Genomic DNA, 135,944 nt, shown 5'->3' on the forward strand with positions numbered 1-135,944 from the left:
GTATCATGCTCCTGGCTGCTGGCTGTGCTTGTGAGGTCACAGCAGCCTCAATGCCTCCTAGACCAGTGTCAGGCTCATGGTTGCTGGCTGTGCTTGTGAGGTCACAGAAGCCTGAATGCCTCCTAGGCCAGTGGCAGGCTCATGGCTGCTGGCTGTGCTTATGAGGTCACAGCAGCCTCAGTGCCTCATCGTTTAGTGTCCAGCGTCCCCTGCTGGCTGTGCTTGTGAGCTCACAGCAGACACAGTGCCTCAAAAGTCAGTGTGCAGCGCCCCCTGCTGGTTGTGCTTGTGAGGTCACAGCAGACTCAGTGCCTGATAGGTTATCTCCAGTGCCCCCTGCTGGCTGTGTTGTGAGGTCACAGCAGACTCAGTGCCTCCTCTGCCAGTGTCAGGCTCATGGCTGCTGGCTGTGCTTGTGAGGTCACAGCAGCCTCAGTGCCTCTCAGGCCAGTATCATGCTCCTGGCTGCTGGCTGTGCTTCTGAGGTCACAGCAGCCTCAGTGCCTCATCGTTTAGTGTCCAGCGTCCCCTGCTGGCTCTGCTTGTGAGGTCACAGCAGACTCAGTGCCTCATAGGTTAGTGTCCAGCGCCCCCTGCTGGCTCTGCTTGTGAGGTCAAAGCAGACTCAGTGCCTCATAGGTTACTATCCAGCGCCCCGTGCTGGCTCTGCTTGTGAGGTCACAGCAGACTCAGTGCCTCTCAGGCCACTATCATGCTCCTGCCTGCTGGCTGTGCTTGTGAGGTCACAGCAGCCTCAATGCCTCCTAGACCAGTGTCAGGCTCATGGCTGCTGGCTGTGCTTGTGAGGTCACAGAAGCCTGAATGCCTCCTAGGCCAGTGGCAGGCTCATGGCTGCTGGCTGTGCTTGTGAGGTCACAGCAGCCTCAGTGCCTCATCGTTTAGTGTCCAGCGTCCCCTGCTGGCTCTGCTTGTGGGGTCACAGCAGACTCAGTGCCTCATAGGTTAGTGTCCATCGCCCCCTGCTGGCTGTGCTTGTGAGGTCAAAGCAGACTCAGTGCCTCATAGGTTAGTATCCAGTACCCCTGCTGGCTGTGTTGTGAGGTCACAGCAGTCTCAGTGCCTCCTCTGCCAGTGTCAGGCTCATGGCTGCTGGCTGTGCTTGTGAGGTCACAGCAACCTCAGTGCCTCTCAGGCCAGTATCAGGCTCATGGCTGCTGGCTGTGCTTGTGAGGTCACAGCAGCCTGAATGCCTCCTAGGCCAGTGGCAGGCTCATGGCTGCTGGCTGTGCTTGTGAGGTCACAGCAGCCTCAGTGCCTCATAGGTTAGTGTCCAGCGTCCCCTGCTGGCTCTGCTTGTGAGCTCACAGCAGACACAGTGCCTCAAAAGTTAGTGTCCAGCGCCCCCTGCTGGCTGTGCTTGTGAGCTCACAGCAGCCTCAGTGCCTCTCAGGCCAGTATCATGCTCCTGGCTGCTGGCTGTGCTTGTGAGGTCACAGCAGCCTCAATGCCTCCTAGGCCAGTGTCAGGCTCATGGCTGCTGGCTGTGCTTGTGAGGTCACAGCAGCCTCAGTGCCTCATAGTTTAGTGTCCAGCGTCCCCTGCTGGCTCTGCTTGTGAGGTCACAGCAGCCTCAGTGCCTCATAGGTTAGTGTCCAGCGCCCCCTGCTGGCTCTGCTTGTGAGGTCAAAGCAGACTCAGTGCCTCATAGGTTAGTATCCAGCGCCCCCTGCTGGCTCTGCTTGTGAGGTCACAGCAGCCTCAGTGCCTCTCAGGCCAGTATCATGCTCCTGCCTGCTGGCTGTGCTTGTGAGGTCACAGCAGCCTCAATGCCTCCTAGACCAGTGTCAGGCTCATGGCTGCTGGCTGTGCTTGTGAGGTCACAGAAGCCTGAATGCCTCCTAGGCCAGTGGCAGGCTCATGGCTGCTGGCTGTGCTTGTGAGGTCACAGCAGCCTCAGTGCCTCATCGTTTAGTGTCCAGCGTCCCCTGCTGGCTCTGCTTGTGAGGTCAAAGCAGACTCAGTGCCTCATAGGTTAGTGTCCATCGCCCCCTGCTAGCTGTGCTTGTGAGGTCAAAGCAGACTCAGTGCCTCATAGGTTAGTATCCAGTGCCCCCTGCTGGCTCTGCTTGTGAGGTCACAGCAGCCTCAGTGCCTCCCAGGCCAATATCAGGCTCATGGCTGCTGGCTGTGCTTGTGAGGTCACAGCAGCCTCAGTGCCTCATCGTTTAGTGTCCAGCATCCCCTGCTGGCTCTGCTTGTGAGGTCAAAGCAGACTCAGTGCCTCATAGGTTAGTATCCAGCGCCCCCTGCTGGCTGTGCTTGTGAGGTCACAGCAGACTCAGTGCCTGATAGGTTATCTCCAGTGCCCCCTGCTGGCTGCGTTGTGAGGTCACAGCAGCCTCAGTGCCTCCTCTGCCAGTGTCAGGCTCATGGCTGCTGGCTGTGCTTGTGAGGTCACAGCAACCTCAGTGCCTCTCAGGCCAGTATCAGGCTCATGGCTGCTGGCTGTGCTCCTGAGGTCACAGCAGCCTGAATGCCTCCTAGGCCAGTGTCAGGCTCATGGCTGCTGGCTGTGCTTGTGAGGTCACAGCAGCCTCAGTGCCTCATAGTTTAGTGTCCAGCGTCCCCTGCTGGCTGGGCTTGTGAGCTCACAGCAGACACAGTGCCTCAAAAGTTAGTGTCCAGCGCCCCCTGCTGACTGTGATTGTGAGGTCACAGCAGCCTCAGTGCCTCTCAGGCCAGTATCATGCTCCTGGCTGCTGGCTGTGCTTCTGAGGTCACAGCAGCCTGAATGCCTCCTAGACCAGTGTCAGGCTCATGGCTGCTGCCTGTGCTTGTGAGGTCACAGCAGCCTCAGTGCCTCATAGTTTAGTGTCCAGCGCCCCCTGCTGGCTCTGCTTGTGAGGTCACAGCAGACTCAGTGCCTCATAGGTTAGTGTCCAGCGTCCCCTGCTGGCTCTGCTTGTGAGCTCACAGCAGACACAGTGCTCAAAAGTTAGTGTGCAGCGCCCCCTGCTGGCTGTGCTTGTGAGGTCACAGCAGCCTCAGTGCCTCTCAGGCCAGTATCAGGCTCATGGCTGCTGGCTGTGCTTGTGAGGTCACAGCAGCCTCAATGCCTCCTAGGCCAGTGTCAGGCTCATGGCTGCTGGCTGTGCTTGTGAGGTCACAGCAGCCTCAGTGCCTCATAGTTTAGTGTCCAGCGTCCCCTGCTGGCTCTGCTTGTGAGGTCACAGCAGACTCAGTGCCTCATAGGTTAGTGTCCAGCGCCCCCTGCTGGCTGTGCTTGTGAGGTCACAGCAGCCTCAGTGCCTCCCAGGCCAATATCAGGCTCATGGCTGCTGGCTGTGCTTGTGAGGTCACAGCAGCCTCAGTGCCTCATAGTTTAGTGTCCAGCATCCCCTGCTGGCTGTGTTGTGAGGTCACAGCAGACTCAGTGCCTCATAGTTTAGTGTCCAGTGCCCCGTGCCGGCTGTGCTTGTGAGGTCACAGCAGCCTCAATGCCTCATAGGTTAGTATCCAGCGCCCCCTGCTGGCTGTGCTTGTGAGGTCACAGCAGCCTCAGTGCCTCCCAAGCCAATATCAGGCTCATGGCTGCTGGCTGTGATGGTGAGGTCACAGCAGCCTCAGTGCCTCATCGTTTAGTGTCCGGCGTCCCCTACTGGCTCTGCTTGTGAGGTCACAGCAGACTCAGTGCCTCATAGTTTAGTGTCCAGCGCCACCTGCTGGCTCTGCTTGTGAGGTCAAAGCAGACTCAGTACCTCATAGGTTAGTATCCAGCGCCCCCTGCTGGCTGTGCTTGTGAGGTCACAGCAGACTCAGTGCCTGATAGGTTATCTCCAGTGCCCCCTGCTGGCTGTGTTGTGAGGTCACAGCAGACTCAGTGCCTCATAGTTTAGTGTCCAGCGCCACCTGCTGGCTCTGCTTGTGAGGTCACAGCAGACTCAGTGCCTCATAGGTTAGTGTCCAGCGCCCCCTGCTGGCTCTGCTTGTGAGGTCAAAGCAGACTCAGTGCCTCATAGGTTACTATCCAGCGCCCCGTGCTGGCTCTGCTTGTGAGGTCACAGCAGACTCAGTGCCTCTCAGGCCACTATCATGCTCCTGCCTGCTGGCTGTGCTTGTGAGGTGACAGCAGCCTCAATGCCTCCTAGACCAGTGTCAGGCTCATGGCTGCTGGCTGTGCTTGTGAGGTCACAGAAGCCTGAATGCCTCCTAGGCCAGTGGCAGGCTCATGGCTGCTGGCTGTGCTTGTGAGGTCACAGCAGCCTCAGTGCCTCATCGTTTAGTGTCCAGCGTCCCCTGCTGGCTCTGCTTGTGAGGTCACAGCAGACTCAGTGCCTCATAGGTTAGTGTCCATCGCCCCCTGCTGGCTGTGCTTGTGAGGTCAAAGCAGACTCAGTGCCTCATAGGTTAGTATCCAGTGCCCCCTGCTGGCTGTGTTGTGAGGTCACAGCAGCCTCAGTGCCTCCTCTGCCAGTGGCAGGCTCATGGATGTTGGATGTGCTTGTGAGGTCACAGCAACCTCAGTGCCTCTCAGGCCAGTAACAGGCTCATGGCTGCTGGCTGTGCTCCTGAGGTCACAGCAGCCTGAATGCCTCCGAGGCCAGTGTCAGGCTCATGGCTGCTGGCTGTGCTTGTGAGGTCACAGCAGCCTCAGTGCCTCATAGGTTAGTGTCCAGCGTCCCCTGCTGGCTCTGCTTGTGAGCTCACAGCAGACACAGTGCCTCAAAAGTTAGTGTCCAGCGCCCCCTGCTGGCTGTGCTTGTGAGCTCACAGCAGCCTCAGTGCCTCTCAGGCCAGTATCATGCTCCTGGCTGCTGGCTGTGCTTGTGAGGTCACAGCAGCCTCAGTGCCTCCTAGGCCAGTGTCAGGCTCATGGCTGCTGGCTGTGCTTCTGAGGTCACAGCAGCCTCAGTGCCTCATAGTTTAGTGTCCAGCGTCCCCTGCTGGCTCTGCTTGTGAGGTCACAGCAGCCTCAGTGCCTCATAGGTTAGTGTCCAGCGCCCCCTGCTGGCTCTGCTTGTGAGGTCAAAGCAGACTCAGTGCCTCATAGGTTAGTATCCAGCGCCCCGTGCTGGCTCTGCTTGTGAGGTCACAGCAGCCTCAGTGCCTCTCAGGCCAGTATCATGCTCCTGCCTGCTGGCTGTGCTTGTGAGGTCACAGCAGCCTCAATGCCTCCTAGACCAGTGTCAGGCTCATGGCTGCTGGCTGTGCTTGTGAGGTCACAGAAGCCTGAATGCCTCCTAGGCCAGTGGCAGGCTCATGGCTGCTGGCTGTGCTTGTGAGGTCACAGCAGCCTCAGTGCCTCATCGTTTAGTGTCCAGCGTCCCCTGCTGGCTCTGCTTGTGAGGTCAAAGCAGACTCAGTGCCTCATAGGTTAGTGTCCATCGCCCCCTGCTAGCTGTGCTTGTGAGGTCAAAGCAGACTCAGTGCCTCATAGGTTAGTATCCAGTGCCCACTAGTGGCTCTGCTTGTGAGGTCACAGCAGCCTCAGTGCCTCCCAGGCCAATATCAGGCTCATGGCTGCTGGCTGTGCTTGTGAGGTCACAGCAGCCTCAGTGCCTCATCGTTTAGTGTCCAGCATCCCCTGCTGGCTGTGCTTGTGAGGTCACAGCAGACTCAGTGCCTCATAGGTTAGTATCCAGCGCCCCCTGCTGGCTGTGCTTGTGAGGTCACAGCAGACTCAGTGCCTGATAGGTTATCTCCAGTGCCCCCTGCTGGCTGCGTTGTGAGGTCACAGCAGCGTCAGTGCCTCCTCTGCCAGTGTCAGGCTCATGGCTGCTGGCTGTGCTTGTGAGGTCACAGCAACCTCAGTGCCTCTCAGGCCAGTATCAGGCTCATGGCTGCTGGCTGTGCTCCTGAGGTCACAGCAGCCTGAATGCCTCCTAGGCCAGTGTCAGGCTCATGGCTGCTGGCTGTGCTTGTGAGGTCACAGCAGCCTCAGTGCCTCATAGTTTAGTGTCCAGCGTCCCCTGCTGGCTGGGCTTGTGAGTTCACAGCAGACACAGTGCCTCAAAAGTTAGTGTCCAGCGCCCCCTGCTGACTGTGATTGTGAGGTCACAGCAGCCTCAGTGCCTCTCAGGCCAGTATCATGCTCCTGGCTGCTGGCTGTGCTTCTGAGGTCACAGCAGCCTGAATGCCTCCTAGACCAGTGTCAGGCTCATGGCTGCTGCCTGTGTTTGTGAGGTCACAGCAGCCTCAGTGCCTCATAGTTTAGTGTCCAGCGCCCCCTGCTGGCTCTGCTTGTGAGGTCACAGCAGACTCAGTGCCTCATAGGTTAGTGTCCAGCGTCCCCTGCTGGCTCTGCTTGTGAGCTCACAGCAGACACAGTGCTCAAAAGTTAGTGTGCAGCGCCCCCTGCTGGCTGTGCTTGTGAGGTCACAGCAGCCTCAGTGCCTCTCAGGCCAGTATCAGGCTCATGGCTGCTGGCTGTGCTTGTGAGGTCACAGCAGCCTCAATGCCTCCTAGGCCAGTGTCAGGCTCATGGCTGCTGGCTGTGCTTGTGAGGTCACAGCAGCCTCAGTGCCTCATAGTTTAGTGTCCAGCGTCCCCTGCTGGCTCTGCTTGTGAGGTCACAGCAGACTCAGTGCCTCATAGGTTAGTGTCCAGCGCCCCCTGCTGGCTCTGCTTGTGAGGTCAAAGCAGACTCAGTGCCTCATAGGTTAGTATCCAGCGCCCCCTGCTGGCTGTGCTTGTGAGGTCACAGCAGCCTCAGTGCCTCCCAGGCCAATATCAGGCTCATGGCTGCTGGCTGTGCTTGTGAGGTCACAGCAGCCTAAGTGCCTCATAGGTTAGTGTCCAGCATCCCCTGCTGGCTGTGTTGTGAGGTCACAGCAGACTCAGTGCCTCATAGTTTAGTGTCCAGTGCCCCGTGCCGGCTGTGCTTGTGAGGTCACAGCAGCCTCAATGCCTCATAGGTTAGTATCCAGCGCCCCCTGCTGGCTGTGCTTGTGAGGTCACAGCAGCCTCAGTGCCTCCCAAGCCAATATCAGGCTCATGGCTGCTGGCTGTGATGGTGAGGTCACAGCAGCCTCAGTGCCTCATCGTTTAGTGTCCAGCGTCCCCTACTGGCTCTGCTTGTGAGGTCACAGCAGACTCAGTGCCTCATAGTTTAGTGTCCAGCGCCACCTGCTGGCTCTGCTTGTGAGGTCAAAGCAGACTCAATGCCTCATAGGTTAGTATCCAGTGCCCCCTGCTGGCTCTGCTTGTGAGCTCACAGCAGACACAGTGCCTCAAAAGTTAGTGTCCAGCGCCCCCTGCTGGCTGTGCTTGTGAGCTCACAGCAGCCTCAGTGCCTCTCAGGCCAGTATCATGCTCCTGGCTGCTGGCTGTGCTTGTGAGGTCACAGCAGCCTCAATGCCTCCTAGGCCAGTGTCAGGCTCATGGCTGCTGGCTGTGCTTCTGAGGTCACAGCAGCCTCAGTGCCTCATAGTTTAGTGTCCAGCGTCCCCTGCTGGCTCTGCTTGTGAGGTCACAGCAGACTCAGTGCCTCATAGGTTAGTGTCCAGCGCCCCCTGCTGGCTCTGCTTGTGAGGTCAAAGCAGACTCAGTGCCTCATAGGTTAGTATCCAGCGCCCCCTGCTGGCTCTGCTTGTGAGGTCACAGCAGCCTCAGTGCCTCTCAGGCCAGTATCATGCTCCTGCCTGCTGGCTGTGCTTGTGAGGTCACAGCAGCCTCAATGCCTCCTAGACCAGTGTCAGGCTCATGGCTGCTGGCTGTGCTTGTGAGGTCACAGAAGCCTGAATGCCTCCTAGGCCAGTGGCAGGCTCATGGCTGCTGGCTGTGCTTGTGAGGTCACAGCAGCCTCAGTGCCTCATCGTTTAGTGTCCAGCGTCCCCTGCTGGCTCTGCTTGTGAGGTCAAAGCAGACTCAGTGCCTCATAGGTTAGTGTCCATCGCCCCCTGCTAGCTGTGCTTGTGAGGTCAAAGCAGACTCAGTGCCTCATAGGTTAGTATCCAGTGCCCCCTGCTGGCTCTGCTTGTGAGGTCACAGCAGCCTCAGTGCCTCCCAGGCCAATATCAGGCTCATGGCTGCTGGCTGTGCTTGTGAGGTCACAGCAGCCTCAGTGCCTCATCGTTTAGTGTCCAGCATCCCCTGCTGGCTCTGCTTGTGAGGTCAAAGCAGACTCAGTGCCTCATAGGTTAGTATCCAGCGCCCCCTGCTGGCTGTGCTTGTGAGGTCACAGCAGACTCAGTGCCTGATAGGTTATCTCCAGTGCCCCCTGCTGGCTGCGTTGTGAGGTCACAGCAGCCTCAGTGCCTCCTCTGCCAGTGTCAGGCTCATGGCTGCTGGCTGTGCTTGTGAGGTCACAGCAACCTCAGTGCCTCTCAGGCCAGTATCAGGCTCATGGCTGCTGGCTGTGCTCCTGAGGTCACAGCAGCCTGAATGCCTCCTAGGCCAGTGTCAGGCTCATGGCTGCTGGCTGTGCTTGTGAGGTCACAGCAGCCTCAGTGCCTCATAGTTTAGTGTCCAGCGTCCCCTGCTGGCTGGGCTTGTGAGCTCACAGCAGACACAGTGCCTCAAAAGTTAGTGTCCAGCGCCCCCTGCTGACTGTGATTGTGAGGTCACAGCAGCCTCAGTGCCTCTCAGGCCAGTATCATGCTCCTGGCTGCTGGCTGTGCTTCTGAGGTCACAGCAGCCTGAATGCCTCCTAGACCAGTGTCAGGCTCATGGCTGCTGCCTGTGCTTGTGAGGTCACAGCAGCCTCAGTGCCTCATAGTTTAGTGTCCAGCGCCCCCTGCTGGCTCTGCTTGTGAGGTCACAGCAGACTCAGTGCCTCATAGGTTAGTGTCCAGCGTCCCCTGCTGGCTCTGCTTGTGAGCTCACAGCAGACACAGTGCTCAAAAGTTAGTGTGCAGCGCCCCCTGCTGGCTGTGCTTGTGAGGTCACAGCAGCCTCAGTGCCTCTCAGGCCAGTATCAGGCTCATGGCTGCTGGCTGTGCTTGTGAGGTCACAGCAGCCTCAATGCCTCCTAGGCCAGTGTCAGGCTCATGGCTGCTGGCTGTGCTTGTGAGGTCACAGCAGCCTCAGTGCCTCATAGTTTAGTGTCCAGCGTCCCCTGCTGGCTCTGCTTGTGAGGTCACAGCAGACTCAGTGCCTCATAGGTTAGTGTCCAGCGCCCCCTGCTGGCTGTGCTTGTGAGGTCACAGCAGCCTCAGTGCCTCCCAGGCCAATATCAGGCTCATGGCTGCTGGCTGTGCTTGTGAGGTCACAGCAGCCTCAGTGCCTCATAGTTTAGTGTCCAGCATCCCCTGCTGGCTGTGTTGTGAGGTCACAGCAGACTCAGTGCCTCATAGTTTAGTGTCCAGTGCCCCGTGCCGGCTGTGCTTGTGAGGTCACAGCAGCCTCAATGCCTCATAGGTTAGTATCCAGCGCCCCCTGCTGGCTGTGCTTGTGAGGTCACAGCAGCCTCAGTGCCTCCCAAGCCAATATCAGGCTCATGGCTGCTGGCTGTGATGGTGAGGTCACAGCAGCCTCAGTGCCTCATCGTTTAGTGTCCGGCGTCCCCTACTGGCTCTGCTTGTGAGGTCACAGCAGACTCAGTGCCTCATAGTTTAGTGTCCAGCGCCACCTGCTGGCTCTGCTTGTGAGGTCAAAGCAGACTCAGTACCTCATAGGTTAGTATCCAGCGCCCCCTGCTGGCTGTGCTTGTGAGGTCACAGCAGACTCAGTGCCTGATAGGTTATCTCCAGTGCCCCCTGCTGGCTGTGTTGTGAGGTCACAGCAGACTCAGTGCCTCATAGTTTAGTGTCCAGCGCCACCTGCTGGCTCTGCTTGTGAGGTCACAGCAGACTCAGTGCCTCATAGGTTAGTGTCCAGCGCCCCCTGCTGGCTCTGCTTGTGAGGTCAAAGCAGACTCAGTGCCTCATAGGTTACTATCCAGCGCCCCGTGCTGGCTCTGCTTGTGAGGTCACAGCAGACTCAGTGCCTCTCAGGCCACTATCATGCTCCTGCCTGCTGGCTGTGCTTGTGAGGTGACAGCAGCCTCAATGCCTCCTAGACCAGTGTCAGGCTCATGGCTGCTGGCTGTGCTTGTGAGGTCACAGAAGCCTGAATGCCTCCTAGGCCAGTGGCAGGCTCATGGCTGCTGGCTGTGCTTGTGAGGTCACAGCAGCCTCAGTGCCTCATCGTTTAGTGTCCAGCGTCCCCTGCTGGCTCTGCTTGTGAGGTCACAGCAGACTCAGTGCCTCATAGGTTAGTGTCCATCGCCCCCTGCTGGCTGTGCTTGTGAGGTCAAAGCAGACTCAGTGCCTCATAGGTTAGTATCCAGTGCCCCCTGCTGGCTGTGTTGTGAGGTCACAGCAGCCTCAGTGCCTCCTCTGCCAGTGGCAGGCTCATGGATGTTGGATGTGCTTGTGAGGTCACAGCAACCTCAGTGCCTCTCAGGCCAGTAACAGGCTCATGGCTGCTGGCTGTGCTCCTGAGGTCACAGCAGCCTGAATGCCTCCTAGGCCAGTGTCAGGCTCATGGCTGCTGGCTGTGCTTGTGAGGTCACAGCAGCCTCAGTGCCTCATAGGTTAGTGTCCAGCGTCCCCTGCTGGCTCTGCTTGTGAGCTCACAGCAGACACAGTGCCTCAAAAGTTAGTGTCCAGCGCCCCCTGCTGGCTGTGCTTGTGAGCTCACAGCAGCCTCAGTGCCTCTCAGGCCAGTATCATGCTCCTGGCTGCTGGCTGTGCTTGTGAGGTCACAGCAGCCTCAGTGCCTCCTAGGCCAGTGTCAGGCTCATGGCTGCTGGCTGTGCTTCTGAGGTCACAGCAGCCTCAGTGCCTCATAGTTTAGTGTCCAGCGTCCCCTGCTGGCTCTGCTTGTGAGGTCACAGCAGCCTCAGTGCCTCATAGGTTAGTGTCCAGCGCCCCCTGCTGGCTCTGCTTGTGAGGTCAAAGCAGACTCAGTGCCTCATAGGTTAGTATCCAGCGCCCCGTGCTGGCTCTGCTTGTGAGGTCACAGCAGCCTCAGTGCCTCTCAGGCCAGTATCATGCTCCTGCCTGCTGGCTGTGCTTGTGAGGTCACAGCAGCCTCAATGCCTCCTAGACCAGTGTCAGGCTCATGGCTGCTGGCTGTGCTTGTGAGGTCACAGAAGCCTGAATGCCTCCTAGGCCAGTGGCAGGCTCATGGCTGCTGGCTGTGCTTGTGAGGTCACAGCAGCCTCAGTGCCTCATCGTTTAGTGTCCAGCGTCCCCTGCTGGCTCTGCTTGTGAGGTCAAAGCAGACTCAGTGCCTCATAGGTTAGTGTCCATCGCCCCCTGCTAGCTGTGCTTGTGAGGTCAAAGCAGACTCAGTGCCTCATAGGTTAGTATCCAGTGCCCACTAGTGGCTCTGCTTGTGAGGTCACAGCAGCCTCAGTGCCTCCCAGGCCAATATCAGGCTCATGGCTGCTGGCTGTGCTTGTGAGGTCACAGCAGCCTCAGTGCCTCATCGTTTAGTGTCCAGCATCCCCTGCTGGCTGTGCTTGTGAGGTCACAGCAGACTCAGTGCCTCATAGGTTAGTATCCAGCGCCCCCTGCTGGCTGTGCTTGTGAGGTCACAGCAGACTCAGTGCCTGATAGGTTATCTCCAGTGCCCCCTGCTGGCTGCGTTGTGAGGTCACAGCAGCGTCAGTGCCTCCTCTGCCAGTGTCAGGCTCATGGCTGCTGGCTGTGCTTGTGAGGTCACAGCAACCTCAGTGCCTCTCAGGCCAGTTTCAGGCTCATGGCTGCTGGCTGTGCTCCTGAGGTCACAGCAGCCTGAATGCCTCCTAGGCCAGTGTCAGGCTCATGGCTGCTGGCTGTGCTTGTGAGGTCACAGCAGCCTCAGTGCCTCATAGTTTAGTGTCCAGCGTCCCCTGCTGGCTGGGCTTGTGAGTTCACAGCAGACACAGTGCCTCAAAAGTTAGTGTCCAGCGCCCCCTGCTGACTGTGATTGTGAGGTCACAGCAGCCTCAGTGCCTCTCAGGCCAGTATCATGCTCCTGGCTGCTGGCTGTGCTTCTGAGGTCACAGCAGCCTGAATGCCTCCTAGACCAGTGTCAGGCTCATGGCTGCTGCCTGTGTTTGTGAGGTCACAGCAGCCTCAGTGCCTCATAGTTTAGTGTCCAGCGCCCCCTGCTGGCTCTGCTTGTGAGGTCACAGCAGACTCAGTGCCTCATAGGTTAGTGTCCAGCGTCCCCTGCTGGCTCTGCTTGTGAGCTCACAGCAGACACAGTGCTCAAAAGTTAGTGTGCAGCGCCCCCTGCTGGCTGTGCTTGTGAGGTCACAGCAGCCTCAGTGCCTCTCAGGCCAGTATCAGGCTCATGGCTGCTGGCTGTGCTTGTGAGGTCACAGCAGCCTCAATGCCTCCTAGGCCAGTGTCAGGCTCATGGCTGCTGGCTGTGCTTGTGAGGTCACAGCAGCCTCAGTGCCTCATAGTTTAGTGTCCAGCGTCCCCTGCTGGCTCTGCTTGTGAGGTCACAGCAGACTCAGTGCCTCATAGGTTAGTGTCCAGCGCCCCCTGCTGGCTCTGCTTGTGAGGTCAAAGCAGACTCAGTGCCTCATAGGTTAGTATCCAGCGCCCCCTGCTGGCTGTGCTTGTGAGGTCACAGCAGCCTCAGTGCCTCCCAGGCCAATATCAGGCTCATGGCTGCTGGCTGTGCTTGTGAGGTCACAGCAGCCTAAGTGCCTCATAGTTTAGTGTCCAGCATCCCCTGCTGGCTGTGTTGTGAGGTCACAGCAGACTCAGTGCCTCATAGTTTAGTGTCCAGTGCCCCGTGCCGGCTGTGCTTGTGAGGTCACAGCAGCCTCAGTGCCTCATAGTTTAGTATCCAGCGCCCCCTGCTGGCTGTGCTTGTGAGGTCACAGCAGCCTCAGTGCCTCCCAAGCCAATATCAGGCTCATGGCTGCTGGCTGTGATGGTGAGGTCACAGCAGCCTCAGTGCCTCATCGTTTAGTGTCCAGCGTCCCCTACTGGCTCTGCTTGTGAGGTCACAGCAGACTCAGTGCCTCATAGTTTAGTGTCCAGCGCCACCTGCTGGCTCTGCTTGTGAGGTCAAAGCAGACTCAGTACCTCATAGGTTAGTATCCAGCGCCCCCTGCTGGCTGTGCTTGTGAGGTCACAGCAGACTCAGTGCCTGATAGGTTATCTCCAGTGCCCCCTGCTGGCTGTGTTGTGAGGTCACAGCAGCCTCAGTGCCTCCTCTGCCAGTGTCAGGCTCATGGCTGCTGGCTGTGCTTGTGAGGTCACAGCAACCTCAGTGCCTCTCAGGCCAGTATCAGGCTCATGGCTGCTGGCTGTGCTTGTGAGGTCACAGCAGCCTGAATGCCTCCTAGGCCAGTGGCAGGCTCATGGCTGCTGGCTGTGCTTGTGAGGTCACAGCAGCCTCAGTGCCTCATAGTTTAGTGTCCAGCCTCCCCTGCTGGCTGTGCTTGTGAGCTCACAGCAGCCTCAGTGCCTCAAAAGTTAGTGTGCAGCGCCCCCTGCTGGCTGTGCTTGTGAGGTCAAAGCAGACTCAGTGCCTCATAGGTTAGTGTCCATCGCCCCCTGCTGGCTGTGCTTGTGAGGTCACAGCAGACTCAGTGCCTCATAGATTAGTATCCAGCGCCCCCTGCTGGCTGTGCTTGTGAGGTCACAGCAGCCTCAGTGCCTCCCAGGCCAATATCAGGCTCATGGCTGCTGGCTGTGCTTGTGAGGTCACAGCAGCCTCAGTGCCTCATAGTTTAGTGTCCAGTATCCCCTGCTGGCTCTGCTTGTGAGGTCACAGCAGACTCAGTGCCTCATAGGTTAGTGTCCAGCGCCCCCTGCTGGCTGTGCTTGTGAGGTCACAGCAGACTCAGTGCCTCATAGGTTAGTATCCAGCGCCCCCTGCTGGCTGTGCTTGTGAGGTCACAGCAGACTCAGTGCCTGATAAGTTATCTCCAGTGCCCCCTGCTGGCTGTGTTGTGAGGTCACAGCAGCCTCAATGCCTCCTCTGCCAGGGTCAGGCTCATGGCTGCTGGCTGTGCTTGTGAGGTCACAGCAACCTCAGTGCCTCTCAGGCCAGTATCAGGCTCATGGCTGCTGGCTGTGCTCCTGAGGTCACAGCAGCCTGAATGCCTCCTAGGCCAGTGGCAGGCTCATGGCTGCTGGCTGTGCTTGTGAGGTCACAGCAGCCTCAGTGCCTCATAGTTTAGTGTCCAGCGTCCCCTGCTGGCTCTGCTTGTGAGCTCACAGCAGACACAGTGCCTCAAAAGTTAGTGTGCAGCGCCCCCTGCTGGCTGTGCTTGTGAGGTCACAGCAGCCTCAGTGCCACCTAGACCAGTGTCAGGCTCATGGCTGCTGGCTGTGCTTCTGAGGTCACAGCAGCCTGAATGCCTCCTAGCCCAGTGGCAGGCTCATGGCTGCTGGCTGTGCTTGTGAGGTCACAGCACCCTCTGTGCCTCTCAGGCCAGTATCAGGCTCATGGCTGCTGCCTGTGCTTGTGAGGTCACAGAAGCCTGAATGCCTCCTAGGCCAGTGGCAGGCTCATGGCTGCTGCCTGTGCTTGTGAGGTCACAGCAGCCTCAGTGCCTCATAGTTTAGTGTCCAGCGTCCCCTGCTGGCTCTGCTTGTGAGGTCACAGCAGACTCAGTGCCTCATAGGTTAGTGTCCAGCGCCCCCTGCTGGCTCTGCTTGTGAGGTCAAAGCAGACTCAGTGCCTCATAGGTTACTATCCAGCGCCCCCTGCTGGCTGTGCTTGTGAGGTCACAGCAGCCTCAGTGCCTCCCAGGCCAATATCAGGCTCCTGGCTGCTGGCTGTGCTTGTGAGGTCACAGCAGCCTCAGTGCCTCATAGTTTAGTGTCCAGCGTCCCCTGCTGGCTCTGCTTGTGAGGTCACAGCAGACTCAGTGCCTCAGAGTTTAGTGTCCAGCGCCCCCTGCTGGCTCTGCTTGTGAGGTCACAGCAGACTCAGTGCCTGATAGGTTATCTCCAGTGCCCCCTGCTGGCTGTGTTGTGAGGTCACAGCAGACTCAGTGCCTCATAGGTTAGTATCCAGCGCCCCCTCCTGGCTCTACTTGTGAGGTCACAGCAGACTCAGTGCCTCATAGGTTGGTATCCAGCGCCCCCTGCTGGCTGTGCTTGTGAGGTCACAGCAGCCTCAGTGCCTCCTCTGCCAGTGTCAGGCTCATGGCTGCTGGCTGTGCTTGTGAGGTCACAGCAACCTCAGTGCCTCTCAGGCCAGTATCAGGCTCATGGCTGCTGGCTGTGCTTGTGAGATCACAGCAGCCTGAATGCCTCCTAGGCCAGTGGCAGGCTCATGGCTGCTGGCTGTGCTTGTGAGGTCACAGCAGCCTCAGTGCCTCATAGTTTAGTGTCCAGCGTCCCCTGCTGGCTCTGCTTGTGAGGTCACAGCAGACTCAGTGCCTCATAGGTTAGTGTCCAGCGCCCCCTGCTGGCTCTGCTTGTGAGGTCAAAGCAGACTCAATGCCTCATAGGTTAGTATCCAGCGCCCCCTGCTGGCTGTGTTTGTGAGGTCACAGCAGACTCAGTGCCTGATAGGTTATCTCCAGTGCCCCCTGCTGGCTGTGTTGTGAGGTCACAGCAGCCTCAGTGCCTCCTCTGCCAGTGTCAGGCTCATGGCTGCTGGCTGTGCTTGTGAGGTCACAGCAACCTCAGTGCCTCTCAGGCCAGTATCAGGCTCATGGCTGCTGGCTGTGCTCCTGAGGTCACAGCAGCCTGAATGCCTCCTAGGCCAGTGGCAGGCTCATGGCTGCTGGCTGTGCTTGTGAGGTCACAGCAGCCTCAGTGCCTCAAAAGTTAGTGTGCAGCGCCCCCTGCTGGTTGAGCTTGTGAGGTCACACCAGCCTCAGTGCCTCTCAGGCCAGTATCAGGCTCCTGGCGGCTGGCTGTGCTTGTGAGGTCACAGCAGCCTCAATACCTCCTAGACCAGTGTCAGGCTCATGGCTGCTGGCTGTGCTTGTGAGGTCACAGAAGCCTGAATGCCTCCTTGGCCAGTGGCAGGCTCATGGCTGCTGGCTGTGCTTGTGAGGTCACAGCAGCCTCAGTGCCTCATAGTTTAGTGTCCAGCGTCCCCTGCTGGCTCTGCTTGTGAGGTCACAGCAGACACAGTGCCTCAAAAGTTAGTATCCAGCGCCCCCTGCTGGCTGTGCTTGTGAGGTCACAGCAGCCTCAGTGCCTCCCAGGCCAATATCAGGCCCATGGCTGCTGGCTGTGCTTGTGAGGTCACAGCAGCCTCAGTGCCTCATAGTTTAGTGTCCAGCATCCCCTGCTGGCTCTGCTTGTGAGGTCACAGCAGCCTCAGTGTCTCATAGGTTAGTGTCCAGCGCCGCCTAGTGGCTGTGCTTGTGAGGTCAAGGCAGACTCAGTGCCTCATAGGTTAGTATCCAGCGCCCCCTGCTGGCTGTGCTTGTGAGGTCACAGCAGACTCAGTGCCTCATAGGTTAGTATCCAGCGCCCCCTGCTGGCTGTGTTGTGAGGTCACAGCAGCCTCAGTGCCTCTGAGGTCAGTGTCAGGCTCATGGCTGCTGGCTGTGCTTGTGAGGTCACAGCAACCTCAGTGCCTCTCAGGCCAGTATCAGGCTCATGGCTGCTGGCTGTGCTCCTGAGGTCACAGCAGCCTGAATGCCTCCTAGGCCAGTGGCAGGCTCATGGCTGCTGGCTGTGTTGTGAGGTCACAGCAGCCTCAGTGCCTCCTCTGCCAGTGTCAGGCTCATGGCTGCTGGCTGTGCTTGTGAGGTCACAGCAACCTCAGTGCCTCTCAGGCCAGTATCAGGCTCATGGCTGCTGGCTGTGCTCCTGAGGTCACAGCAGCCTGAATGCCTCCTAGGCCAGTGGCAGGCTCATGGCTGCTGGCTGTGCTTGTGAGGTCACAGCAGCCTCAATGCCTCCTAGACCAGTGTCAGGCTCATGGCTGCTGGCTGTGCTTCTGAGGTCACAGAAGCCTGAATGCCTCCTAGGCCAGTGGCAGGCTCATGGCTGCTGGCTGTGCTTGTGAGGTCACAGCAGCCTCAGTGCCTCATCGTTTAGTGTCCAGCGTCCCCTGCTGGCTCTGCTTGTGAGGTCACAGCAGACTCAGTGCCTCATAGGTTAGTGTCCAGCGCCACCTGCTGGCTGTGCTTGTGAGGTCACAGCAGACTCAGTGCCTGATAAGTTATCTCCAGTGCCCCCTGCTGGCTGTGTTGTGAGGTCACAGCAGACTCAGTGCCTCCTCTGCCAGTGTCAGGCTCATGGCTGCTGGCTGTGCTTCTGAGGTCACAGCAACCTCAGTGCCTCTCAAGCCAGTATCAGGCTCATGGCTGCTGGCTGTGCTTGTGAGGTCACAGCAGCCTGAATGCCTCCTAGGCCAGTGGCAGGCTCATGGCTGCTGGCTCTGCTTGTGAGGTCACAGCAGCCTCAGTGCCTCATCGTTTAGTGTCCAGCGTCCCCTGCTGGCTCTGCTTGTGAGGTCACAGCAGACACAGTGCCTCAAAAGTTAGTGTGCAGCGCCCCCTGCTGGCTGTGCTTGTGAGGTCACAGCAGCCTCAGTGCCTCTCAGGCCAGTATCAGGCTCCTGGCTGCTGGCTGTGCTTGTGAGGTCACAGCAGCCTCAATGCCTCCTAGGCCAGTGTCAGGCTCATGGCTGCTGGCTCTGCTTGTGAGGTCACAGCAGCCTCAGTGCCTCCTAGACCAGTGTCAGGCTCATGGCTGCTGGCTGTGCTTATGAGTTCACAGAAGCCTGAATGCCTCTCAGGCCAGTGTCAGGCTCATGGCTGCTGGCTGTGCTTGTGAGGTCACAGCAGCCTCAGTGCCTCATAGTTTAGTGTCCAGCATCCCCTGCTGGCTCTGCTTGTGAGGTCACAGCAGACTCAGTGCCTCATAGGTTAGTGTCCAGCGCCCCCTGCTGGCTGTGCTTGTGAGGTCACAGCAGACTCAGTGCCTCATAGGTTAGTATGCAGCGCCCCCTGCTGGCTGTGCTTGTGAGGTCACAGCAGACTCAGTGCCTGATAAGTTATCTCCAGTGCCCCCTGCTGGCTGTGTTGTGAGGTCACAGCAGCCTCAGTGCCTCCTCTGCCAGTGTCACGCTCATGGCTGCTGGCTGTGCTTGTGAGGTCACAGCAACCTCAGTGCCTCTCAGGCCAGTATCAGGCTCATGGCTGCTGGCTGTGCTTGTGAGGTCACAGCAGCCTGAATGCCTCCTAGGCCAGTGGCAGGCTCATGGCTGCTGGCTGTGCTTGTGAGGTCACAGCAGCCTCAGTGCCTCATAGTTTAGTGTCCAGCGTCCCCTGCTGGCTCTGCTTGTGAGCTCACAGCAGACACAGTGCCTCAATAGTTAGTGTCCAGCGCCCCCTGCTGGCTCTGCTTGTGAGGTCACAGCAGCCTCAGTGCCACCTAGACCAGTGTCAGGCTCATGGCTGCTGGCTGTGCTTCTGAGGTCACAGCAGCCTGAATGCCTCCTAGCCCAGTGGCAGGCTCATGGCTGCTGGCTGTGCTTGTGAGGTCACAGCACCCTCTGTGCCTCTCAGGCCAGTATCAGGCTCATGGCTGCTGCCTGTGCTTGTGAGGTCACAGCAGCCTGAATCCCTCCTAGGCCAGTGGCAGGCTCATGGCTGCTGGCTGTGCTTGTGAGGTCACAGCAGCCTCAGTGCCTCATAGTTTAGTGTCCAGCGTCCCCTGCTGGCTCTGCTTGTGAGGTCACAGCAGACTCAGTGCCTCAGAGTTTAGTGTCCAGCGCCCCCTGCTGGCTCTGCTTGTGAGGTCACAGCAGACTCAGTGCCTGATAGGTTATCTCCAGTGCCCCCTGCTGGCTGTGCTTGTGAGGTCACAGCAGACTCAGTGCCTCATAGGTTAGTATCCAGCGCCCCCTCCTGGCTCTGCTTGTGAGGTCACAGCAGACTCAGTGCCTCATAGGTTGGTATCCAGCGCCCCCTGCTGGCTGTGCTTGTGAGGTCACAGCAGCCTCAGTGCCTGATAGGTTATCTCCAGTGCCCCCTGCTGGCTGTGTTGTGAGGTCACAGCAGCCTCAGTGCCTCCTCTGCCAGTGTCAGGCTCATGGCTGCTGGCTGTGCTTCTGAGGTCACAGCAGCCTCAGTGCCTCATCGTTTAGTGTCCAGCGTCCCCTGCTGGCTCTGCTTGTGAGGTCACAGCAGACTCAGTGCCTCATAGGTTAGTGTCCATCGCCCCCTGCTGGCTGTGCTTGTGAGGTCAAAGCAGACTCAGTGCCTCATAGGTTAGTATCCAGTGCCCCCTGCTGGCTGTGCTTGTGAGGTCACAGCAGCCTCAGTGCCTCCCAGGCCAATATCAGGCTCATGGCTGCTGGCTGTGATGGTGAGGTCACAGCAGCCTCAGTGCCTCATCGTTTAGTGTCCAGCATCCCCTGCTGGCTCTGCTTGTGAGGTCACAGCAGCCTCAGTGCCTCATAGTTTAGTGTCCAGCGCCCCCTGCTGGCTGTGCTTGTGAGGTCACAGCAGACTCAGTGCCTCATAGGTTAGTATCCAGCGCCCCCTGCTGGCTGTGTTTGTGAGGTCACAGCAGACTCAGTGCCTGATAGGTTATCTCCAGTGCCCCCTGCTGGCTGTGTTGTGAGGTCACAGCAGCCTCAGTGCCTCCTCTGCCAGTGTCAGGCTCATGGCTGCTGGCTGTGCTTGTGAGGTCACAGCAGCCTCAGTGTCTCTGTGGATAGTGCCATGCTCATGGCTGCTGGCTGTGCTTGTGAGGTCACAGCAGCCTGAATGCCTCCTAGGCCAGTGTCAGGCTCATGGCTGCTGGCTGTGCTTGTGAGGTCACAGCAGCCTCAGTGCCTCAAAAGTTAGTGTGCAGCGCCCCCTGCTGGCTCTGCTTGTGAGGTCACAGCAGCCTGAATGCCTCCTAGGCCAGTGGCAGGCTCATGGCTGCTGGCTGTGCTTGTGAGGTCACAGCAGCCTCAGTGCCTCATAGTTTAGTGTCCAGCATCCCCTGCTGGCTCTGCTTGTGAGGTCACAGCAGACTCAGTGCCTCATAGGTTAGTGTCCAGCGCCCCCTGCTGGCTCTGCTTGTGAGGTCACAGCAGACTCAGTGCCTCATAGGTTGGTATCCTGCGCCCCCTGCTGGCTGTGCTTGTGAGGTCACAGCAGACTCAGTGCCTGATAGGTTATCTCCAGTGCCCCCTGCTGGCTGTGCTTGTGAGGTCACAGCAGCCTCAGTGCCTCCTCTGCCAGTGTCAGGCTCATGGCTGCTGGCTGTGCTTGTGAGGTCACAGCACCCTCTGTGCCTCTCAGGCCAGTATCAGGCTCATGGCTGCTGGCTGTGCTTGTGAGGTCACAGCAGCCTCAGTGCCTCATAGTTTAGTGTCCAGCGTCCCCTGCTGGCTCTGCTTGTGAGCTCACAGCAGACACAGTGCCTCAAAAGTTAGTGTCCAGCGTCCCCTGCTGGCTGTGCTTGTGAGGTCACAGCAGCCTCAGTGCCACCTAGACCAGTGTCAGGCTCATGGCTGCTGGCTGTGCTTCTGAGGTCACAGCAGCCTGAATGCCTCCTAGCCCAGTGGCAGGCTCATGGCTGCTGGCTGTGCTTGTGAGGTCACAGCACCCTCTGTGCCTCTCAGGCCAGTATCAGGCTCATGGCTGCTGCCTGTGCTTGTGAGGTCACAGAAGCCTGAATGCCTCCTAGGCCAGTGGCAGGCTCATGGCTGCTGCCTGTGCTTGTGAGGTCACAGCAGCCTCAGTGCCTCATAGTTTAGTGTCCAGCGTCCCCTGCTGGCTCTGCTTGTGAGGTCACAGCAGACTCAGTGCCTCATAGGTTAGTGTCCAGCGCCCCCTGCTGGCTCTGCTTGTGAGGTCAAAGCAGACTCAGTGCCTCATAGGTTACTATCCAGCGCCCCCTGCTGGCTGTGCTTGTGAGGTCACAGCAGCCTCAGTGCCTCCCAGGCCAATATCAGGCTCCTGGCTGCTGGCTGTGCTTGTGAGGTCACAGCAGCCTCAGTGCCTCATAGTTTAGTGTCCAGCGTCCCCTGCTGGCTGTGCTTGTGAGGTCACAGCAGACTCAGTGCCTCAGAGTTTAGTGTCCAGCGCCCCCTGCTGGCTCTGCTTGTGAGGTCACAGCAGACTCAGTGCCTGATAGGTTATCTCCAGTGCCCCCTGCTGGCTGTGTTGTGAGGTCACAGCAGACTCAGTGCCTCATAGGTTAGTATCCAGCGCCCCCTGCTGGCTGTGTTGTGAGGTCACAGCAGACTCAGTGCCTCATAGGTTGGTATCCAGCGCCCCCTGCTGGCTGTGCTTGTGAGGTCACAGCAGCCTCAGTGCCTCCTCTGCCAGTGTCAGGCTCATGGCTGCTGGCTGTGCTTGTGAGGTCACAGCAACCTCAGTGCCTCTCAGGCCAGTATCAGGCTCATGGCTGCTGGCTGTGCTTGTGAGATCACAGCAGCCTGAATGCCTCCTAGGCCAGTGGCAGGCTCATGGCTGCTGGCTGTGCTTGTGAGGTCACAGCAGCCTCAGTGCCTCTCAGGCCAGTATCAGGCTCCTGGCTGCTGGCTGTGCTTGTGAGGTCACAGCAGCCTGAATGCCTCCTAGGCCAGTGGCAGGCTCATGGCTGCTGCCTGTGCTTGTGAGGTCACAGAAGCCTCAGTGCCTCATCGTTTAGTGTCCAGCGTCCCCTGCTGGCTCTGCTTGTGAGGTCACAGCAGACTCAGTGCCTCATAGGTTAGTGTCCAGCGCCCCCTGCTGGCTCTGCTTGTGAGGTCAAAGCAGACTCAATGCCTCATAGGTTAGTATCCAGCGCCCCCTGCTGGCTGTGTTTGTGAGGTCACAGCAGACTCAGTGCCTGATAGGTTATCTCCAGTGCCCCCTGCTGGCTGTGTTGTGAGGTCACAGCAGCCTCAGTGCCTCCTCTGCCAGTGTCAGGCTCATGGCTGCTGGCTGTGCTTGTGAGGTCACAGCAACCTCAGTGCCTCTCAGGCCAGTATCAGGCTCATGGCTGCTGGCTGTGCTCCTGAGGTCACAGCAGCCTGAATGCCTCCTAGGCCAGTGGCAGGCTCATGGCTGCTGGCTGTGCTTGTGAGGTCACAGCAGCCTCAGTGCCTCATAGTTTAGTGTCCAGCGCCCCCTGCTGGTTGAGCTTGTGAGGTCACACCAGCCTCAGTGCCTCTCAGGCCAGTATCAGGCTCCTGGCGGCTGGCTGTGCTTGTGAGGTCACAGCAGCCTCAATACCTCCTAGACCAGTGTCAGGCTCATGGCTGCTGGCTGTGCTTGTGAGGTCACAGAAGCCTGAATGCCTCCTTGGCCAGTGGCAGGCTCATGGCTGCTGGCTGTGCTTGTGAGGTCACAGCAGCCTCAGTGCCTCATAGTTTAGTGTCCAGCGCCCCCTGCTGGCTCTGCTTGTGAGGTCACAGCAGACACAGTGCCTCAAAAGTTAGTGTGCAGCGCCCCCTGCTGGCTGTGCTTGTGAGCTCACAGCAGCCTCAGTGCCTCTCAGGCCAGTATCAGGCTCATGGCTGCTGGCTGTGCTTGTGAGGTCACAGCAGCCTCAGTGCCTCATAGTTTAGTGTCCAGCATCCCCTGCTGGCTCTGCTTGTGAGGTCACAGCAGCCTCAGTGCCTCATAGGTTAGTGTCCAGCGCCCCTAGTGGCTGTGCTTGTGAGGTCAAGGCAGACTCAGTGCCTCATAGGTTAGTATCCAGCGCCCCCTGCTGGCTGTGCTTGTGAGGTCACAGCAGACTCAGTGCCTCATAGGTTAGTATCCAGCGCCCCCTGCTGGCTGTGTTGTGAGGTCACAGCAGCCTCAGTGCCTCTGAGGTCAGTGTCAGGCTCATGGCTGCTGGCTGTGCTTGTGAGGTCACAGCAACCTCAGTGCCTCTCAGGCCAGTATCAGGCTCATGGCTGCTGGCTGTGCTCCTGAGGTCACAGCAGCCTGAATGCCTCCTAGGCCAGTGGCAGGCTCATGGCTGCTGGCTGTGTTGTGAGGTCACAGCAGCCTCAGTGCCTCCTCTGCCAGTGTCAGGCTCATGGCTGCTGGCTGTGCTTGTGAGGTCACAGCAACCTCAGTGCCTCTCAGGCCAGTATCAGGCTCATGGCTGCTGGCTGTGCTCCTGAGGTCACAGCAGCCTGAATGCCTCCTAGGCCAGTGGCAGGCTCATGGCTGCTGGCTGTGCTTGTGAGGTCACAGCAGCCTCAATGCCTCCTAGACCAGTGTCAGGCTCATGGCTGCTGGCTGTGCTTGTGAGGTCACAGCAGCCTCAGTGCCTCATCGTTTAGTGTCCAGCGTCCCCTGCTGGCTCTGCTTGTGAGGTCACAGCAGACTCAGTGCCTCATAGGTTAGTGTCCAGCGCCACCTGCTGGCTGTGCTTGTGAGGTCACAGCAGACTCAGTGCCTGATAAGTTATCTCCAGTGCCCCCTGCTGGCTGTGTTGTGAGGTCACAGCAGACTCAGTGCCTCCTCTGCCAGTGTCAGGCTCATGGCTGCTGGCTGTGCTTCTGAGGTCACAGCAACCTCAGTGCCTCTCAAGCCAGTATCAGGCTCATGGCTGCTGGCTGTGCTTGTGAGGTCACAGCAGCCTGAATGCCTCCTAGGCCAGTGGCAGGCTCATGGCTGCTGGCTGTGCTTGTGAGGTCACAGCAGCCTCAGTGCCTCATCGTTTAGTGTCCAGCGTCCCCTGCTGGCTCTGCTTGTGAGGTCACAGCAGACACAGTGCCTCAAAAGTTAGTGTGCAGCGCCCCCTGCTGGCTGTGCTTGTGAGGTCACAGCAGCCTCAGTGCCTCTCAGGCCAGTATCAGGCTCCTGGCTGCTGGCTGTGCTTGTGAGGTCACAGCAGCCTCAATGCCTCCTAGGCCAGTGTCAGGCTCATGGCTGCTGGCTCTGCTTGTGAGGTCACAGCAGCCTCAGTGCCTCCTAGACCAGTGTCAGGCTCATGGCTGCTGGCTGTGCTTATGAGTTCACAGAAGCCTGAATGCCTCTCAGGCCAGTGTCAGGCTCATGGCTGCTGGCTGTGCTTGTGAGGTCACAGCAGCCTCAGTGCCTCATAGTTTAGTGTCCAGCATCCCCTGCTGGCTCTGCTTGTGAGGTCACAGCAGACTCAGTGCCTCATAGGTTAGTGTCCATCGCCCCCTGCTGGCTGTGCTTGTGAGGTCACAGCAGACTCAGTGCCTCATAGATTAGTATCCAGCGCCCCCTGCTGGCTGTGCTTGTGAGGTCACAGCAGCCTCAATGCCTCATAGTTTAGTGTCCAGCATCCCCTGCTGGCTCTGCTTGTGAGGTCACAGCAGACTCAGTGCCTCATAGGTTAGTGTCCAGCGCCCCCTGCTGGCTGTGCTTGTGAGGTCACAGCAGACTCAGTGCCTCATAGGTTAGTATGCAGCGCCCCCTGCTGGCTGTGCTTGTGAGGTCACAGCAGACTCAGTGCCTGATAAGTTATCTCCAGTGCCCCCTGCTGGCTGTGTTGTGAGGTCACAGCAGCCTCAGTGCCTCCTCTGCCAGTGTCACGCTCATGGCTGCTGGCTGTGCTTGTGAGGTCACAGCAACCTCAGTGCCTCTCAGGCCAGTATCAGGCTCATGGCTGCTGGCTGTGCTTGTGAGGTCACAGCAGCCTGAATGCCTCCTAGGCCAGTGGCAGGCTCATGGCTGCTGGCTGTGCTTGTGAGGTCACAGCAGCCTCAGTGCCTCATAGTTTACTGTCCAGCGTCCCCTGCTGGCTCTGCTTGTGAGCTCACAGCAGACACAGTGCCTCAATAGTTAGTGTCCAGCGCCCCCTGCTGGCTCTGCTTGTGAGGTCACAGCAGCCTCAGTGCCACCTAGACCAGTGTCAGGCTCATGGCTGCTGGCTGTGCTTCTGAGGTCACAGCAGCCTGAATGCCTCCTAACCCAGTGGCAGGCTCATGGCTGCTGGCTGTGCTTGTGAGGTCACAGCACCCTCTGTGCCTCTCAGGCCAGTATCAGGCTCATGGCTGCTGCCTGTGCTTGTGAGGTCACAGCAGCCTGAATCCCTCCTAGGCCAGTGGCAGGCTCATGGCTGCTGGCTGTGCTTGTGAGGTCACAGCAGCCTCAGTGCCTCATAGTTTAGTGTCCAGCGTCCCCTGCTGGCTCTGCTTGTGAGGTCACAGCAGACTCAGTGCCTCAGAGTTTAGTGTCCAGCGCCCCCTGCTGGCTCTGCTTGTGAGGTCACAGCAGACTCAGTGCCTGATAGGTTATCTCCAGTGCCCCCTGCTGGCTGTGCTTGTGAGGTCACAGCAGACTCAGTGCCTCATAGGTTAGTATCCAGCGCCCCCTCCTGGCTCTGCTTGTGAGGTCACAGCAGACTCAGTGCCTCATAGGTTGGTATCCAGCGCCCCCTGCTGGCTGTGCTTGTGAGGTCACAGCAGCCTCAGTGCCTGATAGGTTATCTCCAGTGCCCCCTGCTGGCTGTGTTGTGAGGTCACAGCAGCCTCAGTGCCTCCTCTGCCACTGTCAGGCTCATGGCTGCTGGCTGTGCTTCTGAGGTCACAGCAGCCTCAGTGCCTCATCGTTTAGTGTCCAGCGTCCCCTGCTGGCTCTGCTTGTGAGGTCACAGCAGACTCAGTGCCTCATAGGTTAGTGTCCATCGCCCCCTGCTGGCTGTGCTTGTGAGGTCAAAGCAGACTCAGTGCCTCATAGGTTAGTATCCAGTGCCCCCTGCTGGCTGTGCTTGTGAGGTCACAGCAGCCTCAGTGCCTCCCAGGCCAATATCAGGCTCATGGCTGCTGGCTGTGATGGTGAGGTCACAGCAGCCTCAGTGCCTCATCGTTTAGTGTCCAGCATCCCCTGCTGGCTCTGCTTGTGAGGTCACAGCAGCCTCAGTGCCTCATAGTTTAGTGTCCAGCGCCCCCTGCTGGCTGTGCTTGTGAGGTCACAGCAGACTCAGTGCCTCATAGGTTAGTATCCAGCGCCCCCTGCTGGCTCTGCTTGTGAGGTCACAGCAGACTCAGTGCCTGATAGGTTATCTCCAGTGCCCCCTGCTGGCTGTGTTGTGAGGTCACAGCAGCCTCAGTGTCTCCTCTGCCAGTGTCAGGCTCATGGCTGCTGGCTGTGCTTGTGAGGTCACAGCAGCCTCAGTGTCTCTGTGGATAGTGCCATGCTCATGGCTGCTGGCTGTGCTTGTGAGGTCACAGCAGCCTGAATGCCTCCTAGGCCAGTGTCAGGCTCATGGCTGCTGGCTGTGCTTGTGAGGTCACAGCAGCCTCAGTGCCTCAAAAGTTAGTGTGCAGCGCCCCCTGCTGGCTCTGCTTGTGAGGTCACAGCAGCCTGAATGCCTCCTAGGCCAGTGGCAGGCTCATGGCTGCTGGCTGTGCTTGTGAGGTCACAGCAGCCTCAGTGCCTCATAGTTTAGTGTCCAGCATCCCCTGCTGGCTCTGCTTGTGAGGTCACAGCAGACTCAGTGCCTCATAGGTTAGTGTCCAGCGCCCCCTGCTGGCTCTGCTTGTGAGGTCACAGCAGACTCAGTGCCTCATAGGTTGGTATCCTGCGCCCCCTGCTGGCTGTGCTTGTGAGGTCACAGCAGACTCAGTGCCTGATAGGTTATCTCCAGTGCCCCCTGCTGGCTGTGCTTGTGAGGTCACAGCAGCCTCAGTGCCTCCTCTGCCAGTGTCAGGCTCATGGCTGCTGGCTGTGCTTGTGAGGTCACAGCACCCTCTGTGCCTCTCAGGCCAGTATCAGGCTCATGGCTGCTGGCTGTGCTTGTGAGGTCACAGCAGCCTCAGTGCCTCATAGTTTAGTGTCCAGCGTCCCCTGCTGGCTCTGCTTGTGAGCTCACAGCAGACACAGTGCCTCAAAAGTTAGTGTCCAGCGTCCCCTGCTGGCTGTGCTTGTGAGGTCACAGCAGCCTCAGTGCCACCTAGACCAGTGTCAGGCTCATGGCTGCTGGCTGTGCTTCTGAGGTCACAGCAGCCTGAATGCCTCCTAGCCCAGTGGCAGGCTCATGGCTGCTGGCTGTGCTTGTGAGGTCACAGCACCCTCTGTGCCTCTCAGGCCAGTATCAGGCTCATGGCTGCTGCCTGTGCTTGTGAGGTCACAGAAGCCTGAATGCCTCCTAGGCCAGTGGCAGGCTCATGGCTGCTGGCTGTGCTTGTGAGGTCACAGCAGCCTCAGTGCCTCATAGTTTAGTGTCCAGCGTCCCCTGCTGGCTCTGCTTGTGAGGTCACAGCAGACTCAGTGCCTCATAGGTTAGTGTCCAGCGCCCCCTGCTGGCTCTGCTTGTGAGGTCAAAGCAGACTCAGTGCCTCATAGGTTACTATCCAGCGCCCCCTGCTGGCTGTGCTTGTGAGGTCACAGCAGCCTCAGTGCCTCCCAGGCCAATATCAGGCTCCTGGCTGCTGGCTGTGCTTGTGAGGTCACAGCAGCCTCAGTGCCTCATAGTTTAGTGTCCAGCGTCCCCTGCTGGCTGTGCTTGTGAGGTCACAGCAGACTCAGTGCCTCAGAGTTTAGTGTCCAGCGCCCCCTACTGGCTCTGCTTGTGAGGTCACAGCAGACTCAGTGCCTGATAGGTTATCTCCAGTGCCCCCTGCTGGCTGTGTTGTGAGGTCACAGCAGACTCAGTGCCTCATAGGTTAGTATCCAGCGCCCCCTCCTGGCTGTGTTGTGAGGTCACAGCAGACTCAGTGCCTCATAGGTTGGTATCCAGCGCCCCCTGCTGGCTGTGCTTGTGAGGTCACAGCAGCCTCAGTGCCTCCTCTGCCAGTGTCAGGCTCATGGCTGCTGGCTGTGCTTGTGAGGTCACAGCAACCTCAGTGCCTCTCAGGCCAGTATCAGGCTCATGGCTGCTGGCTGTGCTTGTGAGATCACAGCAGCCTGAATGCCTCCTAGGCCAGTGGCAGGCTCATGGCTGCTGGCTGTGCTTGTGAGGTCACAGCAGCCTCAGTGCCTCTCAGGCCAGTATCAGGCTCCTGGCTGCTGGCTGTGCTTGTGAGGTCACAGCAGCCTGAATGCCTCCTAGGCCAGTGGCAGGCTCATGGCTGCTGCCTGTGCTTGTGAGGTCACAGAAGCCTCAGTGCCTCATCGTTTAGTGTCCAGCGTCCCCTGCTGGCTCTGCTTGTGAGGTCACAGCAGACTCAGTGCCTCATAGGTTAGTGTCCAGCGCCCCCTGCTGGCTCTGCTTGTGAGGTCAAAGCAGACTCAATGCCTCATAGGTTAGTATCCAGCGCCCCCTGCTGGCTGTGTTTGTGAGGTCACAGCAGACTCAGTGCCTGATAGGTTATCTCCAGTGCCCCCTGCTGGCTGTGTTGTGAGGTCACAGCAGCCTCAGTGCCTCCTCTGCCAGTGTCAGGCTCATGGCTGCTGGCTGTGCTTGTGAGGTCACAGCAACCTCAGTGCCTCTCAGGCCAGTATCAGGCTCATGGCTGCTGGCTGTGCTTGTGAGGTCACAGCAGCCTGAATGCCTCCTAGGCCAGTGGCAGGCTCATGGCTGCTGGCTGTGCTTGTGAGGTCACAGCAGCCTCAGTGCCACAAAAGTTAGTGTGCAGCGCCCCCTGCTGGTTGAGCTTGTGAGGTCACACCAGCCTCAGTGCCTCTCAGGCCAGTATCAGGCTCCTGGCGGCTGGCTGTGCTTGTGAGGTCACAGCAGCCTCAATACCTCCTAGACCAGTGTCAGGCTCATGGCTGCTGGCTGTGCTTGTGAGGTCACAGAAGCCTGAATGCCTCCTTGGCCAGTGGCAGGCTCATGGCTGCTGGCTGTGCTTGTGAGGTCACAGCAGCCTCAGTGCCTCATAGTTTAGTGTCCAGCGTCCCCTGCTGGCTCTGCTTGTGAGGTCACAGCAGACACAGTGCCTCAAAAGTTAGTGTGCAGCGCCCCCTGCTGGCTGTGCTTGTGAGCTCACAGCAGCCTCAGTGCCTCTCAGGCCAGTATCAGGCTCATGGCTGCTGCCTGTGCTTGTGAGGTCACAGCAGCCTCAGTGCCTCATAGTTTAGTGTCCAGCGTCCCCTGCTGGCTCTGCTTGTGAGGTCACAGCAGCCTCAGTGCCTCATAGGTTAGTGTCCAGCGCCCCCTGCTGGGTCTGCTTGTGAGGTCAAAGCAGACTCAGTGCCTCATAGGTTAGTATCCAGCGCCCCCTGCTGGCTGTGCTTGTGAAGTCACAGCAGCCTCAGTGCCTCCCAGGCCAATATCAGGCCCATGGCTGCTGGCTGTGCTTGTGAGGTCACAGCAGCCTCAGTGCCTCATAGTTTAGTGTCCAGCATCCCCTGCTGGCTCTGCTTGTGAGGTCACAGCAGCCTCAGTGCCTCATAGGTTAGTGTCCAGCGCCCCTAGTGGCTGTGCTTGTGAGGTCAAGGCAGACTCAGTGCCTCATAGGTTAGTATCCAGCGCCCCCTGCTGGCTGTGCTTGTGAGGTCACAGCAGACTCAGTGCCTCATAGGTTAGTATCCAGCGCCCCCTGCTGGCTGTGTTGTGAGGTCACAGCAGCCTCAGTGCCTCTGAGGTCAGTGTCAGGCTCATGGCTGCTGGCTGTGCTTGTGAGGTCACAGCAACCTCAGTGCCTCTCAGGCCAGTATCAGGCTCATGGCTGCTGGCTGTGCTCCTGAGGTCACAGCAGCCTGAATGCCTCCTAGGCCAGTGGCAGGCTCATGGCTGCTGGCTGTGTTGTGAGGTCACAGCAGCCTCAGTGCCTCCTCTGCCAGTGTCAGGCTCATGGCTGCTGGCTGTGCTTGTGAGGTCACAGCAACCTCAGTGCCTCTCAGGCCAGTATCAGGCTCATGGCTGCTGGCTGTGCTCCTGAGGTCACAGCAGCCTGAATGCCTCCTAGGCCAGTGTCAGGCTCATGGCTGCTGGCTGTGCTTGTGAGGTCACAGCAGCCTCAATGCCTCCTAGACCAGTGTCAGGCTCATGGCTGCTGGCTGTGCTTCTGAGGTCACAGAAGCCTGAATGCCTCCTAGGCCAGTGGCAGGCTCATGGCTGCTGGCTGTGCTTGTGAGGTCACAGCAGCCTCAGTGCCTCATCGTTTAGTGTCCAGCGTCCCCTGCTGGCTCTGCTTGTGAGGTCACAGCAGACTCAGTGCCTCATAGGTTAGTGTCCAGCGCCCCCTGCTGGCTGTGCTTGTGAGGTCACAGCAGACTCAGTGCCTGATAAGTTATCTCCAGTGCCCCCTGCTGGCTGTGTTGTGAGGTCACAGCAGACTCAGTGCCTCCTCTGCCAGTGTCAGGCTCATGGCTGCTGGCTGTGCTTCTGAGGTCACAGCAGCCTCAGTGCCTCCCAGGCCAGTATCAGGCTCATGGCTGCTGGCTGTGCTTGTGAGGTCACAGCAGCCTCAGTGCCTCCTAGGCCAGTGGCAGGCTCATGGCTGCTGGCTGTGCTTGTGAGGTCACAGCAGCCTCAGTGCCTCATCGTTTAGTGTCCAGCGTCCCCTGCTGGCTCTGCTTGTGAGGTCACAGCAGACACAGTGCCTCAAAAGTTAGTGTGCAGCGCCCCCTGCTGGCTGTGCTTGTGAGGTCACAGCAGCCTCAGTGCCTCTCAGGCCAGTATCAGGCTCCTGGCTGCTGGCTGTGCTTGTGAGGTCACAGCAGCCTGAATGCCTCCTAGGCCAGTGTCAGGCTCATGGCTGCTGGCTGTGCTTGTGAGGTCACAGCAGCCTCAGTGCCTCCTAGACCAGTGTCAGGCTCATGGCTGCTGGCTGTGCTTATGAGGTCACAGAAGCCTGAATGCCTCTCAGGCCAGTGTCAGGCTCATGGCTGCTGGCTGTGCTTGTGAGGTCACAGCAGCCTCAGTGCCTCATAGTTTAGTGTCCAGCATCCCCTGCTGGCTCTGCTTGTGAGGTCACAGCAGACTCAGTGCCTCATAGGTTAGTGTCCATCGCCCCCTGCTGGCTGTGCTTGTGAGGTCACAGCAGACTCAGTGCCTCATAGATTAGTATCCAGCGCCCCCTGCTGGCTGTGCTTGTGAGGTCACAGCAGCCTCAGTGCCTCCCAGGCCAATATCAGGCTCATGGCTGCTGGCTGTGCTTGTGAGGTCACAGCAGCCTCAATGCCTCATAGTTTAGTGTCCAGCATCCCCTGCTGGCTCTGCTTGTGAGGTCACAGCAGACTCAGTGCCTCATAGGTTAGTGTCCAGCGCCCCCTGCTGGCTGTGCTTGTGAGGTCACAGCAGACTCAGTGCCTCATAGGTTAGTATCCAGCGCCCCCTGCTGGCTGTGCTTGTGAGGTCACAGCAGACTCAGTGCCTGATAAGTTATCTCCAGTGCCCCCTGCTGGCTGTGTTGTGAGGTCTCAGCAGCCTCAGTGCCTCCTCTGCCAGTGTCACGCTCATGGCTGCTGGCTGTGCTTGTGAGGTCACAGCAACCTCAGTGCCTCTCAGGCCAGTATCAGGCTCATGGCTGCTGGCTGTGCTCCTGAGGTCACAGCAGCCTGAATGCCTCCTAGGCCAGTGGCAGGCTCATGGCTGCTGCCTGTGCTTGTGAGGTCACAGCAGCCTCAGTGCCTCAAAAGTTAGTGTGCAGCGCCCCCTGCTGGTTGAGCTTGTGAGGTCACACCAGCCTCAGTGCCTCTCAGGCCAGTATCAGGCTCCTGGCTGCTGGCTGTGCTTGTGAGGTCACAGCAGCCTCAATGCCTCCTAGACCAGTGTCAGGCTCATGGCTGCTGGCTGTGCTTGTGAGGTCACAGAAGCCTGAATGCCTTGTAGGCCAGTGGCAGGCTCATGGCTGCTGGCTGTGCTTGTGAGGTCACAGCAGCCTCAGTGCCTCATAGTTTAGTGTCCAGCGTCCCCTGCTGGCTCTGCTTGTGAAGTCACAGCAGACACAGTGCCTCAAAAGTTAGTGTCCAGCGCCCCCTGCTGGCTGTGCTTGTGAGCTCACAGCAGCCTCAGTGCCTCTCAGGCCAGTATCAGGCTCATGGCTGCTGGCTGTGCTCCTGAGGTCACAGCAGCCTGAATGCCTCCTAGGCCAGTGGCAGGCTCATGGCTGCTGGCTGTGCTTGTGAGGTCACAGCAGCCTCAGTGCCTCATAGTTTAGTGTCCAGCGTCCCCTGCTGGCTCTGCTTGTGAGGTCACAGCAGCCTCAGTGCCTCATAGGTTAGTGTGCAGCGCCCCCTGCTGGGTCTGCTTGTGAGGTCAAAGCAGACTCAGTGCCTCATAGGTTAGTATCCAGCGCCCCCTGCTGGCTGTGCTTGTGAAGTCACAGCAGCCTCAGTGCCTCCCAGGCCAATATCAGGCCCATGGCTGCTGGCTGTGCTTGTGAGGTCACAGCAGCCTCAGTGCCTCATAGTTTAGTGTCCAGCATCCCCTGCTGGCTCTGCTTGTGAGGTCACAGCAGCCTCAGTGCCTCATAGGTTAGTGTCCAGCGCCCCCTGCTGGCTCTGCTTGTGAGGTCAAGGCAGACTCAGTGCCTCATAGGTTAGTATCCAGCGCCCCCTGCTGGCTGTGCTTGTGAGGTCACAGCAGACTCAGTGCCTCATAGGTTAGTATCCAGCGCCCCCTGCTGGCTGTGTTGTGAGGTCACAGCAGCCTCAGTGCCTCCTCTGCCAGTGTCAGGCTCATGGCTGCTGGCTGTGCTTCTGAGGTCACAGCAACCTCAGTGCCTCTCAGGCCAGTATCAGGCTCATGGCTGCTGGCTGTGCTCCTGAGGTCACAGCAGCCTGAATGCCTCCTAGGCCAGTGGCAGGCTCATGGCTGCTGGCTGTGCTTGTGAGGTCACAGCAGCCTCAATGCCTCCTAGACCAGTGTCAGGCTCATGGCTGCTGGCTGTGCTTCTGAGGTCACAGCAGCCTGAATGGCTCCTAGGCCAGTGGCAGGCTCATGGCTGCTGGCTGTGCTTCTGAGGTCACAGCAGCCTCAGTGCCTCATAGTTTAGTGTCCAGCGTCCCCTGCTGGCTCTGCTTGTGAGCTCACAGCAGACACAGTGCCTCAAAAGTTAGTGTCCAGCGTCCCCTGCTGGCTGTGCTTGTGAGGTCACAGCAGCCTCAGTGCCTCTCAGGCCAGTTTCATGCTCCTGGCTGCTGGCTGTGCTTGTGAGGTCACAGCAGCCTGAATGCCTCCTAGGCCAGTGTCAGGCTCATGGCTGCTGGCTGTGCTTGTGAGGTCACAGCAGCCTCAGTGCCTCATAGTTTAGTGTCCAGCGTCCCCTGCTGGCTCTGCTTGTGAGGTCACAGCAGCCTCAGTGCCTCATAGGTTAGTGTGCAGCGCCCCCTGCTGGCTCTGTTTGTGAGGTCAAAGCAGACTCAGTGCCTCATAGGTTAGTATCCAGCGCCCCCTGCTGGCTGTGCTTGTGAGGTCACAGCAGCCTCAGTGCCTCCCAGGCCAATATCAGGCTCATGGCTGCTGGCTGTGCTTGTGAGGTCACAGCAGCCTCAGTGCCTCATAGTTTAGTGTCCAGCATCCCCTGCTGGCTGTGTTGTGAGGTCACAGCAGACTCAGTGGCTCCTAGGTTAGTGTCCAGCGCCCCGTGCCGGCTGTGCTTGTGAGGTCACAGCAGCCTCAATGCCTCCTAGGTTAGTATCCAGCGCCCCCTCCTGGCTGTGCTTGTGAGGTCACAGCAGCCTCAGTGCCTCCCAAGCCAATATCAGGCTCATGGCTGCTGGCTGTGATGGTGAGGTCACAGCAGCCTCAGTGCCTCATCGTTTAGTGTCCAGCGTCCCCTACTGGCTCTGCTTGTGAGGTCACAGCAGACTCAGTGCCTCATAGTTTAGTGTCCAGCGCCACCTGCTGGCTCTGCTTGTGAGGTCAAAGTAGACTCAGTACCTCATAGGTTAGTATCCAGCGCCCCCTGCTGGCTGTGCTTGTGAGGTCACAGCAGACTCAGTGCCTGATAGGTTATCTCCAGTGCCCCCTGCTGGCTGTGTTGTGAGGTCACAGCAGCCTCAGTGCCTCCTCTGCCAGTGTCAGGCTCATGGCTGCTGGCTGTGCTTGTGAGGTCACAGCAGCCTGAATGCCTCCTAGGCCAGTGGCAGGCTCATGGCTGCTGGCTGTGCTTGTGAGGTCACAGCAGCCTCAGTGCCTCATAGTTTAGTGTCCAGCGTCCCCTGCTGGCTCTGCTTGTGAGGTCACAGCAGACACAGTGCCTCAAAAGTTAGTGTGCAGCGCCCCCTGCTGGCTGTGCTTGTGAGGTCACAGCAGCCTCACTGCCTCTCAGGCCAGTATCATGCTCCTGGCTCCTGGCTGTGCTTGTGAGGTCACAGCAGCCTGAATGCCTCCTAGGCCAGTGTCAGGCTCATGGCTGCTGGCTGTGCTTGTGAGGTCACAGCAGCCTCAGTGCCTCCTACCCCAGTGTCAGGCTCATGGCTGCTGGCTGTGCTTATGAGGTCACAGAAGCCTGAGTGCCTCTCAGGCCAGTGTCAGGCTCATGGCTGCTGGCTGTGCTTGTGAGGTCACAGAAGCCTCAATGCCTCATAGTTTAGTGTCCAGCATCCCCTGCTGGCTCTGCTTGTGAGGTCACAGCAGACTCAGTGCCTCATAGGTTAGTGTCCATCGCCCCCTGCTGGCTGTGCTTGTGAGGTCACAGCAGACTCAGTGCCTCATAGATTAGTATCCAGCGCCCCCTGCTGGCTGTGCTTGTGAGGTCACAGCAGCCTCAGTGCCTCCCAGGCCAATATCAGGCTCATGGCTGCTGGCTGTGCTTGTGAGGTCACAGGAGCCTCAGTGCCTCATAGTTTAGTGTCCAGCATCCCCTGCTGGCTCTGCTTGTGAGGTCACAGCAGACTCAGTGCCTCATAGGTTAGTGTCCAGCGCCCCCTGCTGGCTGTGCTTGTGAGGTCACAGCAGACTCAGTGCCTCATAGGTTAGTATCCAGCGCCCCCTGCTGGCTGTGCTTGTGAGGTCACAGCAGACTCAGTGCCTGATAAGTTATCTCCAGTGCCCCCTGCTGGCTGTGTTGTGAGGTCACAGCAGCCTCAGTGCCTCCTCTGCCAGTGTCAGGCTCATGGCTGCTGGCTGTGCTTGTGAGGTCACAGCAACCTCAGTGCCTCTCAGGCCAGTATCAGGCTCATGGCTGCTGGCTGTGCTCCTGAGGTCACAGCAGCCTGAATGCCTCCTAGGCCAGTGGCAGGCTCATGGCTGCTGGCTGTGCTTGTGAGGTCACAGCAGCCTCAGTGCCTCATAGTTTAGTGTCCAGCGTCCCCTGCTGGCTCTGCTTGTGAGCTCACAGCAGACACAGTGCCTCAAAAGTTAGTGTCCAGCGTCCCCTGCTGGCTGTGCTTGTGAGGTCACAGCAGCCTCAGTGCCACCTAGACCAGTGTCAGGCTCATGGCTGCTGGCTGTGCTTCTGAGGTCACAGCAGCCTGAATGCCTCCTAGCCCAGTGGCAGGCTCATGGCTGCTGGCTGTGCTTGTGAGGTCACAGCACCCTCTGTGCCTCTCAGGCCAGTATCAGGCTCATGGCTGCTGCCTGTGCTTGTGAGGTCACAGAAGCCTGAATGCCTCCTAGGCCAGTGGCAGGCTCATGGCTGCTGGCTGTGCTTGTGAGGTCACAGCAGCCTCAGTGCCTCATAGGTTAGTGTCCAGCGCCCCCTGCTGGCTCTGCTTGTGAGGTCAAAGCAGACTCAGTGCCTCATAGTTTAGTATCCAGCGCCCCCTGCTGGCTGTGCTTGTGAGGTCACAGCAGCCTCAGTGCCTCCCAGGCCAATATCAGGCTCCTGGCTGCTGGCTGTGCTTGTGAGGTCACAGCAGCCTCAGTGCCTCATAGTTTAGTGGCCAGCGTCCCCTGCTGGCTCTGCTTGTGAGGTCACAGCAGACTCAGTGCCTCAGAGTTTAGTGTCCAGCGCCCCCTGCTGGCTCTGCTTGTGAGGTCACAGCAGACTCAGTGCCTGATAGGTTATCTCCAGTGCCCCCTGCTGGCTGTGCTTGTGAGGTCACAGCAGACTCAGTGCCTCATAGGTTAGTATCCAGCGCCCCCTCCTGGCTCTGCTTGTGAGGTCACAGCAGACTCAGTGCCTCATAGGTTGGTATCCTGCGCCCCCTGCTGGCTGTGCTTGTGAGGTCACAGCAGCCTCAGTGCCTGATAGGTTATCTCCAGTGCCCCCTGCTGGCTGTGTTGTGAGGTCACAGCAGCCTCAGTGCCTCCTCTGCCAGTGTCAGGCTCATGGCTGCTGGCTGTGCTTGTGAGATCACAGCAACCTCAGTGCCTCACAGGCCAGTATCAGGCTCATGGCTGCTGCCTGTGCTTGTGAGGTCACAGCAGCCTCAGTGCCTCCTAGGCCAGTGGCAGGCTCATGGCTGCTGGCTGTGCTTGTGAGGTCACAGCAGCCTCAGTGCCTCATCGTTTAGTGTGCAGCGCCCCCTGCTGGCTGTGCTTGTGAGGTCAAAGCAGCCTCAGTGCCTCTCAGGCCAGTATCAGGCTCCTGGCTGCTGGCTGTGCTTGTGAGGTCACAGCAGCCTGAATGCCTCCTAGGCCAGTGGCAGGCTCATGGCTGCTGGCCGTGCTTATGAGGTCACAGAAGCCTGAATGCCTCTCAGGCCAGTGTCAGGCTCATGGCTGCTGGGTGTGCTTGTGAGGTCACAGCAGCCTCAGTGCCTCATAGGTTAGTGTCCAGCGTCCCCTGCTGGCTCTGCTTGTGAGGTCACAGCAGACTCAGTGCCTCATAGGTTAGTGTCCAGCGCCCCCTGCTGGCTGTGCTTGTGACGTCACAGCAGACTCAGTGCCTCATAGGTTAGTATCCAGCGCCCCGTGCTGGCTGTGCTTGTGAGGTCACAGCAGCCCCAGTGCCTCCCAGGCCAATATCAGGCTCATGGCTGCTGGCTGTGCTTGTGAGGTCACAGCAGCCTCAGTGCCTCATAGTTTAGTGTCCAGCATCCCCTGCTGGCTGTGCTTGTGAGGTCACAGCAGACTCAGTGCCTCATAGTTTAGTGTCCAGCGTCCCCTGCTGGCTCTGCTTCTGAGGTCACAGCAGCCTCAGTGCCTCATCGTTTAGTGTCCAGCGTCCCCTGCTGGCTCTGCTTGTGAGGTCACAGCAGACTCAGTGCCTCATAGGTTAGTGTCCAGCTCCCCCTGTTGGCTGTGCTTGTGAGGTCACAGCAACCTCAGTGCCTCATAGTTTAGTGTCCAGCGTCCCCTGCTGGCTCTGCTTGTGAGGTCACAGCAGACTCAGTGCCTCATAGTTTAGTGTCCAGCGTCCCCAGCTGGCTCTGCTTGTGAGGTCACAGCAGACACAGTGCCTCAAAAGTTAGTGTGCAGCGCCCCCTGCTGGCTGTGCTTGTGAGGTCACAGCAGCCTCAGTACCTCTCAGGCCAGTATCAGGCTCATGGCTGCTGGCTGTGCTTGTGAGGTCACAGCAGCCTGAATGCCTCCTAGGCCAGTGTCAGGCTCATGGCTGCTGGCTCTGCTTGTGAGGTCACAGCAGCCTCAGTGCCTCCTACCCCAGTGTCAGGCTCATGGCTGCTGGCTGTGCTTATGAGGTCACAGAAGCCTGAATGCCTCTCAGGCCAGTGTCAGGCTCATGGCTGCTGGCTGTGCTTGTGAGGTCACAGCAGCCTCAGTGCCTCATAGTTTAGTGTCCAGCATCCCCTGCTGGCTCTGCTTGTGAGGTCACAGCAGACTCAGTGCCTCATAGGTTAGTGTCCATCGCCCCCTGCTGGCTGTGCTTGTGAGGTCACAGCAGACTCAGTGCCTCATAGATTAGTATCCAGCGCCCCCTGCTGGCTGTGCTTGTGAGGTCACAGCAGCCTCAGTGCCTCCCAGGCCAATATCAGGCTCATGGCTGCTGGCTGTGCTTGTGAGGTCACAGCAGCCTCAATGCCTCATAGTTTAGTGTCCAGCATCCCCTGCTGGCTCTGCTTGTGAGGTCACAGCAGACTCAGTGCCTCATAGGTTAGTGTCCAGCGCCCCCTGCTGGCTGTGCTTGTGAGGTCACAGCAGACTCAGTGCCTCATAGGTTAGTATCCAGCGCCCCCTGCTGGCTGTGCTTGTGAGGTCACAGCAGACTCAGTGCCTGATAAGTTATCTCCAGTGCCCCCTGCTGGCTGTGTTGTGAGGTCACAGCAGCCTCAGTGCCTCCTCTGCCAGTGTCAGGCTCATGGCTGCTGGCTGTGCTTGTGAGGTCACAGCAACCTCAGTGCCTCTCAGGCCAGTATCAGGCTCATGGCTGCTGGCTGTGCTTGTGAGGTCACAGCAGCCTGAATGCCTCCTAGGCCAGTGGCAGGCTCATGGCTGCCGGCTGTGCTTGTGAGGTCACAGCAGCCTCAGTGCCTCAAAAGTTAGTGTGCAGCGCCCCCTGCTGGCTGTGCTTTCGAGGTCACAGCAGCCTGAATGCCTCTTAGGCCAGTGGCAGGCTCATGGCTGCTGCCTGTGCATGTGAGGTCACAGAAGCCTCAGTGCCTCATCGTTTAGTGTCCAGCGTCCCCTGCTGGCTCTGCTTGTGAGGTCACAGCAGACTCAGTGCCTCATAGGTAAGTGTCCAGCGCCCCCTGCTGGCTCTGCTTGTGAGGTCAAAGTAGACTCAATGCCTCATAGGTTAGTATCCAGCGCCCCCTGCTGGCTGTGCTTGTGAGGTCACAGCAGACTCAGTGCCTGATAGGTTATCTCCAGTGCCCCCTGCTGGCTGTGCTTGTGAGGTCACAGCAGCCTCAGTGCCTCCTCTGCCAGTGTCAGGCTCATGGCTGCTGGCTGTGCTTGTGAGGTCACAGCAACCTCAGTGCCTCTCAGGCCAGTATCAGGCTCATGGCTGCTGGCTGTGCTCCTGAGGTCACAGCAGCCTGAATGCCTCCTAGGCCAGTGGCAGGCTCATGGCTGCTGGCTGTGCTTGTGAGGTCACAGCAGCCTCAGTGCCTCAAAAGTTAGTGTGCAGCGCCCCCTGCTGGTTGAGCTTGTGAGGTCACACCAGCCTCAGTGCCTCTCAGGCCAGTATCAGGCTCCTGGCTGCTGGCTGTGCTTGTGAGGTCACAGCAGCCTCAATGCCTCCTAGACCAGTGTCAGGCTCATGGCTGCTGGCTGTGCTTGTGAGGTCACAGAAGCCTGAATGCCTTGTAGGCCAGTGGCAGGCTCATGGCTGCTGGCTGTGCTTGTGAGGTCACAGCAGCCTCAGTGCCTCATAGTTTAGTGTCCAGCGTCCCCTGCTGGCTCTGCTTGTGAGCTCACAGCAGACACAGTGCCTCAAAAGTTAGTGTGCAGCGCCCCCTGCTGGCTGTGCTTGTGAGCTCACAGCAGCCTCAGTGCCTCTCAGGCCAGTATCATGCTCCTGGCTGCTGGCTGTGCTTGTGAGGTCACAGCAGCCTGAATGCCTCCTAGGCCAGTGTCAGGCTCATGGCTGCTGGCTGTGCTTGTGAGGTCACAGCAGCCTCAGTGCCTCATAGTTTAGTGTCCAGCGTCCCCTGCTGGCTCTGCTTGTGAGGTCACAGCAGCCTCAGTGCCTCATAGGTTAGTGTGCAGCGCCCCCTGCTGGGTCTGCTTGTGAGGTCAAACCAGACTCAGTGCCTCATAGGTTAGTATCCAGCGCCCCCTGCTGGCTATGCTTGTGAAGTCACAGCAGCCTCAGTGCCTCCCAGGCCAATATCAGGCCCATGGCTGCTGGCTGTGCTTGTGAGGTCACAGAAGCCTCAATGCCTCATAGTTTAGTGTCCAGCATCCCCTGCTGGCTCTGCTTGTGAGGTCACAGCAGACTCAGTGCCTCATAGGTTAGTGTCCATCGCCCCCTGCTGGCTGTGCTTGTGAGGTCACAGCAGACTCAGTGCCTCATAGATTAGTATCCAGCGCCCCCTGCTGGCTGTGCTTGTGAGGTCACAGCAGCCTCAGTGCCTCCCAGGCCAATATCAGGCTCATGGCTGCTGGCTGTGCTTGTGAGGTCACAGGAGCCTCAGTGCCTCATAGTTTAGTGTCCAGCATCCCCTGCTGGCTCTGCTTGTGAGGTCACAGCAGACTCAGTGCCTCATAGGTTAGTGTCCAGCGCCCCCTGCTGGCTGTGCTTGTGAGGTCACAGCAGACTCAGTGCCTCATAGGTTAGTATCCAGCGCCCCCTGCTGGCTGTGCTTGTGAGGTCACAGCAGACTCAGTGCCTGATAAGTTATCTCCAGTGCCCCCTGCTGGCTGTGTTGTGAGGTCACAGCAGCCTCAGTGCCTCCTCTGCCAGTGTCAGGCTCATGGCTGCTGGCTGTGCTTGTGAGGTCACAGCAACCTCAGTGCCTCTCAGGCCAGTATCAGGCTCATGGCTGCTGGCTGTGCTCCTGAGGTCACAGCAGCCTGAATGCCTCCTAGGCCAGTGGCAGGCTCATGGCTGCTGGCTGTGCTTGTGAGGTCACAGCAGCCTCAGTGCCTCATAGTTTAGTGTCCAGCGTCCCCTGCTGGCTCTGCTTGTGAGCTCACAGCAGACACAGTGCCTCAAAAGTTAGTGTCCAGCGTCCCCTGCTGGCTGTGCTTGTGAGGTCACAGCAGCCTCAGTGCCACCTAGACCAGTGTCAGGCTCATGGCTGCTGGCTGTGCTTCTGAGGTCACAGCAGCCTGAATGCCTCCTAGCCCAGTGGCAGGCTCATGGCTGCTGGCTGTGCTTGTGAGGTCACAGAAGCCTCAGTGCCTCATCGTTTAATGTCCAGCGTCCCCTGCTGGCTCTGCTTGTGAGGTCACACCAGACTCAGTGCCTCATAGGTTAGTGTCCAGCGCCCCCTGCTGGCTCTGCTTGTGAGGTCAAAGCAGACTCAATGCCTCATAGGTTAGTATCCAGCGCCCCCTGCTGGCTGTGCTTGTGAGGTCACAGCAGACTCAGTGCCTGATAGGTTATCTCCAGTGCCCCCTGCTGGCTGTGTTGTGAGGTCACAGCAGCCTCAGTGCCTCCTCTGCCAGTATCAGGCTCATGGCTGCTGGCTGTGCTCCTGAGGTCACAGCAGCCTGAATGCCTCCTAGGCCAGTGGCAGGCTCATGGCTGCTGGCTGTGCTTGCGAGGTCACAGCAGCCTGAATGCCTCCTAGGCCAGTGGCAGGCTCATGGCTGCTGGCTGTGCTTGTGAGGTCACAGCAGCCTCAGTGCCTCATAGTTTAGTGTCCAGCGTCCCCTGCTGGCTCTGCTTGTGAGGTCACAGAAGACACAGTGCCTCAAAAGTTAGTGTCCAGCGCCCCCTGCTGGCTGTGCTTGTGAGCTCACAGCAGCCTCAGTGCCTCATAGGTTAGTGTCCAGCGCCCCCTGCTGGGTCTGCTTGTGAGGTCAAAGCAGACTCAGTGCCTCATAGTTTAGTATCCAGCGCCCCCTGCTGGCTGTGCTTGTGAAGTCACAGCAGCCTCAGTGCCTCCCAGGCCAATATCAGGCCCATGGCTGTTGGCTGTGCTTGTGAGGTCACAGCAGCCTCAGTGCCTCATAGTTTAGTGTCCAGCATCCCCTGCTGGCTCTGCTTGTGAGGTCACAGCAGCCTCAGTGCCTCATAGGTTAGTGTCCAGCGTCCCCTGCTGGCTCTGCTTGTGAGGTCAAGGCAGACTCAGTGCCTCATAGGTTAGTATCCAGCGCCCCCTGCTGGCTGTGCTTGTGAGGTCACAGCAGACTCAGTGCCTCATAGGTTAGTATCCAGCGCCCCCTGCTGGCTGTGTTGTGAGGTCACAGCAGCCTCAGTGCCTCCTCTGCCAGTGTCAGGCTCATGGCTGCTGGCTGTGCTTGTGAGGTCACAGCAACCTCAGTGCCTCTCAGGCCAGTATCAGTCTCAAGGCTGCTGGCTGTGCTTGTGAGGTCACAGCAGACTCAGTGCCTCCTAGGCCAGTGGCAGGCTCATGGCTGCTGGCTGTGCTTGTGAGGTCACAGCAGACTCAGTGCCTCCTAGGCCAGTGGCAGGCTCATGGCTGCTGGCTGTGCTTGTGAGGTCACAGCAGCCTCAATGCCTCCTAGACCAGTGTCAGGCTCATGGCTGCTGGCTGTGCTTCTGAGGTCACAGAAGCCTGAATGCCTCCTATGCCAGTGGCAGGCTCATGGCTGCTGGCTGTGCTTGTGAGGTCACAGCAGCCTCAGTGCCTCATCGTTTAGTGTCCAGCGTCCCCTGCTGGCTCTGCTTGTGAGGTCACAGCAGACTCAGTGCCTCATAGGTTAGTGTCCAGCGCAACCTGCTGGCTGTGCTTGTGAGGTCACAGCAGACTCAGTGCCTGATAGGTTATCTCCAGTGCCCTCTGCTGGCTGTGCTTGTGACCTCTCAGCAGCCTCAGTGCCTCCTCTGCCAGTGTCAGGCTCATGGTGGCTGGCTGTGCTTGTGAGGTCACACCAGCCTCAGTGCCTCTCAGGCCAGTATCAGGCTCATGGCTGCTGGCTGTGCTTGTGAGGTCACAGCAGCCTGAATGCCTCCTAGGCCAGTAGCAGGCTCATGGCTGCCGGCTGTGCTTGTGAGGTCACAGCAGCCTCAGTGCCTCAAAAGTTATTGTGCAGCGCCCCCTGCTGGCTGTGCTTGTGAGGTCACAGCAGACTCAGTGCCTGATAAGTTATCTCCAGTGCCCCCTGCTGGCTGTGTTGTGAGGTCACAGCAGCCTCAGTGCCTCCTCTGCCAGTGTCAGGCTCATGGCTGCTGGCTGTGCTTGTGAGGTCACAGCAACCTCAGTGCCTCTGAGGCCAGTATCAGGCTCATGGCTGCTGGCTGTGCTTGTGAGGTCACAGCAGCCTGAATGCCTCCTAGGCCAGTAGCAGGCTCATGGCTGCTGGCTGTGCTTGTGAGGTCACAGCAGCCTCAGTGCCTCAAAAGTTATTGTGCAGCGCCCCCTGCTGGCTGTGCTTGTGAGGTCACAGCAGCCTGAATGCCTCCTAGGCCAGTGGCAGGCTCATGGCTGCTGCCTGTGCTTGTGAGGTCACAGAAGCCTCAGTGCCTCATCGTTTAATGTCCAGCGTCCCCTGCTGGCTCTGCTTGTGAGGTCACAGCAGACTCAGTGCCTCATAGGTTAGTGTCCAGCGCCCCCTGCTGGCTCTGCTTGTGAGGTCAAAGCAGACTCAATGCCTCATAGGTTAGTATCCAGTGCCCCCTGCTGGCTGTGCTTGTGAGGTCACAGCAGACTCAGTGCCTGATAGGTTATGTCCAGTGCCCCCTGCTGGCTGTGTTGTGAGGTCACAGCAGCCTCAGTGCCTCCTCTGCCAGTATCAGGCTCATGGCTGCTGGCTGTGCTCCTGAGGTCACAGCAGCCTGAATGCCTCCTAGGCCAGTGGCAGGCTCATGGCTGCTGGCTGTGCTTGTGAGGTCACAGCAGCCTGAATGCCTCCTAGGCCAGTGGCAGGCTCATGGCTGCTGGCTGTGCTTGTGAGGTCACAGCAGCCTCAATGCCTCCTAGACCAGTGTCAGGCTCATGGCTGCTGGCTGTGCTTGTGAGGTCACAGAAGCCTGAATGCCTCCTATGCCAGTGGCAGGCTCATGGCTGCTGGCTGTGCTTGTGAGGTCACAGCAGCCTCAGTGCCTCATAGTTTAGTATCCAGCGCCCCCTGCTGGCTGTGCTTGTGAAGTCACAGCAGCCTCAGTGCCTCCCAGGCCAATATCAGGCCCATGGCTGTTGGCTGTGCTTGTGAGGTCACAGCAGCCTCAGTGCCTCATAGTTTAGTGTCCAGCATCCCCTGCTGGCTCTGCTTGTGAGGTCACAGCAGCCTCAGTGCCTCATAGGTTAGTGTCCAGCGCCCCCTGCTGGCTCTGCTTGTGAGGTCAAGGCAGACTCAGTGCCTCATAGGTTAGTATCCAGCGCCCCCTGCTGGCTGTGCTTGTGAGGTCACAGCAGACTCAGTGCCTCATAGGTTAGTATCCAGCGCCCCCTGCTGGCTGTGCTTGTGAGGTCACAGCAACCTCAGTGCCTCTCAGGCCAGTATCAGGCTCAAGGCTGCTGGCTGTGCTTGTGAGGTCACAGCAGCCTGAATGCCTCCTAGGCCAGTAGCAGGCTCATGGCTGCTGGCTGTGCTTGTGAGGTCACAGCAGCCTGAATGCCTCCTAGGCCAGTGGCAGGCTCATGGCTGCTGGCTGTGCTTGTGAGGTCACAGCAGCCTCAATGCCTCCTAGACCAGTGTCAGGCTCATGGCTGCTGGCTGTGCTTGTGAGGTCACAGAAGCCTGAATGCCTCCTATGCCAGTGGCAGGCTCATGGCTGCTGGCTGTGCTTGTGAGGTCACAGCAGCCTCAGTGCCTCATCGTTTAGTGTCCAGCGTCCCCTGCTGGCTGTGCTTGTGAGGTCACAGCAGACTCAGTGCCTGATAAGTTATCTCCAGTGCCCCCTGCTGGCTGTGTTGTGAGGTCACAGCAGCCTCAGTGCCTCCTCTGCCAGTGTCAGGCTCATGGCTGCTGGCTGTGCTTGTGAGGTCACAGCAGCCTCAGTGCCTCTCAGGCCAGTATCAGGCTCATGGCTGCTGGCTGTGCTTGTGAGGTCACAGCAGCCTCAATGCCTCCTAGGCCAGTGTCAGGCTCATGGCTGCTGGCTCTGCTTGTGAGGTCACAGCAGACTCAGTGCCTCATAGTTTAGTGTCCAGCGCCCCCTGCTGGCTCTGCTTGTGAGGTCAAAACAGACTCAGCGCCTCAAAAATTAGTATCCAGCGCCCCGTGCTGGCTGTGCTTGTGAGGTCACAGCAGCCTCAGTGCCTCCCAGGCCAATATCAGGCTCATGGCTGCTGGCTGTGCTTGTGAGGTCACAGCAGCCTCAGTGCCTCATAGTTTAGTGTCCAGCATCCCCTGCTGGCTCTGCTTGTGAGGTCACAGCAGACTCAGTGCCTCATAGATTAGTGTCCAGCGCCCCCTGCTGGCTGTGCTTTTGAGGTCAAAGCAGACTCAGTGCCTCATAGGTTGTTATCCAGCGCCCCGTGCTGGCTCTGCTTGTGAGGTCACAGCAGCCTCAGTGCCTGATAGGTTATCTCCAGTGCCCCCTGCTGGCTGTGTTGTGAGGTCACAGCAGCCTCAGTGCCTCCTCTGCCAGTGTCAGGCTCATGGCTGCTGGCTGTGCTTGTGAGGTCACAGCAACCTCAGTGCCTCTCAGGCCAGTATCAGGCTCATGGCTGCTGGCTGTGCTCCTGAGATCACAGCAGCCTGAATGCCTCCTAGGCCAGTGGCAGGCTCATGGCTGCTGGCTGTGCTTGTGAGGTCACAGCAGCCTCAGTGCCTCATCGTTTAGTGTGCAGCGCCCCCTGCTGGCTGTGCTTGTGAGGTCACAGCAGCCTCAGTGCCTCTCAGGCCAGTATCAGGCTCCTGGCTGCTGGCTGTGCTTGTGAGGTCACAGCAGCCTGAATGCCTCCTAGACCAGTGTCAGGCTCATGGCTGCTGGCCGTGCTTATGAGGTCACAGAAGCCTGAATGCCTCCTAGGCCAGTGTCAGGCTCATGGCTGCTGGCTGTGCTTGTGAGGTCACAGCAGACTCAGTGCCTGATAGGTTATCTCCAGTGCCCCCTGCTGGCTGTGCTTGTGAGGTCAAAGCAGACTCAGTGCCTCATAGTTTAGTATCCAGCGCCCCGTGCTGGCTGTGCTTGTGAGGTCAGAGCAGCCCCAGTGCCTCCCAGGCCAATATAAGGTCATGGCTGCTGGCTGTGCTTGTGAGGTCACAGCAGCCTCAGTGCCTCATAGTTTAGTGTCCAGCATCCCCTGCTGGCTCTGCTTGTGAGGTCACAGCAGACTCAGTGCCTCATAGTTTAGTGTCCAGCGTCCCCTGCTGGCTCTGCTTGTGAGGTCACAGCAGCCTCAGTGCCTCATAGGTTAGTGTCCAGCGCCCCCTGCTGGGTCTGCTTGTGAGGTCAAAGCAGACTCAGTGCCTCATAGTTTAGTATCCAGCGCCCCCTGCTGGCTGTGCTTGTGAAGTCACAGCAGCCTCAGTGCCTCCCAGGCCAATATCAGGCCCATGGCTGCTGGCTGTGCTTGTGAGGTCACAGCAGCCTCAGTGCCTCATAGTTTAGTGTCCAGCATCCCCTGCTGGCTCTGCTTGTGAGGTCACAGCAGCCTCAGTGCCTCATAGGTTAGTGTCCAGCGCCCCCTGCTGGCTCTGCTTGTGAGGTCAAGGCAGACTCAGTGCCTCATAGGTTAGTATCCAGCGCCCCCTGCTGGCTGTGCTTGTGAGGTCACAGCAGACTCAGTGCCTCATAGGTTAGTGTCCAGCGCCCCCTGCTGGCTGTGTTGTGAGGTCACAGCAGCCTCAGTGCCTCCTCTGCCAGTGTCAGGCTCATGGCTGCTGGCTGTGCTTGTGAGGTCACAGCAGACTCAGTGCCTCTCAGGCCAGTATCAGGCTCAAGGCTGCTGGCTGTGCTTGTGAGGTCACAGCAGACTCAGTGCCTCCTAGGCCAGTGGCAGGCTCATGGCTGCTGGCTGTGCTTGTGAGGTCACAGCAGACTCAGTGCCTCCTAGGCCAGTGGCAGGCTCATGGCTGCTGGCTGTGCTTGTGAGGTCACAGAAGCCTGAATTCCTCCTATGCCAGTGGCAGGCTCATGGCTGCTGGCTGTGCTTGTGAGGTCACAGCAGCCTCAGTGCCTCATCGTTTAGTGTCCAGCGTCCCCTGCTGGCTCTGCTTGTGAGGTCACAGCAGACTCAGTGCCTCATAGGTTAGTGTCCAGCGCAACCTGCTGGCTGTGCTTGTGAGGTCACAGCAGACTCAGTGCCTGATAGGTTATCTCCAGTGCCCTCTGCTGGCTGTGCTTGTGACCTCTCAGCAGCCTCAGTGCCTCTCAGGCCAGTATCAGGCTCCTGGCTGCTGGCTGTGCTTGTGAGGTCACAGCAGCCTGAATGCCTCCTAGGCCAGTGTCAGGCTCATGGCTGCTGGCTCTGCTTGTGAGGTCACAGCAGCCTCAGTGCCTCCTACCCCAGTGTCAGGCTCATGGCTGCTGGCTGTGCTTATGAGGTCACAGAAGCCTGAATGCCTCTCAGGCCAGTGTCAGGCTCATGGCTGCTGGCTGTGCTTGTGAGGTCACAGCAGCCTCAGTGCCTCATAGTTTAGTGTCCAGCATCCCCTGCTGGCTCTGCTTGTGAGGTCACAGCAGACTCAGTGCCTCATAGGTTAGTGTCCATCGCCCCCTGCTGGCTGTGCTTGTGAGGTCACAGCAGACTCAGTGCCTCATAGATTAGTATCCAGCGCCCCCTGCTGGCTGTGCTTGTGAGGTCACAGCAGCCTCAGTGCCTCCCAGGCCAATATCAGGCTCATGGCTGCTGGCTGTGCTTGTGAGGTCACAGCAGCCTCAATGCCTCATAGTTTAGTGTCCAGCATCCCCTGCTGGCTCTGCTTGTGAGGTCACAGCAGACTCAGTGCCTCATAGGTTAGTGTCCAGCGCCCCCTGCTGGCTCTGCTTGTGAGGTCAAGGCAGACTCAGTGCCTCATAGGTTAGTATCCAGCGCCCCCTGCTGGCTGTGCTTGTGAGGTCACAGCAGACTCAGTGCCTGATAAGTTATCTCCAGTGCCCCCTGCTGGCTGTGTTGTGAGGTCACAGCAGCCTCAGTGCCTCCTCTGCCAGTGTCAGGCTCATGGCTGCTGGCTGTGCTTGTGAGGTCACAGCAACCTCAGTGCCTCTCAGGCCAGTATCAGGCTCATGGCTGCTGGCTGTGCTCCTGAGGTCACAGCAGCCTGAATGCCTCCTAGGCCAGTGCCAGGCTCATGGCTGCCGGCTGTGCTTGTGAGGTCACAGCAGCCTCAGTGCCTCAAAAGTTAGTGTGCAGCGCCCCCTGCTGGCTGTGCTTTTGAGGTCACAGCAGCCTGAATGCCTCTTAGGCCAGTGGCAGGCTCATGGCTGCTGCCTGTGCTTGTGAGGTCACAGAAGCCTCAGTGCCTCATCGTTTAGTGTCCAGCGTCCCCTGCTGGCTCTGCTTGTGAGGTCACAGCAGACTCAGTGCCTCATAGGTAAGTGTCCAGCGCCCCCTGCTGGCTCTGCTTGTGAGGTCAAAGTAGACTCAATGCCTCATAGGTTAGTATCCAGCGCCCCCTGCTGGCTGTGCTTGTGAGGTCACAGCAGACTCAGTGCCTGATAGGTTATCTCCAGTGCCCCCTGCTGGCTGTGCTTGTGAGGTCACAGCAGCCTCAGTGCCTCCTCTGCCAGTGTCAGGCTCATGGCTGCTGGCTGTGCTTGTGAGGTCACAGCAACCTCAGTGCCTCTCAGGCCAGTATCAGGCTCATGGCTGCTGGCTGTGCTCCTGAGGTCACAGCAGCCTGAATGCCTCCTAGGCCAGTGGCAGGCTCATGGCTGCTGGCTGTGCTTGTGAGGTCACAGCAGCCTCAGTGCCTCAAAAGTTAGTGTGCAGCGCCCCCTGCTGGTTGAGCTTGTGAGGTCACACCAGCCTCAGTGCCTCTCAGGCCAGTATCAGGCTCCTGGCTGCTGGCTGTGCTTGTGAGGTCACAGCAGCCTCAATGCCTCCTAGACCAGTGTCAGGCTCATGGCTGCTGGCTGTGCTTGTGAGGTCACAGCAGCCTGAATGCCTCCTAGGCCAGTGGCAGGCTCATGGCTGCTGGCTGTGCTTGTGAGGTCACAGCAGCCTCAGTGCCTCATAGTTTAGTGTCCAGCGTCCCCTGCTGGCTCTGCTTGTGAGCTCACAGCAGACACAGTGCCTCAAAAGTTAGTGTGCAGCGCCCCCTGCTGGCTGTGCTTGTGAGCTCACAGCAGCCTCAGTGCCTCTCAGGCCAGTATCATGCTCCTGGCTGCTGGCTGTGCTTGTGAGGTCACAGCAGCCTGAATGCCTCCTAGGCCAGTGTCAGGCTCATGGCTGCTGGCTGTGCTTGTGAGGTCACAGCAGCCTCAGTGCCTCATAGTTTAGTGTCCAGCGTCCCCTGCTGGCTCTGCTTGTGAGGTCACAGCAGCCTCAGTGCCTCATAGGTTAGTGTGCAGCGCCCCCTGCTGGGTCTGCTTGTGAGGTCAAAGCAGACTCAGTGCCTCATAGGTTAGTATCCAGCGCCCCCTGCTGGCTGTGCTTGTGAAGTCACAGCAGCCTCAGTGCCTCCCAGGCCAATATCAGGCCCATGGCTGCTGGCTGTGCTTGTGAGGTCACAGCAGCCTCAGTGCCTCATAGTTTAGTGTCCAGCATCCCCTGCTGGCTCTGCTTGTGAGGTCAAAGCAGACTCAGTGCCTCATAGGTTAGTGTCCAGCGCCCCCTGCTTGCTGTGCTTGTGAGGTCAAGGCAGACTCAGTGCCTCATAGGTTAGTATCCAGCGCCCCCTGCTGGCTGTGCTTGTGAGGTCACAGCAGACTCAGTGCCTCATAGGTTAGTATCCAGCGCCCCCTGTTGGCTGTGTTGTGAGGTCACAGCAGCCTCAGTGCCTCCTCTGCCAGTGTCAGGCTCATGGCTGCTGGCTGTGCTTCTGAGGTCACAGCAACCTCAGTGCCTCTCAGGCCAGTATCAGGCTCATGGCTGCTGCCTGTGCTTGTGAGGTCACAGCAGCCTGAATGCCTCCTAGGCCAGTGGCAGGCTCATGGCTGCTGGCTGTGCTTGTGAGGTCACAGCAGCCTGAATGCCTCCTAGACCAGTGTCAGGCTCATGGCTGCTGGCTGTGCTTCTGAGGTCACAGCAGCCTGAATGCCTCCAAGACCAGTGGCAGGCTCATGGCTGCTGGCTGTGCTTCTGAGGTCACAGCAGCCTCAGTGCCTCATAGTTTAGTGTCCAGCGTCCCCTGCTGGCTCTGCTTGTGAGCTCACAGCAGACACAGTGCCTCAAAAGTTAGTGTGCAGCGCCCCCTGCTGGCTGTGCTTGTGAGGTCACAGCAGCCTCAGTGCCTCTCAGGCCAGTATCATGCTCCTGGCTGCTGGCTGTGCTTGTGAGGTCACAGCAGCCTGAATGCCTCCTAGGCCAGTGTCAGGCTCATGGCTGCTGGCTGTGCTTGTGAGGTCACAGCAGCCTCAGTGCCTCATGGTTTAGTGTCCAGCGTCCCCTGCTGGCTCTGCTTGTGAGGTCACAGCAGCCTCAGTGCCTCATAGGTTAGTGTGCAGCGCCCCCTGCTGGCTGTGCTTGTGAGGTCACAGCAGCCTCAGTGCCTCTCAGGCCAGTATCATGCTCCTGGCTGCTGGCTGTGCTTGTGAGGTCACAGCAGCCTGAATGCCTCCTAGGCCAGTGTCAGGCTCATGGCTGCTGGCTGTGCTTGTGAGGTCACAGCAGCCTCAGTGCCTCATAGTTTAGTGTCCAGCGTCCCCTGCTGGCTCTGCTTGTGAGGTCACAGCAGCCTCAGTGCCTCATAGGTTAGTGTGCAGCGCCCCCTGCTGGCTCTGCTTGTGAGGTCAAAGCAGACTCAGTGCCTCATAGGTTAGTATCCAGCGCCCCCTGCTGGCTGTGCTTGTGAGGTCACAGCAGCCTCAGTGCCTCCCAGGCCAATATCAGGCTCATGGCTGCTGGCTGTGCTTGTGAGGTCACAGCAGCCTCAGTGCCTCATAGTTTAGTGTCCAGCGTCCCCTGCTGGCTGTGTTGTGAGGTCACAGCAGACTCAGTGCCTCATAGTTTAGTGTCCAGCGCCCCGTGCCGGCTGTGCTTGTGAGGTCACAGCAGCCTCAATGCCTCATAGGTTAGTATCCAGCGCCCCCTGCTGGCTGTGCTTGTGAGGTCACAGCAGCCTCAGTGCCTCCCAAGCCAATATCAGGCTCATGGCTGCTGGCTGTGATGGTGAGGTCACAGCAGCCTCAGTGCCTCATCGTTTAGTGTCCAGCGTCCCCTACTGGCTCTGCTTGTGAGGTCACAGCAGACTCAGTGCCTCATAGTTTAGTGTCCAGCGCCACCTGCTGGCTCTGCTTGTGAGGTCAAAGTAGACTCAGTACCTCATAGGTTAGTATCCAGCGCCCCCTGCTGGCTGTGCTTGTGAGGTCACAGCAGACTCAGTGCCTGATAGGTTATCTCCAGTGCCCCCTGCTGGCTGTGTTGTGAGGTCACAGCAGCCTCAGTGCCTCCTCTGCCAGTGTCAGGCTCATGGCTGCTGGCTGTGCTTGTGAGGTCACAGCAGCCTGAATGCCTCCTAGGCCAGTGGCAGGCTCATGGCTACTGGCTGTGCTTGTGAGGTCACAGCAGCATCAGTGCCTCATAGTTTAGTGTCCAGCGTCCCCTGCTGGCTGTGCTTGTGAGCTCACAGCAGACACAGTGCCTCAAAAGTTAGTGTGCAGCGCCCCCTGCTGGCTGTGCTTGTGAGGTCACAGCAGCCTCAGTGCCTCTCAGGCCAGTATCATGCTCCTGGCTGCTGGCTGTGCTTGTGAGGTCACAGCAGCCTGAATGCCTCCTAGGCCAGTGTCAGGCTCATGGCTGCTGGCTGTGCTTGTGAGGTCACAGCAGCCTCAGTGCCTCCTAGACCAGTGTCAGGCTCATGGCTGCTGGCTGTGCTTATGAGGTCACAGAAGCCTGAGTGCCTCCCAGGCCAATATCAGGCTCATGGCTGCTGGCTGTGCTTGTGAGGTCACAGGAGCCTCAGTGCCTCATAGTTTAGTGTCCAGCATCCCCTGCTGGCTCTGCTTGTGAGGTCACAGCAGACTCAGTGCCTCATAGGTTAGTGTCCAGCGCCCCCTGCTGGCTGTGCTTGTGAGGTCACAGCAGACTCAGTGCCTCATAGGTTAGTATCCAGCGCCCCCTGCTGGCTGTGCTTGTGAGGTCACAGCAGACTCAGTGCCTGATAAGTTATCTCCAGTGCCCCCTGCTGGCTGTGTTGTGAGGTCACAGCAGCCTCAGTGCCTCCTCTGCCAGTGTCAGGCTCATGGCTGCTGGCTGTGCTTGTGAGGTCACAGCAACCTCAGTGCCTCTCAGGCCAGTATCAGGCTCATGGCTGCTGGCTGTGCTCCTGAGGTCACAGCAGCCTGAATGCCTCCTAGGCCAGTGGCAGGCTCATGGCTGCTGGCTGTGCTTGTGAGGTCACAGCAGCCTCAGTGCCTCATAGTTTAGTGTCCAGCGTCCCCTGCTGGCTCTGCTTGTGAGCTCACAGCAGACACAGTGCCTCAAAAGTTAGTGTCCAGCGTCCCCTGCTGGCTGTGCTTGTGAGGTCACAGCAGCCTCAGTGCCACCTAGACCAGTGTCAGGCTCATGGCTGCTGGCTGTGCTTCTGAGGTCACAGCAGCCTGAATGCCTCCTAGCCCAGTGGCAGGCTCATGGCTGCTGGCTGTGCTTGTGAGGTCACAGCACCCTCTGTGCCTCTCAGGCCAGTATCAGGCTCATGGCTGCTGCCTGTGCTTGTGAGGTCACAGAAGCCTGAATGCCTCCTAGGCCAGTGGCAGGCTCATGGCTGCTGGCTGTGCTTGTGAGGTCACAGCAGCCTCAGTGCCTCATAGTTTAGTGTCCAGCGTCCCCTGCTGGCTCTGCTTGTGAGGTCACAGCAGACTCAGTGCCTCATAGGTTAGTGTCCAGCGCCCCCTGCTGGCTCTGCTTGTGAGGTCAAAGCAGACTCAGTGCCTCATAGGTTAGTATCCAGCGCCCCCTGCTGGCTGTGCTTGTGAGGTCACAGCAGCCTCAGTGCCTCCCAGGCCAATATCAGGCTCCTGGCTGCTGGCTGTGCTTGTGAGGTCACAGCAGCCTCAGTGCCTCATAGTTTAGTGCCCAGCGTCCCCTGCTGGCTCTGCTTGTGAGGTCACAGCAGACTCAGTGCCTCAGAGTTTAGTGTCCAGCGCCCCCTGCTGGCTCTGCTTGTGAGGTCACAGCAGACTCAGTGCCTGATAGGTTATCTCCAGTGCCCCCTGCTGGCTGTGTTGTGAGGTCACAGCAGACTCAGTGCCTCATAGGTTAGTATCCAGCGCCCCCTCCTGGCTCTGCTTGTGAGGTCACAGCAGACTCAGTGCCTCATAGGTTTGTATCCTGCGCCCCCTGCTGGCTGTGCTTGTGAGGTCACAGCAGACTCAGTGCCTGATAGGTTATCTCCAGTGCCCCCTGCTGGCTGTGTTGTGAGGTCACAGCAGCCTCAGTGCCTCCTCTGCCAGTGTCAGGCTCATGGCTGCTGGCTGTGCTTGTGAGATCACAGCAACCTCAGTGCCTCTCAGGCCAGTGTCAGGCTCATGGCTGCTGGCTGTGCTCCTGAGATCACAGCAGCCTGAATGCCTCCTAGGCCAGTGGCAGGCTCATGGCTGCTGGCTGTGCTTGTGAGGTCACAGCAGCCTCAGTGCCTCATCGTTTAGTGTGCAGCGCCCCCTGCTGGCTGTGCTTGTGAGGTCAAAGCAGCCTCAGTGCCTCTCAGGCCAGTATCAGGCTCCTGGCTGCTGGCTGTGCTTGTGAGGTCACAGCAGCCTGAATGCCTCCTAGGCCAGTGTCAGGCTCATGGCTGCTGGGTGTGCTTGTGAGGTCACAGCAGCCTCAGTGCCTCATAGGTTAGTGTCCAGCGTCCCCTGCTGGCTCTGCTTGTGAGGTCACAGCAGACTCAGTGCCTCATAGGTTAGTGTCCAGCGCCCCCTGCTGGCTGTGCTTGTGAGGTCAAAGCAGACTCAGTGCCTCATAGGTTAGTATCCAGCGCCCCGTGCTGGCTGTGCTTGTGAGGTCACAGCAGCCCCAGTGCCTCCCAGGCCAATATCAGGCTCATGGCTGCTGGCTGTGCTTGTGAGGTCACAGCAGCCTCAGTGCCTCATAGTTTAGTGTCCAGCATCCCCTGCTGGCTGTGCTTGTGAGGTCACAGCAGACTCAGTGCCTCATAGTTTAGTGTCCAGCGTCCCCTGCCGGCTCTGCTTCTGAGGTCACAGCAGCCTCAGTGCCTCATAGGTTAGTGTCCAGCGCCCCCTGCTGGCTCTGCTTGTGAGGTCAAAGCAGACTCAGTGCCTCATAGGTTAGTATCCAGCGCCCCCTGCTGGCTCTGCTTGTGAGGTCACAGCAGACTCAGTGCCTCATAGGTTATCTCCAGAGCCCCCTGCTGGCTGTGTTGTGAGGTCACAGCAGCCTCAGTGCCTCCTCTGCCAGTGTCAGGCTCATGGCTGCTGGCTGTGCTTGTGAGGTCACAGCAGCCCCAGTGCCTCCCAGGCCAATATCAGGCTCATGGCTGCTGGCTGTGCTTGTGAGGTCACAGCAGCCTCAGTGCCTCATAGTTTAGTGTCCAGCATCCCCTGCTGGCTGTGCTTGTGAGGTCACAGCAGACTCAGTGCCTCATAGTTTAGTGTCCAGCGTCCCCTGCTGGCTCTGCTTCTGAGGTCACAGCAGCCTCAGTGCCTCATAGGTTAGTGTCCAGCGCCCCCTGCTGGCTCTGCTTGTGAGGTCAAAGCAGACTCAGTGCCTCATAGGTTAGTATCCAGCGCCCCCTGCTGGCTCTGCTTGTGAGGTCACAGCAGACTCAGTGCCTGATAGGATATCTCCAGAGCCCCCTGCTGGCTGTGTTGTGAGGTCACAGCAGCCTCAGTGCCTCCTCTGCCAGTGTCAGGCTCATGGCTGCTGGCTGTGCTTGTGAGGTCACAGCAACCTCAGTGCCTCTCAGGCCAGTATCAGGCTCATGGCTGCTGGCTGTGCTTGTGAGGTCACAGCAGCCTGAATGCCTCCTAGGCCAGTAGCAGGCTCATGGCTGCCGGCTGTGCTTGTGAGGTCACAGCAGCCTCAGTGCCTCAAAAGTTATTGTGCAGCGCCCCCTGCTGGCTGTGCTTGTGAGGTCACAGCAGCCGGAATGCCTCCTAGGCCAGTGGCAGGCTCATGGCTGCTGCCTGTGCTTGTGAGGTCACAGAAGCCTCAGTGCCTCATCGTTTAATGTCCAGCGTCCCCTGCTGGCTCTGCTTGTGAGGTCACAGCAGACTCAGTGCCTCATAGGTTAGTGTCCAGCGCCCCCTGCTGGCTCTGCTTGTGAGGTCAAAGCAGACTCAATGCCTCATAGGTTAGTATCCAGCGCCCCCTGCTGGCTGTGCTTGTGAGGTCACAGCAGACTCAGTGCCTGATAGGTTATCTCCAGTGCCCCCTGCTGGCTGTGTTGTGAGGTCACAGCAGCCTCAGTGCCTCCTCTGCCAGTATCAGGCTCATGGCTGCTGGCTGTGCTCCTGAGGTCACAGCAGCCTGAATGCCTCCTAGGCCAGTGGCAGGCTCATGGCTGCTGGCTGTGCTTGTGAGGTCACAGCAGCCTGAATGCCTCCTAGGCCAGTGGCAGGCTCATGGCTGCTGGCTGTGCTTGTGAGGTCACAGCAGCCTCAGTGCCTCATAGTTTAGTGTCCAGCGTCCCCTGCTGGCTCTGCTTGTGAGGTCACAGAAGACACAGTGCCTCAAAAGTTAGTGTCCAGCGCCCCCTGCTGGCTGTGCTTGTGAGCTCACAGCAGCCTCAGTGCCTCATAGGTTAGTGTCCAGCGCCCCCTGCTGGGTCTGCTTGTGAGGTCAAAGCAGACTCAGTGCCTCATAGTTTAGTATCCAGCGCCCCCTGCTGGCTGTGCTTGTGAAGTCACAGCAGCCTCAGTGCCTCCCAGGCCAATATCAGGCCCATGGCTGTTGGCTGTGCTTGTGAGGTCACAGCAGCCTCAGTGCCTCATAGTTTAGTGTCCAGCATCCCCTGCTGGCTCTGCTTGTGAGGTCACAGCAGCCTCAGTGCCTCATAGGTTAGTGTCCAGCGCCCCCTGCTGGCTCTGCTTGTGAGGTCAAGGCAGACTCAGTGCCTCATAGGTTAGTATCCAGCGCCCCCTGCTGGCTGTGCTTGTGAGGTCACAGCAGACTCAGTGCCTCATAGGTTAGTATCCAGCGCCCCCTGCTGGCTGTGTTGTGAGGTCACAGCAGCCTCAGTGCCTCCTCTGCCAGTGTCAGGCTCATGGCTGCTGGCTGTGCTTGTGAGGTCACAGCAACCTCAGTGCCTCTCAGGCCAGTATCAGGCTCAAGGCTGCTGGCTGTGCTTGTGAGGTCACAGCAGACTCAGTGCCTCCTAGGCCAGTGGCAGGCTCATGGCTGCTGGCTGTGCTTGTGAGGTCACAGCAGACTCAGTGCCTCCTAGGCCAGTGGCAGGCTCATGGCTGCTGGCTGTGCTTGTGAGGTCACAGCAGCCTCAATGCCTCCTAGACCAGTGTCAGGCTCATGGCTGCTGGCTGTGCTTCTGAGGTCACAGAAGCCTGAATGCCTCCTATGCCAGTGGCAGGCTCATGGCTGCTGGCTGTGCTTGTGAGGTCACAGCAGCCTCAGTGCCTCATCGTTTAGTGTCCAGCGTCCCCTGCTGGCTCTGCTTGTGAGGTCACAGCAGACTCAGTGCCTCATAGGTTAGTGTCCAGCGCAACCTGCTGGCTGTGCTTGTGAGGTCACAGCAGACTCAGTGCCTGATAGGTTATCTCCAGTGCCCTCTGCTGGCTGTGCTTGTGACCTCTCAGCAGCCTCAGTGCCTCCTCTGCCAGTGTCAGGCTCATGGTGGCTGGCTGTGCTTGTGAGGTCACACCAGCCTCAGTGCCTCTCAGGCCAGTATCAGGCTCATGGCTGCTGGCTGTGCTTGTGAGGTCACAGCAGCCTGAATGCCTCCTAGGCCAGTAGCAGGCTCATGGCTGCCGGCTGTGCTTGTGAGGTCACAGCAGCCTCAGTGCCTCAAAAGTTATTGTGCAGCGCCCCCTGCTGGCTGTGCTTGTGAGGTCACAGCAGACTCAGTGCCTGATAAGTTATCTCCAGTGCCCCCTGCTGGCTGTGTTGTGAGGTCACAGCAGCCTCAGTGCCTCCTCTGCCAGTGTCAGGCTCATGGCTGCTGGCTGTGCTTGTGAGGTCACAGCAACCTCAGTGCCTCTCAGGCCAGTATCAGGCTCATGGCTGCTGGCTGTGCTCCTGAGGTCACAGCAGCCTGAATGCCTCCTAGGCCAGTAGCAGGCTCATGGCTGCTGGCTGTGCTTGTGAGGTCACAGCAGCCTCAGTGCCTCAAAAGTTATTGTGCAGCGCCCCCTGCTGGCTGTGCTTGTGAGGTCACAGCAGCCTGAATGCCTCCTAGGCCAGTGGCAGGCTCATGGCTGCTGCCTGTGCTTGTGAGGTCACAGAAGCCTCAGTGCCTCATCGTTTAATGTCCAGCGTCCCCTGCTGGCTCTGCTTGTGAGGTCACAGCAGACTCAGTGCCTCATAGGTTAGTGTCCAGCGCCCCCTGCTGGCTCTGCTTGTGAGGTCAAAGCAGACTCAATGCCTCATAGGTTAGTATCCAGTGCCCCCTGCTGGCTGTGCTTGTGAGGTCACAGCAGACTCAGTGCCTGATAGGTTATGTCCAGTGCCCCCTGCTGGCTGTGTTGTGAGGTCACAGCAGCCTCAGTGCCTCCTCTGCCAGTATCAGGCTCATGGCTGCTGGCTGTGCTCCTGAGGTCACAGCAGCCTGAATGCCTCCTAGGCCAGTGGCAGGCTCATGGCTGCTGGCTGTGCTTGTGAGGTCACAGCAGCCTGAATGCCTCCTAGGCCAGTGGCAGGCTCATGGCTGCTGGCTGTGCTTGTGAGGTCACAGCAGCCTCAATGCCTCCTAGACCAGTGTCAGGCTCATGGCTGCTGGCTGTGCTTGTGAGGTCACAGAAGCCTGAATGCCTCCTATGCCAGTGGCAGGCTCATGGCTGCTGGCTGTGCTTGTGAGGTCACAGCAGCCTCAGTGCCTCATAGTTTAGTATCCAGCGCCCCCTGCTGGCTGTGCTTGTGAGGTCACAGCAGCCTCAGTGCCTCCCAGGCCAATATCAGGCCCATGGCTGTTGGCTGTGCTTGTGAGGTCACAGCAGCCTCAGTGCCTCATAGTTTAGTGTCCAGCATCCCCTGCTGGCTCTGCTTGTGAGGTCACAGCAGCCTCAGTGCCTCATAGGTTAGTGTCCAGCGCCCCCTGCTGGCTCTGCTTGTGAGGTCAAGGCAGACTCAGTGCCTCATAGGTTAGTATCCAGCGACCCCTGCTGGCTGTGCTTGTGAGGTCACAGCAGACTCAGTGCCTCATAGGTTAGTATCCAGCGCCCCCTGCTGGCTGTGCTTGTGAGGTCACAGCAACCTCAGTGCCTCTCAGGCCAGTATCAGGCTCAAGGCTGCTGGCTGTGCTTGTGAGGTCACAGCAGCCTGAATGCCTCCTAGGCCAGTGGCAGGCTCATGGCTGCTGGCTGTGCTTGTGAGGTCACAGCAGCCTGAATGCCTCCTAGGCCAGTGGCAGGCTCATGGCTGCTGGCTGTGCTTGTGAGGTCACAGCAGCCTCAATGCCTCCTAGACCAGTGTCAGGCTCATGGCTGCTGGCTGTGCTTGTGAGGTCACAGAAGCCTGAATGCCTCCTATGCCAGTGGCAGGCTCATGGCTGCTGGCTGTGCTTGTGAGGTCACAGCAGCCTCAGTGCCTCATCGTTTAGTGTCCAGCGTCCCCTGCTGGCTGTGCTTGTGAGGTCACAGCAGACTCAGTGCCTGATAAGTTATCTCCAGTGCCCCCTGCTGGCTGTGTTGTGAGGTCACAGCAGCCTCAGTGCCTCCTCTGCCAGTGTCAGGCTCATGGCTGCTGGCTGTGCTTGTGAGGTCACAGCAGCCTCAGTGCCTCTCAGGCCAGTATCAGGCTCATGGCTGCTGGCTGTGCTTGTGAGGTCACAGCAGCCTCAATGCCTCCTAGGCCAGTGTCAGGCTCATGGCTGCTGGCTCTGCTTGTGAGGTCACAGCAGACTCAGTGCCTCATAGTTTAGTGTCCAGCGCCCCCTGCTGGCTCTGCTTGTGAGGTCAAAACAGACTCAGCGCCTCAAAAATTAGTATCCAGCGCCCCGTGCTGGCTGTGCTTGTGAGGTCACAGCAGCCTCAGTGCCTCCCAGGCCAATATCAGGCTCATGGCTGCTGGCTGTGCTTGTGAGGTCACAGCAGCCTCAGTGCCTCATAGTTTAGTGTCCAGCATCCCCTGCTGGCTCTGCTTGTGAGGTCACAGCAGACTCAGTGCCTCATAGATTAGTGTCCAGCGCCCCCTGCTGGCTGTGCTTGTGAGGTCAAAGCAGACTCAGTGCCTCATAGGTTGTTATCCAGCGCCCCGTGCTGGCTCTGCTTGTGAGGTCACAGCAGCCTCAGTGCCTCCTCTGCCAGTGTCAGGCTCATGGCTGCTGGCTGTGCTTGTGAGGTCACAGCAACCTCAGTGCCTCTCAGGCCAGTATCAGGCTCATGGCTGCTGGCTGTGCTCCTGAGATCACAGCAGCCTGAATGCCTCCTAGGCCAGTGGCAGGCTCATGGCTGCTGGCTGTGCTTGTGAGGTCACAGCAGCCTCAGTGCCTCATCGTTTAGTGTGCAGCGCCCCATGCTGGCTGTGCTTGTGAGGTCACAGCAGCCTCAGTGCCTCTCAGGCCAGTATCAGGCTCCTGGCTGCTGGCTGTGCTTGTGAGGTCACAGCAGCCTGAATGCCTCCTAGACCAGTGTCAGGCTCATGGCTGCTGGCCGTGCTTATGAGGTCACAGAAGCCTGAATGCCTCCTAGGCCAGTGTCAGGCTCATGGCTGCTGGCTGTGCTTGTGAGGTCACAGCAGACTCAGTGCCTCATAGGTTAGTGTCCAGCGCCCCCTGCTGGCTGTGCTTGTGAGGTCAAAGCAGACTCAGTGCCTCATAGTTTAGTATCCAGCGCCCCGTGCTGGCTGTGCTTGTGAGGTCAGAGCAGCCCCAGTGCCTCCCAGGCCAATATAAGGTCATGGCTGCTGGCTGTGCTTGTGAGGTCACAGCAGCCTCAGTGCCTCATAGTTTAGTGTCCAGCATCCCCTGCTGGCTCTGCTTGTGAGGTCACAGCAGACTCAGTGCCTCATAGTTTAGTGTCCAGCGTCCCCTGCTGGCTCTGCTTGTGAGGTCACAGCAGCCTCAGTGCCTCATAGGTTAGTGTCCAGCGCCCCCTGCTGGGTCTGCTTGTGAGGTCAAAGCAGACTCAGTGCCTCATAGTTTAGTATCCAGCGCCCCCTGCTGGCTGTGCTTGTGAAGTCACAGCAGCCTCAGTGCCTCCCAGGCCAATATCAGGCCCATGGCTGCTGGCTGTGCTTGTGAGGTCACAGCAGCCTCAGTGCCTCATAGTTTAGTGTCCAGCATCCCCTGCTGGCTCTGCTTGTGAGGTCACAGCAGCCTCAGTGCCTCATAGGTTAGTGTCCAGCGCCCCCTGCTGGCTCTGCTTGTGAGGTCAAGGCAGACTCAGTGCCTCATAGGTTAGTATCCAGCGCCCCCTGCTGGCTGTGCTTGTGAGGTCACAGCAGACTCAGTGCCTCATAGGTTAGTATCCAGCGCCCCCTGCTGGCTGTGTTGTGAGGTCACAGCAGCCTCAGTGCCTCCTCTGCCAGTGTCAGGCTCATGGCTGCTGGCTGTGCTTGTGAGGTCACAGCAGACTCAGTGCCTCTCAGGCCAGTATCAGGCTCAAGGCTGCTGGCTGTGCTTGTGAGGTCACAGCAGACTCAGTGCCTCCTAGGCCAGTGGCAGGCTCATGGCTGCTGGCTGTGCTTGTGAGGTCACAGCAGACTCAGTGCCTCCTAGGCCAGTGGCAGGCTCATGGCTGCTGGCTGTGCTTGTGAGGTCACAGCAGCCTCAATGCCTCCTAGACCAGTGTCAGGCTCATGGCTGCTGGCTGTGCTTCTGAGGTCACAGAAGCCTGAATGCCTCCTATGCCAGTGGCAGGCTCATGGCTGCTGGCTGTGCTTGTGAGGTCACAGCAGCCTCAGTGCCTCATCGTTTAGTGTCCAGCGTCCCCTGCTGGCTCTGCTTGTGAGGTCACAGCAGACTCAGTGCCTCATAGGTTAGTGTCCAGCGCAACCTGCTGGCTGTGCTTGTGAGGTCACAGCAGACTCAGTGCCTGATAGGTTATCTCCAGTGCCCTCTGCTGGCTGTGCTTGTGACCTCTCAGCAGCCTCAGTGCCTCCTCTGCCAGTGTCAGGCTCATGGTGGCTGGCTGTGCTTGTGAGGTCACACCAGCCTCAGTGCCTCTCAGGCCAGTATCAGGCTCATGGCTGCTGGCTGTGCTTGTGAGGTCACAGCAGCCTGAATGCCTCCTAGGCCAGTAGCAGGCTCATGGCTGCCGGCTGTGCTTGTGAGGTCACAGCAGCCTCAGTGCCTCAAAAGTTATTGTGCAGCGCCCCCTGCTGGCTGTGCTTGTGAGGTCACAGCAGACTCAGTGCCTGATAAGTTATCTCCAGTGCCCCCTGCTGGCTGTGTTGTGAGGTCACAGCAGCCTCAGTGCCTCCTCTGCCAGTGTCAGGCTCATGGCTGCTGGCTGTGCTTGTGAGGTCACAGCAACCTCAGTGCCTCTCAGGCCAGTATCAGGCTCATGGCTGCTGGCTGTGCTTGTGAGGTCACAGCAGCCTGAATGCCTCCTAGGCCAGTGGCAGGCTCATGGCTGCTGGCTGTGCTTGTGAGGTCACAGCAGCCTCAGTGCCTCAAAAGTTATTGTGCAGCGCCCCCTGCTGGCTGTGCTTGTGAGGTCACAGCAGCCTGAATGCCTCCTAGGCCAGTGGCAGGCTCATGGCTGCTGCCTGTGCTTGTGAGGTCACAGAAGCCTCAGTGCCTCATCGTTTAATGTCCAGCGTCCCCTGCTGGCTCTGCTTGTGAGGTCACAGCAGACTCAGTGCCTCATAGGTTAGTGTCCAGCGCCCCCTGCTGGCTCTGCTTGTGAGGTCAAAGCAGACTCAATGCCTCATAGGTTAGTATCCAGTGCCCCCTGCTGGCTGTGCTTGTGAGGTCACAGCAGACTCAGTGCCTGATAGGTTATGTCCAGTGCCCCCTGCTGGCTGTGTTGTGAGGTCACAGCAGCCTCAGTGCCTCCTCTGCCAGTATCAGGCTCATGGCTGCTGGCTGTGCTCCTGAGGTCACAGCAGCCTGAATGCCTCCTAGGCCAGTGGCAGGCTCATGGCTGCTGGCTGTGCTTGTGAGGTCACAGCAGCCTGAATGCCTCCTAGGCCAGTGGCAGGCTCATGGCTGCTGGCTGTGCTTGTGAGGTCACAGCAGCCTCAATGCCTCCTAGACCAGTGTCAGGCTCATGGCTGCTGGCTGTGCTTGTGAGGTCACAGAAGCCTGAATGCCTCCTATGCCAGTGGCAGGCTCATGGCTGCTGGCTGTGCTTGTGAGGTCACAGCAGCCTCAGTGCCTCATAGTTTAGTATCCAGCGCCCCCTGCTGGCTGTGCTTGTGAGGTCACAGCAGCCTCAGTGCCTCCCAGGCCAATATCAGGCCCATGGCTGTTGGCTGTGCTTGTGAGGTCACAGCAGCCTCAGTGCCTCATAGTTTAGTGTCCAGCATCCCCTGCTGGCTCTGCTTGTGAGGTCACAGCAGCCTCAGTGCCTCATAGGTTAGTGTCCAGCGCCCCCTGCTGGCTCTGCTTGTGAGGTCAAGGCAGACTCAGTGCCTCATAGGTTAGTATCCAGCGCCCCCTGCTGGCTGTGCTTGTGAGGTCACAGCAGACTCAGTGCCTCATAGGTTAGTATCCAGCGCCCCCTGCTGGCTGTGTTGTGAGGTCACAGCAGCCTCAGTGCCTCCTCTGCCAGTGTCAGGCTCATGGCTGCTGGCTGTGCTTGTGAGGTCACAGCAACCTCAGTGCCTCTCAGGCCAGTATCAGGCTCAAGGCTGCTGGCTGTGCTTGTGAGGTCACAGCAGCCTGAATGCCTCCTAGGCCAGTGTCAGGCTCATGGCTGCTGGCTGTGCTTGTGAGGTCACAGCAGCCTCAATGCCTCCTAGACCAGTGTCAGGCTCATGGCTGCTGGCTGTGCTTGTGAGGTCACAGAAGCCTGAATGCCTCCTATGCCAGTGGCAGGCTCATGGCTGCTGGCTGTGCTTGTGAGGTCACAGCAGCCTCAGTGCCTCATCGTTTAGTGTCCAGCGTCCCCTGCTGGCTGTGCTTGTGAGGTCACAGCAGACTCAGTGCCTGATAAGTTATCTCCAGTGCCCCCTGCTGGCTGTGTTGTGAGGTCACAGCAGCCTCAGTGCCTCCTATGCCAGTGGCAGGCTCATGGCTGCTGGCTGTGCTTGTGAGGTCACAGCAGCCTCAGTGCCTCATAGTTTAGTATCCAGCGCCCCCTGCTGGCTGTGCTTGTGAAGTCACAGCAGCCTCAGTGCCTCCCAGGCCAGTGGCAGGCTCATGGCTGCTGGCTGTGCTTGTGAGGTCACAGCAGCCACAGTGCCTCATAGTTTAGTGTCCAGCGTCCCCTGCTGGCTCTGCTTGTGAGGTCACAGCAGCCTCAGTGCCTCATAGGTTAGTGTCCAGCGCCCCCTGCTGGCTCTGCTTGTGAGGTCAAGGCAGACTCAGTGCCTCATAGGTTAGTATCCAGCGCCCCCTGCTGGCTGTGCTTGTGAGGTCACAGCAGACTCAGTGCCTCATAGGTTAGTATCCAGCGCCCCCTGCTGGCTGTGTTGTGAGGTCACAGCAGCCTCAGTGCCTCCTCTGCCAGTGTCAGGCTCATGGCTGCTGGCTGTGCTTGTGAGGTCACAGCAACCTCAGTGCCTCTCAGGCCAGTATCAGGCTCAAGGCTGCTGGCTGTGCTTGTGAGGTCACAGCAGCCTGAATGCCTCCTAGGCCAGTGGCAGGCTCATGGCTGCTGGCTGTGCTTGTGAGGTCACAGCAGCCTCAATGCCTCCTAGACCAGTGTCAGGCTCATGGCTGCTGGCTGTGCTTGTGAGGTCACAGAAGCCTGAATGCCTCCTATGCCAGTGGCAGGCTCATGGCTGCTGGCTGTGCTTGTGAGGTCACAGCAGCCTCAGTGCCTCATCGTTTAGTGTCCAGCGTCCCCTGCTGGCTGTGCTTGTGAGGTCACAGCAGACTCAGTGCCTGATAAGTTATCTCCAGTGCCCCCTGCTGGCTGTGTTGTGAGGTCACAGCAGCCTCAGTGCCTCCTCTGCCAGTGTCAGGCTCATGGCTGCTGGCTGTGCTTGTGAGGTCACAGCAGCCTCAGTGCCTCTCAGGCCAGTATCAGGCTCATGGCTGCTGGCTGTGCTTGTGAGGTCACAGCAGCCTCAATGCCTCCTAGGCCAGTGTCAGGCTCATGGCTGCTGGCTCTGCTTGTGAGGTCACAGCAGACTCAGTGCCTCATAGTTTAGTGTCCAGCGCCCCCTGCTGGCTCTGCTTGTGAGGTCAAAACAGACTCAGCGCCTCAAAAATTAGTATCCAGCGCCCCGTGCTGGCTGTGCTTGTGAGGTCACAGCAGCCTCAGTGCCTCCCAGGCCAATATCAGGCTCATGGCTGCTGGCTGTGCTTGTGAGGTCACAGCAGCCTCAGTGCCTCATAGTTTAGTGTCCAGCATCCCCTGCTGGCTCTGCTTGTGAGGTCACAGCAGACTCAGTGCCTCATAGATTAGTGTCCAGCGCCCCCTGCTGGCTGTGCTTGTGAGGTCAAAGCAGACTCAGTGCCTCATAGGTTGGTATCCAGCGCCCCGTGCTGGCTCTGCTTGTGAGGTCACAGCAGCCTCAGTGCCTGATAGGTTATCTCCAGTGCCCCCTGCTGGCTGTGTTGTGAGGTCACAGCAGCCTCAGTGCCTCCTCTGCCAGTGTCAGGCTCATGGCTGCTGGCTGTGCTTGTGAGGTCACAGCAACCTCAGTGCCTCTCAGGCCAGTATCAGGCTCATGGCTGCTGGCTGTGCTCCTGAGATCACAGCAGCCTGAATGCCTCCTAGGCCAGTGGCAGGCTCATGGCTGCTGGCTGTGCTTGTGAGGTCACAGCAGCCTCAGTGCCTCATCGTTTAGTGTGCAGCGCCCCCTGCTGGCTGTGCTTGTGAGGTCAAAGCAGCCTCAGTGCCTCTCAGGCCAGTATCAGGCTCCTGGCTGCTGGCTGTGCTTGTGAGGTCACAGCAGCCTCAATGCCTCCTAGACCAGTGTCAGGCTCATGGCTGCTGGCCGTGCTTATGAGGTCACAGAAGCCTGAATGCCTCCTAGGCCAGTGTCAGGCTCATGGCTGCTGGCTGTGCTTGTGAGGTCACAGCAGACTCAGTGCCTCATAGGTTAGTGTCCAGCGCCCCCTGCTGGCTGTGCTTGTGAGGTCAAAGCAGACTCAGTGCCTCATAGTTTAGTATCCAGCGCCCCGTGCTGGCTGTGCTTGTGAGGTCAGAGCAGCCCCAGTGCCTCCCAGGCCAATATAAGGTCATGGCTGCTGGCTGTGCTTGTGAGGTCACAGCAGCCTCAGTGCCTCATAGTTTAGTGTCCAGCATCCCCTGCTGGCTCTGCTTGTGAGGTCACAGCAGACTCAGTGCCTCATAGTTTAGTGTCCAGCGTCCCCTGCTGGCTCTGCTTGTGAGGTCACAGCAGCCTCAGTGCCTCATAGGTTAGTGTCCAGCGCCCCCTGCTGGCTCTGCTTGTGAGGTCAAAGCAGACTCAGTGCCTCATAGGTTAGTATCCAGCGCCTCCTGCTGGCTCTGCTTGTGAGGTCACAGCAGACTCAGTGCCTCATAGGTTATCTCCAGAGCCCCCTGCTGGCTGTGTTGTGAGGTCACAGCAACCTCAGTGCCTCTCAGGCCAGTATCAGGCTCATGGCTGCTGGCTGTGCTTGTGAGGTCACAGCAGCCTGAATGCCTCCTAGGCCAGTGGCAGGCTCATGGCTGCTGGCTGTGCTTGTGAGGTCACAGCAGACTCAGTGCCTCATCGTTTAGTGTCCAGCGTCCCCTGCTGGCTCTGCTTGTGAGGTCACAGCAGACTCAGTGCCTCATAGGTTAGTGTCCAGCGCCCCCTGCTGGCTCTGCTTGTGAGGTCAAAGCAGACTCAATGCCTCATAGGTTAGTATCCAGCGCCCCCTGCTGGCTGCGCTTGTGAGGTCACAGCAGACTCAGTGCCTGATAGGTTATCTCCAGTGCCCCCTGCTGGCTGTGTTGTGAGGTCACAGCAGCCTCAGTGCCTCCTCTGCCAGTGTCAGGCTCATGGCTGCTGGCTGTGCTTGTGAGGTCACAGCAACCTCAGTGCCTCTCAGGCCAGTATCAGGCTCATGGCTGCTGGCTGTGCTCCTGAGGTCACAGCAGCCTGAATGCCTCCTAGGCCAGTGGCAGGCTCATGGCTGCTGGCTGTGCTTGTGAGGTCACAGCAGCCTCAGTGCCTCAAAAGTTAGTGTGCAGCGCCCCCTGCTGGTTGAGCTTGTGAGGTCACACCAGCCTCAGTGCCTCTCAGGCCAGTATCAGGCTCCTGGCTGCTGGCTGTGCTTGTGAGGTCACAGCAGCCTCAATGCCTCCTAGACCAGTGTCAGGCTCATGGCTGCTGGCTGTGCTTGTGAGGTCACAGAACCCTGAATGCCTCCTAGGCCAGTGGCAGGCTCATGGCTGCTGGCTGTGCTTGTGAGGTCACAGCAGCCTCAGTGCCTCATAGTTTAGTGTCCAGCGTCCCCTGCTGGCTCTGCTTGTGAAGTCACAGCAGACACAGTGCCTCAAAAGTTAGTGTCCAGCGCCCCCTACTGGCTCTGCTTGTGAGCTCACAGCAGCCTCAGTGCCTCTCAGGCCAGTATCAGGCTCATGGCTGCTGGCTGTGCTTGTGAGGTCACAGCAGCCTCAATGCCTCCTAGGCCAGTGGCAGGCTCATGGCTGCTGCCTGTGCTTGTGAGGTCACAGCAGCCTCAGTGCCTCATAGTTTAGTGTCCAGCGTCCCCTGCTGGCTGTGCTTGTGAGGTCACAGCAGCCTCAGTGCCTCATAGGTTAGTGTCCAGCGCCCCCTGCTGGGTCTGCTTGTGAGGTCAAAGCAGACTCAGTGCCTCATAGGTTAGTATCCAGCGCCCCCTGCTGGCTGTGCTTGTGAAGTCACAGCAGCCTCAGTGCCTCCCAGGCCAATATCAGGCCCATGGCTGCTGGCTGTGCTTGTGAGGTCACAGCAGCCTCAGTGCCTCATAGTTTAGTGTCCAGCATCCCCTGCTGGCTCTGCTTGTGAGGTCACAGCAGCCTCAGTGCCTCATAGGTTAGTGTCCAGCGCCCCCTGCTTGCTGTGCTTGTGAGGTCAAGGCAGACTCAGTGCCTCATAGGTTAGTATCCAGCGCCCCCTGCTGGCTGTGCTTGTGAGGTCACAGCAGACTCAGTGCCTCATAGGTTAGTATCCAGCGCCCCCTGCTGGCTGTGTTGTGAGGTCACAGCAGCCTCAGTGCCTCCTCTGCCAGTGTCAGGCTCATGGCTGCTGGCTGTGCTTGTGAGGTCACAGCAACCTCAGTGACTCTCAGGCCAGTATCAGGCTCATGGCTGCTGGCTGTGCTCCTGAGGTCACACCAGCCTGAATGCCTCCTAGGCCAGTGGCAGGCTCATGGCTGCTGGCTGTGCTTGTGAGGTCACAGCAGCCTCAGTGCCTCATCGTTTAGTGTCCAGCGTCCCCTGCTGGCTCTGCTTGTGAGGTCACAGCAGACTCAGTGCCTCATAGGTTAGTGTCCAGCGCCACCTGCTGGCTGTGCTTGTGAGGTCACAGCAGACTCAGTGCCTGATAAGTTATCTCCAGTGCCCCCTGCTGGCTGTGTTGTGAGGTCACAGCAGCCTCAGTGCCTCCTCTGCCAGTGTCAGGCTCATGGCTGCTGGCTGTGCTTGTGAGGTCACAGCAGCCTCAGTGCCTCATAGTTTAGTGTCCAGCATCCCCTGCTGGCTCTGCTTGTGAGGTCACAGCAGACTCAGTGCCTCATAGGTTAGAGTCCAGCGCCCCCTGCTGGCTGTGCTTGTGAGGTCAAAGCAGACTCAGTGCCTCATAGGTTGTTATCCAGCGCCCCCTGCTGGCTGTGTTGTGAGGTCACAGCAGCCTCAGTGCCTCCTCTGCCAGTGTCAGGCTCATGGCTGCTGGCTGTGCTTGTGAGGTCACAGCAACCTCAGTGCCTCTCAGGCCAGTATCAGGCTCATGGCTGCTGGCTGTGCTCCTGAGGTCACAGCAGCCTGAATGCCTCCTAGGCCAGTGGCAGGCTCATGGCTGCTGGCTGTGCTTGTGAGGTCACAGCAGCCTCAGTGCCTCATAGTTTAGTGTCCAGCATCCCCTGCTGGCTGTGCTTGTGAGGTCACAGCAGCCTCAGTGCCTCATCGTTTAGTGTCCACCGTCCCCTGCTGGCTCTACTTGTGAGGTCACAGCAGCCTCAGTGCCTCATAGGTTAGTGTCCAGCGCCCCCTGCTGGCTCTGCTTGTGAGGTCAAAGCAGACTCAGTGCCTCATAGGTTAGTATCCAGCGCCCCCTGCTGGCTGTGCTTGTGAGGTCACAGCAGACTCAGTGCCTGATAGGTTATCTCCAGTGCCCCCTGCTGGCTGTGTTGCGAGGTCACAGCAGCCTCAGTGCCTCCTCTGCCAGTGTCAGGCTCATGGCTGCTGGCTGTGCTTGTGAGGTCACAGCAACCTCAGTGCCTCTCAGGCCAGTATCAGGCTCATGGCTGCTGGCTGTGCTTGTGAGCTCACAGCAGCCTGAATGCCTCCTAGGCCAGTGGCAGGCTCATGGCTGCTGGCTGTGCTTGTGAGGTCACAGCAGCCTCAGTGCCTCAAAAGTTAGTGTGCAGCGCCCCCTGCTGGCTCTGCTTGTGAGGTCACAGCAGCCTCAGTGCCTCCTAGGCCAGTGGCAGGCTCATGGCTGCTGGCTGTGCTTGTGAGGTCACAGCAGCCTCAGTGCCTCATAGTTTAGTGTCCAGCATCCCCTGCTGGCTCTGCTTGTGAGGTCACAGCAGACTCAGTGCCTCATAGGTTAGTGTCCAGCGCCCCCTGCTGGCTGTGCTTGTGAGGTCAAAGCAGACTCAGTGCCTCATAGGTTGGTATCCAGCGCCCCCTGCTGGCTGTGCTTGTGAGGTCACAGCAGACTCAGTGCCTGATAGGTCATCTCCAGTGCCCCCTGCTGGCTGTGTTGTGAGGTCACAGCAGCCTCAGTGCCTCCTCTGCCAGTGTCAGGCTCATGGCTGCTGGCTGTGCTTGTGAGGTCACAGCAACCTCAGTGCCTCTCAGGCCAGTATCAGGCTCATGGCTGCTGGCTGTGCTTCTGAGGTCACAGCAGCCTGAATGCCTCCTAGGCCAGTGGCAGGCTCATGGCTGCTGGCTGTGCTTGTGAGGTCACAGCAGCCTCAGTGCCTCATAGTTTAGTGTCCAGCATCCCCTGCTGGCTCTGCTTGTGAGCTCACAGCAGACACAGTGCCTCAAAAGTTAGTGTCCAGCGTCCCCTGCTGGCTGTGCTTGTGAGGTCACAGCAGCCTCAGTGCCTCATAGGTTAGTGTCCAGCGCCCCCTGCTGGCTCTGCTTGTGAGGTCAAAGCAGACTCAGTGCCTCATATCTATCCAGCGCCCCCTGCTGGCTGTGCTTGTGAGGTCACAGCAGACTCAGTGCCTGATAGGTTATCTCCAGTGCCCCCTGCTGGCTGTGTTGCGAGGTCACAGCAGCCTCAGTACCTCCTCTGCCAGTATCAGGCTCATGGCTGCTGGCTGTGCTTGTGAGGTCACAGCAACCTCAATGCCTCTCAGGCCAGTATCAGGCTCATGGCTGCTGGCTGTGCTTGTGAGGTCACAGCAGCCTCAGTGCCTCATAGGCTAGTGTCCAGCGCCCCCTGCTGGCTGTGCTTGTGAGGTCAAAGCAGACTCAGTGCCTCATAGTTTAGTATCCAGCGTCCCCTGCTGGCTCTGCTTGTGAGGTCACAGCAGCCTCAGTGCCTCATAGGTTAGTGTCCAGCGCCCCCTGCTGGCTCTGCTTGTGAGGTCACAGCAGCCTGAATGCCTCCTAGGCCAGTGGCAGGCTCATGGCTGCTGGCTGTGCTTGTGAGGTCACAGCAGCCTCAGTGCCTCATCGTTTAGTGTCCAGCGTCCCCTGCTGGCTCTGCTTGTGAGGTCACAGCAGACTCAGTGCCTCATAGGTTAGTGTCCAGCGCCCCCTGCTGGCTCTGCTTGTGAGGTCAAAGCAGACTCAGTGCCTCATAGGTTAGTATCCAGCGCCCCCTGCTGGCTGTGCTTGTGAGGTCACAGCAGACTCAGTGCCTGATAGGTTATCTCCAGTGCCCCCTGCTGGCTGTGTTGCGAGGTCACAGCAGCCTCAGTGCCTCCTCTGCCAGTGTCAGGCTCATGGCTGCTGGCTGTGCTTGTGAGGTCACAGCAACCTCAGTGCCTCTCAGGCCAGTATCAGGCTCATGGCTGCTGGCTGTGCTTGTGAGCTCACAGCAGCCTGAATGCCTCCTAGGCCAGTGGCAGGCTCATGGCTGCTGGCTGTGCTTGTGAGGTCACAGCAGCCTCAGTGCCTCAAAAGTTAGTGTGCAGCGCCCCCTGCTGGCTCTGCTTGTGAGGTCACAGCAGCCTCAGTGCCTCCTAGGCCAGTGGCAGGCTCATGGCTGCTGGCTGTGCTTGTGAGGTCACAGCAGCCTCAGTGCCTCCTATACCAGTGTCAGGCTCATGGCTGCTGGCTGTGCTTGTGAGGTCACAGCAGACTCAGTGCCTGATAGGTTATCTCCAGTGCCCCCTGCTGGCTGTGTTGTGAGGTCACAGCAGCCTCAGTGCCTCCTCTGCCAGTGTCAGGCTCATGGCTGCTGGCTGTGCTTGTGAGGTCACAGCAACCTCAGTGCCTCTCAGGCCAGTATCAGGCTCATGGCTGCTGGCTGTGCTCCTGAGGTCACAGCAGCCTGAATGCCTCCTAGCCCAGTGGCAGGCTCATGGCTGCTGGCTGTGCTTGTGAGGTCACAGCAGCCTCAGTGCCTCATAGTTTAGTGTCCAGCGTCCCCTGCTGGCTTTACTTGTGAGCTCACAGCAGACACAGTGCCTCAAAAGTTAGTGTGCAGCGGCCCCTGCTGGCTGTGCTTGTGAGGTCACAGCAGACTCAGTGCCTCTCAGGCCAGTATCATGCTCATGGCTGCTGGCTGTGCTTGTGAGGTCACAGCAGCCTCAATGCCTCCTAGGCCAGTATCAGGCTCATGGCTGCTGGCTGTGCTTGTGAGGTCACAGCAGCCTCAGTGCCTCATAGTTTAGTGTCCAGCGTCCCCTGCTGGCTCTGCTTGTGAGGTCACAGCAGACTCAGTGCCTCATAGTTTAGTATCCAGCGCCCCGTGCTGGCTCTGCTTGTGAGGTCACAGCAGCCTCAGTGCCTCTCAGGCCAGTATCATGCTCCTGGCTGCTGGCTGTGCTTGTGAGGTCACAGCAGCCTCAATGCCTCCTAGACCAGTGTCAGGGTCATGGCTGCTGGTTGTGCTTGTGAGGTCACAGAAGCCTGAATGCCTCCTAGGCCAGTGGCAGGCTCATGGCTGCTGCCTGTGCTTGTGAGGTCACAGCAGCCTCAGTGCCTCATCGTTTAGTGTGCAGCGTCCCCTGCTGGCTCTGCTTGTGAGGTCACAGCAGACTCAGTGCCTCATAGTTTAGTGTCCATCGCCCCCTGCTGGCTGTGCTTATGAGGTCAAAGCAGACTCAGTGCCTCATAGGTTAGTATCCAGCGCCCCCTGCTGGCTGTGCTTGTGAGGTCACAGCAGCCTCAGTGCCTCCCCCGCCAGTATCAGGCTCATGGCTGCTGGCTGGGATTGTGAGGTCACAGCAGCCTCAGTGCCTCATAGTTTAGTGTCCAGCATCCCCTGCTGGCTCTGCTTGTGAGGTCACAGCAGACTCAGTGCCTCATAGGTTAGTGTCCAGCGCCCCCTGCTGGCTCTGCTTGTGAGGTCAAAGCAGACTCAGTGCCTCATAGGTTAGTATCCAGCGCCCCCTGCTGGCTGTGCTTGTGAGGTCACAGCAGACTCAGTGCCTGATAGGTTATCTCCAGTGCCCCCTGCTGGCTGTGTTGTGAGGTCACAGCAGCCTCAGTGCCTCCTCTGCCAGTGTCAGGCTCATGGCTGCTGGCTGTGCTTGTGAGGTCACAGCAACCTCAGTGCCTCTCAGGCCAGTATCAGGCTCATGGCTGCTGGCTGTGCTTGTGAGGTCACAGCAGCCTGAATGCCTCCTAGGCCAGTGGCAGGCTCATGGCTGCTGGCTGTGTTTGTGAGGTCACAGCAGCCTCAGTGCCTCATAGTTTAGTGTCCAGCGTCCCCTGCTGGCTGTGCTTGTGAGGTCACAGCAGCCTCAGTGCCTCTCAGGCCAGTATCATGCTCCTGGCTGCTGGCTGTGCTTGTGAGGTCACAGCAGCCTCAATGCCTCCTAGGCCAGTGTCAGGCTCATGGCTGCTGGCTGTGCTTGTGAGGTCACAGCAGCCTCAGTGCCTCATAGTTTAGTGTCCAGCGTCCCCTGCTGGCTCTGCTTGTGAGGTCACAGCAGCCTCAGTGCCTCTCAGGCCAGTATCATGCTCCTGGCTGCTGGCTGTGCTTGTGAGGTCACAGCAGACTCAATGCCTCCTAGGCCAGTGGCAGGCTCATGGCTGCTGGCTGTGCTTGTGAGCTCACAGCAGACACAGTGCCTCAAAAGTTAGTGTGCAGCGCCCCCTGCTGGCTGTGCTTGTGAGGTCACAGCAGCCTCAGTGCCTCTCAGGCCAGTATCATGCTCCTGGCTGCTGGCTGTGCTTGTGAGGTCACAGCAGCCTCAATGCCTCCTAGGCCAGTGTCAGGCTCATGGCTGCTGGCTGTGCTTGTGAGGTCACAGCAGCCTCAGTGCCTCATAGTTTAGTGTCCAGCATCCCCTGCTGGCTCTGCTTGTGAGGTCACAGCAGCCTCAGTGCCTCATAGGTTAGTGTCCAGCGCCCCCTGCTGGCTCTGCTTGTGAGGTCAAAGCAGACTCAGTGCCTCATAGGTTAGTATCCAGCGCCCCCTGCTGGCTGTGCTTGTGAGGTCACAGCAGCCTCAGTGCCTCTCAGGCCAGTATCATGCTCCTGGCTGCTGGCTGTGCTTGTGAGGTCACAGCAACCTCAGTGCCTCCTAGACCAGTGTCAGGCTCATGGCTGCTGGCTGTGCTTCTGAGGTCACAGAAGCCTGAATGCCTCCTAGGCCAGTGGCAGGCTCATGGCTGCTGCCTGTGCTTGTGAGGTCACAGCAGCCTCAGTGCCTCATAGTTTAGTGTCCAGCGTCCCCTGCTGGCTCTGCTTGTGAGGTCACAGCAGCCTCAGTGCCTCATAGTTTAGTGTCCAGCGTCCCCTGCTGGCTGTGCTTGTGAGCTCACAGCAGACACAGTGCCTCAAAAGTTAGTGTGCAGCGCCCCCTGCTGGCTGTGCTTGTGAGGTCACAGCAGCCTCAGTGCCTCTCAGGCCAGTATCATGCTCCTGGCTGCTGGCTGTGCTTGTGAGGTCAGAGCAGCCTCAGTGCCTCCCAGGCCAATATCAGGCTCCTGGCTGCTGGCTGTGCTTGTGAGGTCACAGCAGCCTCAGTGCCTCGTAGTTTAGTGTCCAGCATCCCCTGCTGGCTGTGTTGTGAGGTCACAGCAGACACAGTGCCTCATAGGTTAGTGTCCAGCGGCCCGTGCCGGCTGTGCTTGTGAGGTCACAGCAGCCTCAATGCCTCCTAGACCAGTGTCAGGCTCATGGCTGCAGGCTGTGCTTGTGAGGTCACAGCAGCCTGAATGCCTCCTAAGCCAGTGGCAGGCTCATGGCTGCTGGCTGTGCTTGTGAGGTCACAGCAGCCTCAGTGCCTCATCGTTTAGTGTCCAGCGTCCCCTACTGGCTGTGCTTGTGAGGTCACAGCAGACTCAGTGCCTCATAGGTTAGTGTCCAGCGCCACCTGCTGGCTGTGCTTGTGAGGTCAAAGCAGACTCAGTGCCTCATAGGTTAGTGTCCAGCGCCCCCTGCTGGCTGTGCTTGTGAGGTCACAGCAGACTCAGTGCCTCATAGATTAGTATCCAGTGCCCCCTGCTGGCTGTGTTGTGAGGTCATAGCGGGCTCAGTGCCTCCTCTGCCAGTGTCAGGCTCATGGCTGCTGGCTGTGCTTGTGAGGTCACAGCAACCTCAGTGCCTCTCAGGCCAGTATCAGGCTCATGGCTGCTGCCTGTGCTCCTGAGGTCACAGCAGCCTGAATGCCTCCTAGGCCAGTGGCAGGCTCATGGCTGCTGGCTTTGCTTGTGAGGTCACAGCAGCCTCAGTGCCTCATAGTTTAGTGTCCAGCGTCCCCTGCTGGCTGTGTTGTGAGCTCACAGCAGACACAGTGCCTCAAAAGTTAGTGTGCAGCGCCCCCTGCTGGCTGTGATTGTGAGGTCACAGCAGCCTCAGTGCCTCTGAGGCCAGTATCAGGCTCATGGCTGCTGGCTGTGCTTCTGAGGTCACAGCAGCCTGAATGCCTCCTAGCCCAGTGGCAGGCTCATGGCTGCTGGCTGTGCTTGTGAGGTCACAGCAGCCTCAGTGCCTCAAAAGTTAGTGTGCAGCGCCCCCTGCTGGCTGTGCTTGTGAGGTCACAGCAGCCTCAGTGCCTCTCAGGCCAGTATCAGGCTCATGACTGCTGGCTGTGCTTGTGAGGTCACAGCAACCTCAATGCCTCCTAGACCAGTGTCAGGCTCATGGCTGCTGGCTGTGCTTATGAGGTCACAGAAGCCTGAATGCCTCCTAGGCCAGTGTCAGGCTCATGGCTGCTGGCTGTGCTTGTGAGGTCACAGCAGCCTCAGTGCCTCATAGTTTAGTGTCCAGCATCCCCTGCTGGCTCTGCTTGTGAGGTCACAGCAGACTCAGTGCCTCATAGGTTAGTGTCCATCGCCCCCTGCTGGCTGTGCTTGTGAGGTCACAGCAACCTCAGTGCCTCATAGATTAGTATCCAGCGCCCCCTGCTGGCTGTGCTTGTGAGGTCACAGCAGCCTCAGTGCCTCCCAGGCCAATATCAGGCTCATGGCTGCTGGCTGTGCTTGTGAGGTCACAGCAGCCTCAGTGCCTCATAGTTTAGTGTCCAGCATCCCCTGCTGGCTCTGCTTGTGAGGTCACAGCAGACGCAGTGCCTCATAGGTTAGTGTCCAGCGCCCCCTGCTGGCTGTGCTTGTGAGGTCAAAGCAGACTCAGTGCCTCATAGGTTAGTATCCAGCGCCCCCTGCTGGCTGTGCTTGTGAGGTCACAGCAGACTCAGTGCCTGATAAGTTATCTCCAGTGCCCCCTGCTGGCTGTGTTGTGAGGTCACAGCAGCCTCAGTGCCTCCTCTGCCAGTGTCAGGCTCATGGCTGCTGGCTGTGCTTGTGAGGTCACAGCAACCTCAGTGCCTCTCAGACCAGTATCAGGCTCATGGCTGCTGGCTGTGCTCCTGAGGTCACAGCAGCCTGAATGCCTCCTAGGCCAGTGGCAGGCTCATGGCTGCTGGCTGTGCTTGTGAGGTCACAGCAGCCACAGTGCCTCATAGTTTAGTGTCCAGCGTCCCCTGCTGGCTCTGCTTGTGAGCTCACAGCAGACACAGTGCCTCATAAGTTAGTGTCCAGCGTCCCCTGCTGGCTGTGCTTGTGAGGTCACAGCAGCCTCAGTGCCACCTAGACCAGTGTCAGGCTCAGGGCTGCTGGCTGTGCTTCTGAGGTCACAGCAGCCTGAATGCCTCCTAGCCCAGTGGCAGGCTCATGGCTGCTGGCTGTGCTTGTGAGATCACAGCAGCCTCAGTGCCTCAAAAGTTAGTGTGCAGCGCCCCCTGCTGGCTGTGGTTCTGAGGTCACAGCAGCCTCAGTGCCTCTCAGGCCAGTATCAGGCTCATGGCTGCTGGCTGTGCTTGTGAGGTCACAGCAACCTCAATGCCTCCTAGACCAGTGTCAGGCTCATGGCTGCTGGCTGTGCTTATGAGGTCACAGGAGCCTGAAAGCCTCCTAGGCCAGTATCAGGCTCATGGCTGCTGGCTGTGCTTGTGAGGTCACAGCAGCCTCAGTGCCTCATAGTTTAGTGTCCAGCATCCCCTGCTGGCTCTGCTTGTGAGGTCACAGCAGACTCAGTGCCTCATAGGTTAGTGTCCATCGCCCCCTGCTGGCTGTGCTTGTGAGGTCACAGCAGACTCAGTGCCTCATAGATTAGTATCCAGCGCCCCCTGCTGGCTGTGCTTGTGAGGTCACAGCAGCCTCAGTGCCTCCCAGGCCAATATCAGGCTCATGGCTGCTGGCTGTGCTTGTGAGGTCACAGCAGCCTCAGTGCCTCATAGTTTAGTGTCCAGCATCCCCTGCTGGCTCTGCTTGTGAGGTCACAGCAGACGCAGTGCCTCACAGGTTAGTGTCCAGCGCCCCCTGCTGGCTGTGCTTGTGAGGTCAAAGCAGACTCAGTGCCTCATAGGTTAGTATCCAGCGCCCCCTGCTGGCTGTGCTTGTGAGGTCACAGCAGACTCAGTGCCTGATAGGTTATCTCCAGTGCCCCCTGCTGGCTGTGTTGCGAGGTCACAGCAGCCTCAGTGCCTCCTCTGCCAGTGTCAGGCTCATGGCTGCTGGCTGTGCTTGTGAGGTCACAGCAACCTCAGTGCCTCTCAGGCCAGTATCAGGCTCATGGCTGCTGGCTGTGCTTGTGAGCTCACAGCAGCCTGAATGCCTCCTAGGCCAGTGGCAGGCTCATGGCTGCTGGCTGTGCTTGTGAGGTCACAGCAGCCTCAGTGCCTCAAAAGTTAGTGTGCAGCGCCCCCTGCTGGCTCTGCTTGTGAGGTCACAGCAGCCTCAGTGCCTCCTAGGCCAGTGGCAGGCTCATGGCTGCTGGCTGTGCTTGTGAGGTCACAGCAGCCTCAGTGCCTCATAGTTTAGTGTCCAGCGCCCCCTGCTGGCTCTGCTTGTGAGGTCACAGCAGACTCAGTGCCTCATAGGTTAGTGTCCAGCGCCCCCTGCTGGCTGTGCTTGTGAGGTCAAAGCAGACTCAGTGCCTCATAGGTTGGTATCCAGCGCCCCCTGCTGGCTGTGCTTGTGAGGTCACAGCAGACTCAGTGCCTGATAGGTCATCTCCAGTGCCCCCTGCTGGCTGTGTTGTGAGGTCACAGCAGCCTCAGTGCCTCCTCTGCCAGTGTCAGGCTCATGGCTGCTGGCTGTGCTTGTGAGGTCACAGCAACCTCAGTGCCTCTCAGGCCAGTATCAGGCTCATGGCTGCTGGCTGTGCTTCTGAGGTCACAGCAGCCTGAATGCCTCCTAGGCCAGTGGCAGGCTCATGGCTGCTGGCTGTGCTTGTGAGGTCACAGCAGCCTCAGTGCCTCATAGTTTAGTGTCCAGCATCCCCTGCTGGCTCTGCTTGTGAGCTCACAGCAGACACAGTGCCTCAAAAGTTAGTGTCCAGCGCCCCCTGCTGGCTGTGCTTGTGAGGTCACAGCAGCCTCAGTGCCTCATAGGTTAGTGTCCAGCGCCCCCTGCTGGCTCTGCTTGTGAGGTCAAAGCAGACTCAGTGCCTCATATCTATCCAGCGCCCCCTGCTGGCTGTGCTTGTGAGGTCACAGCAGACTCAGTGCCTGATAGGTTATCTCCAGTGCCCCCTGCTGGCTGTGTTGCGAGGTCACAGCAGCCTCAGTACCTCCTCTGCCAGTATCAGGCTCATGGCTGCTGGCTGTGCTTGTGAGGTCACAGCAACCTCAATGCCTCTCAGGCCAGTATCAGGCTCATGGCTGCTGGCTGTGCTTGTGAGGTCACAGCAGCCTCAGTGCCTCATAGGCTAGTGTCCAGCGCCCCCTGCTGGCTGTGCTTGTGAGGTCAAAGCAGACTCAGTGCCTCATAGTTTAGTATCCAGCGTCCCCTGCTGGCTCTGCTTGTGAGGTCACAGCAGCCTCAGTGCCTCATAGGTTAGTGTGCAGCGCCCCCTGCTGGCTCTGCTTGTGAGGTCACAGCAGCCTGAATGCCTCCTAGGCCAGTGGCAGGCTCATGGCTGCTGGCTGTGCTTGTGAGGTCACAGCAGCCTCAGTGCCTCATCGTTTAGTGTCCAGCGTCCCCTGCTGGCTCTGCTTGTGAGGTCACAGCAGACTCAGTGCCTCATAGGTTAGTGTCCAGCGCCCCCTGCTGGCTCTGCTTGTGAGGTCAAAGCAGACTCAGTGCCTCATAGGTGAGTATCCAGCGCCCCCTGCTGGCTGTGCTTGTGAGGTCACAGCAGACTCAGTGCCTGATAGGTTATCTCCAGTGCCCCCTGCTGGCTCTGTTGTGAGGTCACGGCAGCCTCAGTGCCTCCTCTGCCAGTGTCAGGCTCATGGCTGCTGGCTGTGCTTGTGAGGTCACAGCAGCCTCAGTGCCTCTCAGGCCAGTATGAGGCTCATGGCTGCTGGCTGTGCTTGTGAGGTCACAGCAGCCTGAATGCCTCCTAGGCCAGTGGCAGTCTCATGGCTGCTGGCTGTGATGGTGAGGTCACAGCAGACTCAGTTCCTGAAAAGTTAGTTTGCAGCGCCCCCTGCTGGCTGTGCTTGTGAGGTCACAGCAGCCTCAGTGCCTCTCAGGCCAGTATCAGGCTCATGGCTGCTGGCTGTGCTTGTGAGGTCACAGCAGCCTCAGTGCCTCCTATACCAGTGTCAGGCTCATGGCTGCTGGCTGTGCTTGTGAGGTCACAGCAGACTCAGTGCCTGGTAGGTTATCTCCAGTGCCCCCTGCTGGCTGTGTTGTGAGGTCACAGCAGCCTCAGTGCCTCCTCTGCCAGTGTCAGGCTCATGGCTGCTGGCTGTGCTTGTGAGGTCACAGCAACCTCAGTGCCTCTCAGGCCAGTATCAGGCTCATGGCTGCTGGCTGTGCTCCTGAGGTCACAGCAGCCTGAATGCCTCCTAGCCCAGTGGCAGGCTCATGGCTGCTGGCTGTGCTTGTGAGGTCACAGCAGCCTCAGTGCCTCATAGTTTAGTGTCCAGCGTCCCCTGCTGGCTTTAGTTGTGAGCTCACAGCAGACACAGTGCCTCAAAAGTTAGTGTGCAGCGGCCCCTGCTGGCTGTGCTTGTGAGGTCACAGCAGACTCAGTGCCTCTCAGGCCAGTATCATGCTCATGGCTGCTGGCTGTGCTTGTGAGGTCACAGCAGCCTCAATGCCTCCTAGGCCAGTATCAGGCTCATGGCTGCTGGCTGTGCTTGTGAGGTCACAGCAGCCTCAGTGCCTCATAGTTTAGTGTCCAGCGTCCCCTGCTGGCTCTGCTTGTGAGGTCACAGCAGACTCAGTGCCTCATAGTTTAGTATCCAGCGCCCCGTGCTGGCTCTGCTTGTGAGGTCACAGCAGCCTCAGTGCCTCTCAGGCCAGTATCATGCTCCTGGCTGCTGGCTGTGCTTGTGAGGTCACAGCAGCCTCAATGCCTCCTAGACCAGTGTCAGGGTCATGGCTGCTGGTTGTGCTTGTGAGGTCACAGAAGCCTGAATGCCTCGTAGGCCAGTGGCAGGCTCATGGCTGCTGGCTGTGCTTGTGAGGTCACAGCAGCCTCAGTGCCTCATCGTTTAGTGGGCAGCGTCCCCTGCTGGCTCTGCTTGTGAGGTCACAGCAGACTCAGTGCCTCATAGTTTAGTGTCCATCGCCCCCTGCTGGCTGTGCTTATGAGGTCAAAGCAGACTCAGTGCCTCATAGGTTAGTATCCAGCGCCCCCTGCTGGCTGTGCTTGTGAGGTCACAGCAGCCTCAGTGCCTCCCCCGCCAGTATCAGGCTCATGGCTGCTGGCTGGGATTGTGAGGTCACAGCAGCCTCAGTGCCTCATAGTTTAGTGTCCAGCATCCCCTGCTGGCTCTGCTTGTGAGGTCACAGCAGACTCAGTGCCTCATAGGTTAGTGTCCAGCGCCCCCTGCTGGCTGTGCTTGTGAGGTCAAAGCAGACTCAGTGCCTCATAGGTTAGTATCCAGCGCCCCCTGCTGGCTGTCCTTGTGAGGTCACAGCAGACTCAGTGCCTGATAGGTTATCTCCAGTGCCCCCTGCTGGCTGTGTTGTGAGGTCACAGCAGCCTCAGTGCCTCCTCTGCCAGTGTCAGGCTCATGGCTGCTGGCTGTGCTTGTGAGGTCACAGCAACCTCAGTGCCTCTCAGGCCAGTATCAGGCTCATGGCTGCTGGCTGTGCTCCTGAGGTCACAGCAGCCTGAATGCCTCCTAGGCCAGTGGCAGGCTCATGGCTGCTGGCTGTGTTTGTGAGGTCACAGCAGCCTCAGTGCCTCATAGTTTAGTGTCCAGCGTCCCCTGCTGGCTGTGCTTGTGAGGTCACAGCAGCCTCAGTGCCTCTCAGGCCAGTATCATGCTCCTGGCTGCTGGCTGTGCTTGTGAGGTCACAGCAGCCTCAATGCCTCCTAGGCCAGTGTCAGGCTCATGGCTGCTGGCTGTGCTTGTGAGGTCACAGCAGCCTCAGTGCCTCATAGTTTAGTGTCCAGCGTCCCCTGCTGGCTCTGCTTGTGAGGTCACAGCAGCCTCAGTGCCTCTCAGGCCAGTATCATGCTCCTGGCTGCTGGCTGTGCTTGTGAGGTCACAGCAGACTCAATGCCTCCTAGGCCAGTGGCAGGCTCATGGCTGCTGGCTGTGCTTGTGAGCTCACAGCAGACACAGTGCCTCAAAAGTTAGTGTGCAGCGCCCCCTGCTGGCTGTGCTTGTGAGGTCACAGCAGCCTCAGTGCCTCTCAGGCCAGTATCATGCTCCTGGCTGCTGGCTGTGCTTGTGAGGTCACAGCAGCCTCAATGCCTCCTAGGCCAGTGTCAGGCTCATGGCTGCTGGCTGTGCTTGTGAGGTCACAGCAGCCTCAGTGCCTCATAGTTTAGTGTCCAGCATCCCCTGCTGGCTCTGCTTGTGAGGTCACAGCAGCCTCAGTGCCTCATAGATTAGTGTCCAGCGTCCCCTGCTGGCTCTGCTTGTGAGGTCAAAGCAGACTCAGTGCCTCATAGGTTAGTATCCAGCGCCCCCTGCTGGCTGTGCTTGTGAGGTCACAGCAGCCTCAGTGCCTCTCAGGCCAGTATCATGCTCCTGGCTGCTGGCTGTGCTTGTGAGGTCACAGCAACCTCAGTGCCTCCTAGACCAGTGTCAGGCTCATGGCTGCTGGCTGTGCTTCTGAGGTCACAGAAGCCTGAATGCCTCCTAGGCCAGTGGCAGGCTCATGGCTGCTGCCTGTGCTTGTGAGGTCACAGCAGCCTCAGTGCCTCATAGTTTAGTGTCCAGCGTCCCCTGCTGGCTCTGCTTGTGAGGTCACAGCAGCCTCAGTGCCTCATAGTTTAGTGTCCAGCGTCCCCTGCTGGCTGTGCTTGTGAGCTCACAGCAGACACAGTGCCTCAAAAGTTAGTGTGCAGCGCCCCCTGCTGGCTGTGCTTGTGAGGTCACAGCAGCCTCAGTGCCTCTCAGGCCAGTATCATGCTCCTGGCTGCTGGCTGTGCTTGTGAGGTCAGAGCAGCCTCAGTGCCTCCCAGGCCAATATCAGGCTCCTGGCTGCTGGCTGTGCTTGTGAGGTCACAGCAGCCTCAGTGCCTCGTAATTTAGTGTCCAGCATCCCCTGCTGGCTGTGTTGTGAGGTCACAGCAGACACAGTGCCTCATAGGTTAGTGTCCAGCGGCCCGTGCCGGCTGTGCTTGTGAGGTCACAGCAGCCTCAATGCCTCCTAGACCAGTGTCAGGCTCATGGCTGCAGGCTGTGCTTCTGAGGTCACAGCAGCCTGAATGCCTCCAAAGCCAGTGGCAGGCTCATGGCTGCTGCCTGTGCTTGTGAGGTCACAGCAGCCTCAGTGCCTCATCGTTTAGTGTCCAGCGTCCCCTACTGGCTCTGGTTGTGAGGTCACAGCAGACTCAGTGCCTCATAGGTTAGTGTCCAGCGCCACCTGCTGGCTGTGCTTGTGAGGTCAAAGCAGACTCAGTGCCTCATAGGTTAGTGTCCAGCGCCCCCTGCTGGCTGTGCTTGTGAGGTCACAGCAGACTCAGTGCCTCATAGATTAGTATCCAGTGCCCCCTGCTGGCTGTGTTGTGAGGTCATAGCGGGCTCAGTGCCTCCTCTGCCAGTGTCAGGCTCATGGCTGCTGGCTGTGCTTGTGAGGTCACAGCAACCTCAGTGCCTCTCAGGCCAGTATCAGGCTCATGGCTGCTGCCTGTGCTCCTGAGGTCACAGCAGCCTGAATGCCTCCTAGGCCAGTGGCAGGCTCATGGCTGCTGGTTTTGCTTGTGAGGTCACAGCAGCCTCAGTGCCTCATAGTTTAGTGTCCAGCGTCCCCTGCTGGCTCTGCTTGTGAGCTCACAGCAGACACAGTGCCTCAAAAGTTAGTGTGCAGCGCCCCCTGCTGGCTGTGATTGTGAGGTCACAGCAGCCTCAGTGCCTCTGAGGCCAGTATCAGGTTCATGGCTGCTGGCTGTGCTTCTGAGGTCACAGCAGCCTGAATGCCTCCTAGCCCAGTGGCAGGCTCATGGCTGCTGGCTGTGCTTGTGAGGTCACAGCAGCCTCAGTGCCTCAAAAGTTAGTGTGCAGCGCCCCCTGCTGGCTGTGCTTGTGAGGTCACAGCAGCCTCAGTGCCTCTCAGGCCAGTATCAGGCTCATGACTGCTGGCTGTGCTTGTGAGGTCACAGCAACCTCAATGCCTCCTAGACCAGTGTCAGGCTCATGGCTGCTGGCTGTGCTTATGAGGTCACAGAAGCCTGAATGCCTCCTAGGCCAGTGTCAGGCTCCTGGCTGCTGGCTGTGCTTGTGAGGTCACAGCAGCCTCAGTGCCTCATAGTTTAGTGTCCAGCATCCCCTGCTGGCTCTGCTTGTGAGGTCACAGCAGACTCAGTGCCTCATAGGTTAGTGTCCATCGCCCCCTGCTGGCTGTGCTTGTGAGGTCACAGCAGACTCAGTGCCTCATAGATTAGTATCCAGCGCCCCCTGCTGGCTGTGCTTGTGAGGTCACAGCAGCCTCAGTGCCTCCCAGGCCAATATCAGGCTCATGGCTGCTGGCTGTGCTTGTGAGGTCACAGCAGCCTCAGTGCCTCATAGTTTAGTGTCCAGCATCCCCTGCTGGCTCTGCTTGTGAGGTCACAGCAGACGCAGTGCCTCATAGGTTAGTGTCCAGCGCCCCCTGCTGGCTGTGCTTGTGAGGTCAAAGCAGACTCAGTGCCTCATAGGTTAGTATCCAGCGCCCCCTGCTGGCTGTGCTTGTGAGGTCACAGCAGACTCAGTGCCTGATAAGTTATCTCCAGTGCCCCCTGCTGGCTGTGTTGTGAGGTCACAGCAGCCTCAGTGCCTCCTCTGCCAGTGTCAGGCTCATGGCTGCTGGCTGTGCTTGTGAGGTCACAGCAACCTCAGTGCCTCTCAGACCAGTATCAGGCTCATGGCTGCTGGCTGTGCTCCTGAGGTCACAGCAGCCTGAATGCCTCCTAGGCCAGTGGCAGGCTCATGGCTGCTGGCTTTGCTTGTGAGGTCACAGCAGCCACAGTGCCTCATAGTTTAGTGTCCAGCGTCCCCTGCTGGCTCTGCTTGTGAGCTCACAGCAGACACAGTGCCTCATAAGTTAGTGTCCAGCGTCCCCTGCTGGCTGTGCTTGTGAGGTCACAGCAGCCTTAGTGCCACCTAGACCAGTGTCAGGCTCAGGGCTGCTGGCTGTGCTTCTGAGGTCACAGCAGCCTGAATGCCTCCTAGCCCAGTGGCAGGCTCATGGCTGCTGGCTGTGCTTGTGAGATCACAGCAGCCTCAGTGCCTCAAAAGTTAGTGTGCAGCGCCCCCTGCTGGCTGTGGTTCTGAGGTCACAGCAGCCTCAGTGCCTCTCAGGCCAGTATCAGGCTCATGGCTGCTGGCTGTGCTTGTGAGGTCACAGCAACCTCAATGCCTCCTAGACCAGTGTCAGGCTCATGGCTGCTGGCTGTGCTTATGAGGTCACAGGAGCCTGAAAGCCTCCTAGGCCAGTATCAGGCTCATGGCTGCTGGCTGTGCTTGTGAGGTCACAGCAGCCTCAGTGCCTCATAGTTTAGTGTCCAGCATCCCCTGCTGGCTCTGCTTGTGAGGTCACAGCAGACTCAGTGCCTCATAGGTTAGTGTCCATCGCCCCCTGCTGGCTGTGCTTGTGAGGTCAAAGCAGACTCAGTGCCTCATAGATTAGTATCCAGCGCCCCCTGCTGGCTGTGCTTGTGAGGTCACAGCAGCCTCAGTGCCTCCCAGGCCAATATCAGGCTCATGGCTGCTGGCTGTTCTTGTGAGGTCACAGCAGACTCAGTGCCTCATAGGTTAGTGTCCAGCGCCCCCTGCTGGCTGTGCTTGTGAGGTCAAAGCAGACTCAGTGCCTCATAGGTTAGTATCCAGCGCCCCCTGCTGGCTGTGCTTGTGAGGTCACAGCAGACTCAGTGCCTGATAAGTTATCTCCAGTGCCCCCTGCTGGCTGTATTGTGAGGTCACAGCAGCCTCAGTGCCTCCTCTGCCAGTGTCAGGCTCATGGCTGCTGGCTGTGCTTGTGAGGTCACAGCAACCTCAGTGCCTCTCAGGCCAGTATCAGGCTCATGGCTGCTGGCTGTGCTCCTGAGGTCACAGCAGCCTGAATGCCTCCTAGGCCAGTGTCAGGCTCATGGCTGCTGGCTGTGCTTGTGAGGTCACAGAAGCCTCAGTGCCTCATAGTTTAGTGTCCAGCATCCCCTGCTGGCTCTGCTTGTGAGGTCACAGCAGACTCAGTGCCTCATAGGTTAGTGTCCATCGCCCCCTGCTGGCTGTGCTTGTGAGGTCACAGCAGACTCAGTGCCTCATAGATTAGTATCCACCGCCCCCTGCTGGCTGTGCTTGTGAGGTCACAGCAGCCTCAGTGCCTCCCAGGCCAATATCAGGCTCATGGCTGCTGGCTGTGCTTGTGAGGTCACAGCAGCCTCAGTGCCTCATAGTTTAGTGTCCAGCATCCCCTGCTGGCTCTGCTTGTGAGGTCACAGCAGACGCAGTGCCTCATAGGTTAGTGTCCAGCGCCCCCTGCTGGCTGTGCTTGTGAGGTCAAAGCAGACTCAGTGCCTCATAGGTTAGTATCCAGCGCCCCCTGCTGGCTGTGCTTGTGAGGTCACAGCAGACTCAGTGCCTGATAAGTTATCTCCAGTGCCCCCTGCTGGCTGTGTTGTGAGGTCACAGCAGCCTCAGTGCCTCCTCTGCCAGTGTCAGGCTCATGGCTGCTGGCTGTGCTTGTGAGGTCACAGCAACCTCAGTGCCTCTCAGACCAGTATCAGGCTCATGGCTGCTGGCTGTGCTCCTGAGGTCACAGCAGCCTGAATGCCTCCTAGGCCAGTGGCAGGCTCATGGCTGCTGGCTGTGCTTGTGAGGTCACAGCAGCCTCAGTGCCTCATAGTTTAGTGTCCAGCGTCCCCTGCTGGCTCTGCTTGTGAGGTCACAGCAGCCTCAGTGCCTCAAAAGTTAGTGTGCAGCGTCCCCTGCTGGCTGTGCTTGTGAGGTCACAGCAGCCTCAGTGCCTCTCAGGCCAGTATCAGGCTCATGGCTGCTGGCTGTGCTTGTGAGGTCACAGCAACCTCAATGCCTCCTAGACCAGTGTCAGGCTCAGGGCTGCTGGCTGTGCTTATGAGGTCACAGGAGCCTGAAAGCCTCCTAGGCCAGTGTCAGGCTCATGGCTGCTGGCTGTGCTTGTGAGGTCACAGCAGCCTCAGTGCCTCATAGTTTAGTGTCCAGCATCCCCTGCTGGCTCTGCTTGTGAGGTCACAGCAGACTCAGTGCCTCATAGGTTAGTGTCCATCGCCCCCTGCTGGCTGTGCTTGTGAGGTCACAGCAGACTCAGTGCCTCATAGATTAGTATCCAGCGCCCCCTGCTGGCTGTGCTTGTGAGGTCACAGCAGCCTCAGTGCCTCCCAGGCCAATATCAGGCTCATGGCTGCTGGCTGTGCTTGTGAGGTCACAGCAGCCTCAGTGCCTCATAGTTTAGTGTCCAGCATCCCCTGCTGGCTCTGCTTGTGAGGTCACAGCAGACTCAGTGCCTCATAGGTTAGTGTCCAGCGCCCCCTGCTGGCTGTGCTTGTGAGGTCAAAGCAGACTCAGTGCCTCATAGGTTAGTATCCAGCGCCCCCTGCTGGCTGTGCTTGTGAGGTCACAGCAGACTCAGTGCCTGATAAGTTATCTCCAGTGCCCCCTGCTGGCTGTATTGTGAGGTCACAGCAGCCTCAGTGCCTCCTCTGCCAGTGTCAGGCTCATGGCTGCTGGCTGTGCTTGTGAGGTCACAGCAACCTCAGTGCCTCTCAGGCCAGTATCAGGCTCATGGCTGCTGGCTGTGCTCCTGAGGTCACAGCAGCCTGAATGCCTCCTAGGCCAGTGGCAGGCTCATGGCTGCTGGCTGGGATTGTGAGGTCACAGCAGCCTCAGTGCCTCATAGTTTAGTGTCCAGCGTCCCCTGCTGGCTCTGCTTGTGAGCTCACAGCAGACACAGTGCCTCAAAAGTTAGTGTCCAGCGTCCCCTGCTGGCTGTGCTTGTGAGGTCACAGCAGCCTCAGTGCCACCTAGACCAGTGTCAGGCTCATGGCTGCTGGCTGTGCTTCTGAGGTCACAGCAGCCTGAATGCCTCCTAGGCCAGTGTCAGGCTCATGGCTGCTGGCTGTGCTTGTGAGGTCACAGCACCCTCTGTGCCTCTCAGGCCAGTATCAGGCTCCTGGCTGCTGGCTGTGCTTGTGAGGTCACAGCAGCCTGAATGCCTCCTAGACCAGTGTCAGGCTCCTGGCTGCTGGCTGTGCTTGTGAGGTCACAGCAGCCTGAATGCCTCCTAAGCCAGTGGCAGGCTCATGGCTGCTGGCTGTGATGGTGAGGTCACAGCAGACTCAGTGCCTCATCGTTTAGTGTCCAGCGTCCCCTACTGGCTCTGCTTGTGAGGTCACAGCAGACTCAGTGCCTCATAGTTTAGTGTCCAGCGCCACCTGCTGGCTCTGCTTGTGAGGTCACAGCAGACTCAGTGCCTCATAGGTTAGTATCCAGCGCCCCCTGCTGGCTGGGCTTGTGAGGTCACAGCAGACCCAGTGCCTGATAGGTTATCTCCAGTGCCCCCTGCTGGCTCTGTTGTGAGGTCACAGCAGCCTCAGTGCCTCCTCTGCCAGTGTCAGGCTCATGGCTGCTGGCTGTGCTTGTGAGGTCACAGCAACCTCAGTGCCTCTCAGGCCAGTATCAGGCTCATGGCTGCTGGCTGTGCTTGTGAGGTCACAGCAGCCTGAATGCCTCCTAGGCCAGTGGCAGGCTCATGGCTGCTGGCTTTGCTTGTGAGGTCACAGCAGCCTCAGTGCCTCATAGTTTAGTGTCCAGCGTCCCCTGCTGGCTGTGCTTGTGAGCTCACAGCAGACACAGTGCCTCAAAAGTTAGTGTGCAGCGCCCCCTGCTGGCTGTGCTTGTGAGGTCACAGCAGACACAGTGCCTCTCAGGCCAGTATCAGGCTCATGGCTGCTGGCTGTGCTTCTGAGGTCACAGCAGCCTCAATGCCTCCTAGCCCAGTGGCAGGCTCATGGCTGCTGGCTGTGCTTGTGAGGTCACAGCAGCCTCAGTGCCTCAAAAGTTAGTGTGCAGCGCCCCCTGCTGGCTGTGCTTGTGAGGTCACAGCAGCCTCAGTGCCTCTCAGGCCAGTGTCAGGCTCATGGCTGCTGGCTGTGCTTGTGAGGTCACAGCAACCTCAATGCCTCCTAGACCAGTGTCAGGCTCATGGCTGCTGGCTGTGCTTATGAGGTCACAGAAGCCTGAATGCCTCCTAGGCCAGTGTCAGGCTCATGGCTGCTGGCTGTGCTTGTGAGGTCACAGCAGCCTCAGTGCCTCATAGTTTAGTGTCCAGCATCCCCTGCTGGCTCTGCTTGTGAGGTCACAGCAGACTCAGTGCCTCATAGGTTAGTGTCCATCGTCCCCTGCTGGCTGTGCTTGTGAGGTCACAGCAGACTCAGTGCCTCATAGATTAGTATCCAGCGCCCCCTGCTGGCTGTGCTTGTGAGGTCACAGCAGCCTCAGTGCCTCCCAGGCCAATATCAGGCTCATGGCTGCTGGCTGTGCTTGTGAGGTCACAGCAGCCTCAGTGCCTCATAGTTTAGTGTCCAGCATCCCCTGCTGGCTCTGCTTGTGAGGTCACAGCAGACTCAGTGCCTCATAGTTTAGTGTCCAGCGCCCCCTGCTGGCTGTGCTTGTGAGGTCAAAGCAGACTCAGTGCCTCATAGGTTAGTATGCAGCGCCCCCTGCTGGCTGTGCTTGTGAGGTCACAGCAGACTCAGTGCCTCTGAGGCCAGTGGCAGTCTCATGGCTGCTGGCTGTGCTTGTGAGGTCACAGCAGACTCAGTGGCTCCTAGGTTAGTGTCCAGCGTCCCCTGCTGGCTGTGCTTGTGAGATCACAGCAGACTCAGTACCTCAATAGTTAGTGTCCAGCGCCCCCTGCTGACTCTGCTTGTGAGGTCACAGCAGACTCAGTGCCTCTCAGGCCAGTGTCAGGCTCATGGCTGCTGGCTGTGCTTGTGAGGTCACAGCATCCTGAATGCCTCCTAGACCAGTGTCAGGGTCATGGCTGCTGGCTGTGCTTCTGAGGTCACAGCAGCCTCAGTGCCTCATAGTTTAGTGTCCAGCGTCCCCTGGTGTCTCTGCTTGTGAGGTCACAGCAGCCTCAGTAATTCCCAGGCCAAAATCAGGCTCCTGGCTGCTGGCTATGCTTGTGACGTCCCAGCAGCCTCAGTGCCTCTGAGGCCAGTGGCAGTCTCATGGCTGCTGGCTGTGCTTGTGAGGTCACAGCAGCCTCAGTGCCTCCTAGGTTAGTGTCCAGCGTCCCCTGCTGCCTCTGCTTGTGAGATCACAGCAGACTCAGTGCCTCAATAGTTAGTGTCCAGCGCCCCCTGCTGGCTGTGCTTGTGAGGTCACACCAGCCTCAGTGCCTCATACCCCAGCATCAGGCTCATGGCTGCTGGCTGTGCTTGTGACGTCACAGCAGCCTCAGTGGCTCCTCTGCCAGTGCCATGCTCATGGCTGCTGGCTGTGCTTGTGACGTCACAGCAGCCTGAATGCCTCCTAGGCCAGTGGCAGGCTTATGGCTGCTGGCTGTGCTTGTGAGGTCACAGAAGCCTCAGTGCCTCCTCTGCCAGTGGCAGTCTCATGGCTGCTGGCTGTGCTTGTGAGGTCACATCAGCCTCAGTGCCTCTCAGGCCAGTATCATGCTCATGGCTGCTGGCTGTGCTTGTGAGGTCACAGCAGCCTGAATGCCTCCAAGACCAGTATCAAGGTCATGGCTGCTGGCTGTGCTTGTGAGGTCACAGCAGCCTCAGTGCCTCCTCTGCCAGTGGCAGGCTCATGGCTGCTGGCTGGGATTGTGAGGTCACAGCAGACTCAGTGCCTCATAGTTCAGTGTCCAGCGCCCCCTGCTGGCTGTGCTTGTGAGGTCACAGCAGACTCAGTGCCTCATAGGTTAGTATCCAGCGCCCCCTGCTGGCTGTGCTTGTGAGGTCACAGCAGACTCAGTGCCTGATAGGTTACCTCCAGTGCCCCCTGCTGGCTGTGTTGTGAGGTCACAGCAGCCTCAGTGCCTCCTCTGCCAGTGTCAGGCTCATGGCTGCTGGCTGTGCTTGTGAGGTCACAGCAACCTCAGTGCCTCTCAGGCCAGTATCAGGCTCATGGCTGCTGGCTGTGCTCCTGAGGTCACAGCAGCCTGAATGCCTCCTAGGCCAGTGGCAGGCTCATGGCTGCTGGCTGGGATTGTGAGGTCACAGCAGCCTCAGTGCCTCATAGTTTAGTGTCCAGCGTCCCCTGCTGGCTCTGCTTGTGAGCTCACAGCAGACACAGTGCCTCAAAAGTTAGTGTCCAGCGTCCCCTGCTGGCTGTGCTTGTGAGGTCACAGCAGCCTCAGTGCCACCTAGACCAGTGTCAGGCTCATGGCTGCTGGCTGTGCTTGTGAGGTCACAGCAGCCTCAGTGCCTCCTCTGCCAGTGGCAGGCTCATGGCTGCTGGCTCTGCTTGTGAGCTCACAGCAGACACAGTGCCTCAAAAGTTAGTGTCCAGCGTCCCCTGCTGGCTGTGCTTGTGAGGTCACAGCAGCCTCAGTGCCACCTAGACCAGTGTCAGGCTCATGGCTGCTGGCTGTGCTTGTGAGGTCACAGCAGCCTCAGTGCCTCCTCTGCCAGTGGCAGGCTCATGGCTGCTGGCTCTGCTTGTGAGGTCACAGCAGCCTCAGTGCCTCCCAGGCCAATATCAGGCTCCTGGCTGCTGGCTGTGCTTGTGACGTCACAGCAGCCTGAGTGCCTCCTAGGCCCGTGGCAGGCTCATGGCTGCTGGCTGTGCTTGTGAGGTCACAGAAGCCTCAGTGCCTCTGAGGCCAGTGGCAGTCTCATGGCTGCTGGCTGTGCTTGTGACGTCACAGCAGCCTGAGTGCCTCTGAGGCCAGTGGCAGGCTCATGGCTGCTGGCTGTGCTTGTGAGGTCACAGCAGCCTCAGTGCCTCCTAGGTTAGTGTCCATCGCCCCCTACTGGCTGTGCTTGTGAGGTCACAGCAGACTCAGTGCCTGCTAGGTTATCTCCAGTGTCCCCTGCTGGCTGTGTTGTGAGGTCACAGCAGCCTCAGTGGCTCTTCTGCCAGTGTCAGGCTCATGGCTGCTGGCTGTGCTTCTGAGGTCACACAAGCCTCAGTGTCTCTGTGGATAGTGCCATGCTCATGGCTGCTGGCTGTGCTTTTGAGGTCACAGCAGCCTCTGTGCCTCTCAGGCCAGTATCAGGCTCATGGCTGCTGGCTGTGCTTGTGAGGTCACAGCAGCCTGAATGCCTCCTAGACCAGTGTCAGGCTCATGGCTGCTGGCTGTGCTTGTGAGGTCACAGCAGCCTCAGTGCCTCTGAGGTCAGTGGCAGTCTCATGGCTGCTGGCTATGCTTGTGAGGTCACAGCAGCCTCAGTGCCTCTGAGTTCAGTGGCAGTCTCATGGCTGCTGGCTGTGCTTGTGAGGTCACAGCAGACTCAGTGCCTCATAGTTTAGTGTCCAGCGCCCCCTGCTGGTTCTGCTTGTGAGGTCACAGCAGCCTCAGTGCCTCTCAGGCCAGCATCAGGCTCATGGCTGCTGGCTGTGCTTGTGACGTCACAGCAGCCTCAGTGCCTCCTCTGCCAGTGCCATGCTCATGCCTACTGGCTGTGCTTGTGAGGTCACAGCAGCCTAAATGCCTCCTAGGCCAGTATCAGGCTCATGGCTGCTGGCTCTGCTTGTGACGTCACAGCAGCCTCAGTGCCTCTGAGGCCAGTGGCAGTCTCATGGCTGCTGGCTGTGCTTGTGAGGTCACAGCAGCCTCAGTGCCTCCTAGGTTAGTGTCCAGCGTCCCCTGCTGCCTCTGCTTGTGAGATCACAGCAGACTCAGTGCCTCAATAGTTAGTGTCCAGCGCCCCCTGCTGGCTGTGCTTGTGAGGTCACAGCAGCCTCAGTGCCTCATACCCCAGCATCAGGCTCATGGCTGCTGGCTGTGCTTGTGACGTCACAGCAGCCTCAGTGCCTCCTCTGCCAGTGCCATGCTCATGGCTGCTGGCTGTGCTTGTGACGTCACAGCAGCCTGAATGCCTCCTAGGCCAGTGGCAGGCTTATGGCTGCTGGCTGTGCTTGTGAGGTCACAGAAGCCTCAGTGCCTCCTCTGCCAGTGGCAGTCTCATGGCTGCTGGCTGTGCTTCTGAGGTCACACCAGCCTCAGTGCCTCTCAAGCCAGTATCATGCTCATGGCTGCTGGCTGTGCTTGTGAGGTCACAGCAGCCTGAATGCCTCCTAGGCCTGTGGCAGGCTCATGGCTGCTGGCTATGATTGTGAGCTCACAGAAGCCTCAGTGCCTCAAAAGTTAGGGTCCAGCGTCCCCTGCTGGCTCTGCTTGTGACGTCACAGCAGACTCAGTGCCTCAAAAGTTAGTGTACAGCGCCCCCTGCTGGCTGTGCTTGTGAGGTCACACCAGCCTCAGTGCCTCGTCTGCCAGTGGCAGGCTCATGGCTGCTGGCTGGGATTGTGAGGTCACAGCAGCCTCAGTGCCTCATAGTTCAGTGTCCAGCGTCCCCTGCTGGCTCAGCTTGTGAGGTCACAGCAGACTCAGTGCCTCAAAAGTTAGTGAGCAGCGCCCCCTGCTGGCTGTGCTTGTGAGGTCACACCAGCCTCAGTGCCTCCTCTGCTAGTGGCAGGCTCATGGCTGCTGGCTGTGCTTGTGACGTCACAGCATCCTCAGTGCCTCCTCTGCCAGTGGCAGTCTCATGGCTGCTGGCTGTGCTTGTGAGGTCACAGCAGACTCAGTGGCTCCTAGGTTAGTGTCCAGCGTCCCCTGCTGGCTGTGCTTGTGAGATCACAGCAGACTCAGTACCTCAATAGTTAGTGTCCAGCGTCCCCTGCTGCCTCTGCTTGTGAGGTCACAGCAGACTCAGTGCCTCATAGGTTAGTGTCCATCGCCCCCTACTGGCTGTGCTTGTGAGTTCACAGCAGCCTCAGTGCCTCCCAGGCCAATATCAGGCTCATGGGTGCTGGCTGTGCTTGTGACGTCACAGCAGCCTGAGTGCCTCCTAGGCCCGTGGCAGGCTCATGGCTGCTGGCTGTGCTTGTGAGGTCACAACAGCCTGAATGCCTCCTACGCCAGTGGCAGGCTCATGGCTGCTGGCTGTGCTTCTGAGGTCACAGCAGCCTCAGTGCCTCCCAGGCCAATATCAGGCTCATGGCTGCTGGCTGTGCTTGTGAGGTCACAGCAGCCTGAATGCCTCCTAGACCAGTGTCAGGGTCATGGCTGCTGGCTGTGCTTCTGAGGTCACAGCAGCCTCAGTGCCTCATAGTTTAGTGTCCAGCGTCCCCTGGTGTCTCTGCTTGTGAGGTCACAGCAGCCTCAGTAATTCCCAGGCCAAAATCAGGCTCCTGGCTGCTGGCTATGCTTGTGACGTCACAGCAGCCTCAGTGCCTCTGAGGCCAGTGGCAGTCTCATGGCTGCTGGCTGTGCTTGTGAGGTCACAGCAGCCTCAGTGCCTCCTAGGTTAGTGTCCAGCGTCCCCTGCTGCCTCTGCTTGTGAGATCACAGCAGACTCAGTGCCTCAATAGTTAGTGTCCAGCGCCCCCTGCTGGCTGTGCTTGTGAGGTCACACCAGCCTCAGTGCCTCATACCCCAGCATCAGGCTCATGGCTGCTGGCTGTGCTTGTGACGTCACAGCAGCCTCAGTGGCTCCTCTGCCAGTGCCATGCTCTTGGCTGCTGGCTGTGCTTGTGACGTCACAGCAGCCTGAATGCCTCCTAGGCCAGTGGCAGGCTTATGGCTGCTGGCTGTGCTTGTGAGGTCACAGAAGCCTCAGTGCCTCCTCTGCCAGTGGCAGTCTCATGGCTGCTGGCTGTGCTTCTGAGGTCACATCAGCCTCAGTGCCTCTCAGGCCAGTATCATGCTCATGGCTGCTGGCTGTGCTTGTGAGGTCACAGCAGCCTGAATGCCTCCAAGACCAGTGTCAAGGTCATGGCTGCTAGCTGTGCTTGTGAGGTCACAGCAGCCTGAATGCCTCCTAGGCCTGTGGCAGGCTCATGGCTGCTGGCTATGATTCTGAGCTCACAGAAGCCTCAGTGCCTCAAAAGTTAGGGTCCAGCGTCCCCTGCTGGCTCTGCTTGTGAGGTCACAGCAGACTCAGTGCCTCAAAAGTTAGTGTACAGCGCCCCCTGCTGGCTGTGCTTGTGAGGTCACACCAGCCTCAGTGCCTCCTCTGCCAGTGGCAGTCTCATGGCTGCTGGCTGGGATTGTGAGGTCACAGCAGCCTCAGTGCCTCATAGTTCAGTGTCCAGCGTCCCCTGCTGGCTCAGCTTGTGAGGTCACAGCAGACTCAGTGCCTCAAAAGTTAGTGAGCAGCGCCCCCTGCTGGCTGTGCTTGTGAGGTCACACCAACCTCAGTGCCTCCTCTGCTAGTGGCAGGCTCATGGCTGCTGGCTGGGATTGTGAGGTCACAGCAGCCTCAGTGCCTCATAGTTCAGTGTCCAGCGTCCCCTGCTGGCTCAGCTTGTGAGGTCACAGCAGACTCAGTGCCTCAAAAGTTAGTGTGCAGCGCCCCCTGCTGGCTCTGCTTGTGAACTCACAGCAGCCTGAATGCCTCCTAGACCAGTGTCAGGGTCATGGCTGCTGGCTGTGCTTGTGAGGTCACACAAGCCTGAATGCCTCCTAGGCCAGTGGCATGCTCATGGCTGCTGGCTGTGCTTGTGAGGTCACAGCAGCCTCAGTGCCTCTGAGGCCAGTGGCAGTCTCATGGCTGCTGGCTGTGCTTGTGAGGTCACAGCAGCCTCAGTGCCTCCCAGGCCAATATCAGGCTCATGGCTGCTGGCTGTGCTTGTGACGTCACAGCAGCCTGAGTGCCTCCTAGGCCCGTGGCAGGCTCATGGCTGCTGGCTGTGCTTGTGAGGTCACAGCAGCCTCAGTGCCTCCTCTGCCAGTGGCAGGCTCATGGCTGCTGGCTGGGATTGTGAGGTCACAGCAGACTCAGTGGCTCCTAGGTTAGTGTCCATCGCCCCCTACTGGCTGTGCTTGTGATGTCACATCAGACTCAGTGCCTCTCAGGCCAGTATCAGGCTCATGGCTGCTGGCTGTGCTTGTGAGGTCACAGCAGCCTGAATGCCTCGTAGACCGGTGTCAGGGTCATGGCTGCTGGCTGTGCTTCTGAGGTCACAGCAGCCTGAATGCCTCCTAGGCCAGTGGCAGGCTCATGGCTGCTGGCTGTGCTTGTGACGTCACAGCAGCCTCAGTGCCTCTGAGGCCAGTGGCAGTCTCATGGCTGCTGGCTGTGATTGTGAGGTCACAGCAGCCTCAGTGCCTCATAGTTTAGTGTCCAGCGTCCCCTGGTGTCTCTGCTTGTGAGGTAACAGCAGCCCCAGTAATTCCCAGGCCAATATCAGGCTCCTGACTGCTGGCTATGCTTGTGACGTCACAGCAGCCTCAGTGCCTCTGAGGCCAGTGGCAGTCTCATGGCTGCTGGCTGTGCTTGTGAGGTCACAGCAGCCTCAGTGCCTCCTAGGTTAGTGTCCATCGCCCCCTACTGGCTGTGCTTGTGACGTCACAGCAGCCTCAGTGCCTCATAGTTTAGTGTCCAGTGTCCCCTGCTGCCTCTGCTTGTGAGATCACAGCAGACTCAGTGCCTCAATAGTTAGTGTCCAGCGCCCCCTGCTGGCTGTGCTTGTGAGGTCACAGAAGCCTCAGTGCCTCATACCCCAGCATCAGGCTCATGGCTGCTGGCTGTGCTTGTGACGTCACAGCAGCCTCAGTGGCTCCTCTGCCAGTGCCATGCTCATGGCTGCTGGCTGTGCTTGTGACGTCACAGCAGCCTGAGTGCCTCCTAGGCCAGTGGCAGGCTTATGGCTGCTGGCTGTGCTTGTGAGGTCACAGAAGCCTCAGTGCCTCCTCTGCCAGTGCCATGCTCATGGCTGCTGGCTGTGCTTCTGAGGTCACAGCAGACTCAGTGCCTCTCAGGCCAGTATCAGGCTCATGGCTGCTGGCTGTGCTTGTGAGGTCACAGCAGCCTGAATGCCTCGAAGACCAGTATCAGGGTCATGGCTGCTGGCTGTGCTTGTGAGGTCACAGCAGCCTGAATGCCTCCTAGGCCTGTGGCAGGCTCATGGCTGCTGGCTATGATTGTGAGCTCACAGAAGCCTCAGTGCCTCAAAAGTTAGGGTCCAGCGTCCCCTGCTGGCTCTGCTTGTGAGGTCACAGCAGACTCAGTGCCTCAAAAGTTAGTGTACAGCACCCCCTGCTGGCTGTGCTTGTGAGGTCACACCAGCCTCAGTGCCTCCTCTGCCAGTGGCAGGCTCATGGCTGCTGGCTGGGATTGTGAGGTCACAGCAGCCTCAGTGCCTCATAGTTCAGTGTTCAACGTCCCCTGCTGGCTCAGCTTGTGAGGTCACAGCAGCCTCAGTGCCTCAAAAGTTAGTGTACAGCGCCCCCTGCTGGCTGTGCTTGTGAGGTCACACCAGCCTCAGTGCCTCCTCTGCCAGTGGCAGGCTCATGGCTGCTGGCTGTGCTTGTGACGTCACAGCAGACTCAGTGCCTCATAGTTTAGTGTCCATCGCCCCCTACTGGCTGGGCTTGTGAGTTCACAGCAGCCTCAGTGCCTCCCAGGCCAATATCAGGCTCACGGCTGCTGGCTGTGCTTGTGAGGTCACAGCAGCCTGAATGCCTCCTAGACCAGTGTCAGGGTCATGGCTGCTGGCTGTGCTTGTGAGGTCACAGCAGCCTGAATGCCTCCTATGCCAGTGGCACGCTCCTGGCTGCTGGCTATGCTTGAGACGTCACAGCAGCCTCAGTGCCTCTGAGGTCAGTGGCAGTCTCATGGCTGCTGGCTGTGCTTGTGAGGTCACAGCAGCCTCAGTGCCTCCTAGGTTAATGTCCATCACCCCCTACTGGCTCTGCTTGTGAACTCACAGCAGCCTCAGTGCCTCACAGGCCAGCATCAGGCTCATGGCTGCTGGCTGTGCTTGTGACGTCACAGCAGCCTCACTGCCTCCTCTGCCAGTGCCATGCTCATGGCTGCTGGCTGTGCTTGTGAGGTCACACCAGCCTCAGTGCCTCATCTGCCAGTGGCAGGCTCATGGCTGCTGGCTGTGCTTGTGACGTCACAGCAGCCTCAGTGCCTCTGAGGCCAGTGGCAGTCTCATGGCTGCTGGCTGTGCTTGTGAGGTCACAGCAGCCTGAATGCCTCCTAGGCCAGTGGCAGGCTCATGGCTGCTGGCTGTGCTTGTGACGTCACAGCAGCCTCAGTGCCTCTGAGGCCAGTGGCAGTCTCATGGCTGCTGGCTGTGCTTGTGAGGTCACAGAAGCCTCAGTGCCTCCTCTGCCAGTGGCAGGCTCATGGCTGCTGGCTGTGATTGTGAGGTCACAGCAGACTCAGTGGCTCCTAGGTTAGTGTCCATCGCCCCCTACTGGCTGTGCTTGTGAGATCACAGCAGACTCAGTGCCTCAAAAGTTAGTGTGCAGCGCCCCCTGCTGGCTCTGCTAGTGAGGTCACAGCAGACTCAGTGCCGCATAGTTTAGTGTCCAGCGCCCCGTGCTGGCTCTGTTTGTGAGGTCACAGCAGCCTCAGTGCCTCTCAGGCCAGTATCAGGCTCCTGGCTCCTGGCTGTGCTTGTGAGGTCACAGCAGCCTGAATGCCTCCTAGACCAGTGTCAGGGTCATGGCTGCTGGCTGTGCTTCTGAGGTCATAGCAGCCTGAATGCCTCGTAGGCCAGTGACAGGCTCATGGCTGCTGGCTGTGATTGTGAGGTCACAGCAGCCTCAGTGCCTCATAGGTAAGTGTCCAGCGCCCCCTGCTGGCTGTGCCTGTGAGGTCACAGCAGCCTCAGTAATTCCCAGGCCAAAATCATGCTCCTGGCTGCTGGCTATGCCTGTGACGTCACAGCAGCCTCAGTGCCTCCTCTGCCAGAGGCAGGCTCATGGCTGCTGGCTGGGATTGTGAGGTCACAGCAGACTCAGTGCCTCCTAGGTTAGTGTCCATCGCCCCGTACTTGCTGTGCTTGTGAGGTCACAGGAGCCTCAGTGCCTCATACCCCAGCATCAGGCTCATGGCTGCTGGCTGTGCTTGTGACGTCACAGCAGCCTGAATGCCTCCTAGGCCAGTGGCAGTCTCATGGCTGCTGGCTGTGCTTGTGAGGTCACAGAAGCCTCAGTGCCTCCTCTGCCAGTGGCAGTCTCATGGCTGCTGGCTGTGCTTGTGAGGTCACAGCAGCCTCAGTGCCCCCTCTGCCAGTATCATGCTCATGGCTGCTGGCTGTGCTTGTGAGGTCACAGCAGCCTGAATGCCTCCTAGGCCTGTGGCAGTCTCATGGCTGCTGGCTATGATTGTGAGCTCACAGAAGCCTCAGTGCCTCAAAAGATAGGGTCCAGCGTCCCCTGCTGGCTCTGCTTGTGAGGTCACAGCAGACTCAGTGCCTCAAAAGTTAGTGTGCAGCGCCCCCTGCTGGCTGTGCTTGTGAGGTCACACCAGCCTCAGTGCCTCGTCTGCCAGTGGCAGGCTCATGGCTGCTGGTTAGGATTGTGAGGTCACAGCAGCCTCAGTGCCTCATAGTTCAGGGTCCAGCGTCCCCTGCTGGCTCAGCTTGTGAGGTCACAGCAGACTCAGTGCCTCAAAAGTTAGTGTGCAGCGCCCCCTGCTGGCTCTGCTTGTGAACTCACAGCAGCCTGAATGCCTCCTAGACCAGTGTCAGGGTCATGGCTGCTGGCTGTGCTTGTGAGGTCACACAAGCCTCAGTGCCTCCTATGCCAGTGGCAGGCTCATGGCTGCTGTCTCTTCTTGTGAGGTCACAGCAGCCTCAGTGCCTCATAGTTTAGTGTCCAGCGTCCCCTGGTGTCTCTGCTTGTGAGGTCACAGCAGCCTCAGTGATTCCCAGGCCAAAATCAGGCTCCTGGCTGCTGGCTGTGCTTGTGACGTCACAGCAGCCTGAGTGCCTCCTAGGCCAGTGGCAGTCTCATGGCTGCTGGCTGTGCTTGTGTGGTCACAGAAGCCTCAGTGCCTCTCAGGCCAGTAGCAGTCTCATGGCTGCTGGCTGTGATTGTGAGGTCACAGCAGCCTCAGTGCCTCCTAGGTTAGTGTCCATCGCCCCCTACTGGCTGTGCTTGTGAGGTCACAGCAGACTCAGTGCCTGCTAGGTTATCTCCAGTGCCCGCTGCTGGCTGTGTTGTGAGGTCACAGCAGCCTCAGTGCCTCCTCTGCCAGTGGCAGGCTCATGGCTGCTGGCTGTGCTTGTGAGGTCACAGCAGCCTCAGTGCCTCAAAAGTTAGGTTCCAGCGTCCCCTGCTGGCTCTGCTTGTGAGGTCACAGCAGACTCAGTGCCTCAAAACTTAGTGTGCAGCTCCCCCTGCTGGCTCTGCTTGTGAACTCACAGCAGCCTGAATGCCTCCTAGACCAGTGTCAGGGTCATGGCTGCTGGCTGTGCTTGTGAGGTCACAGCAGCCTCAGTGCCTCATAGTTAAGTGTCCAGCGCCCCCTGCTGGCTGTGCTTGTAAGGTCACACCAGCCTCAGTGCCTCCTCTGCCAGTGGCAGGCGCATGGCTGCTGGCTCTTCTTGTGAGGTCACAGCAGACTCAGTGTCTCTGTGGATAGTGCCATGCTCATGGCTGCTGGCTGTGCTTTTGAGGTCACAGCAGACTCAGTGCCTCTCAGGCCAGTATCAGGCTCATGGCTGCTGGCTGTGCTTGTGACGTCACAGCAGCCTGAGTGCCTCCTAGGCCAGTGGCAGGCTCATGGCTGCTGGTTGTGCTTGTGACGTCACAGAAGCCTCAGTGCCTCCTCTGCCAGTGGCAGTCTCATGGCTGCTGGCTGTGCTTGTGAGGTCACAGCAGACTCAGCGCCTTCCAGGCCAGTATCAGGCTCATGGCTGCTGGCTGTGCTTGTGAGGTCACAGCAGCCTCAGTGCCTCCTCTGCCAGTGCCATGCTCCTGGCTGCTGGCTGTGCTTGTGAGGTCACAGCAGCCTCAGTGCCTCTCAGGCCAATATCAGGCTCACGGCTGCTGGCTGTGCTTGTGAGGTCACAGCAGCCTGAATGCCTCCAAGACCAGTGTCAGGGTCATGGCTGCTGGCTGTGCTTGTGAGGTCACAGCAGCCTGAATGCCTCCTATGCCAGTGACAGGCTCCTGGCTGCTGGCTATGCTTGTGACGTCACAGCAGCCTCAGTTCCTCTGAGGTCAGTGGCAGTCTCGTGGCTGCTGGCTGTGCTTGTGAGGTCACAGCAGCCTCAGTGCCTCCTAGGTTAATGTCCATCACCCCCTACTGGCTGTGCTTGTGAGGTCACAGCAGCCTCAGTGCCTCATAGTTTAGTGTCCAGCGTCCCCTGCTGGCTCTGCTTGTGAGGTCACAGCAGCCTCAGTGCCTCATACCCCAGCATCAGGCTCATGGCTGCTGGCTGTGCTTGTGACATCACAGCAGCCTCAGTGCCTCCTCTGCCAGTGCCATGCTTATGGCTGCTGGCTGTGCTTGTGACGTCACAGCAGCCTGAATGTCTCCTAGGCCAGTGCCATGCTCATGGCTGCTGGCTGTGCTTGTGAGGTCACAGCAGCCTCAGTGCCTCTCAGGTCAGTATCATGCTCATGTCTGCTGGCTGTGCTTGTGAGGTCACAGCAGCCTGAATGCCTCCAAGACCAGTATCAGGTCATGGCTGCTGGCTGTGCTTGTGAGGTCACAGCAGCCTGAATGCCTCCTAGGCCTGTGGCAGGCTCATGGCTGCTGGCTATGATTGTGAGCTCACAGAAGCCTCAGTGCCTCAAAAGTTAGGGTCCAGCGTCCCCTGCTGGCTCTGCTTGTGAGGTCACAGCAGACTCAGTGCCTCAAAACTTAGTGTACAGCGCCCCCTGCTGGCTGTGCTTGTGAGGTCACACTAGCCTCAGTGCCTCCTCTGCCAGTGGCAGGCTCATGGCTGCTGGCTGTGATTGTGAGGTCACAGCAGCCTCAGTGCCTCATAGTTCAGTGTCCAGCGTCCTCTGCTGGCTCAGCTTGTGAGGTCACAGCAGCCTCAGTGCCTCAAAAGTTAGTGTGCAGCGCCCCCTGCTGGCTGTGCTTGTGACGTCACAGCAGCCTGAATGCCTCCTAGACCAGTGTCAGGGTCATGGCTGCTGGCTGTGCTTGTGAGGTCACAGCAGACTCAGTGCCTCATAGGTTAGTGTCCATCGCCCCCTACTGGCTGTGCTTGTGAGTTCACAGCAGCCTCAGTGCCTCCCAGGCCAATATCAGGCTCATGGCTGCTGGCTGTGCTTGTGAGGTCACAGCAGCCTCAGTGCCTCCTAGGCCCGTGGCAGGCACATGGCTGCTGGCTGTGCTTGTGAGGTCACAGAAGCCTCAGTGCCTCCTCTGCCAGTGGCAGGCTCATGGCTGCTGGCTGTGCTTGTGACGTCACAGAAGCCTCAGTGCCTCTGAGGCAAGTGGCAATCTCATGGCTGCTGGCTGTGCTTGTGAGGTCACAGCAGACTCAGTGCCTCCTAGGCCAGTGGCAGGCTCATGGCTGCTGGCTGTGCTTGTGAGGTCACAGCAGCCTCAGTGCCTCTCAGGCCAGTATCATGCTCATGGCTGCTGGCTGTGCTTGTGAGGTCACAGCAGCCTGAATGCCTCCAAGACCAGTATCAGGGTCATGGCTTCGGGCTGTGCTTGTGAGGTCACAGCAGCCTCAGTGCCTCTGAGGCCAGTGGCAGTCTCATGGCTGCTGGCTGTGCTTGTGAGGTCACAGCAGACTCAGTGCCTCCTAGGTTAGTGTCCATCGCGCCCTACTGGCTGTGCTTGTGAGGTCACAGCAGCCTCAGTGCCTCATACCCCAGCATCAGGCTCATGGCTGCTGGCTGTGCTTGTGACGTCACAGAAGCCTCAGTGCCTCTGAGGCAAGTGGCAATCTCATGGCTGCTGGCTGTGCTTGTGAGGTCACAGCAGCCTGAATGCCTCCAAGACCAGTATCAGGGTCATGGCTGCGGGCTGTGCTTGTGAGGTCACAGAAGCCTCAGTGCCTCCTCTGCCAGTGGCAGTCTCATGGCTGCTGGCTGTGCTTGTGACGTCACAGAAGCCTCAGTGCCTCTGAGGCCAGTGGCAATCTCATGGCTGCTGGCTGTGCTTGTGAGGTCACAGCAGCCTGAATGCCTCCTCTGCCAGTGCCATGCTCATGCCTGCTGGCTGTGCTTGTGAGGTCACAGCAGCCTCAGTGCCTCTGAGGTCAGTGGCAGGCTCATGGCTGCTGGGTGTGCTTGTGATGTCACAGAAGCCTCAGTGCCTCTGAGGCCAGTGGCAGTCTCATGGCTGCTGGCTGTGCTTGTGACGTCACAGCAGACTCAGTGCCTCCTAGGTTAGTGTCCAGTGTCCTCTACTGGCTGTGTTGTGAGGTCACAGCAGCCTCAGTGCCTCCTCTGCCAGTGGCAGGCTCATGGCTGCTGGCTGGGATTGTGAGGTCACAGCAGACTCAGTGTCTCTGGGGATAGTGCAATGCTCATGGCTGCTGGCTGTGCTTTTGAGGTCACAGCAGACTCAGTGCCTCTCAGGCCAGTATCAGGCTCATGGCTGCTGGCTGTGCTTGTGACGTCACAGCAGCCTGAGTGCCTCTGTGGCCAGTGGCAGGCTCATGGCTGCTGGCTGTGCTTGTGACGTCACAGCAGCCTCAGTGCCTCTCAGGCCAGTATCATGCTCATGGCTGCTGGCTGTGCTTGTGAGGTCACAGCAGCCTGAGTGCCTCCAAGACCAGTATCAGGGTCATGGCTGCTGGCTGTGCTTGTGAGGTCACAGCAGCCTGAATGCCTCCTAGGCCTGTTGCAGGCTCATGGCTGCTGGCTATGATTGTGAGCTCACAGAAGCCTCAGTGCCTCAAAAGTTAGGGTCCAGCGTCCCCTGCTGGCTCTGCTTGTGAGGTCACAGCAGACTCAGTGCCTCAAAAGTTAGTGAACAGCGCCCCCTGCTGGCTGTGCTTGTGACGTCACAGCAGCCTGAATGCCTCCCAGGCCAATATCAGGCTCATGGCTGCTGGCTGTGCTTGTGAGGTCACAGCAGCCTCAGTGCCTCCTGGGCCCGTGGCAGGCTCATGGCTGCTGGCTGTGCTTGTGAGGTCACAGAAGCCTCAGTGCCTCATCTGCCAGTGGCAGGCTAATGGCTGCTGGCTGTGCTTGTGACGTCACAGAAGCCTCAGTGCCTCTGAGGCCAGTGGCAATCTCATGGCTGCTGGCTGTGCTTGTGAGGTCACAGCAGCCTGAATGCCTCCAAGACCAGTATCAGGGTCATGGCTGCGGGCTGTGCTTGTGAGGTCACAGCAGCCTCAGTGCCTCTGAGGCCAGTGGCAGTCTCATGGCTGCTGGCTGTGCTTGTGAGGTCACAGCAGACTCAGTGCCTCCTAGGTTAGTGTCCATCGCCCCCTACTGGCTGTGCTTGTGAGGTCACAGCAGCCTCAGTGCCTCATACCCCAGCATCAGGCTCATGGCTGCTGGCTGTGCTTGTGACGTCACAGCAGCCTCAGTGCCTCCTCTGCCAGTGCCATGCTCATGGCTGCTGGCTGTGCTTGTGACGTCACAGCAGCCTGAATGCCTCCTAGGCCAGTGGCAGGCTTATGGCTCCTGGCTGTGCTTGTGAGGTCACTGAAGCCTCAGTGCCTCCTCTGCCAGTGGCAGTCTCATATCTGCTGGCTGTGCTTGTGAGGTCACAGAAGCCTCAGTGCCTCTCAGGCCAGTGGCAGTCTCATGCCTGCTGGCTGTGCTTGTGAGGTCACACAAGCCTGAGTGCCTCCTATGCCAGTGGCAGGCTCATGGCTGCTGGCTCTTCTTGTGAGGTCACAGCAGACTCAGTGCCTCATAGTTTAGTGTCCATCGCCCCCTACTGGCTGTGCTTGTGAGTTCACAGCAGCCTCAGTGCCTCCCAGGCCAATATCAGGCTCATGGCTGCTGGCTGTGCTTGTGAGGTCACAGCAGCCTGAGTGCCTCCTAGGCCCGTTGCAGGCTCATGGCTGCTGGGTGTGCTTGTGACGTCACAGAAGCCTCAGTGCCTCTGAGGCCAGTGGCAGTCTCATGGCTGCTGGCTGTGCTTGTGACGTCACAGCAGACTCAGTGCCTCCTAGGTTAGTGTCCATCACCCACTACTGGCTGTGTTGTGAGGTCACAGCAGCCTCAGTGCGTCATAGGCAGTGTCAGGCTCATGGCTGCTGGCTGTGCTTTTGAGGTCACAGCAGCCTCAGTGTCTCTGGGGATAGTGCAATGCTCATGGCTGCTGGCTGTGCTTTTGAGGTCACAGCAGACTCAGTGCCTCTGAGGCCAGTATCAGGCTCATGGCTGCTGGCTGTGCTTGTGACGTCACAGCAGCCTGAGTGCCTCTGTGGCCAGTGGCAGGCTCATGGCTGCTGGCTGTGCTTGTGACGTCACAGCAGCCTCAGTGCCTCAATAGTTAGTGTCCAGCGCCCCCTGCTGGCTCTGCTTGTGAGGTCACAGCAGCCTCAGTAATTCCCAGGCCAAAATCAGGCTCCTGGCTGCTGGCTATGCTTGTGAGGTCACAGCAGCCTCAGTGCCTCCTAGGTTAGTTTCCATCGCCCCCTACTGGCTGTGCTTGTGAGGTCACAGCAGCCTCAGTGCCTCATACCCCAGCATCAGGCTCATGGCTGCTGGCTGTGCTTGTGACATCACAGCAGCCTCAGTGCCTCTGAGGCCAGTGGCAGTCTCATGGCTGCTGGCTGTGCTTGTGACGTCACAGCAGCCTGAATGCCTCCTAGGCCAGTGGCAGGCTTATGGCTGCTGGCTGTGCTTGTGAGGTCACAGAAGCCTCAGTGCCTCCTCTGCCAGTGCCATGCTCATGGCTGCTGGCTGTGCTTCTGATGTCACAGCAGACTCAGTGCCTCTCAGGCCAGTATCATGCTCATGGCTGCTGGCTGTGCTTGTGAGGTCACAGCAGCCTGAGTGCCTCCAAGACCAGTATCAGGGTCATGGCTGCTGGCTGTGCTTGTGAGGTCACAGCAGCCTGAATGCCTCCTAGGCCTGTTGCAGGCTCATGGCTGCTGGCTATGATTGTGAGCTCACAGAAGCCTCAGTGCCTCAAAAGTTAGGGTCCAGCGTCCCCTGCTGGCTCTGCTTGTGAGGTCACAGCAGATTCAGTGCCTCAAAAGTTAGTGTACAGCGCCCCCTGCTGGCTGTGCTTGTGACGTCACAGCAGCCTGAATGCCTCCCAGGCCAATATCAGGCTCATGGCTGCTGGCTGTGCTTGTGAGGTCACAGAAGCCTCAGTGCCTCCTCTGCCAGTGGCAGTCTCATGGCTGCTGGCTGTGCTTGTGACGTCACAGAAGCCTCAGTGCCTCCTCTGCCAGTGGCAATCTCATGGCTGCTGGCTGTGCTTGTGAGGTCACAGCAGACTCAGTGCCTCCTAGGTTAGTGTCCATCGCCCCCTACTGGCTGTGCTTGTGAGGTCACAGCAGACTCAGTGCCTGCTAGGTTATCTCCAGTGCCCCCTGCTGGCTGTGTTGTGAGGTCACAGCAGCCTCAGTGTGTCATAGGCCAGTGTCAGGCTCATGGCTGCTGGCTGTGCTTGTGAGGTCACAGCAGCCTCAGTGTCTCTGGGGATAGTGCCATGCTCATGGCTGCTGGCTGTGCTTGTGAGGTCACAGCAGACTCAGTGCCTCTCAGGCCAGTATCAGGCTCATGGCTGCTGGCTCTGCTTGTGAGGTCACAGCAGACTCAGCGCCTCCTAGGCCAGTATCAGGCTCATGGCTGCTGGCTGTGCTTCTGAGGTCACAGCAGCCTGAATGCCTCCTAGGCCAGTGGCAGGCTCATGGCTGCTGGCTGTGCTTGTGACGTCACAGCAGCCTCAGTGCCTCTGAGGCCAGTGGCAGTCTCATGGCTGCTGGCTGTGCTTGTGAGGTCACAGAAGCCTCAGTGCCTCCTCTGCCAGTGGCAGGCTCATGGCTGCTGGCTGTGATTGTGAGGTCACAGCAGACTCAGTGGCTCCTAGGTTAGTGTCCATCGCCCCCTGCTGGCTGTGCTTGTGAGATCACAGCAGACTCAGTGCCTCAATAGTTAGTGTCCAGCGCCCCCTGCTGGCTCTGCTTGTGAGGTCACAGCAGACTCAGTGCCTCTCAGGCCAGTATCAGGCTCATGGCTGCTGGCTGTGCTTGTGAGGTCACAGCAGCCTGAATGCCTCCTAGACCAGTGTCATGCTCATGGCTGCTGGCTGTGCTTCTGAGGTCACAGCAGCCTGAATGCCTCCTAGGCCAGTGGCAGGCTCATGGCTGCTGGCTGTGCTTGTGACGTCACAGCAGCCTCAGTGCCTCTGAGGCCAGTGGCAGTCTCATGGCTGCTGGCTGTGCTTGTGAGGTCACAGCAGCCTCAGTGCCTCCTAGGTTAGTGTCCATCGCCCCCTACTGGCTGTGCTTGTGAGGTCACAGCAGACTCAGTGCCTCAGTTTAGTGTCCAGCGTCCCCTGCTGCCTCTGCTTGTGAGGTCACAGCAGACTCAGTGCCTCATAGTTTAGTGTCCAGCGCCCCCTGCTGGCTCTGCTTGTGAGGTCACAGCAGCCTCAGTGCCTCTCAGGCCAGTATCAGGCTCATGGCTGCTGGCTGTGCTTGTGAGGTCACAGCAGCCTGAATGCCTCCTACTAGACCAGTGTCAGGGTCATGGCTGCTGGCTGTGCTTCTGAGGTCACAGCAGCCTGAATGCCTCCTAGGCCAGTGGCAGTCTCATGGCTGCTGGCTGTGCTTGTGAGCTCACAGCAGCCTCAGTGCCTCTCAGGCCAGTATCATGCTCATGGCTGCTGGCTGTGCTTGTGAGGTCACAGCAGCCTGAATGCCTCCAACACCAGTATCAGGCTCATGGCTGCTGGCTGTGCTTGTGAGGTCACAGCAGCCTGAATGCCTCCTAGGCCTGTGGCAGGCTCATGGCTGCTGGCTATGATTGTGAGCTCACAGAAGCCTCAGTGCCTCAAAAGTTAGGGTCCAGCGTCCCCTGCTGGCTCTGCTTGTGAGGTCACAGCAGACTCAGTGCCTCAAAAGTTAGTGTGCGGCGCCCCCTGCTGGCTGTGCTTGTGAGGTCACACCAGCCTCAGTGCCTCCTCTGCCAGTGGCAGGCTCATGGCTGCTGGCTGGGATTGTGAGGTCACAGCAGCCTCAGTGCCTCATAGTTTAGTGTCCAGCGTCCCCTGCTGGCTCTGCTTGTAAGGTCACAGCAGCCTCAGTGCCTCATAGGTTAGTGTCCATCGCCCCCTACTGGCTGTGCTTGTGAGTTCACAGCAGCCTCAGTGCCTCCCAGGCCAATATCAGGCTCATGGCTGCTGGCTGTGCTTGTGAGGTCACAGCAGCCTGAGTGCCTCCTAGGCCCGTGGCAGGCTCATGGCTGCTGGTTGTGCTTGTGACGTCACAGCAGACTCAGTGCCTCCTAGGTTAGTGTCCATCGCCCCCTACTGGCTGTGCTTGTGAGGTCACAGCAGACTCAGTGCCTGCTAGGTTATCTCCAGTGCCCCCTGCTGGCTGTGTTGTGAGGTCACAGCAGCCTCAGTGCGTCATAGGCCAGTGTCAGGCTCATGGCTGCTGGCTGTGCTTGTGACGTCACAGCAGCCTCAGTGTCTCTGGGGATAGTGCAATGCTCATGGCTGCTGGCTGTGCTTTTGAGGTCACAGCAGACTCAGTGCCTCTCAGGCCAGTATCAGGCTCATGGCTGCTGGCTGTGCTTGTGACGTCACAGCAGACTCAGTCCCTCCTAGGCCAGTGGCAGGCTCATGGCTGCTGGCTGTGCTTGTGAGGTCACAGCAGCCTCAGTGCCTCTGAGGCCAGTGGCAGTCTCATGGCTGCTGGCTGTGCTTGTGAGGTCACAGCAGCCTCAGTGCCTCTCAGGCCAGTATCATGTTCATGGCTGCTGGCTGTGCTTGTGAGGTCACAGCAGCCTGAATGCCTCCAAGACCAGTATCAGGCTCATGGCTGCTGGCTGTGCTTGTGAGGTCACAGCAGCCTGAATGCCTCCTGGGCCTGTGGCAGGCTCATGGCTGCTGGCTATGATTGTGAACTCACAGAAGCCTCAGTGCCTCAAAAGTTAGGGTCCAGCGTCCCCTGCTGGCTCTGCTTGTGAGGTCACAGCAGACTCAGTGCCTCAAAAGTTAGTGAACAGCGCCCCCTGCTGGCTGTGCTTGTGAGGTCACACCAGCCTCAGTGCCGCATAGTTTAGTGTCCAGCGTCCCCTGCTGGCTCTGCTTGTGAGGTCACAGCAGACTCAGTGCCTCAAAACTTAGTGTACAGCGCCCCCTGCTGGCTGTGCTTGTGAGGTCACACCAGCCTCAGTGCCTCCTCTGCCAGTGGCAGGCTTATGGCTGCTGGCTGGGATTGTGAGGTCACAGCAGACTCAGTGCCGCATAGTTTAGTGTCCAGCGTCCCCTGCTGGCTCTGCTTGTGAGGTCACAGCAGACTCAGTGCCTCCCAGGCCAATATCAGGCTCATGGCTGCTGGCTGTGCTTGTGACGTCACAGCAGCCTGAGTGCCTCCAAGGCCCGTGGCAGGCTCATGGCTGCTGGTTGTGCTTGTGAGGTCACAGCAGCCTGAGTGCCTGTGAGGCCAGTGGCAGTCTCATGGCTGCTGGCTGTGCTTCTGAGGTCACAGAAGCCTCAGTGCCTCTGAGGCTAGTGGCAATCTCATGGCTGCTGGCTGTGTTGTGAGGTCACAGCAGCCTCAGTGCCTCATAGGCCAGTGTCAGGCTCATGGCTGCTGGCTGTGCTTGTGAGGTCACAGCAGCCTCAGTGTCTCTGTGGATAGTGCCATGCTCATGGCTGCTGGCTGTGCTTGTGAGGTCACAGCAGCCTCAGTGCCTCTCAGGCCAGTATCAGGCTCATGGCTGCTGGCTGTGCTTGTGACGTCACAGCAGCCTCAGTGCCTCCTCTGCCAGTGTCAGGCTCATGGCTGCTGGTTGTGCTTGTGAGGTCACAGCAGCCTGAGTGCCTCTGAGGCCAGTGGCATTCTCATGGCTGCTGGCTGTGCTTGTGAGGTCACAGAAGCCTCAGTGCCTCCTCTGTCAGTGGCAGGCTCATGGCTGCTGGCTGTGCTTGTGAGGTCACAGCAGACTCAGTGGCTCCTAGGTTAGTGTCCATCACCCCCTACTGGCTGTGCTTGTGAGGTCACAGCAGACTCAGTGCCTCATAATTTAGTGTCAAGCGTCCCCTGCTGGCTCTGCTTGTGAGATCACAGCAGACTCAGTGCCTCAATAGTTAGTGTCCAGCGCCCCCTGCTGGCTCTGCTTGTGAGGTCACAGCAGACTCAGTGCCTCTCAGGCCAGTATCAGGCTCATGGCTGCTGGCTGTGCTTGTGAGGTCACAGCAGCCTGAATGCCTCCTAGACCAGTGTCATGCTCATGGCTGCTGGCTGTGCTTCTGAGGTCACAGCAGCCTGAATGCCTCCTATGCCAGTGGCAGGCTCATGGCTGCTAGCTGTGCTTGTGAGGTCACAGCAGCCTCAGTGCCTCATAGTTCAGTGTCCAGCATCCCCTGGTGTCTCTGCTTGTGAGGTCACAGCAGCCTCAGTAATTCCCAGGCCAAAATCAGGCTCCTGACTGCTGGCTATGCTTGTGACGTCACAGCAGACTCAGTGCCTCTCAGGCCAGTATCAGGCTCATGGCTGCTGGCTGGGATTGTGAGGTCACAGCAGACTCAGTGCCGCATAGTTTAGTGTCCAGCGTCCCCTGCTGGCTCTGCTTGTGAGGTCACAGCAGACTCAGTGCCTCCCAGGCCAATATCAGGCTCATGGCTGCTGGCTGTGCTTGTGACGTCACAGCAGCCTGAGTGCCTCCAAGGCCCGTGGCAGGCTCATGGCTGCTGGTTGTGCTTGTGAGGTCACAGCAGCCTGAGTGCCTGTGAGGCCAGTGGCAGTCTCATGGCTGCTGGCTGTGCTTCTGAGGTCACAGAAGCCTCAGTGCCTCTGAGGCTAGTGGCAATCTCATGGCTGCTGGCTGTGTTGTGAGGTCACAGCAGCCTCAGTGCCTCATAGGCCAGTGTCAGGCTCATGGCTGCTGGCTGTGCTTGTGAGGTCACAGCAGCCTCAGTGTCTCTGTGGATAGTGCCATGCTCATGGCTGCTGGCTGTGCTTGTGAGGTCACAGCAGCCTCAGTGCCTCTCAGGCCAGTATCAGGCTCATGGCTGCTGGCTGTGCTTGTGACGTCACAGCAGCCTCAGTGCCTCCTCTGCCAGTGTCAGGCTCATGGCTGCTGGTTGTGCTTGTGAGGTCACAGCAGCCTGAGTGCCTCTGAGGCCAGTGGCATTCTCATGGCTGCTGGCTGTGCTTGTGAGGTCACAGAAGCCTCAGTGCCTCCTCTGTCAGTGGCAGGCTCATGGCTGCTGGCTGTGCTTGTGAGGTCACAGCAGACTCAGTGGCTCCTAGGTTAGTGTCCATCACCCCCTACTGGCTGTGCTTGTGAGGTCACAGCAGACTCAGTGCCTCATAATTTAGTGTCAAGCGTCCCCTGCTGGCTCTGCTTGTGAGATCACAGCAGACTCAGTGCCTCAATAGTTAGTGTCCAGCGCCCCCTGCTGGCTCTGCTTGTGAGGTCACAGCAGACTCAGTGCCTCTCAGGCCAGTATCAGGCTCATGGCTGCTGGCTGTGCTTGTGAGGTCACAGCAGCCTGAATGCCTCCTAGACCAGTGTCATGCTCATGGCTGCTGGCTGTGCTTCTGAGGTCACAGCAGCCTGAATGCCTCCTATGCCAGTGGCAGGCTCATGGCTGCTAGCTGTGCTTGTGAGGTCACAGCAGCCTCAGTGCCTCATAGTTCAGTGTCCAGCATCCCCTGGTGTCTCTGCTTGTGAGGTCACAGCAGCCTCAGTAATTCCCAGGCCAAAATCAGGCTCCTGACTGCTGGCTATGCTTGTGACGTCACAGCAGACTCAGTGCCCCTGAGGCCAGTGGCAGTCTCATGGCTGCTGGCTGTGCTTGTGAGGTCACAGCAGCCTCAGTGCCTCCTAGGTTAGTGTCCATCGCCCCCTAGTGGCTGTGCTTGTGAGGTCACAGGAGACTCAGTGCCTCATAGTTTAGTGTCCAGCGTCCCCTGCTGCCTCTGCTTGTGAGATCACAGCAGACTCAGTGCCTCAATAGTTAGTGTCCAGCGTCCCCTGCTGGCTCTGCTTGTGACGTCACAGCAGCCTCAGTGCCTCATACCCCAGCATCAGGCTCATGGCTGCTGGCTGTGCTTGTTACGTCACAGCAGCCTCAGTGCCTCCTCTGCCAGTGCCATGCTCATGGCTGCTGGCTGTGCTTCTGAGGTCACAGCAGCCTGAATGCCTCCTAGGCCAGTGGCAGGCTCATGGCTGCTGGCTGTCCTTGTGAGGTCACAGCAGCCTCAGTGCCTCCTCTGCCAGTGGCAGTCTCATGGCTGATGGCTGTGCTTCTGAGGTCACAGCAGCCGCAGTGCCTCTCAGGCCAGTATCATGCTCATGGCTGCTGGCTCTGCTTGTGACGTCACAGCAGCCTGAGTGCCTCCTAGACCAGTGTCAGGGTCATGGCTGCTGGCTGGGATTGTGAGGTCACAGCAGACTCAGTGCAGCATAGTTTAGTGTCCAGCGTCTCCTGCTGGCTCTGCTTGTGAGGTCACAGCAGACTCAGTGCCTCATAGGTTAGTGTCCATCGCCCCCTACTGGCTGTGCTTGTGAGTTCACAGCAGCCTCAGTGCCTTCCAGGCCAATATCAGGCTCATGGCTGCTGGCTGTGCTTGTGAGGTCACAGCAGCCTCTGTGCCTCCTAGGCCAGTGGCAGGCTCATGGCTGCTGGCAGTGCTTGTGAGGTCACAGCAGCCTCAGTGCCTCTGAGGCCAGTGGCAGTCTCATGGCTGCTGGCTGTGCTTGTGAGGTCACAGAAGCCTCAGTGCCTCTGAGGCCAGTGGCAGTCTCATGGCTGCTGGCTGTGCTTGTGAGGTCACAGCAGCCTCAGTGGCTCCTAGTTTAGTGTCCATCGCCCCCTACTGGCTGTGCTTGTGAGGTCACAGCAGACTCAGTGCCTGAGAGGTTACCTCCAGTGCCCGCTGCTGGCTGTGTTGTGAGGTCACAGCAGCCTCTGTGCCTCCTCTGCCAGTGGCAAGCTCATGGCTGCTGGCTGTGCTTGTGAGGTCACAGCAGCCTCAGTGCCTCTGAGGCCAGTATCATGCTCATGGCTGCTGGCTGTGCTTGTGAGGTCACAGCTGCCTGAATGCCTCCAAGACCAGTATCAGGGTCATGGCTGCTGGCTGTGCTTGTGAGGTCACAGCAGCCTCAGTGCCTCTGAGGTCAGTGGCAGTCTCATGGCTGCTGGCTGTGCCTGTGAGGTCACAGCAGCCTCAGTGCCTCCTAGGTTAATGTCCATCACCCACTACTGGCTGTGCTTGTGAGGTCACAGCAGACTCAGTGCCTCATAGTTTAGTGTCCAGCGCCCCCTGCTGGCTCTGCTTGTGAGGTCACAGCAGCCTCAGTGCCTCACAGGCCAGCATCAGGCTCATGGCTGCTGGCTGTGCTTGTGATGTCACAGCAGCCTCAGTGCCTCCTCTGCCAGTGCCATGCTCATGGCTGCTGGCTGTGCTTGTGAGGTCACAGCAGCCTGAATGCCTCCTCTGCCAGTGGCAGGCTGATGGCTGCTGGCTCTGCTTGTGACGTCACAGCAGCCTCAGTGCCTCTGAGGTCAGTGGCAGTCTCATGGCTGCTGGCTGTGCTTGTGAGGTCACAGAAGCCTCAGTGCCTCCTCTGCCAGTGGCAGGCTCATGGCTGCTGGCTGTGATTGTGAGGTCACAGCAGACTCAGTGGCTCCTAGGTTAGTGTCCATCGCCCCCTACTGGCTGTGCTTGTGAGGTCACAGCAGACTCAGTGCCTCATAGTTTAGTGTCCAGCGCCCCCTGCTGGCTGTGCTTGTGAGGTCATAGCAGACTCAGTGCCTCTCAGGCCAGTATCAGGCTCATGGCTGCTGGCTGTGCTTGTGAGGTCACAGCAGCCTGAATGCCTCCTAGACCAGTGTCAGGGTCATGGCTGCTGGCTGTGCTTCTGAGGTCACAGCAGCCTGAATGCCTCCTATGCCAGTGGCAGTCTCATGGCTGCTGGCTGTGCTTGTGAGGTCACAGCAGCCTCAGTGCCTCATAGTTCAGGGTCCAGCATCCCCTGGTGTCTCTGCTTGTGAGGTCACAGCAGCCTCAGTAATTCCCAGGCCAAAATCAGGCTCCTGGCTGCTGGCTATGCTTGTGAGGTCACAGCAGCCTCAGTGCCTCCTAGGTTAGTGTCCATCGCCCCCTACTGGCTCTGCTTGTGAGGTCATAGCAGACTCATGGCCTCTCAGGCCAGTATCAGGCTCATGGCTGCTGGCTCTGCTTGTGAACTCACAGCAGCCTGAATGCCTCCTAGACCAGTGTCAGGGTCATGGCTGCTGGCTGTGCTTGTGAGGTCACACAAGCCTGAATGCCTCCTATGCCAGTGGCAGGCTCATGGCTGCTGGCTGGGATTGTGAGGTCACAGCAGACTCAGTGCCGCATAGTTTAGTGTCTGGCTGTGCTTGTGAGGTCACACAAGCCTGAATGCCTCCTATGCCAGTGGCAGGCTCATGGCTGCTGGCTGGGATTGTGAGGTCACAGCAGACTCAGTGCCGCATAATTTAGTGTCCAGCGTCTCCTGCTGGCTGTGCTTGTGAGTTCACAGCAGCCTCAGTGCCTCCCAGGCCAATATCAGGCTCATGGCTGCTGGCTGTGCTTGTGAGGTCGCAGCAGACTCAGTGCCTCATAGCTTAGTGTCCATCGCCCCCAAGTGGCTGTGCTTGTGAGGTCACAGCAGCCTCAGTGCCTCCCAGGCCAATATCAGGCTCATGGCTGCTGGCTGTGCTTGTGAGGTCACAGCAGCCTGAGTGCCTCCTAGGCCAGTATCAGGCTCATGGCTGCTGGCAGTGCTTGTGAGGTCACAGAAGCCTCAGTGCCTCTGAGGCCAGTGGCAGTCTCATTGCTGCTGGCTGTGCTTGTGAGGTCACACAAGCCTCAGTGCCTCTGAGGCCAGTGGCAGTCTCATGGCTGCTGGCTGTGCTTGTGAGGTCACAGCAGACTCAGTGGCTCCTAGGTTAGTGTCCATCGCCCCCTACTGGCTGTGCTTGTGAGGTCACAGAAGCCTCAGTGCCTCTGAGGTCAGTGGCAGTCTCATGGCTGCTGGCTGTGCTTGTGACGTCACAGAAGCCTCAGTGCCTCCTCTGCCAGTGGCAGGCTCATGGCTGCTGGCTGGGATTGTGAGGTCACAGCAGACTCAGTGCCTCCTAGGTTAGTGTCCATCACCCCCTACTGGCTGTGCTTGTGACGTCACAGCAGCCTCAGTGCCTCCTCTGCCAGTGCCATGCTCATGGCTGCTGGCTGTGCTTGTGAGGTCACAGCAGCCTCAGTGCCTCTCAGGCCAATATCAGGCTCATGGCTGCTGGCTGTGCTTGTGAGGTCACAGCAGCCTGAATGCCTCCTACACCAGTGTCAGGGTCATGGCTGCTGGCTGTGCTTGTGAGGTCACAGCAGACTCAGTGCCTCCTATGCCAGTGGCAGGCTCCTGGCTGCTGGCTATGCTTGTGAGGTCACAGCAGCCTCAGTGCCTCTGAGGTCAGTGGCAGTCTCATGGCTGCTGGCTGTGCTTGTGAGGTCACAGCAGCCTCAGTGCCTCCTAGGTTAATGTCCATCACCCCCTACTGGCTGTGCTTGTGAGGTCACAGCAGACTCAGTGCCTCATAGTTTAGTGTCCAGCGCCCCCTGCTGGCTCTGCTTGTGAGGTCACAGCAGCCTCAGTGCCTCACAGGCCAGCATCAGGCTCATGGCTGCTGGCTGTGCTTTTGACGTCACAGCAGCCTCAGTGGCTCCTCTGCCAGTGCCATGCTCATGGCTGCTGGCTGTGCTTCTGAGGTCACAGCAGCCTGAATGCCTCCTAGGCAAGTGGCAGGCTCATGGCTGCTGGCTGTGCTTGTGACGTCACAGCAGCCTCAGTGCCTCTGAGGCCAGTGGCAGTCTCATGGCTGCTGGCTGTGCTTGTGAGGTCACAGAAGCCTCAGTGCCTCCTCTGCCAGTGGCAGGCTCATGGCTGCTGGCTGTGCTTGTGAGGTCACAGCAGCCTCAGTGCCTCCTAGGTTAGTGTCCATCACCCCCTACTGGCTGTGCTTGTGAGGTCACAGCAGACTCAGTGCCTCATAGTTTAGTGTCCAGCGTCCCCTGCTGGCTGTGCTTGTGAGGTCACAGCAGACTCAGTGCCTCAATAGTTAGTGTCCAGCGCCCCCTGCTGGCTCTGCTTGTGAGGTCACAGCAGACTCAGTGCCTCTCAGGCCAGTATCAGGCTCATGGCTGCTGGCTGTGCTTGTGAGGTCACAGCAGCCTGAATGCCCCCTAGACCAGTGTCAGGGTCATGGCTGCTGGCTGTGCTTCTGAGGTCACAGCAGCCTGAATGCCTCCTATGCCAGTGGCAGGCTCATGGCTGCTGGCTGTGCTTGTGAGGTCACAGAAGCCTCTGTGCCTCTGAGGCCAGTGGCAGTCTCATGGCTGCTGGCTGTGCTTGTGACGTCACAGAAGCCTCAGTGCCTCTGAGGCCAGTGGCAGTCTCATGGCTGCTGGCTGTGCTTGTGAGGTCACAGCAGCCTCAGTGCCTCCTAGGTTAGTGTCCATCGCCCCCTACTGGCTGTGCTTGTGAGGTCACAGCAGACTCAGTGCCTGCTAGATTATCTCCAATGCCCCCTGCTGGCTGTGTTGTGAGGTCACAGCAGCCTCAGTGCCTCCTCTGCCAGTGTCAGGCTCATGGCTGCTGGCTGTGCTTGTGAGGTCACAGCAGCCTCAGTGTCTCTGTGGATAGTGCCATGCTCATGGCTGCTGGCTGTGCTTTTGAGGTCACAGCAGACTCAGTGCCTCTCAGGCCAGTATCAGGCTCATGGCTGCTGGCTGTGCTTGTGACGTCACAGCAGCCTGAGTGCCTCCTAGGCCAGTGGCAGGCTCATGGCTGCTGGTTGTGCTTGTGAGGTCACAGCAGCCTGAGTGCCTCTGAGGCCAGTGGCAGTCTCATGGCTGCTGGCTGTGCTTGTGAGGTCACAGAAGCCTCAGTGCCTCCTCTGCCAGTGGCAGGCTCATGGCTGCTGGCTGTTCTTGTGAGGTCACAGCAGCCTCAGTGCCTCCTAGGTTAGTGTCCATCACCCCCTACTGGCTGTGCTTGTGAGGTCACAGCAGACTCAGTGCGTCATAGTTTAGAGTCCAGCTCCCCCTGCTGGCTGTGCTTGTGAGGTCACAGCAGACTCAATGCCTTCCAGGCCAGTATCACGCTCATGGCTGCTGGCTGTGCTTGTGACGTCACAGCAGCCTCAGTGCCTCCTCTGCCAGTGCCATGCTCATGGCTGCTGGCTGTGCTTGTGAGGTCACAGCAGCCTCAGTGCCTCCTCTGCCAGTGGCAGGCTCATGGCTGCTGGCTGGGATTGTGAGGTCACAGCAGCCTCAGTGCCTCTCAGGCCAGTATCATGCTCATGGCTGCTGGCTGTGCTTGTGAGCTCACAGCAGCCTGAATGCCTCCAAGACCAGTATCAGGGTCATGGCTGCTGGCTGTGCTTGTGACGTCACAGCAGACTCAGTGCCTCCTAGGTTAGTGTCCATCACCCCCTACTGGCTGTGCTTGTGAGGTCACAGCAGCCTCAGTGCCTCATAGTTTAGTGTCCAGCGCCCCCTGCTGGCTCTGCTTGTGAGGTCACAGCAGCCTCAGTGCCTCACAGGCCAGCATCAGGCTCATGGCTGCTGGCTGTGCTTGTGACGTCACAGCAGCCTCAGTGCCTCCTCTGCCAGTGCCATGCTCATGGCTGCTGGCTGTGCTTGTGAGGTCACAGCAACCTGAATGCCTCCTAGGCCAGTGGCAGGCTCATGGCTGCTGGCTGTGCTTGTGACGTCACAGCAGCCTCAGTGCCTCTGAGGCCAGTGGCAGTCTCATGGCTGCTGGCTGTGCTTGTGAGGTCACAGCAGCCTCAGTGCCTCCTCTGCCAGTGGCAGGCTCATGGCTGCTGGCTGTGCTTGTGAGGTCACAGCAGACTCAGTGCCTCCTAGGTTAGTGTCCATCGCCCCCTGCTGGCTGTGCTTGTGAGATCACAGCAGATTCAGTGCCTCAATAGTTAGTGTCCAGCGCCCCCTGCTGGCTCTGCTTGTGAGGTCACAGCAGACTCAGTGCCTCTCAGGCCAGTATCAGGCTCATGGCTGCTGGCTGTGCTTGTGACGTCACAGCAGCCTGAATGCCTCCTAGACCAGTGTCAGGGTCATGGCTGCTGGCTGTGCTTCTGAGGTCACAGCAGCCTGAATGCCTCCTATGCCAGTGGCAGGCTCATGGCTGCTGGCTGTGATTGTGAGGTCACAGCAGCCTCAGTGCCTCATAGTTTAGTGTCCAGTGTCCCCTGGTGTCTCTGCTTGTGAGGTCACAGCAGCCTCAGTAATTCCCAGGCCAAAATCAGGCTCCTGGCTGCTGGCTATGCTTGTGACGTCACAGCAGCCTCAGTGCCTCTGAGGCCAGTGGCAGTCTCATGGCTGCTGGCTGTGCTTGTGACGTCACAGAAGCCTCAGTGCCTCTGAGGCCAGTGGCAGTCTCATGGCTGCTGGCTGTGCTTGTGAGGTCACAGCAGACTCAGTGCCTCCTAGGTTAGTGTCCATCGCCCCCTACTGGCTGTGCTTGTGAGGTCACAGCAGACTCAGTGCCTGCTAGGTTATCTCCAATGCCCCCTGCTGGCTGTGTTGTGAGGTCACAGCAGCCTCAGTGCCTCATAGGCCAGTGTCAGGCTCATGGCTGCTGGCTGTGCTTGTGAGGTCACAGCAGACTCAGTGTCTCTGTGGATAGTGCCATGCGCATGGCTGCTGGCTGTGCTTGTGAGGTCACAGCAGACTCAGTGCCTCTCAGGCCAGTATCAGGCTCATGGCTGCTGGCTGTGCTTGTGACGTCACAGCAGCCTCAGTGCCTCCTAGGCCAGTGGCAGGCTCATGGCTGCTGGTTGTGCATGTGAGGTCACAGCAGCCTGAGTGCCTCTGAGGCCAGTGGCAGTCTCATGGCTGCTGGCTGTGCTTGTGAGGTCACAGAAGCCTCAGTGCCTCCTCTGCCAGTGGCAGTCTCATGGCTGCTGGCTGTGCTTGTGAGGTCACAGCAGCCTCAGTGCCTCCTAGGTTAGTGTCCATCACACCCTACTGGCTGTGCTTGTGAGGTCACAGCAGACTCAGTGCCGCATAGTTTAGTGTCCAGCGTCCCCTGCTGGCTCTGCTTGTGAGGTCACAGCAGACTCAGTGCCTCATAGTTTAGTGTCCAGCGCCCCCTGCTGGCTCTGCTTGTGAGGTCACAGCAGACTCAGTGCCTCTCAGGCCAGTATCAGGCTCATGGCTGCTGGCTGTGCTTGTGAGGTCACAGCAGCCTGAATGCCTCCTAGACCAGTGTCAGGGTCATGGCTGCTGGCTGTGCTTCTGAGGTCACAGCAGCCTCAGTGCCTCCTCTGCCAGTGGCAGTCTCATGGCTGCTGGCTGTGCTTGTGAGGTCACAGCAGCCTCAGTGCCTCTCAGGCCAGTATCATGCTCATGGCTGCTGGCTGTGCTTGTGAGGTCACAGCAGCCTGAATGCCTCCAAGACCAGTATCAGGGTCATGGCTGCTGGCTGTGCTTGTGAGGTCACAGAAGCCTCAGTGCCTCCTATGCCAGTGGCAGGCTCATGGCTGCTGGCTGGGATTGTGAGGTCACAGCAGCCTCAGTGCCTCTCAGGCCAGTATCATGCTCATGGCTGCTGGCTGTGCTTGTAAGGTCACAGCAGCCTGAATGCCTCCAAGACCAGTATCAGGGTCATGGCTGCTGGCTGTGCTTGTGAGGTCACAGCAGCATCAGTGCCTCTGAGGTCAGTGGAAGTCTCATGGCTGCTGGCTGTGCTTGTGAGGTCACAGCAGCCTCAGTGCCTCCTAGGTTAATGTCCATCACCCCCTACTGGCTGTGCTTGTGAGGTCACAGCAGACTCAATGCCTCATAGTTTAGTGTCCAGCGCCCCCTGCTGGCTCTGCTTGTGAGGTGACAGCAGCCTCAGTGCCTCACAGGCCAGCATCAGGCTCATGGCTGCTGGCTGTGCTTGTGATGTCACAGCAGCCTCAGTGCCTCCTCTGCCAGTGCCATGCTCATGGCTGCTGGCTGGGATTGTGAGGTCACAGCAGCCTGAATGCCTCCTAGGCCAGTGTCAGGCTCATGGCTGCTGGCTGTGCTTGTGACGTCACAGCAGCCTCAGTGCCTCCTCTGCCAGTGGCACTCTCATGGCTGCTGGCTGTGCTTGTGAGGTCACAGAAGCCTCAGTGCCTCCTCTGCCAGTGGCAGGCTCATGGCGGCTGGCTGTGCTTGTGAGGTCACAGCAGACTCAGTGGCTCCTAGGTTAGTGTCCATCGCCCCCTACTGGCTCTGCTTGTGAGGTCACAGCAGACTCAGTGCCTCATAGTTTAGTGTCCAGCGTCCCCTGCTGGCTCTGCTTGTGAGATCACAGCAGACTCAGTGCCTCAATAGTTAGTGTCCAGCGCCCCCTGCTGGCTCTGCTTGTGAGGTCATAGCAGACTCAGTGCCTCTCAGGCCAGTATCAGGCTCATGGCTGCTGGCTGTGCTTGTGAGGTCACAGCAGCCTGAATGCCTCCTAGACCAGTGTCAGGATCATGGCTGCTGGCTGTGCTTGTGAGGTCACAGCAGCCTGAATGCCTCCTATGCCAGTGGCAGGCTCATGGCTGCTGGCTGTGCTTGTGAGGTCACAGCAGCCTCAGTGCCTCATAGTTCAGTGTCCAGCATCCCCTGGTGTCTCTGCTTGTGAGGTCACAGCAGACTCAGTGCCTCATAGTTTAGTGTCCAGCGTCCCCTGCTGCCTCTGCTTGTGAGATCACAGCAGACTCAGTGCCTCAATAGTTAGTGTCCAGCGCCCCCTGCTGGCTGTGCTTGTGAGGTCACAGCAGCCTCAGTGCCTCATACCCCAGCATCAGGCTCATGGCTGCTGGCTGTGCTTGTGACGTCACAGCAGCCTCAGTGCCTCCTCTGCCAGTGCCATGCTCATGGCTGCTGGCTGTGCTTCTGAGGTCACAGCAGCCTGAATGCCTCCTAGGCCAGTGGCAGGCTCATGGCTGCTGGCTGTCCTTGTGAGGTCACAGAAACCTCAGTGCCTCTGAGGCCAGTGCCATGCTCATGGCTGCTGGCTGTGCTTCTGAGGTCACAGCAGCCTCAGTGCCTCTCAGGCCAGTATCATGCTCATGGCTGCTGGCTGTGCTTGTGAGGTCACAGCAGCCTGAATGCCTCCAAGACCAGTATCAGGGTCATGGCTGCTGGCTGTGCCTGTGAGGTCACAGCAGCCTGAATGCCTCCCAGGCCTGTGGCAGGCTCATAGCTGCTGGCTATGATTGTGAGCTCACAGAAGCCTCAGTGCCTCAAAAGTTAGGGTCCAGCGTCCCCTGCTGGCTCTGCTTGTGAGGTCACAGCAGACTCAGTGCCTCAAAAGTTAGTGTGCAGCGCCCCCTGCTGGCTCTGCTTGTGAACTCACAGCAGCCTGAATGCCTCCTAGACCAGTGTCAGGGTCATGGCTGCTGGCTGGGATTGTGAGGTCACAGCAGCCTCAGTGCAGCATAGTTTAGTGTCCAGCCTCTCCTGCTGGCTCTGCTTGTGAGTTCACAGCAGCCTCAGTGCCTCCCAGGCCAATATCAGGCTCATGGCTGCTGGCTGTGCTTGTGAGGTCACAGCAGCCTGAGTGCCTCCTAGGCCCGTGGCAGGCTCATGGCTGCTGGCTGTGCTTGTGAGGTCACAGCAGCCTCAGTGCCTCTGAGGCCAGTGGCAGTCTCATGGCTGCTGGCTGTGCTTGTGAGGTCACAGAAGCCTCAGTGCCTCTGAGGCCAGTGGCAGTCTCATGGCTGCTGGCTGTGCTTGTGAGGTCACAGCAGCCTCAGTGGCTCCTAGTTTAGTGTCCATCGCCCCCTACTGGCTGTGCTTGTGAGGTCACAGCAGACTCAGTGCCTGAGAGGTTATCTCCAGTGCCCGCTGCTGGCTGTGTTGTGAGGTCACAGCAGCCTCAGTGTCTCTGTGGATAGTGCCATGCTCATGGCTGCTGGCTGTGCTTGTGAGGTCACAGCAGACTCAGTGCCTCTCAGGCCACTATCAGGCTCATGGCTGCTGGCTCTGCTTGTGACGTCACAGCAGCCTGAGTGCCTCCTAGGCCAGTGGCAGGCTCATGGCTGCTGGCTGTGCTTGTGAGGTCACAGCAGCCTCAGTGCCTCTGAGGCCAGTGGCAGGCTCCTGGCTGCTGGCTGTGCTTGTGAGGTCACAGAAGCCTCAGTGCCTCCTCTGCCAGTGGCAGTCTCATGGCTGCTGGCTGTGCTTGTGAGGTCACAGCAGCCTCAGTGCCTCCTAGGTTAGTGTCCATCACCCCCTACTGGCTGTGCTTGTGAGGTCACAGCAGACTCAGTGCCTCATAGTTTAGTGTCCAGCTCCCCCTGCTGGCTCTGCTTGTGAGGTCACAGCAGACTCAGCGCCTTCCATGCCAGTATCAGGCTCATGGCTGCTGGCTGTGCTTGTGAGGTCACAGCAGCCTCAGTGCCTCCTCTGCCAGTGCCATGCTCATGGCTGCTGGCTGTGCTTGTGAGGTCACAGCAGCCTCAGTGCCTCCTCTGCCAGTGGCAGGCTCATGGCTGCTGGCTGGGATTGTGAGGTCACAGCAGCCTCAGTGCCTCTCAGGCCAGTATCATGCTCATGGCTGCTGGCTGTGCTTGTGAGGTCACAGCTGCCTGAATGCCTCCAAGACCAGTATCAGGGTCATGGCTGCTGGCTGTGCGTGTGAGGTCACAGCAGCCTCAGTGCCTCTGAGGTCAGTGGCAGGCTCATGGCTGCTGGCTGTGCTTGTGAGGTCACAGCAGCCTCAGTGCCTCCTAGGTTAATGTCCATCACCCCCTACTGGCTGTGCTTGTGAAGTCACAGCAGACTCAGTGCCTCATAGTTTGGTGTCCAGCGTCCCCTGCTGGCTCTGCTTGTGAGGTCACAGCAGCCTCAGTGCCTCACAGGCCAGCATCAGGCTCATGGCTGCTGGCTGTGCTTGTGATGTCACAGCAGCCTCAGTGCCTCCTCTGCCAGTGCCATGCTCATGGCTGCTGGCTGTGCTTGTGAGGTCACAGCAGCCTGAATGCCTCCTAGGCCAGTGTCAGGCTCATGGCTGCTGGCTGTGCTTGTGACGTCACAGCAGCCTCAGTGCCTCTGAGGTCAGTGGCAGTCTCATGGCTGCTGGCTGTGCTTGTGAGGTCACAGAAGCCTCAGTGCCTCCTCTGCCAGTGGCAGGCTCCTGGCTGCTGGCTGTGATTCTGAGGTCACAGCAGACTCAGTGGCTCCTAGGTTAGTGTCCATCGCCCCCTACTGGCTGTGCTTGTGAGGTCACAGCAGACTCAGTGCCTCTCAGGCCAGTATCAGGCTCATGGCTGCTGGCTGTGCTTGTGACGTCACAGCAGCCTGAATGCCTCCTAGACCAGTGTCAGGGTCATGGCTGCTGGCTGTGCTTGTGAGGTCACAGCAGCCTGAATGCCTCCTATGCCAGTGGCAGGCTCATGGCTGCTGGCTGGGATTGTGAGGTCACAGCAGCCTCAGTGCCTCATAGTTCAGTGTCCAGCGTCCCCTGGTGTCTCTGCTTGTGAGGTCACAGCAGCCTCAGTAATTCCCAGGCCAAAATCAGGCTCCTGGCTGCTGGCTATGCTTGTGAGGTCACAGCAGCCTCAGTGCCTCCTAGGTTAGTGTCCATCGCCCCCTACTGGCTCTGCTTGTGAGGTCATAGCAGACTCAGGGCCTCTCAGGCCAGTATCAGGCTCATGGCTGCTGGCTCTGCTTGTGAACTCACAGCAGCCTGAATGCCTCCTATGCCAGTGGCAGGCTCATGGCTGCTGGCTGGGATTGTGAGGTCACAGCAGACTCAGTGCAGCATAGTTCACTGTCCAGCGTCTCCTGCTGGCTCTGCTTGTGAGGTCGCAGCAGACTCAGTGCCTCATAGCTTAGTGTCCATCGCCCCCTACTGGCTGTGCTTGTGAGTTCACAGCAGCCTCAGTGCCTCCCAGGCCAATATCAGGCTCATGGCTGCTGGCTGTGCTTGTGAGGTCACAGCAGCCTGAGTGCCTCCTAGGCCAGTATCAGGCTCATGGCTGCTGGCAGTGCTTGTGAGGTCACAGCAGCCTCAGTGCCTCCTCTGCCAGTGGCAGTCTCATGGCTGCTGGCTGTGCTTGTGAGGTCACAGCAGACTCAGTGGCTCCTAGGTTAGTGTCCATCGCCCCCTACTGGCTGTGCTTGTGAGGTCACAGCAGACTCAGTGCCTCACAGGCCAGCATCAGGCTCATGGCTGCTGGCTGTGCTTGTGATGTCACAGCAGCCTCAGTGCCTCCTCTGCCAGTGTCAGGCTCATGGCTGCTGGCTGGGCTTGTGAGGTCACAGCAGCCTCAGTGTCTCTGTGGATAGTGCCATGCTCATGGCTGCTGGCTGTGCTTTTGAGGTCACAGCAGACTCAGTGCCTCTCAGGCCAGTATCAGGCTCATGGCTGCTGGCTGTGCTAGTGACGTCACAGCAGCCTGAGTGCCTCCTAGGCCAGTGGCAGGCTCATGGCTGCTGGTTGTGCTTGTGAGGTCACAGAAGCCTCAGTGCCTCTGAGGTCAGTGGCAGTCTCATGGCTGCTGGCTGTGCTTGTGAGGTCACAGAAGCCTCAGTGCCTCCTCTGCCAGTGGCAGGCTCATGGCTGCTGGCTGTGCTTGTGAGGTCACAGCAGCCTCAGTGACTCCTAGGTTAGTGTCCATCCCCCCCTACTGGCTGTGCTTGTGAGGTCACAGCAGACTCAGTGCCACATAGTTTAGTGTCCAGCTCCCCCTGCTGGCTGTGCTTGTGACGTCACAGCAGCCTCAGTGCCTCCTCTGCCAGTGCCATGCTCATGGCTGCTGGCTGTGCTTGTGAGGTCACAGCAGCCTCAGTGCCTCTCAGGCCAATATCAGGCTCATGGCTGCTGGCTGTGCTTGTGAGGTCACAGCAGCCTGAATGCCTCCTAGACCAGTGTCAGGGTCATGGCTGCTGGCTGTGCTTCTGAGGTCACAGCAGCCTGAATGCCTCCTATGCCAGTGGCAGGCTGCTGGCTGCTGGCTATGTTTGTGACGTCACAGCAGCCTCAGTGCCTCTGAGGTCAGTGGCAGTCTCATGGCTGCTGGCTGTGCTTGTGAGGTCACAGCAGCCTCAGTGCCTCCTAGGTTAATGTCCATCACCCCCTACTGACTGTGCTTGTGAGGTCACAGCAGCCTCAGTGCCTCATAGTTTAGTGTCCAGCGCCCCCTGCTGGCTCTGCTTGTGAGGTCACAGCAGCCTCAGTGCCTCACAGGCCAGCATCAGGCTCCTGGCTCCTGGCTGTGCTTGTGACGTCACAGCAGCCTCAGTGCCTCCTCTGCCAGTGCCATGCTCATGGCTGCTGGCTGTGCTTGTGAGGTCACAGCAGCCTGAATGCCTCCTAGGCCAGTGGCAGGCTCATGGCTGCTGGCTGTGCTTGTGACGTCACAGCAGCCTCAGTGCCTCTGAGGCCAGTGGCAGGCTCATGGCTGCTGGCTGTGCTTGTGAGGTCACAGAAGCCTCAGTGCCTCCTCTGCCAGTGGCAGGCTCCTGGCTGCTGGCTGTGATTGTGAGGTCACAGCAGACTCAGTGGCTCCTAGGTTAGTGTCCATCGCCCCCTACTGGCTGTGCTTGTGAGGTCACAGCAGACTCAGTGCCTCAATAGTTAGTGTCCAGCGCCCCCTGCTGGCTCTGCTTGTGAGGTCACAGCAGACTCAGTGCCTCTCAGGCCAGTATCAGGCTCATGGCTGCTGGCTGTGCTTGTGAGGTCACAGCTGCCTGAATGCCTCCTAGATCAGTATCAGGGTCATGGCTGCTGGCTGTGCTTCTGAGGTCACAGCAGCCTGAATGCCTCCTATGCCAGTGGCAGGCTCATGGCTACTGGCTGTGATTGTGAGGTCACAGCAGCCTCAGTGCCTCATACTTTAGTGTCCAGCGTCCCCTGGTGTCTCTGCTTGTGAGGTCACAGCAGCCTCAGTAATTCCCAGGCCAAAATCAGGCTCCTGGCTGCTGGCTATGCTTGTGACGTCACAGCAGACTCAGTGCCTCTGAGGCCAGTGGCAGTCTCATGGCTGCTGGCTGTGCTTGTGAGGTCACAGCAGCCTCAGTGCCTCCTAGGTTAGTGTCCATCGCCCCCTACTGGCTGTGCTTGTGAGGTCACAGCAGACTCAGTGCCTCAATAGTTAGTGTCCAGCGCCCCCTGCTGGCTGTGCTTGTGAGGTCACAGCAGCCTCAGTGCCTCCTCTGCCAGTGGCAGGCTCATGGCTGCTGGCTGGGATTGTGAGGTCACAGCAGCCTCAGTGCCTCATAGTTTAGTGTCCAGCATCCCCTGCTGGCTCTGCCTGTGAGGTCACAGCAGACTCAGTGCCTCAAAAGTTAGTGTGCAGCGCCCCCTGCTGGCTGTGCTTGTGAGGTCACAGCAGCCTCAGTGCCTCTGAGGCCAGTGGCAGGCTCATGGCTGCTGGCTGGGATTGTGAGGTCACAGCAGCCTCAGTGCCTCATAGTTCAGTGTCCAGCGTCCCCTGCTGGCTCAGCTTGTGAGGTCACAGCAGACTCAGTGCCTCAAAAGTTAGTGTGCAGCGCCCCCTGCTGGCTCTGCTTGTGAACTCACAGCAGCCTGAATGCCTCCTAGATCAGTGTCAGGGTCATGGCTGCTGGCTGTGCTTGTGAGGTCACACAAGCCTGAATGCCTCCTATGCCAGTGGCAGGCTCATGGCTGCTGGCTGGGATTGTGAGGTCACAGCAGACTCAGTGCCTCATAGTTTAGTGTCCATCGCCCCCTACTGGCTGTGCTTGTGAGTTCACAGCAGCCTCAGTGCCTCCCAGGCCAATATCAGGCTCATGGCTGCTGGCTGTGTTTGTGAGGTCACAGCAGCCTGAGTGCCTCCTAGGCCCGTGGCAGGCTCATGGCTGCTGGCTGTGCTTGTGAGGTCACAGCAGCCTCAGTGCCTCTGAGGCCAGTGGCAGTCTCATGGCTGTTGGCTGTGGTTGTGAGGTCACAGAAGCCTCAGTGCCTCTGAGGCCAGTGGCAGTCTCATGGCTGCTGGCTGTGCTTGTGAGGTCACAGCAGCCTCAGTGGCTCCTAGGTTAGTGTATATCGCCCCCTACTGGCTGTGCTTGTGAGGTCACAGCAGACTCAGTGCCTGCTAGGTTATCTCCAGTGCCCCCTGCTGGCTGTGTTGTGAGGTCACAGCAGCCTCAGTGGCTCCTCTGCCAGTGTCAGGCTCATGGCTGCTGGCTGTGCTTGTGAGGTCACAGCAGCCTCAGTGTCTCTGTGGATAGTGCCATGCTCATGGCTGCTGGCTGTGCTTTTGAGGTCACAGCAGACTCAGTGCCTCTCAGGCCAGTATCAGGCTCATGGCTGCTGGCTGTGCTTGTGACGTCACAGCAGCCTCAGTGCCTCCTAGGCCAGTGGCAGGCTCATGGCTGCTGGCTGTGCTTGTGAGGTCACAGCAGCCTCAGTGCCTCTGAGGCCAGTGGCAGGCTCCTGGCTGCTGGCTGTGCTTGTGAAGTCACAGAAGCCTCAGTGCCTCCTCTGCCAGTGGCAGGCTCATGGCTGCTGGCTGTGATTGTGAGGTCACAGCAGCCTCAGTGCCTCCTAGGTTAGTGTCCATCACCCCCTACTGGCTGTGCTTGTGAGGTCACAGCAGACTCAGTGCCTCATAGTTTAGTGTCCAGCTCCCCCTGCTGGCTCTGCTTGTGAGGTCACAGCAGACTCAGCGCCTTCCATGCCAGTAGCAGGCTCATGGCTGCTGGCTGTGCTTGTGACGTCACAGCAGACTCAGTGCCTCTCAGGCCAGTATCAGGCTCATGGCTGCTGGCTGTGCTTGTGAGGTCACAGCAGCCTCAGTGCCTCCTCTGCCAGTGGCAGGCTCATGGCTGCTGGCTGGGATTGTGAGGTCACAGCAGCCTCAGTGCCTCTCAGGCCAGTGTCATGCTCATGGCTGCTGGCTGTGCTTGTGACGTCACAGCAGCCTCAGTGGCTTCTCTGCCAGTACCATGCTCATGGCTGCTGGCTGTGCTTCTGAGGTCACAGCAGCCTGAATGCCTCCTAGGCCAGTGGCAGGCTTATGGCTGCTGGCTGTGCTTGTGAGGTCACAGAAGCCTCAGTGCCTCCTCTGCCAGTGGCAGTCTCATGGCTGCTGGCTGTGCTTGTGAGGTCACAGCAGCCTGAATGCCTCCTAGGCCTGTGGCAGGCTCATGGCTGCTGGCTATGATTGTGAGCTCACAGAAGCCTCAGTGCCTCAAAAGTTAGGGTCCAGCGTCCCCTGCTGGCTCTGCTTGTGAGGTCACAGCAGACTCAGTGCCTCAAAAGTTAGTGTACAGCGCCCCCTGCTGGCTGTGCTTGTGAGTTCACAGCAGCCTCAGTGCCTCCCAGGCCAATATCAGGCTCATGGCTGCTGGCTGGGATTGTGAGGTCACAGCAGACTCAGTGCCTCCTAGGCCCGTGGCAGGCTCATGGCTGCTGGCTGTGCTTGTGAGGTCACACCAGCCTCAGTGCCTCCTCTGCCAGTGGCAGGCTCATGGCTGCTGGCTGGGATTGTGAGGTCACAGCAGCCTCAGTGCCTCATAGTTCAGTGTCCAGCGTCCCCTGCTGGCTCTGGTTGTGAGGTCACAGCAGACTCAGTGCCTCATAGTCCAGTGTCAGGCTCATGGCTGCTGGCTGTGCTTGTGAGGTCACACCAGCCTCAGTGCCTCCTCTGCCAGTGGCTGGCTCATGGCTGCTGGCTGGGATTGTGAGGTCACAACAGCCTCAGTGCCTCATAGTTCAGTGTCCAGCGTCCCCTGCTGGCTCAGCTTGTGAGGTCACAGCAGACTCAGTGCCTCAAAAGTTAGTGTGCAGCGCCCCCTGCTGGCTCTGCTTGTGAACTCACAGCAGCCTGAATGCCTCCTAGACCAGTGTCAGGGTCATGGCTGCTGGCTGTGCTTGTGAGGTCACACAAGCCTGAATGCCTCCTATGCCAGTGGCAGGCTCATGGCTGCTGGCTGGGATTGTGAGGTCACAGCAGACTCAGTGCCTCATAGTTCAGTGTCCAGCGTCCCCTGCTGGCTCTGCTTGTGAGGTCACAGCAGAGTCAGCGCCTTCCATGCCAGTAGCAGGCTCATGGCTGCTGGCTGTGCTTGTGACGTCACAGCAGACTCAGTGCCTCTTAGGCCAGTATCAGGCTCATGGCTGCTGGCTGTGCTTGTGAGGTCACAGCAGCCTCAGTGCCTCTGAGGCCAGTGGCAGTCTCATGGCTGCTGGCTGTGCTTGTGAGGTCACAGCAGCCTCAGTGCCTCCTAGGTTAGTGTCCATCGCCCCCTACTGGCTGTGCTTGTGAGGTCACAGCAGACTCAGTGCCTGCTAGGTTATCTCCAGTGCCCCCTGCTGGCTGTGTTGTGAGGTCACAGCAGCCTCAGTGGCTCCTCTGCCAGTGTCAGGCTCATGGCTGCTGGCTGTGCTTCTGAGGTCACAGCAGCCTCAGTGTCTCTGTGGATAGTGCCATGCTCATGGCTGCTGGCTGTGCTTTTGAGGTCACAGCAGACTCAGTGCCTCTCAGGCCAGTATCAGGCTCATGGATGCTGGCTGTGCTTGTGACGTCACAGCAGCCTGAGTGCCTCCTAGGCCAGTGGCAGGCTCATGGCTGCTGGTTGTGCTTGTGAGGTCACAGCAGCCTCAGTGCCTCTGAGGCCAGTGGCAGTCTCATGGCTGCTGGCTGTGCTTGTGAGGTCACAGCAGCCTCAGTGCCTCCTCTGCCAGTGGCAGGCTCATGGCTGCTGGCTGTGCTTGTGAGGTCACAGCAGCCTCAGTGCCTCCTAGGTTAGTGTCCATCACCCCTTACTGGCTGTGCTTGTGAGGTCACAGCAGACTCAGTGCCTCATAGTTTAGTGTCCAGCTCCCCCTGCTGGCTCTGCTTGTGAGGTCACAGCAGACTCAATGCCTTCCAGGCCAGTATCAGGCTCATGGCTGCTGGCTGTGCTTGTGACGTCACAGCAGCCTCAGTGCCTCCTCTGCCAGTGCCATGCTCATGGCTGCTGGCTGTGCTTGTGACGTCACAGCAGCCTCAGTGCCTCCCAGGCCAATATCAGGCTCATGGCTGCTGGCTGTGCTTGTGACGTCACAGCAGCCTGAATGCCTCCTAGACTAGTGTCAGGGTCATGGCTGCTGGCTGTGCTTGTGAGGTCACAGCAGCCTCAGTGCCTCTGAGGTCAGTGGCAGTCTCATGGCTGCTGGCTGTGCTTGTGAGGTCACAGCAGCCTCAGTGCCTCCTAGGTTAATGTCCATCACCCACTACTGGCTGTGCTTGTGAGGTCACAGCAGACTCAGTGCCTCATAGTTTAGTGTCCAGCGCCCCCTGCTGGCTCTGCTTGTGAGGTCACAGCAGCCTCAGTGCCTCACAGGCCAGCATCAGGCTCCTGGCTCCTGGCTGTGCTTGTGACGTCACAGCAGCCTCAGTGCCTCCTCTGCCAGTGCCATGCTCATGGCTGCTGGCTGTGCTTGTGAGGTCAAAGCAGCCTGAATGCCTCCTAGGCCAGTGGCAGGCTCATGGCTGCTGGCTGTGCTTGTGACGTCACAGCAGCCTCAGTGCCTCTGAGGCCAGTGGCAGGCTCATGGCTGCTGGCTGTGCTTGTGAGGTCACAGAAGCCTCAGTGCCTCCTCTGCCAGTGGCAGGCTCCTGGCTGCTGGCTGTGATTGTGAGGTCACAGCAGACTCAGTGGCTCCTAGGTTAGTGTCCATCGCCCCCTACTGGCTGTGCTTGTGAGGTCACAGCAGACTCAGTGCCTCAATAGTTAGTGTCCAGCGCCCCCTGCTGGCTCTGCTTGTGAGGTCACAGCAGACTCAGTGCCTCTCAGGCCAGTATCAGGCTCATGGCTGCTGGCTGTGCTTGTGAGGTCACAGCTGCCTGAATGCCTCCTAGATCAGTATCAGGGTCATGGCTGCTGGCTGTGCTTCTGAGGTCACAGCAGCCTGAATGCCTCCTAGGCCAGTGGCAGGCTCATGGCTACTGGCTGTGATTGTGAGGTCACAGCAGCCTCAGTGCCTCATACTTTAGTGTCCAGCGTCCCCTGGTGTCTCTGCTTGTGAGGTCACAGCAGCCTCAGTAATTCCCAGGCCAAAATCAGGCTCCTGGCTGCTGGCTATGCTTGTGACGTCACAGCAGACTCAGTGCCTCTGAGGCCAGTGGCAGTCTCATGGCTGCTGGCTGTGCTTGTGAGGTCACAGCAGCCTCAGTGCCTCCTAGGTTAGTGTCCATCGCCCCCTACTGGCTGTGCTTGTGAGGTCACAGCAGACTCAGTGCCTCAATAGTTAGTGTCCAGCGCCCCCTGCTGGCTGTGCTTGTGAGGTCACAGCAGCCTCAGTGCCTCCTCTGCCAGTGGCAGGCTCATGGCTGCTGGCTGGGATTGTGAGGTCACAGCAGCCTCAGTGCCTCATAGTTTAGTGTCCAGCATCCCCTGCTGGCTCTGCCTGTGAGGTCACAGCAGACTCAGTGCCTCAAAAGTTAGTGTGCAGCGCCCCCTGCTGGCTGTGCTTGTGAGGTCACAGCAGCCTCAGTGCCTCTGAGGCCAGTGGCAGGCTCATGGCTGCTGGCTGGGATTGTGAGGTCACAGCAGCCTCAGTGCCTCATAGTTCAGTGTCCAGCGTCCCCTGCTGGCTCAGCTTGTGAGGTCACAGCAGACTCAGTGCCTCAAAAGTTAGTGTGCAGCGCCCCCTGCTGGCTCTGCTTGTGAACTCACAGCAGCCTGAATGCCTCCTAGATCAGTGTCAGGGTCATGGCTGCTGGCTGTGCTTGTGAGGTCACACAAGCCTGAATGCCTCCTATGCCAGTGGCAGGCTCATGGCTGCTGGCTGGGATTGTGAGGTCACAGCAGACTCAGTGCCTCATAGTTTAGTGTCCATCGCCCCCTACTGGCTGTGCTTGTGAGTTCACAGCAGCCTCAGTGCCTCCCAGGCCAATATCAGGCTCATGGCTGCTGGCTGTGCTTGTGAGGTCACAGCAGCCTGAGTGCCTCCTAGGCCCGTGGCAGGCTCATGGCTGCTGGCTGTGCTTGTGAGGTCACAGCAGCCTCAGTGCCTCTGAGGCCAGTGGCAGTCTCATGGCTGTTGGCTGTGGTTGTGAGGTCACAGAAGCCTCAGTGCCTCTGAGGCCAGTGGCAGTCTCATGGCTGCTGGCTGTGCTTGTGAGGTCACAGCAGCCTCAGTGGCTCCTAGGTTAGTGTATATCGCCCCCTACTGGCTGTGCTTGTGAGGTCACAGCAGACTCAGTGCCTGCTAGGTTATCTCCAGTGCCCCCTGCTGGCTGTGTTGTGAGGTCACAGCAGCCTCAGTGGCTCCTCTGCCAGTGTCAGGCTCATGGCTGCTGGCTGTGCTTGTGAGGTCACAGCAGCCTCAGTGTCTCTGTGGATAGTGCCATGCTCATGGCTGCTGGCTGTGCTTTTGAGGTCACAGCAGACTCAGTGCCTCTCAGGCCAGTATCAGGCTCATGGCTGCTGGCTGTGCTTGTGACGTCACAGCAGCCTCAGTGCCTCCTAGGCCAGTGGCAGGCTCATGGCTGCTGGCTGTGCTTGTGAGGTCACAGCAGCCTCAGTGCCTCTGAGGCCAGTGGCAGGCTCCTGGCTGCTGGCTGTGCTTGTGAAGTCACAGAAGCCTCAGTGCCTCCTCTGCCAGTGGCAGGCTCATGGCTGCTGGCTGTGATTGTGAGGTCACAGCAGCCTCAGTGCCTCCTAGGTTAGTGTCCATCACCCCCTACTGGCTGTGCTTGTGAGGTCACAGCAGACTCAGTGCCTCATAGTTTAGTGTCCAGCTCCCCCTGCTGGCTCTGCTTGTGAGGTCACAGCAGACTCAGCGCCTTCCATGCCAGTAGCAGGCTCATGGCTGCTGGCTGTGCTTGTGACGTCACAGCAGACTCAGTGCCTCTCAGGCCAGTATCAGGCTCATGGCTGCTGGCTGTGCTTGTGAGGTCACAGCAGCCTCAGTGCCTCCTCTGCCAGTGGCAGGCTCATGGCTGCTGGCTGGGATTGTGAGGTCACAGCAGCCTCGGTGCCTCTCAGGCCAGTGTCATGCTCATGGCTGCTGGCTGTGCTTGTGACGTCACAGCAGCCTCAGTGGCTTCTCTGCCAGTACCATGCTCATGGCTGCTGGCTGTGCTTCTGAGGTCACAGCAGCCTGAATGCCTCCTAGGCCAGTGGCAGGCTTATGGCTGCTGGCTGTGCTTGTGAGGTCACAGAAGCCTCAGTGCCTCCTCTGCCAGTGGCAGTCTCATGGCTGCTGGCTGTGCTTGTGAGGTCACAGCAGCCTGAATGCCTCCTAGGCCTGTGGCAGGCTCATGGCTGCTGGCTATGATTGTGAGCTCACAGAAGCCTCAGTGCCTCAAAAGTTAGGGTCCAGCGTCCCCTGCTGGCTCTGCTTGTGAGGTCACAGCAGACTCAGTGCCTCAAAAGTTAGTGTACAGCGCCCCCTGCTGGCTGTGCTTGTGAGTTCACAGCAGCCTCAGTGCCTCCCAGGCCAATATCAGGCTCATGGCTGCTGGCTGGGATTGTGAGGTCACAGCAGACTCAGTGCCTCCTAGGCCCGTGGCAGGCTCATGGCTGCTGGCTGTGCTTGTGAGGTCACACCAGCCTCAGTGCCTCCTCTGCCAGTGGCAGGCTCATGGCTGCTGGCTGGGATTGTGAGGTCACAGCAGCCTCAGTGCCTCATTGTTCAGTGTCCAGCGTCCCCTGCTGGCTCTGCTTGTGAGGTCACAGCAGACTCAGTGCCTCATAGTCCAGTGTCAGGCTCATGGCTGCTGGCTGTGCTTGTGAGGTCACACCAGCCTCAGTGCCTCCTCTGCCAGTGGCTGGCTCATGGCTGCTGGCTGGGATTGTGAGGTCACAACAGCCTCAGTGCCTCATAGTTCAGTGTCCAGCGTCCCCTGCTGGCTCAGCTTGTGAGGTCACAGCAGACTCAGTGCCTCAAAAGTTAGTGTGCAGCGCCCCCTGCTGGCTCTGCTTGTGAACTCACAGCAGCCTGAATGCCTCCTAGACCAGTGTCAGGGTCATGGCTGCTGGCTGTGCTTGTGAGGTCACACAAGCCTGAATGCCTCCTATGCCAGTGGCAGGCTCATGGCTGCTGGCTGTGCTTTTGACGTCACAGCAGCCTCAGTGGCTCCTCTGCCAGTGCCATGCTCATGGCTGCTGGCTGTGCTTCTGAGGTCACAGCAGCCTGAATGCCTCCTAGGCAAGTGGCAGGCTCATGGCTGCTGGCTGTGCTTGTGACGTCACAGCAGCCTCAGTGCCTCTGAGGCCAGTGGCAGTCTCATGGCTGCTGGCTGTGCTTGTGAGGTCACAGCAGCCTCAGTGCCTCCTCTGCCAGTGGCAGGCTCATGGCTGCTGGCTGTGCTTGTGAGGTCACAGCAGCCTCAGTGCCTCCTAGGTTAGTGTCCATCACCCCCTACTGGCTCTGCTTGTGAGGTCACAGCAGACTCAGTGCCTCATAGTTTAGTGTCCAGCTCCCCCTGCTGGCTCTGCTTGTGAGGTCACAGCAGACTCAATGCCTTCCAGGCCAGTATCAGGCTCATGGCTGCTGGCTGTGCTTGTGACGTCACAGCAGCCTCAGTGCCTCCTCTGCCAGTGCCATGCTCATGGCTGCTGGCTGTGCTTGTGACGTCACAGCAGCCTCAGTGCCTCCCAGGCCAATATCAGGCTCATGGCTGCTGGCTGTGCTTGTGACGTCACAGCAGCCTGAATGCCTCCTAGACTAGTGTCAGGGTCATGGCTGCTGGCTGTGCTTGTGAGGTCACAGCAGCCTCAGTGCCTCTGAGGTCAGTGGCAGTCTCATGGCTGCTGGCTGTGCTTGTGAGGTCACAGCAGCCTCAGTGCCTCCTAGGTTAATGTCCATCACCCACTACTGGCTGTGCTTGTGAGGTCACAGCAGACTCAGTGCCTCATAGTTTAGTGTCCAGCGCCCCCTGCTGGCTCTGCTTGTGAGGTCACAGCAGACTCAGTGCCTCACAGGCCAGCATCAGGCTCATGGCTGCTGGCTGTGCTTGTGACGTCACAGCAGCCTCAGTGCCTCCTCTGCCAGTGCCATGCTCATGGCTGCTGGCTGTGCTTGTGAGGTCACAGCAGCCTGAATGCCTCCTAGGCCAGTGGCAGGCTCATGGCTGCTGGCTGTGCTTGTGACGTCACAGCAGCCTCAGTGCCTCTGAGGCCAGTGGCAGTCTCATGGCTGCTGGCTGTGCTTGTGAGGTCACAGAAGCCTCAGTGCCTCCTCTGCCAGTGGCTGGCTCATGGCTGCTGGCTGGGATTGTGAGGTCACAGCAGCCTCAGTGGCTCCTAGGTAAGTGTCCATCGCCCCCTACTGGCTGTGCTTGTGAGGTCACAGCAGCCTCAGTGCCTCATAGTTTAGTGTCCAGCATCCCCTGCTGGCTCTGCCTGTGAGGTCACAGCAGACTCAGTGCCTCAAAAGTTAGTGTGCAGCGCCCCCTGCTGGCTGTGCTTGTGAGGTCACACCAGCCTCAGTGCCTCCTCTGCCAGTGGCAGGCTCATGGCTGCTGGCTGGGATTGTGAGGTCACAGCAGCCTCAGTGCCTCATAGTTCAGTGTCCAGCGTCCCCTGCTGGCTCTGCTTGTGAGGTCAAGCAGACTCAGTGCCTCATAGGTTAGTGTCCATCGCCCCCTATTGGCTGTGCTTGTGAGTTCACAGCAGCCTCAGTGCCTCCCAGGCCACTATCAGGCTCATGGCTGCTGGCTGTGCTTGTGAGGTCACAGCAGCCTGAGTGCCTCCTAGGCCCGTGGCAGGCTCATGGCTGCTAGCTGTGCTTGTGAGGTCACAGCAGCCTCAGTGCCTCTGAGGCCAGTGGCAGTCTCATGGCTGTTGGCTGTGGTTGTGAGGTCACAGAAGCCTCAGTGCCTCTGAGGCCAGTGGCAGTCTCATGGCTGCTGGCTGTGCTTGTGAGGTCACAGCAGCCTCAGTGGCTCCTAGGTTAGTGTCCATCGCCCCCTACTGGCTGTGCTTGTGAGGTCACAGCAGACTCAGTGCCTGCTAGGTTATCTCCAGTGCCCCCTGCTGGCTGTGTTGTGAGGTCACAGCAGCCTCAGTGGCTCCTCTGCCAGTGTCAGGCTCATGGCTGCTGGCTGTGCTTGTGAGGTCACAGCAGCCTCAGTGTCTCTGTGGATAGTGCCATGCTCATGGCTGCTGGCTGTGCTTGTGAGGTCACAGCAGACTCAGTGCCTCTCAGGCCAGTATCAGGCTCATGGCTGCTGGCTGTGCTTGTGACGTCACAGCAGCCTGAGTGTCTCCTAGGCCAGTGGCAGGCTCATGGCTGCTGGCTGTGCTTGTGAGGTCACAGCAGCCTCAGTGCCTCTGAGGCCAGTGGCAGGCTCCTGGCTGCTGGCTGTGCTTGTGAGGTCACAGAAGCCTCAGTGCCTCCTCTGCCAGTGGCAGTCTCATGGCTGCTGGCTGTGCTTGTGAGGTCACAGCAGCCTCAGTGCCTCCTAGGTTAGTGTCCATCACCCCCTACTGGCTGTGCTTGTGAGGTCACAGCAGACTCAGTGCCTCATAGTTTAGTGTCCAGCTCCCCCTGCTGGCTCTGCTTGTGAGGTCACAGCAGACTCAGCGCCTTCCATGCCAGTATCAGGCTCATGGCTGCTGGCTGTGCTTGTGACGTCACAGCAGACTCAGTGCCTCTCAGGCCAGTATCAGGCTCATGGCTGCTGGCTGTGCTTGTGAGGTCACAGCAGCCTCAGTGCCTCCTCTGCCAGTGGCAGGCTCATGGCTGCTGGCTGTGATTGTGAGGTCACAGCAGCCTCAGTGCCTCATAGGTTAGTGTCCATCACCCCCTACTGGCTGTGCTTGTGAGGTCACAGCAGACTCAGTGCCTCATAGTTTAGTGTCCAGCTCCCCCTGCTGGCTCTGCTTGTGAGGTCACAGCAGACTCAGCGCCTTCCAGGCCAGTATCAGGCTCATGGCTGCTGGCTGTGCTTGTGACGTCACAGCAGACTCAGTGCCTCTCAGGCCAGTATCAGGCTCATGGCTGCTGGCTGTGCTTGTGAGGTCACAGCAGCCTCAGTGCCTCCTCTGCCAGTGGCAGGCTCATGGCTGCTGGCTGTGATTGTGAGGTCACAGCAGCCTCAGTGCCTCTCAGGCCAGTATCATGCTCATGGCTGCTGGCTGTGCTTGTGAGGTCACAGCAGCCTGAATGCCTCCAAGACCAGTATCAGGGTCATGGCTGCTGGCTGTGCTTGTGAGGTCACAGCAGCCTCAGCGCCTCCTCTGCCAGTGCCATGCTCATGGCTGCTGGCTGTGCTTGTGAGGTCACAGCAGCCTCAGTGCCTCCTAGGTTAATGTCCATCACCCACTACTGGCTGTGATTGTGAGGTCACAGCAGCCTCAGTGCCTCACAGGCCAGCATCAGGCTCATGGCTGCTGGCTGTGCTTGTGACGTCACAGCAGCCTGAATGCCTCCTCTGCCAGTGCCATGCTCATGGCTGCTGGCTGTGCTTCTGAGGTCACAGCAGCCTGAATACCTCCTATGCCAGTGGCAGGCTTATGGCTGCTGGCTGTCCTTGTGAGGTCACAGAAGCCTCAGTGCCTCCTCTGCCAGTGGCAGGCTCATGGCTGCTGGCTGTGCTTGTGAGGTCACAGCAGCCTCAGTGCCTCCTCTGCCAGTGGCAGGCTCATGGCTGCTGGCTGTGCTTGTGAGGTCACAGCAGCCTCAGTGCCTCCTAGGTTAGTGTCCATCACCCCTTACTGGCTGTGCTTGTGAGGTCACAGCAGACTCAGTGCCTCATAGTTTAGTGTCCAGCTCCCCCTGCTGGCTCTGCTTGTGAGGTCACAGCAGACTCAATGCCTTCCAGGCCAGTATCAGGCTCATGGCTGCTGGCTGTGCTTGTGACGTCACAGCAGCCTCAGTGCCTCCTCTGCCAGTGCCATGCTCATGGCTGCTGGCTGTGCTTGTGACGTCACAGCAGCCTCAGTGCCTCCCAGGCCAATATCAGGCTCATGGCTGCTGGCTGTGCTTGTGACGTCACAGCAGCCTGAATGCCTCCTAGACTAGTGTCAGGGTCATGGCTGCTGGCTGTGCTTGTGAGGTCACAGCAGCCTCAGTGCCTCTGAGGTCAGTGGCAGTCTCATGGCTGCTGGCTGTGCTTGTGAGGTCACAGCAGCCTCAGTGCCTCCTAGGTTAATGTCCATCACCCACTACTGGCTGTGCTTGTGAGGTCACAGCAGACTCAGTGCCTCATAGTTTAGTGTCCAGCGCCCCCTGCTGGCTCTGCTTGTGAGGTCACAGCAGACTCAGTGCCTCACAGGCCAGCATCAGGCTCATGGCTGCTGGCTGTGCTTGTGACGTCACAGCAGCCTCAGTGCCTCCTCTGCCAGTGCCATGCTCATGGCTGCTGGCTGTGCTTGTGAGGTCACAGCAGCCTGAATGCCTCCTAGGCCAGTGGCAGGCTCATGGCTGCTGGCTGTGCTTGTGACGTCACAGCAGCCTCAGTGCCTCTGAGGCCAGTGGCAGTCTCATGGCTGCTGGCTGTGCTTGTGAGGTCACAGAAGCCTCAGTGCCTCCTCTGCCAGTGGCTGGCTCATGGCTGCTGGCTGGGATTGTGAGGTCACAGCAGCCTCAGTGGCTCCTAGGTAAGTGTCCATC

Source organism: Dromaius novaehollandiae, unplaced genomic scaffold (assembly GCF_036370855.1).
Source record: "Dromaius novaehollandiae isolate bDroNov1 unplaced genomic scaffold, bDroNov1.hap1 HAP1_SCAFFOLD_32, whole genome shotgun sequence".
NCBI lineage: Eukaryota > Metazoa > Chordata > Aves > Casuariiformes > Dromaiidae > Dromaius > Dromaius novaehollandiae.